The sequence below is a fragment of the Molossus molossus genome, unplaced genomic scaffold (assembly GCF_014108415.1).
Source record: "Molossus molossus isolate mMolMol1 unplaced genomic scaffold, mMolMol1.p scaffold_m16_p_2, whole genome shotgun sequence".
NCBI lineage: Eukaryota > Metazoa > Chordata > Mammalia > Chiroptera > Molossidae > Molossus > Molossus molossus.
Window position 1 is genome coordinate 41,057,966 of NW_023425355.1, and position 144,179 is coordinate 41,202,144.

The 144,179-nt window shown below is 38.3% G+C and overlaps 1 protein-coding gene and 3 pseudogenes across 2 annotated transcripts; 2 read left to right on the plus strand and 2 right to left on the minus strand.

Moving 5' to 3' along the window:
- Positions 1–46,968: 46,968 nt before the first annotated feature.
- Positions 46,969–104,789, minus strand: LHFPL1 (LHFPL tetraspan subfamily member 1). Of its 2 annotated transcripts, XM_036270941.1 has the most exons (4): positions 104,712–104,789; positions 92,463–92,858; positions 80,606–80,704; positions 46,969–47,528 (listed from the first exon to the last, which is right to left on the minus strand). In XM_036270941.1, the coding sequence occupies exons 2-4, from the start codon at positions 92,842–92,844 to the stop codon at positions 47,347–47,349; spliced, it is 663 nt and encodes a 220-aa protein (XP_036126834.1). In that variant the 5' UTR covers positions 92,845–92,858; positions 104,712–104,789; the 3' UTR covers positions 46,969–47,346. The 2 variants fall into 2 exon arrangements, with proteins under 2 accessions (XP_036126834.1, XP_036126835.1); XM_036270942.1 differs by lacking the exon at positions 80,606–80,704 and having other exon boundaries at positions 104,574–104,789.
- On the minus strand, positions 71,591–72,150 carry LOC118635908 (annotated as a pseudogene).
- LOC118635905 lies at positions 82,444–83,822 on the plus strand (annotated as a pseudogene).
- On the plus strand, positions 100,550–101,524 carry LOC118635906 (annotated as a pseudogene).
- Positions 104,790–144,179: the final 39,390 nt, after the last annotated feature.

Below are 144,179 nucleotides of genomic sequence, written 5' to 3' on the forward strand. Positions count from 1 at the left end.
TGCTGTGCAGAAGGTGCTGAGGTTGATGTAGCCCCATGTGTTCATTTTCTCCTTTGTTCCTGTTTTCTTAGGTGATGTGTCAGTGAAAATTCTGCTCCATATGATGTCTGAAATTTTGTTGCCTACAGTTTCTTCTAGGATTTTTATGGATTCATGAATGACATTTAAGTCTTTCATCCATTTTGAGTTTATTCTTGTGTAGGGTGTAAGTTGATGGTGTAGTTTCATCTTTTTTTTTTGCATGTAGCTGTCCAATTTTCCCAGCACCATTTATTAAAGAGGCTGTCTTTACTCCACTGTATGCTCTTGCCACCTTTGTCAAATATTAATTGAGCATGTTGCCTTGGGTCCATTTCTGGGTTCTCTATTATATTCCGCTGGTCTATCTGCCGGTTCTTGTGTCAGTACCAGGCTGTTTTGATTACAATGGCTTTGTAGTATAACCTAAAATCTGGTATTGTGATTCCACCTACTTTGTACTTCGTTTGCAAGATTGTTGTGGCTATTCGATGTCACATTTGGTTCCATATGAACTTTTGAAGTATTGGTTGTAGTTCTGTGAAATATGTCGTTGGTATTTTCATGGGGATTACATTGAATCTATAGATTGCTTTGGGTAGTATGGACATTTTGATGATGTTAATTCTTCCAATACATGAACAAGGTATATGCATCCACATTTTTATATCTTCCTCTATTTCTTTTTTCAATGGCCTGTAGTTTTCTGCAAATAGTTCCTTTGTTTCTTTGGTAAAGTTTATTCCTAGGTATTTTAATTTTTTGCCACCATGGTAAGTGGGATTGTTTTCTTAATTTCTCTTTCTGTGAGTTCATCATTGGTGTATAAGAAAGCCATCGATTTCTTGACATTAATTTTGGATCCAGCTACTTTCCCAAATTCATTTATTAAGTCTAGTAAAATTTTTATGAAGTTTTTGGGGTTTTCTATGCATAGTATTATGTCATCTGCGAATAATGACAGTTTCACTTCCTCTCTTTCATTTTTGATCCCTTTTATGTTTTCTTCCTGCCTGATTGCTGTGGCTAAGAATTCCAGTACTATGTTAAATAACAGTGGCAAAAGTGGGCATCCCTGTCTTGTTCCTGTTCTTAAGGAAAAAGCTTTTAGTTTTTGCCCATTGAGTATGATGTTGGCATTAGGTCTTTCATATACGGCCTCTATTATGACTAGATATGATCCCTCTATTCCCACACTGCTGAGCATTGCTATCAGAAATGGATGCTGGATTTTGTCGAAGGCTTTTTTGGCATCTATTGATATGATCATGTGGTTTTTATTCTTCATTTTGCTTATGCGGTGTATCACATTTATTGATTTGTGAATATTGTACCAGCCTTGCATCCCTGGGATGAATGCCACTTGGTCATGGTGAATAATTTTCTTGATGTGTTGCTGGGTCTGATTTGCTAATATTTTGTTTAGGATTTTAGCATCTATGTTCATCAGGGATATATGCCTGTAGTTTCTTTCTTTGTAATGTCTTTTTCTGGTTTTGGATTTAAAATTATGCTGGCCTCATAAAACGAGTTTGGAGATCTTCCTTTTTCTTGAATTTTTTGAAATAGTTTGAAGAGAATGGGTGTTAGTTCTTCTTTGAATGTTTGGTAAAACTCCCCCGTGAAGCCATCAGGGCCTGGGCTTTTGTTTGCTGGAACAGTCTTGATTACATCTTCAATTTCTTCTGTTGTTATTGGTCTGTTCATGTTTTCTATCTCTTCCTGGTCCAGTTTTGGGAGACTATGTGTTTCTAAAAATGTGTCCATTTTACTCATATTATCGAATTTGTTGCCATATAATTGTTGATAGTAGTTGTTAAAGATCTTTTGTATTTCTGTGGTGTCAGCTGTTACTTCTCTTTCATTTCTGACTTTCTGTATTTGGGTTCTCTCTCTTTGTTTCTTGGTGAGTTTAGCGAAAGGTCCAACAATCTTGTTTATCTTTTCGAAAAACCAGCTCTTTGTTTCATTGATCCTTTGCATTGTTTTTTTGGGCTCTATCATTTATTTCTGCTCTAATCTATTTCCTTCCTTCTACTTGCTCTAGGGTTTTCTTTTTGTTTGCTTTTTAGTTCTTTAAGTTGTGAAGTTAGGTAGTCTATTAGAGATTTTTCTTACTTCTTGAGGTAGGCCTGTAATGCGATAAACTTCCCTCTCAGAATTGCTTTCTCTGTATCCCATAGGTTTTGTGTTGTTGTGTGTTCATTTTCATTGGATTGCAGAAAGTTTTTAATTTCTTCCCTGATCTCCTCATTGACCCATTAGTTATTTAATATCATGCTATTTAGCTTCCATGTGTTCAAATGACTTTGCATGTTCTTATTGCAATTGATTTCTAGTTTCATGCCATTGTGATCTTAGAAGATGCTTGATATGATTTCAATTTTCTTAAACTTGTAGAGACTTAGTTTGTGTCCCTACTTGTGGTCTATCTTTGAGAATGTCGCATGTGCATTGGAGAAAAATGTGATTTCTGTTATTTTGGGGTGTAATTCTCTGTAGATATCTATTAAATCTATTTGGTCTAGTGCTTCATTTAGAGTCTCTGTTTCCTTGCTAATTTTTTGTCTAGAGGATATGTCCAGTGATGTCAGCAGGGTGTTGAAGTCCCCTGCTATGATTGTATTGCTATCGATTTCCCCTTTGAAGTCTTCTAGAAGATTTTTAATATATTTTGGTGCTCCTATATTGGGTGCATATATGTTTGTCAAGGTTATATCTTCCTGTTGGATAGCTCTTTTCAATATTATGTAGTGGCCTTCTTTGTCTCTAGTTATGGTCTTCATTTTGAAATCTATTTTATCAGATATGAGTATTGCTACCCAGCTTTTTCTTCCTTCCGTTTGATTGGGAGATTTTTTTTTTATCCCTTCACTTTCAACCTATGTGAGTCTTTTGTTGTGAGGTGGTCCCTTGTAAACAATATGTAGATGAGTCATGCTTTCTTATCCAATCAGTTAATAGGTGACTTTTTGTCAACCATTCAGTTCATTTACATTTAATGTGATTATTGATATGTACTTATTTATTGCCATTTTTGTTTAGTGTGGTTATATATTTTTTGCCCATTTTCCCTGTTAATTACAGCAGTCCTTTTAACATTTCTCGCAGTGCTGCTTTGATGGTAATGTATTCCCTTAGCCTTTTTTTTTTTTTTTTTTTTGGTCTGGGAAGCTCTTTATTTTACTATTTTGAATGACAACCTTCCTGCGTAGAGTAGTCTTGGATTCAGATCCTTGTTTTTCATGACCGTGATTACTTCATGCCATTCCCTCTTAGCCTGTATTGTTTCTAGTGAGAAGTCAGCTCATAGCCTTATGGGGGTTCCTTTGTAGGTAACCTGTTGCTTATCTTTTGCTGCTATTAGGATTCTCTCTTTGTGTTTAATTTTTGGCATTTTAATTACTATATATCTTGGTGTTGGCCTGTTTGGGTTCTTCCCGCTTGGGGCTCTCTGTGCTTCTTGAACTTGAATACCTCCTTCCTTCACCAAATTGTGGAAGTTTTTTGTCACTATTTCTTCAAATATATTCTCTGGCCCTTGGTCATTCTCTTCTTATTCGGGGACTTCTGTGATGCAAATATTATTACGTATCCAGTTGTCCCACAGTTTTCTGAAGCTGTCTTCCTGGTTTTTAAATCGTGTTTTATTTTTTTATTTTTTGGTTTTCTGATTAGTTGATTTTTTTCTACCCTGTCTTCTAATTCACTAATCCTGTCCTCATCTTCCTCTACTCTGCTGTTTAGACCTTCCTATGTGTTCTTTATTTCTGATGTGTCATTCTTGATTTCTTCTTGGTGGTTTTTAATTTCCACTTGGTTGATTTCAATATCTCTATGTCCTTACTCATGCTGTTGCACTTCCTCAAGATCATGGTTCTGAATTCTAGTTCTGTTAACTTGTCTAACTGTTCCACATTTATCTCATCTTTGGCAGAGATAGCTTGTTTTTTTATTTGGCTTCAGTTTTTATGTTTCACCATTTTGGCTATCACAGTGGGCTTGGAGCCTGCACAATTTTCCCTGCGGGTGTTGGTGTTCTGCTGTTTGTGGATCCCTCTCCTGGGTTTGGATGAGTGAGGTAGGACCCACATTAAACACAACTGTCAAGTCTTTCTTTCCTGGTTAGAGTTGCTAGCCCAGGAATTGTACTGTTATCCCCTAGTTTTGTTTTGTTTTTTTTCCTGCAGGCTATCAGTAGTGGTTACTTGAAGAGTTTTGGATTGTCAGTTTAATGAAAAACTTCCTCAGGTGCTCAGGGTAAGGGGATTTCCCAAGGGTGGGGCAGATGCTGATTGTTAGTGAGCCTCAATTTGCATTTCAATGGCCCACCTGGGTGGGGTTGAATCTCCGAGGGAGGGGCCACTGCCTCTCCCTAGAGCCCTGGGAAGGAGCATAATGGCTACTGTCCTGCATCGCTGCAACTCAGCAAAACTCTTAGCCCCCTCCAAATCCTGAGTGTTCCCACACAGTTCCAGTCTAGTCTGCCCTCCCTCTGCCGGAGCCCAAGTTGTGTGGTTGTGGCTATTTTAGCATCTGTCCCAGCTCTGCACTGTGGAGTCACTTGAGAGTTTAACCATAGGGCGCTGCTCACAGCTAAGGCTGCTGCTTTCTGTGGGCTCCCAGCCCCCTTCTTGCGCTTCTGCAATCCTACCAGGATCAAGTCAGTGTCCCTGGTTATATGATCCTCACAAGCTGCTTTTCTGTTGCTTTTTCCCATCGATTTTTCTGTGTTTTAGTTGTAATTCCAGTTTGGTCTTGGGAGACGGTCTGTGTAGCTTCCATTCACTCCGCCGCCATTTTGGAATCTATATGTCTGTTTTTATGTCATTTCTACCATGCTTTTTTCATCACTATAGCCTTGTAGTATAGTTTGATATTAGGTAGCATGATACCGCCAACTTTGTTCTTCTTTCTCAAGGTTGCTGTGCTATTCAGTGTCTTTTTTTGTTCCATACAATATTTCCGGAAAATTTTGCTAGTTCTGTGAAATACACTATTAGTAACTTGGTAAGAATTGCATTGAATCTATAGATTGTTTTGGGTAATTTGGATATTTAAATAATATTATTTTTTCCTATTCATGAACATGGTATTTGCTTCTACTTGTTTGTATCTTCTTCAATTTATTCACTGTCTTATAATTTTCCAAGTACAGATATTTTACATACTTGTTAAATTTATTCTAAGGTATTTTTCTGAAGAAATAGTGAATGGAAATGTTTTCTTAGTTTCCCTTTCTAATAGTTCATTATTGGTGCATAAAAATGCCACTATTTCTGTATATTTATTTTGTATTCTGCTTCTTTACTGAATTCTTTTATTAGTGCTTGTAGTTTTTTGGTGGACTGTTTAGGGTTCTATGTATAGAGTATTGTGTCATCTGAAAATAATGACAGTTTAGTTATTTCTTTCCAATTTGGATGTCTTTTATTTCTTCTTCTTCTCTGATTTCTGTGGCAAGGACTTCCAGTACTATGTTGGGTAAGAGTGGTAAAAGCAGACATCCTTCTTATGTCCCAAAATCTCAAGGGAAACACTTGTAGTTTTTGCCCATTGAGTATGATGTTGGCTATAGGTTTGTCCTATGTGGTCTTTATTATGTTGAGGTATAAAACTGTAATTCCCACTTTGCTGAGTTTTTATCATAAATATGTGCTAGATTTTATCAAATTCTTTTTCTGCATCTATTAATGTGATTATATGGTTTTTGCCTTTCTTTTTGTTTACATGCTGTATCACATGTATTGATTTGTGAATATTGTACCAACCTTGCATCCCAGGAAAAATTCCCACTTAATCATGGTATATGATTTTTATAAAGAATTGCTAGATCAGGTTTGCAAATATTTTTTGAGGATTTTAAGATCTATGTTCATCAGGAATATTGGCCTATAATAGTCTTCTTTTGTAATGTCTTTATCTGGTTTTGGAATGTGGATACTGCTGGCCTCATAAAATGATCTTGGGTGTCTTTCGTCCTGTTAAAATTTTTAGATTATTTTGAGAAAGATAGGTGTTAGGTCTTCTTTGAATATTTGGTAAAATTCATTTGTGAAGCCATACAGTCCAGGACTTTTGTCAGTTGGGAGCTTTTTTATTCCTGCTTTAGTATCACTAATTGTCATCTGTGTATTCAGATTCTCTGGTCTTTTCTGATTCAGTTTTTGAATATTGTATGTTTGTAGGAATTTGTCCATTTCTTCTTGATTGTCCAATATGTTGGTTTATAATTGTAATATTTTCTTACAATCCTATGTATTCTTTCATGTAGGTTTTTACTTCTCCTCTTTCATTTCTAATTTATTTATTTGGGTCCTCTTTCTTCTCCTTGTGATGACTATGATTAAAGGTTTGTCAATCTTGTTTTTCTTTTCAAAGAACCAGTTCATGATTTTATTAATCTTTTGTATTATTTATTTTTATTTTATGTTAAAATGATACTGCCTTTTTAAATCTTTATTGTTGAAAGTATTACAAATGACCCTCCTTTTGTTTTTCTATTGACACCCTCCTCCCTGCTCCTCACTCCACCTTCGCATCTCTGTTGTCTGTGTCCATTGGTTATACATATATGTATATAAATTCTTTGGTTTATCTCTTCCCGCCCCCCATTCCCCTTCCACCTGAAGTTTGTCAGTGTGTTCCCTACTTCCACATCTCTGGATCTATTTTAATCAATAGCTTATTTTGTTAGTAATATTTCATAAATAAGTGAGATCATGTGGTACTTGTCATTCTATAACTGGTTTATTTTGCTCAGTATAATACTCTCCATGTCAGCTCAAAAGGTCAGAGATCTCTCTTTATTACAGCTGCATAATATTCCATTGTGTAAATGTACCACATTTTTTATCCACTCATCTATTGACAGAAACTTGGGCTGTTTCCAGATCTTAGCTATTGTAAATAGTGCTGCTATGAATGTAGGGGTGCATATACTCTTTCTGATTGGTGTTTCAGGCTTCTTAGGATATATTCCTAGAAGTGGAATCACTGGATCAAATGACAATTCCAGTTTTAATTTTTGTAGGAAACACCATATTGTTTTACACAGTGGCTACACCAGTCTGCATTCCCACCAGCAGTGTCCTAGAGTAGCTTTTTCTCCACACCTTCACCAGCATGTGTTGTTTGAGGATTTTTTGATGGTAGTCATTCTGGTGGGTGTAAGGTGATACCTCAGAGTCATTTTAATTTGCATCTCTCTGATGATTAGTGATGAATATTTTTTTTCATACGTCTTTTGATTATTTATATGTCCTCTTTGGAGAAGTGTCTGTTCAGGTCCTCTGCCCATTTTTAATTGGATTGTTTGTCTTCCTTTTGTTGAGTTGAATGAGTACTTTAAGACTCTATTTTACTTATTTCTCCTCTGATCTTTATTATTTACTTTCTTCTACTTATGTTAGGCTTGTATGTTCAGTTTTTTTTGTTTTTTTTTCAAGTGGCTTTGAGTGTAAAATTAAATTGTTTGATATTTTTCTTGTATTTTAAGATTGGCCTATAATGGTATGCCTTTTTCTTTTAGGACTGCTTTCACTGTGTTTCATAGATTTTGTGTTGTTTTGTTCTCATTTTCATTTATTTCCAGGTAATATTTTATATCTTCCTTGATTTCATTGTTAACTCCTTCATTGCTTAATAACATGTTATTTAGCCTCCATGTCTTTGTGTGATGTGCAGTTTTTTTCTCTATGATTGATTTCTAGTTTTATACCACTATAATCAAAGAAGTTGCTTGATATGATTTCAATCTTCTTAAATTTACTGAGACTTGTTTTGTTCCCTAACATGAGGTCTATCCTAGATAATCTTCCATGTTCCCTCAAAAAGAAAGTATATTCTGCTGTATTGGGGAAAAATGCTCCAAAGATATCAATTAAATTTATGTGATCTAGTGTGTCATTTAAAGCCACCATTTCTTTGTTGATTTTCTACCTGGAAAATCTATCCAGTGAGGTCAGTGAAGTGTTAAAATCCCCTACTATGATTCTATTGCTGTTACTTGCTCCCTTTATGTCCATCAAAATTTTCTTTACATATTTAAGTGCTCCTATGTTTAATGCATAAATGTTTACAAGGGGTTATATGCTCTAGTTGTATACCTCTTTTTATCATTGTGTGTGTCCTTCTTTGTCTCTTTGTTTTTAAGTCTATTTCATCAGATGTAAGTATTGTTTCCCCAGCTTCTTTTTCCTTTCCATTTGCTTGAAATATATTTTTTTCTATCTCTTTCATTTTGATCTCTGTGTATTTTTTATTCTGGGATTGGTCTCTTGTAGACAGTATATACATGGATATTATTTTCTTATTATTTTGGCTACCCTACATCTTTTTTTAATTGTTGAAAGTATTACAGATGTCCCCCAGTTTTCCCCCATTGGCTCCCTCCTCCCCACTCTCTCACCCCCTTCTGCTTTCCCCAAACTAATGTCTGTGTCCATTGGTTATGCATATATGCATATAAGTTTTTTGGTTTATCTCTTTCCACTTCCCACCCCCATCCCTCTGAGGTTTGTCAATCTGTTCCCTACTTCCATGACACTGGATCTATTTTGATTAACAGTTTATTTTGTTCATGATAAGCCATAAATAAGTGAGATTATGAGGTACTTGTCTTTTTCTGACTGACTTATTTCACTCAGCATAATACACTCCAGGTCCCTCCATGTTGTCTCAAAGGGTAAGAGATCTTTCTTTTTTACAGCTGTGTAAGTGTACCTCAACTTTTTCATCATTCTTCTGCTGATAAGCCCATCCAGTGTGGCTAAGTGGATTGAGTGTTGACCCATGCACCAAGATGTTGCTGGTTTTATTTTCAGTCAGGCCATGTTTCTCTTCCATTGATGTTTCTAGAGCTCTGGTCAGTGTGGTTAAGTTGGATGAGCATTATCCCGTGTATCTTATGTCATTTATTGGAGCATTTAAGCCATTTACATTTTAAGTGATTATTGATAGTATGCATTTATTGCTATTTTATTCTTTTAACTATGTCCCTCTGTTTCTTCTTATTATCATTACTCTTGTTCTTATTCAAGTAGACCCTTTAACATGTCTTATAATACTGGTTTGGTGATAACAAGGTACTCTAGCTTTGTTTTGGTTTGGAAAACTATTTCTTTTTCAGTTTTAAATGATAGCCTGTTGGGTAAAGTAGTCTTGGTTTTAGGTCCTTTCTTTTTATCACTTTTAATATTTCATGACAATCCCTTCTGCCTGAAATGTTTCTGTTGAGAAATCATATGATAATCTTATGGGAGTTCCCTTGTACTTAATTGTCTTTCTCTTGCTCCTTTTAAGATTCTCTCTTTGTCTTTAATATTTGTCATTTTAATTATGATGTGTCTTGGTGTGGATCTACTTGGGTGCATCTTGTTTGAGACTCTGCACTTCCTGGACTTGTGTGTCTTTTTTCTTTACCAGGTTAGAGAAGTTTTCTATCATTATTCATTCATATAGGTTCTCAATCCCTTGTTCTTTCTTTTTCCCTTCTGGTACTCCTCTGATGTGCATGCTGTTACTTTACATGTTGTCACTAAGGTCCCTTAAATAATCCTCATTATTTTTTAATTCTTCTTTTTTTCTTTTTGATACTCTGATTGGGTTTTTCCTGCTACCTTGTCCACCAAATCACTGATTTGATCCTCTGCTTCATCTAACCTACAGTTTATTCCTTCTAGTGTATTTTTCAATTCAAATATTGTCTTCTTCATTTATGACTAATTCTTTTTTATGGTTTCTATGTCCTCTTTTTCTTGATATTTCTCCTGTTTTTGTTTTATTTACATTTTGGCATGTTTCTTTGTTTCCCCATTTTGGTTACCTCTTTGTTTGTTTCCATGCATTAGATAGATCAACTATGATTCCCAGTCTTGATACAGTGTTCATATGTAGTAAGTGTACTGTGGGGTTTAGTGGTGCAGTCCCTTTGATCATCTGACCTGGGTGCTCCAAGAATGTCCCTTGTATGGGTTATGTGTGCTGTCTTATTGTAACTGAGTCTTAATTGTTATTTGCCTGTTTGTGCATGGGATTGTCCCTCAGGATGGCTGACTATGAAGCTTAACCCTGGCCAGAGTGTGTGAGCTGCTATGCAGGTACTTACCACATGATGCATACTTTGCTTCAGCATAATCTGGTGCCTGCCAAAATCTCCCTTTGGATATGCCCCTGTGAAACTTACTGGATCCTGCTCTGATTTTGTCTGAAGACAGATACTGGGCGTGTTGTTTCTGTGTCTCTGTGAGGCCCTGTGGCCCTGAACAACCATTTGTAGCTACTAGCGATCAAGAGTTTGTTGACTACCTCTGCTAGACCTGAGTGTGCATGGAAAAAACCAAGCTGCACACTAAGGCCATCTAGTATTAGCCCTGGGCCCAGGTGAGGGGCAGCAAAAGTTCCAAGTCACCCCTATATCTTCATCTGTCAGTTTTTACCTACTGGCTGCCTAGTATACTCAGTCATTGAAAAAGACTCTGATAGTATTCGAGTTTCATGAGGTAGGTTCTCAGTGAGTCACCAGGTAGGGATGAGTGGTGCCCACCAGATTGATTCATGTTCAAACTGGTGCCAGTGTTGGGTCTGAGGCCACTCAGCAAAAGTCCTCAGGCATATCAAGTCTAGCTTCCACGTGATGGGTGCTTGTGCACTTTTGTGGTGGATGGTGTCTTGGGGAGTCATCAGGGCGAGGCCAGCAAAGTTTATCAGGCACAAACCAATCAATATTTAGTTATTTGAATGGAGGACTCTTCACTACTGAAGAGAAGGATTAAAAATGGCCCCAGTCCTAGAGCCACACAACTTTGTCTGTCTCAGATTCTTCTGGGAGAAGCCTGAGCTCAGCAGTGTGGTGCTTCTAGGCATCAGGAAGTTTGGGCTAGTGGATATCTCATGAGGAGAAAGTTCTGGTCAGGCATAAGGGAAGGTAGAGGGGTCCTTCCCCAGAGCCACAAAACTCAGTCTATCTTGGATTTTGCCTAACTCTCGGCAGGGTAGAGCCACCAAGAGTCAAGCATGTGCATCTGTATGGATCTTGGAAGGTGGGGCTAGTGGGTGTCCCATGAGGGATGAACCTGTCAGGTTCACAGGAAAATTAGGGGAATGGCCCCTAAACCAAAAGACACACAACTGAGTCACTGACACCCTGAGTCTACCCAGACCTGTACCTCAGCCAAAATAGCCAACCTCTCATCAGGGCATGTGCTCTGCAGGGTGGGGTGTAAGGGCATCCAGAGGATGGAGTTATAGCATTCTCCCAGGCTGATACTATATGAAGGGGAGTGTTCCACCCAGGAAAGATGGCATCTGTGGTATGGAAGAATTACTCATCACAGGTATTCTGGTGGGTGTCCCTTCAGTTCTCTCCTCAGAGCCACAATCTCCACATTCTCCACACACAACTCCACTGCAGTCCACATTCCCTCCACTGGAGCCCAAGGTAAGTGGCTGAATTTTGTGCATTGGCCTTTTAAGAGAGCACCTGTGTCTCTATTAGACTCCCGTCTCTTCTTGATGGACAGAATCCCCACTGTTTTTCATAGCCGTGTGTTATATGGGTGCCTCTTCCTGGCTCTAATGATCTGGGTTAGGAAATCTGGCTTAGGGTTGAGACCCCAGCTGCTTCTGTAAATCCTTGGTTATAAGACTTCTCTCCATCTGGTCTTCAGTTGGTTATTCAGAATGATTTTTCTGTAATGTAGTTATAATTCCAGTTTGGTCCTGGGAGGAGGGGCATGTAACTTCCACCTACTCTGCTGCCATTTTAAATCTCTCTCTAATGTATACATTTTATGGTCCCATCTGAAAGTTTGTCTTTCCTTGGATAAAGCTTTATACTCTTTTTAAAAAAACCCACATGCTCATGGGGCTGGACAAACCACAGATATTTAATGAACCTTTGCTGAGAAAGTCAGCATTCTTGACTCTTTTCCACAGGAAAAAGTGAAGGGAAGACTGGGAGGCATAGCTCTTCAGCTTTCACTCCCCATCCCCAGCACCAGAATAATCAGAGTGGTTCTCCTTTTTTTTTTTTTTCATTCTGTATAATGAGTTTCAGAATAAGATTATATGTGAAAGAAAGGGTTCTATTGATTCTTAAGTGTGAAAGTTTCTGATTAAGACCATTCATTCATTCATTCAATTATTGAATATTTACTCTAAAACTAGCATTGTGCTAACCATTCTTATGGGCAGTTAGGAAAGGGATTGAGTTATTTAGGAATTATGCATAGCATGGATTTGGAAGTGTAGAGATAATGGGGAAGGACTTTCTAGGATCAGAGTAGCTCATAACCTAGTTTTTGATGCACTCAAAAGGCACAGGTGTTGGCTCTCCATTCTTGTTCTCCCAGAGAGAGGAGCACAAAGAGTAAGGCATTCCTTCCCTAGTGTTCTCCCCAATTCCCAGTGCCTTGCCACTCTTGCTACACCAGAATGATGGGGACCATTTTGCGCCTCTCAATCAGATCAGAAATGTTGTGGTGCTGAGTTGGTTGTTTTCTGTTTTAAGATCCAGGACCCTCTGTTAGCACTGGCATTTCTGCATCCATTCACATAGCAGACTGCCTACATGAAATCTTCCTCCTCACCCTCCAGGTCTACTGAGAGACCAAGCTTGCATTAGGAAACTGCTTTTCTCATAATTCAATTCTGTGATACTAAATGCCAAGCACCTGAAACTAAGTGTCGTGCTGCTACCACCACCAGATAAAACTTAATCATGTGCAGACACAAAAGCTCCAAGTTGCTGGGTAAGAATAAGTAAAACTTGAAATAACCTGCAATATTCCCAGCAGACCTCCAGCCCCTTCTTTAGCAGTGCATATGGTTGGCTGAAGAGCCAGGTGGACAACTAGTTCCAGAGCCCTGAAATAACATTGACAACAAAAATAAATCTCTTGCCTGGGTTAGTGGTTCATCAAAGCCAAAGGAAGAGATTCTCAATGATTCTGCTACATACTCTGTTGCAGTCAGGATTTCTAGTATTGGCTTCAGTAGTTTTTGGACCTACCCAGTTCAGGTGGGTAGTATGTGCATTTGAATAGGGAAGGTTGGGAATAGGTTGGCAGAGGTAACTAGGCTTAATGGCAAGGTAGAACCAGGAGATCTGTGGTCATAAACTCAAAACTCCATTATTATACTCATGCTCCTGGGTGTCTATTAATATACCTGTATTCAGGCTGTCTGAATCGACAACTGTAGCCAATATGTGCCTGGTTATTGGGAAGCAATGGTTACTAAGAATGGGGGCTGCTCTCTGACCATAGGTTATACTATCTGATACCACACCTCCAGAGCTAGGGAGACCTTTTCAAAGAATGAACAAAAAGCAGAAGTGAAAGTATTAGTATTTCCTAATTTGAGTCTCAACTATTGAACAATCTGACAGGTAAGACATTGAGGAGCCACCACTCACCATTCTCAGGGTTACTCACAACCATCACTTTAGAAGAAGTATTTTCTTCTCACCTTGCACTTAATGGTGGTACCAAAGGATGGATTAAGTTTTTTACTCTGCTTAGCCCAAAGGCAGAAAGTACTGGTTCTTTTAGGATCAGAAAACTTATCAATAACAAGAAGTAGAGACATATGGATGTGTAATACTGCAGACCTTTCTGACCTTAAGTGACCTGTAATATCAAAACAAGAGATACAAGCCAAACAGAGAAAGACAAGTTTCATATGATCTCACTTATTTGTGGAATATAATGAACATAAGAGTCTGAGGAATGGGGTAGTCCCAGAGACGTGGAAATGGGGTACAGACTGACAATCCCCTGAAGAGGGGGGTGGTGGGGGAGAAATAAACCACAGAACTTATATGAATGTATGCATGAACAGTGGACATGGACAACAAACTGGGGAAAGGGCAGGGAGGGAGGGGGAGGGGGAATCAGTGGGGGGAAAAGGAGAAACATCTGTAACAAAAATTAATTAATAAAAAAAATAAAAAATAAATAAATTTAAAAAAAAAAGGGATTCTCAAGAGGTCTAGGAAATAAAGCAGTAGAGCATGAGTATTTTGAAAAACACATGAAGTTTATTATGATCCTTACCTTGAGCTGTATATTCATGCATTAACACATTACTCTTATTAATTTCCTAATTCACTGAAGAAACAAAACTGACCCAGATAAGTAACATGATCTACAAAAGGTCACCTAGCTGACAGCTGTGCCAGAATCTGCCTATATCCTCAATAACTAACACATCACTGTTAGCCTGCTTAAACCTTTGCCAATGAGAATAACTGATTTAGAGCAACTCTCATTCAGCACTGAGAACCAGGGTTTAAAAATAATCTTTCTTGACATGTGCATTAGTCAGCTAGTTCTACCATAAAAAAATACCAGACTGGGTGGCTTAAACAATAGATATTTATTTTCTCACAGTTTTGGAGGCTAGAAATCCAAGATCAAGGTATTGGCAGAATTGGTTTCTCCTGAGGCACCTCTCCTTAGCTTGCAGGTGGCTGGCCACCTTTTTACAGTATTCTTACATGGTCTTTTCCTTGGTGCACATGCCTTCTTAGTGTTTCTTCCTCTTATAAGGACACTAGTCCTGTTGGATTAGGTACCCATCATTATGACTTAATTTATCCTTAATTACCTGTCTAAAGTCCCTAACTCCATATATAGTCACATTAGGAATTAGGGCTTCAACATATTAATTTTGAGGAGACACCATTCAGTCTAGAAGAATATAAAAGCACTGTGACAACTGGGTACAAAGATTGTTTATCCCAACCTCACCCTGTATTCATAAACCTACATTTAAGTCCTCCTTTCCAACTCCATGTTACAAAGAGCCTTAGTCGACTTCTCCATAACCACCACTGCTGCTTCCACTAAGTTATATCTCTTAAACTTCTCTAGCCCCCAAATACCATGTCCCCTCAGTTCTTCTGCATGTGTCTTCGGCATGTCTTTTTCATAGATGGGTTCTATGCTCCCCAGCAAGTCTCTTAGATCATTAAGGACAGGGAACAAATCATCTGTTTCCTTTGGGGCCCAAGAGACAGAAAATGTCTGGGCACACATGGGCACTTGCACTGAAACCACATTATTTCCTGTTTAGTGACATGACATAAAATGACAGTAATGTCACAGCAATCCAGAAATGTTGACTGAGTGACTACCAAGAAAAAGAAACAAGGTCATCTCATCTTCCTTTTCACACCCTGTTTTAGTCTTTTACAAACATCATGGAAAAGGTTTTGCTCTCTGCTACTGTTAGATTTTTCTATTTTCTACCCTTATACTCTAGGTAGTGAGAAATTCAAATAAGAATAAAGGGCATTTATCTCACTCTGAGAGGCTGACATTTTTTCTGCTGCTCCTCCGGGGCTCTCACTCTCCCAAGCACACAGCTTATTAGCAAGAAATTATAAATGGGGAGAAGGGAAAGAGGGAGGAAGAAAAGGAAGGAATAGAGGTGAAAGAGAAAGCTAAGCCAAAATTACAGTGCCCACTGCTGCCCTCTCAGCAAACAGGAAAGGAGCTACATATTGTAAAGCACCTATAAATATGGCCTTTCTTTGTACAAACACCATAATGAGAACTGAGAGATGAAGAGATGAGCACATTCTTACAATCATGTTGAAAGTGTAACTTCATCATCTGACTCCTCACTAGCCCAAGAACGAGGCCAACAATTGCCTAGTGGTTTATTTTTATCCCTGATATAATCTCTCAGATCCCAGAGGGAGTCCAGCCTGGATTATTTACTATCACATGATACTGTGGTTAAACTCATGTCTAAAGGACAATTCATGTCTGTTACAGGACAAGAGAGAACCTAAAATGAACTCTTTGGCTCTCAGGCAACCTCCTCTTCCAGACTGCAGTTCAATAGTAGCAGTGAGTCAGAGAAGTAGTTCAATGACACTCCAACACCAATGAGCACATTGAGCAATTACACCTGAATCCATGTGCTTATCTGTCACAAGCTAACAGTTCTGGTGTATTTACTGAACACAAAAATGCATTAGGCACAGTGGGTCTTTTTCATAAAGATGACATTATCCATGACTTCAGGAGCTCCATGACCTGGGACAAAATTAATTTAGTAATGTATTAGTTTTCAGTGATTGATAAGAAATTACCAAAAACTTTGTGGCTTAAAATAACACCCATTTATTAGATCAGTGATTTTCAACCTTTTTCATTGGATGGCACACATAAATTAATTAAAAATTCAGCAACACACCTAAAATATATTTCGTGCTTACCAGACAAAAAGTAAGTACAGTTTTGATGTACAAAAATTTGTATTTACATGTCCTATTTGTTCCAAAGTGACTTTTTAAAAAAATTAGGTACATAGGAGGATGTGAAAATGGAGGCAGAGTGAATGGAAGTTAAACAGACTATCTCCCAGGACCAAAAGGGAATTACAACTAAAATAAACACAAATCCTAGGAAAAAAGCAACAGAAAAGCAGCAGGACAGGACGATGTAACCAGGGACACTGGTAGGATCTGTGGAGGCCTGAGAGGGTGGTGGGCTGAAAGCCCATGGACAAATGCAGTCTTAGCTGTGAGCAGCACCCTTGGGGAATAAAGACCAAGCCCACTCCACAGTGAAGAGAGCTGGGACAGAGTGCTAAAATAGCCACAGCCACTCACCTGGTGGCTAAGGCAGAGGGGGAGCAGACTGGGTTGGAACTTTGTGGGGACACCCAGCATTTAGAGGGCACTCAGTGTTTTTCCTGAGTTGTAGCCGCAAAGGACGATGGCCAGTATGCTCCTTTCCAGAGCTGAGGGGAAAAGCAGTAGCAAACCCTCGGAAATTCAGCCTTTTCCAGGTACGGCAAAGAAATGCAAATTAAGGCTCATTAACAACCAGCATCTATACCACCCTCTGGAATTCCTCTTAGACAGAAAGAACACCAGAGTACATGTCAAGGCTCTAAGTAACTGAGACAACTAACCTCCAGGAAAAGCTAGAGGATAACTAAACGTTTCCTGGGCTTGAAAATCTACCCAAGAAAGTAACACATGACAGTAGTATTTAATGTGGGCCCACACAGGCTCATCCAAACCCAGTAGAGGGAACCACAAACAGCAGAACACCAAAACCCACAGGGAAAATTTGGCAAGTTTCAAAATCCACTGAGATAGCCAAAATGGTGAAAAAAAGAAACAAATCCCAAATAAAAGAACAAGAGAATTCTATCAAAGATGAGATAAATGAAATGCAGCTAAGCAAATTATCAAAGGTCGAGTTTAGAGCTGTGATCTTGTGGAAGCTCAACAGCATGAGTAAGGACATCAGCACCATGAGTAAAGATATAGAAACATTGAAAATCAACCAAGTGGAAATGAAGAATGACATAGCAAAAAGAAAGAACACATTGGAAGGACTAACCAGCACAGTACAGGAAGCTGAGAACAGAATCAGGGAATTAGAAGACAGGGTAGAATCAACCAATCATAAAACTAAAAGAAAACAATTAAAAAACAGGAAGAGAGTTTAAGAGAACTGTGGGACAACTGTAAATGTAATAATGTTTGCAACATAGGATTCCCCGAAGAGAAAGAAAATGGGCAAGGTTTAGAGAATATATTTGAAGAAATAGTGACAAAAAAGTTTCCTAACTTGGTGAAGGAAGAAGGCATTCAAGTTCAAGAAGCACAGAGAGCCACAAGTAAGAAGAACCCAGAGAGGCCCACACCAAGACACATAGTAATTAAAATGACAAATATTAAAGACAAAGAGAGAATTCTAAAGGCAGCAAGAGATAAGCAACAGATTACCTACAAAAAAAAAAAAAAAAAAAAACCCTATAAGGCTCTCAGCTGACTTCTCAACAGAAACACTAAAGACCAGAAGGGAATGGCATAAAGTAATCAAGTTCATGAAAAACAAGGATCTAAATCCAAGAATACTCTATCCAGCAAGGCTATAATTCAAAATAGAAGGTGAAATAAAGAGCTTTCCACAAGCAAAAAAAAAAGCTAAGGGAGTATATTAATACCAAACCAGAACTGCAAAATATGCTAAAAATACTGCTGTAATTAGTAGAAGAAATAGGAAGAAAAATATAACCACACTAAAAAAAAAAAAAAAAATGGCAATAAATAAGAATATATCAATTACCACCTTAAATGTGAATAATTGAATGCTCTGATAAAAAGACACAGAGTAGCTGACTGGATAAGAAAGCATGACTCACTTATATGTTGCTTACAAGAGACCCACCTAACAACAAAATACGCACATAGATCAAAAGTGAAGAGATGGAAAAAAAAACCTTTGAAGCAAACAGAAAGGAAAAAAAAATTGGGGGGTAGCAATACTCATATCTGATGAATTAGATTTCCAAATAAAGACCATAACTAGAGACAAAAAAGTTCAGTACATAATATTGAAAGAATCTATCCAACAGGAAGATATAACCTTGGTAAACATATATGCACCCAATATAGGAGCACCAACATATATTAAAAATCTTATGGAGGACTTCAAAGGAGAAATGAACAGCAATACAATCATAGCAGGGGACTTCAACAACCCACTGACATCACTGGATAGATAATCTAGACAAAAAATTAACAAGAAAACACAGACTCTAAACGAAGTGATAGATCAAATGGACTTGATAGATATCTACAGAGAATTACACCCCAAAACTGCAGAATTCACATTCTTCTCAAGTGCACATGAGACATTCTCAAAGATAGACAACATGTTAGAAAACAAACTAAGTCTCTACAAGTTCAAGAAGATTAAAATCATATCAAGCATCTACTCAGATCACAATGGCATAAAACTAGAAATCAAGTGTAACAAAAATATGGAAAGACATTTGAAAATATGGAGGCTAAATAGCATTTATTAAACAATGAATGGGTTACCATGGAGATCAAGGAAGAAATTAAAAACGTCCTGGAAATCAATGAAAATGAACACAAAACAAAACAAATCTATGGGATGCTGCAGAAGCAGTTCATGGCATTACAGGCCTACCTCAAGAAACAAGAAAATTTTCTAATTGACTATCTAACCTCACAACTTAAAGAACTAGAAAGCAAACAGAAAGAAAACCTGAGAGCAAGTAGAAGGAAGGAAATAGTAAAGATCAGAGCAGAAATAAATGACATGGAGACCAAAAAAACAATTCACAGGATCAATGAAACAAAAAGCTAGTTCTTTGAAAAGAGAAACAAGATTGATGGACCCTTAGGTAGACTCACCAAGAAACAAGGAGAGAAAACCCAAATACACAAAATCAGAAATGAAAGGAGAGAAATAATAACTGACACCACAGAAATACGAAGGATTGTGAACAAATGTTATGAACAATTATACGGCAACAAATTTGAAAATCTAAGCAAAATGGACAAATTTCTAGAAACACATAGCCTCCCAAACGTGAACCAGGAAGAGATAGAAACCTTGAACAGACCAATAATAACAAAAGAAATTTAAAATGTAATTAAGACTCTCCCAGCAAACTAAAGCCAGTCCTAGACGGCTTCACGGGGAAATTTTACTTAACATTCAAAGAAAAACTAATACCTATTTTCCTCAAACTATTTCAAAAAATTCAAGAAGAAGGAAGATCTCCAAACTTGTTTTATGAGGCCAGCAAAATTCTAATTCCAAAACCAGAAAAAGATACTACAAAGAAAGAAAATCATAGACCAATATCCCTGATGAACATAGATGCCAAAATCCTAAACAAAATATTAGCAAATCGGATCCAGCAATACATCAAAAAAGTTATTCACCATGACCAAGTGGGATTGATTCCAGGGACGCAAGGCTGATACAATATTTGCAAATCAATAAATGTGATACACCACATAAACAAAATGAAAGATAAAAATCATATAATCATATGAATAGATGCTGAAAAAGCATTTGACAAAATCCAGCACCCATTTGTGATAAATATGCTCAGCAATCTGGGAATAGAGGGATCATATATCAACACAATAAAGGCCATAAATGAAAGACCTATAGCCAACATTATAATTAATGGGAAAAAATTAAAAGCATTTCCCTTAAGAACAGGAACAAGACAAGGATGCCTACTTTTGCCACTCTTAATTAACATAGTACTGAAAGTCTTAGCCACAGCAATCAGACAGGAAGAAAAAATAAAAGCATTCAAATTGGAAAGGAGAAATTGAAATTGTCATTATTCGTGGGTGACATGATACTATATGTAGAAAACCTCAAAGACTCTATCAAAAATTTACTAGACTTAATAAATGAATTTGGCAGAGTAGCAGAACACAAAATTAACATCAAGGAATGAACAGCATTTTTTTTTTTTTTTTTTTTGGTGTGTGTTCATAGTGGAAACCTAATCTGGGACACTATGGTCTGCAGGCTAACTCTCCAACCACTGAGCCAAATCAGCCAGGGCAAGAAATTGATGGCTTTCTTATACACCAATGATGAACTCACAGAAAAAGAAACTAAAAAAAAATCCCGTTTACCATCGCAATAAAATAATTAAGATACCTAGGAATAAACTTAACCAAAAAAGAAAAAAAAAAGAGACCTATTCGCAGAAAACTGCAGGTCATTAAAAAAATAAATAGAGGAAGATATAAAAAATTGGAAACACATACCTTGTTCATGGATTGTAAGAATTAACATCATTAAAATGTCCGTACTACCCAAAGCAATCTATAGATTCAATGCAATCCCCATCAAAATACCAATGATGTACTCCACAGAACTAGAACAAATACTTCAAAAGTTCATATGGAGGGGAAGAAAATGGCAGCAGAGTGAATGAAAGCTACACAGACCATCTCCCATGACCAAACTGAACTTACAACAAAAATAAAATCATCAGGAAAAAGCAACAAAAAAGCAGCTTGAAGGACCACATAACCAGGGACACTGACTCAATCCTGGTAGGCTTGCGGAGACAAAAGAGGGGGGCTGGAGCCCATGGTTGGCAGCGGCCTTATCTGTGAGCAGTGGCCTTAGCTGTGAGAAGCGCCCTATGGTTAAACTCCTAAGCATCTCCACAGTGCAGAGCTGGGACAGAGGTTAACATAGCCACAGCCACATACCTTGGGCTCTGGCTGAGAGAGGGCAGACTGGAGTGAAACGGTGTGGGGACACTCGGGATTTGGAGAACACTCAGAGCTTTTGCTGAGTTGCAGCCACACAGGACACTGGTCATCTTACTCCTTCCCAGGGCTCTGGGGAGAGGTGGTGGCCCCTCCCTCAGAGATGCAACCCCACTAGGTGGCCATTGAAATGCAAATTGAGGCCCATTAACAAGCTGCATCTGCCCCAGGCTTGGGAAATCTCCTTACCCTGCTCATCTAAGGGAGTGTTTTATTCAACTGAGAAGCCAAGGCCATTCAGGTAACCACTTGACAGTGGTGTTTAACATGGGTCCTCCCTGGACCACCCAAACCCAGGAGAAGGATCCACAAACAGCAGAACACCAACACCCATAGAAAAAATTGGCACAAAAGCCCACTGTGATAGCCAAAATGGTGAAACACAGAAACAAAAGCCAAATAAAAGAAAAAGAGACATCTACCAAAGATGACATAAATGAGGTGGAGTTAAGCAAGTTAACAGAACTAAACTTCAGAGCCATGATCTTGAGGAAGCTCAACAGCACATGTAAGGACATGAGCACTATTAGTTAAGACATAAAAATGTTGAAAATCAACCAGTTGGAAATTAAAAACCACCAAGAAGAAATGAAAAATGACATATCAGAAATAAAGAACACATTGGAATGTCTAAATAGCAGAGTAGAGGAAGCTGAGGACTGGATCAGTGAATTAGAAGATAGGGTAGAAAAAAATCAACCAATCAAAAACCAAAAGGAAAAAATAATTTTAAAAAAGGAACAGTTTAAGAGAACTATGGGACAACTGAAAACGTAAAAACATTCGCATCATAGGAGTCCCCGAAGAGAAAGAAAATGAGCAAGGGTTAGAGAATATATTTGAAGAAATAATGACAGGAAACTTCCCTAATTTGGTGAAGAAAGAAGGCATTCCAGTTCAAGAAGCACAGAGAGTCCAAAGAATGAACAACCCAAACAGGCCCACACCAAGACACATAGTAATTAAAATGTCAAAATTTAGAAACAAAGAGAGAATCCTAAAAGCACCAAGAGATAAGCAACAGTTTACCTACAAAGGAAACCCTATAAGGCTCTCAGCTGACTTCTAAACGTAAACACTACAGGCCAAAAGGTAATGGCATGAGGTAATCAAGTTCATGAAAAAAAAAAAAGGGGGATCTGAATCCAAGACTAATCTACCCAGCACGGCTATCATTCAAAATAGAAAGTCAAATAAAGAAATTCCAGACAAAAAAAAAGCTAAGGGAATACATTAGCACCAAACCAGCACTGCAAGAAATGTTAAAAGGACTGCTGTAATTAGCAGGAGAAATGGGAAGAAAAATAGAATCACACTAAACAAAAATGGCAATAAATAAATACATATCAATAATCACGTTAAATGTAAATGGTTTGAATGCTCTGGTAAAAAGACACAGAGTAGCTGATAGGATAAGAAAGCATGGCTCATCATTGTGTTGTTTACAACAGATGAACCTCACAACAAAAGACTCACATGGATTGAAAGTGAAGGGTTGGGAAAAAATCTTTGAAGCAAACAGAAAGGAAAAATAAAGCTGGGGTAGTAATACTCATATCTGATAAACTAGATTTCCAAATGAAGGCCATACTAGAGACAAAGAAGGCCACTACATAATATTGAAAAGATAAGGGGTAGAGCTTTTGACTGCATAATACTGAAAGGATATATCCAACAGGAAGATATAACCTTGATAAACATTTATGCATCCAATATGGGAGCAGCAAAATGTATTAAATATCTTCTGGAAGACTTCAAATGAGAAATCGATAACAATACAACCATAGCAGGGGACTTCACCACCCCACTAACATCACTGGATAGATCCTCTCGACAAAAAATTAGCAAGGAAACAGAGACTCTAAATGAAGCACTAGACCAAATATATTTAATAGATGCCTATTGCAAATTACACCCCAAAATAACAGAATTCACATTCTTCTGAAGTGCACATGGGACATTCTCAAAAATAGACACATGTTAGGACACAAACTAAGTCTCTACAAGTTCAAGAAGATTGAAATCATATCAAGCATCTTCTCAGATCACAATGGCATGAAAATTAGAAGTAAATTGAAACAAGAACATGGAAAGACATTTGAAAATATGGAGGCTAAATAGCATGTTATTAAACAATGAATGGGTTACCATGCAGATCAAGGAAGAAATTAAAAACTTCCTAGAAACCAATAAAAATGAAGACACAACAACACAAAATCCATGGGATGCAGCGAAAGCAGTTCTGAGGGGGAAGTTCATAGCACTACAGGCCAACCTCAAGAATCAAGAATAATCTCTAATGGACTTTCTAACCTCACAACTTAAAGAACTAGAGAGCAAACAAAAGAAAACCCCAGAGCAAGTAGAATTAAGAAACTAGTAAAGATCAGAGCAGAAACAAATGACATAGAGACCAAACAACAATTCAAAAGATCAATGAAATAAAGAGCTGGTTTTTCGAAAAGATAAACAAGATTGATGGACCCTTAGCTGGACTCACCAGGAAACAGAGAGAGAGAACCCAAATACACAAAATCAGAAATGAAAGAGGAGAAGTAACAACTGACACCTCAGAAATACAAAAGATCACTAAAAAATACTCTGAACAATTATACAACAAATTCAACAATCTAAGAGAAATGGACAAATTTTTAGAAAAACATAGTCTCCCAAAACTGGATCAGAAAAAGATAGAAACTTGAACAGACCAATAACAACTAAGAAAATTGAAGATGTAATCAAAACTTTCCCAGCAAACAAAAGCCGAGGGCCAGATGGCTTCACAGAGGAGTATTACCGAACATTCAAAAAAGAACTAACACCCATTCTCCTCAAACTATTTCAAAAAATTCAAGGAGGAAAACTTCCAACTGTGTTTTATGAAGCCAGCATAATTCTAATTCCAAAACCAGAAAAAGACATTACACTACAGGCCAATATCCCTGATGAACATAGATGCCAAAATCCTGAACAAAATACTAGCAAATCAGATCCAGCAACACATCAAGAAAATTATTCATCATGACCAAGTGGGATTCATCCCAGGGATGCAAAGCTGGTACAATATTCGCAAATCAATAAATGTGATACACCACATAAACAAAATGAAGAATAAAAAACACATGATCATATCAATAGATGCCAAAAAAACCCTTAGACAAAATCCAGCATCCATTTCTGGTAACAACACTCAGCAGTGTGGGAACAGAGGGATCATATCTAGTCATAATAAGGCCATATATGAAATACCTACAGCCAACATCATACTCAATGGGCGACAATTAAAAGGATTGCCCTTAAGAACAGTAACAAGAAAAGAATGCCCACTTTGCCACTGTTATTTATCATAGTACTGGAAGTCATAGCCACAGCAATCAGATAGGAAGAAAAAATAAAAGCGATCCAAATTGGAAAGGAGGGAGTGAAACTGTCATTATTCACAGATTACATGATACTATATGTCAAAAACCCAAAAGACTACATCAAAAATTTAGTAGACTTAATAAATGAATTTGGCAAAGTAGCAGGATACAAAATTAACATCATGAAATTGATGGCATTCTGATACAACAATGACGAACTCACAGAAAGAAAAACTAAGAAAACAATCCCGTTTACCAATGCAGCAAAAAATTAAGATACCTAGGAATAAACTTAACCAAAGAAAAAGAGGATCTATGCACAGAAAACTACAGGTCATTGAAAAAAAAATAGAGGAAGATATAAAGAAAAGTAGAAACACATACCCTGTTTATGGATTGGGAGAATTATCATCATTAAAATGTCCATACTACCCAAAGCAATCTATAGATTCAATGCAATCTCCATCAAAATACCAACGGCGTACTTCACAGAATTAGAACAAATACTTCAAAAGTTCATATGGAACCAAAAAAGACCTTGAATAACCACAGCAATTTTGAAAAAGAAGAACAAAGTTGGAGGAATCACATTACCAGATTTCAGGTTATACTACAAAGCCACTCTAATCAAAACAGCCTTGTACTGACACAAGAACAGGCAGATAGATCAATGGAACAAAACAGAGAACCCAGAAATGGACCCAAGGCAATATGCTTAATTAATATTTGACAAAGGTGGCAACAGTATACAGTAGAGTGAAGACAGTCTCTTTAATAAATGGTGTTGGGAAAATTGGACAGCTACATGCAAAAAAAAAAAAAAAGAAAGGAAGAAAGAAAAAGAACACTAGACCATCAACTTATCCCATACACAAGAATAAACTCAAAATGGATAAAAGACTTAAACGTGACTCATAAATCCATAAAAATTCTAGAAGATAATGCAGGCAACAAAATTTCAGACATCATATCGAGCAGAATTTTCACTGATACATCACCTAAGGCATCAGAAACAAAGGAGAAAATGAACACATGGGACTACATCAAACCCAAATGCTTCTGCACAGCAAAAGAAACTACCACCAAAATGGAAAGGCAACCTACTCTATGGGAGGCCATAATTGCCAACAATACATCAGATACGGGGTTATTTTCCAAAATATAAAGAGTGCTCATACAGCTCAACAAAAGGAAGACAAAGAACCCAATTAAAAATGGGCAGGGGATCTAAATAGACACTTCTCCAAACAGGACATACAAATGGCTAAAAGACATATGAAGAAATACTCAACATCACTAATCATCAGAGAGATGCAAGTTAAAACAACAATGAGGTATCCCCTCACACCTGTCAGAATGTCTGCCATGTACAAATCATCAAACAACAATTGTTGTCGAAGATGTGGAGAAAAGGGGATTCTAGTACACTGCTGGTGGCAATGCAGACTGGTGATGCCACTATGTAAAACAATATGGTGTTACCTCCAAAAATTAAAAGTTGAACTGCCATTTGACCCAGTGATTCCACTTCTAGGAATATACCCTAAGAAGTCTGAAACACCATTCAGAAAGAATATATGTACCCCCATGTTCATAGCAGCACTATTTACAATAGCTAAGATCTGGAAACAGCCCCAATGTCCTTCAGTGGACAAATGGATAAAAAAGTGTGTTACATATACACAATGAAGTACTATGCAGCTGTAAGAAAGAAAGATCTCTTATTCTTTGAGGCTACATACAGGGACCTAGAAAGCATTATCCTCAGCGAAACAAGCCAAACAGAGAAAGGTAAGTATCATATGGTTTCACTTATTTGTGGAATATAATGAGTATAACAGTCTGAGGAATGGGGTAGTGTCAGAGATGTGGAAGTCAGGTACAGACTGATAATTACCAGAAGAGGGGGTTGGGGGTGGAGAGATAAACCACAGAACTTATATGCATGTATGCATGACCAATGGACATGGACAACAAAGCTGGGGACAGGGCGGGGAGGGGGGTGAGAGGCGAATCAGTGGGGGCAAAAAAGGAGAAACATCTGTAACAAAAATAAATTAATTAATTTAAAAATTTGGTGCCTATACTTGTATATAAGGATTTCTGGTACCAACGCCATATGACCTGTAAGCTGCAATGCTATTATATGACTATATATTTATGGCTCACGAAAGGGCATTCACACCGAATAGCTATTGTTTTGTTGGCTATTGTCATTTTTTAAATTTGACAGTCAAAGATAGAAGGGGCCAGTGTCCCTATCTAGTCAGGTATGACATGTTTTAAAAACTCTTATTGCACAAGAGTTGAATATCAGTGTCGGTAGGTATGAATTGAAACATGTTGTGACTAGAATCTCTACTTAGGTTCTTCCAAGCCTGAAATCAAGTTGTCAGCTGAGCTTCATTGTCACCTGGAAGTCAAGGGCTCTTTTCCAAACTTTTGTGGTTGTGGCTGAATTAAATCCTTTACACCTATGGAACTGAGGTCCCCATCTGCTTGCTGACCATAGCCATAGGGCCACTCTGTGCTCCCAGAGGCCACTTGCATTCTTTCTCACATGGCACCCTCCATATTTAAATCTGCATTGGCACTTCAAATCTTTATTATGTTTTGAATCTCTCAGACTTTCTCTTCTGCCTTTCCTTTCTGCCACCAACCACAAAATGTCTTTTTCTTCTAATGGTTTGTGTGATTACTTTAGGCCCTCTGGAATAATCTTCCTATCTAAAGTTCAACTGTGCCATATAACATAACATAATCATAGATATATAATCACACTAAAGAGTAGACCTGGGCAGGGAGTGAAAATCATTTTTAGATTTCTTCCTACCACAAGTAATAAATGGATATTTGTACATATGTGTGCACGATTATAAACTCTTACCCCCTCCCTCTTCATGATGCACAGGTTTGCAGACCTATGAGTAAATAAATCAGTACAAATCCAGGAGCTAGCAATAGTCTAAATTATCCCAAACCTCTCCTTTTCTTGTCACAATTCTGGAAATATAACAGATCCTACCATCCTCATAGTTTCAGATACTAGTGCAGTCCTTGAGTTTAGACTTCAAAACAATGACTGAGAACACCACTTTGAGAATAAATTCTCCCTCATGGTTGGCCAGAAAAATAGAACCTATTTTTATTTGTTTGTTGTGTTTTGATTTCATTTGATTTGGTTTAACAAAATTCTCAACCCTGTGTATCAGTGGGTGGTGGCCATTTACATTTCTCAAGTTCCTGGGATCTTCAGCTATTTTTTAGTTGCTGATTTTGAAAATATTACAATTTATCTAAATAATTGTTATATTCTACTATTTAGAAATGAAATGGGTGTCTGACTGCTGTCATGTCCAATAGACAAAAACCATAAATTCAAATTAGTGTTTTTGTTTTCTTTAGATAATATCCAAGAGTGGAATTGCTGAGTCATATGGTAGCTTTATTTTTAATTTTTTGAGGCACCTCCATACTGTTTTTTATAATGGCTACACCAATTTAAAATTCCAACAACAGTGCGAGAGTGTTCCCTTTTCTCTACCTCCTTGTCAACACTTGTTTCGCATTGTCTTTTTGATAATAGCCATTTTGACAGGTGTGCTGTGATATTTTATTGTGGTTTTGTTTTGCATTTTCCTGATGATTAGTGATGTTGAGCATCTTTTCATATGTCTGTTGACCATTTGTATGCCCTCGTCAGAGAAATATATTTTCAGGTCCTCTGCCTATTTTTCAATCGAATTGTTTGTGGGAGTTTTTGCTGTTGAGTTTTATGAGTTCTTTATATATTTTAGATATTAATCCCTTTTTTATTTTCAAATATCTCTCCCATTCAGTTTCAAATATCTCTCTCCATGCTGTTTTTTGTTGTATTGATGGTTTCCTTCACTGTGCAAAAGCTTTTTAGGTTGCTGTAGTCCCATTTGTTTATTTTTGCTTTGTTGCCCTTGCCCAAGGAAATTTTCCAACACTATTTATTGAATAGACTATCTTTTCCCCATTGTATATTCCTGCTTCCTTCGTCCTATATTAACTGACCATGTAGGCATGTGTTTCTTTCTCGTATCTCTATTCTGTTCCATTGATTACTGTGTGTGCTTTTGTGTCAGTATCATACTGTTTTGATTACTATAGCTTTGTAGTATAGTTTGAAATCAGTGTGCCTGATACCTCCAGCTTTGTTCTTCTTTGTCAAGATTACTTTAACTATTAAGTGTCTTTTGTGGTTCCATATGAATTTTAGGTTTATTTGTTTTAGTTCTGTGAAAAACATCATTGGGGTGTGTGTGTGTGTGTGTGTGTGTGTGTGTGTGTGTGTGAGAGTGTGTGAGAGAGAGATGGAATAGTACTCAGCCATAAAAAGTATCAAACTGTGACATTTTTACAACATGAATTGGCCTAGCAAATATTATGCTAATTTAAATAAGTTAGAGAAGAACAAATATCATATGATTTCACTTATAAGGGAAGATTAATAAAATGGTTAAGAAGAATAAGAGATACACACTTCCAGTTATAAAATAAATAGGTCATAAGGATGTAATGTATAATATAGGTAAAATAATCAACAATATTATAATAACTATGGGACTAGATGGTTACTAGACTTATTGTGGTGATTACATCTTAAGTATATAAATGTTGAATCATTATGTTATACACCTGAAACTTATATAATATTGTATATCAACTATACTTCAATTAAAAAATAAAATATAAATTCAAAGAGGAGATAGTGCATGAGTGAAGACATGAAAGCAGGATATGTTAGAGTTAGTGGTGCAGCTGGGGATCACATTAGATAGAAGGTTAATGTCCATGCATTGCTATGATTTACAGAAGAAAAAAGATGAACAGTATTCTTCAGAATCCAATGGGGATGGAAAATAAATGCAATTATTTTTCAGTGGTAATATGCTAGGCATACAAATGATAAAAGTCTGACTGCATTGGTGGTACAGTGGTGAGCATAGGTGCCTTCCAAATGATAAGTCATTGAAGCTTAGGTCTATTAAGATCCTTGCCTTTTTCTTTCTAAAAGCAGCCAAGGAAAGATAAATTATAGTGGCTAGCTCTCTATATGTCTCTATCCTATATCTGAATTATGCTTCATTTCTATCATAAGTATAGATAGCATGTATATTGACATGGATTCATTCAAGCTTCCCAACTACCCTGTAAAAGAATGGCTATGGGGAAAAAAAAGGGCAGAGGAGACCTCGCTCTTCAAGTTTGTTCATTGAAAATAACCCTTGTCAGGCAAGAGTAAGGAAAGACAATTTTGTTTGTAGTTGGTTAATGTTCTAAGCTACTACTGACTCAAACCTAAAAGCATTGTGTGGGGATATGCTGGTCCTGGCTGAGAGCAAAACTGTTAAAGAACTTAGAGAACTATGAAGAAATTCAATGTCAGAGAGAGGAAGAATGCTTGCATAACAATGAGAATGGTTCTTTTTCCTAGGTTGTATGCCAAAGATTTTGGAGTTTGGTTCAGGATCCTGAAATGCTAATGTGTCTGAATTTTGTATAAATAACGAGAACATGTCTGACTTAGAAAGGAGAGATGAACTATATAAAGTTCAACCAAAAAGGGTTTTTCATTTTAAGGGGGCAAGAGAGCTGAGACAGAGATGTGGCATTAGATAGGCCATATAGAAGTATAAGGGAATTTAATAAACTAATGAAAACTAATGTAACAGCACTATTTATATTTCAATGTACAATAATTGTAGAGAAGTAGTCCAGAAATTGAAGTACTGGGTCTCCAAATCAAGGCTCTCAGAGAAGAAAACTCTGGAAATCAGGAGGGAGAATTAGCTAGCAACGGACAACAAGGTTGTTCTATGGAAATTATCCCAATCACTCATCTATTATTGGTTATGATTATGATTTTTCTGTTTAGATAAGAAAGCAGAGACTCAGAGAAATTAAAAGATTAACTCAAAGTCACATAGTTAATTAGCAGAAGATCCAAGGCTGGAACTCATGTCTCCTAGACTTTTTAGCAGCTTTCATCTAGGCTCTTCATTTTGAATGCAGTATTGTAAGATGGTATTGAGTATGGCAGGGTTTGAGGAAAAGGAAATTAGAGGACAAGGCAAAAGACTCCTTCATTACATTTATCATGAACACTAAATAAGGATAATCAAACAGTGACCAAAATCATTATTGTTTTGTTGAGCTGGTTATATAATACATGATAATCTTCATAGTATTTGTTAACAATCCTTTGTATTTCTGTGGTGTCAGTTGTTACTTCTCCTCTGTCATTTCTGATTTTGTGTATTTGGGTGCTCTCTCTTTGTTTTTTGGTGAGTCTAGCTAAGGGTCCATCAATCATGTTTGTCTTTTCAAAGAACCAGCTCTTTGTTTCATTTATCTTTTGAATTGTTTTTGTTTGTTTGTTTTTAGTCTCTATGTCGCTTATTTGTGCTCTGATCTTTACTATTTCTTTCCTTCTACTTGCTCTGAGTTTTCCTTTTGGTTTGCTTTCTCGTTCCTTAAGTTGTGAGATTAGATAGTCAATTAGAAATTTTTCTTGTTTCTTGAGATAGGCCTGTAGTGCTATGAACTTCCCTCTCAGAACTGCTTTTGCTGAATCCCATAGATTTTGTGTTGTTGTGTGATCATTTCATTGGTTTCCAGGAAGGTTTTAATTTCTTCCTTGATATCCTTTGTAACCCATTTGTTGTTTAATAACATGCTATTTAGCCTCCATGAGTTTAAATGTTTCTTGCGTGTTTTTGTTGTCATTGATTTATTTCTAGTTTCATGCCATTGTGATCTGAGAAGATGCTTGATATGATTTCAATCTTCTTGAACCTGTGGAGATTTAGTTTGTGTCCTAACATGTGGTCTATCTTTGTGTCTGGGGGGAAAAGAAGAAACATCTGTAACAAAAGTAAATTAATTAACAAAAACTGCAATAAAAAAGATAATCTAAAGTTTCTTAACTTACACACACACATACACCCCCCACACACACACAATGGTAAGATTCTGAATGTGTTAATTAACTTGATTATGTTTATCATTTCACAATGTATACATATATTAAATCATGTTGTATATCTTAAAAATTAACATTCTAAAATCTCAACATATAAAATTTTTATTTGTCAATTATATTTCTATAAAGCTGGAACAAATAAAGATTCATAAAAGCATTGGTATCTATTGGTTCTGATGTATGAATTTTACAAATAATTTCTCACTGAACTGATAAAGTAAAACAGTTTGTTGTACAGAACTGATACCTTAGAGGAGGATTTTCCAGGCTGAAGAACAAATATGTTCACTTTGGCCACCTCTTGGTGAACAATGGTATTTCAGTGTTGCTGGAATTACGCATTTTATTTTATTTATTTATTTATTTATTTATTTATTTATTTATTTATTTATTTATTTTAAATCCTTGGCTGAGGATATCTTTTCATTTATTTTCAGACAGAGTGTGGGAGAGAAAGAGAGAGAGAAATATCCATGTGACAGAGACACATTGACTAGTTGTCTCCCATATGACCCCGACCAGGGCCAGGGACTGAATCACAACCAAGGTATGTGCCCTTGACTGGAATAGAACCTGTAGCTCTTTGGTCCCTAGGCTGACGCTCTTACCACTGAGCAAAACCAGTCAGGGCTGGAATTACACATTTTAAATGACCAAGAGTGAATCTAACTTCTAGAAGCCAAAAAGGTGAAATAAGAGGATTGTGATATATTAGAGACATTCTGGGCTTGAGGAAAGGGCAGGAGGAGGAGAACAAAGCACTAAAGGCTTGGATGCTATAGCTGGTCACATAATGATCTATGTATTAACCTACTTACCCAAACTCTCTTGCAATTAGGTTGGAGTCATGTAGCTGGTTCTGACTTATGGACTCTAAGTGGAAGTCATGTGTACCAATTACAGGTTCAGATGATTAGGAGCTGGTATGCCTCCTCCATATTTTTCTTTTCTACCTGTGATCTTGGAAACTACATGTTGAGATACTGGTGTCACACAGTGGGCAAAATCTGAATCCCTGAACCACTGCTTGGAGGAAAATTTTCACTAAATTAAAAAAGACTTGGATAAAAAAAAATTTGTTGTATCATGACACTGAAATTTATATTTGATCTTCTGTGGCAGTTAGCAGTAACTAGCTAAAATGCAATACTCTCATGAATATCCAACGCAGTTGCTTCTTTGCATAATAATCATAGTCCTCCCCTTCATGTCATTAAATACATTTCTAATTGTATGAAAATTATAAAAGCTGTTGGTAATTTAAATTTGCATTAATTCTACAGAAATTCATTTTGTACCACTTTTTTGGAAGACACTTATTTCATAAAACTATGGAGCTAGCCCAGCCAGTGTGGCTCAGTGGATTGAGAGGTCCCAGTTTGATTCCCAGTCAGGGCACATGCCTGGGTTACAGACTTGATCCCCAGCAGGGGGTGTGCAGGAGGCAGCCTGTTGACGTTTTCCTCTCACATGGGTGATTCTATCTCTCTCTTTCTCTCTATAAAATAAATAAAAACATTTTTTTAAAACTATGTAGATAAAGTTTACATATTTTCTAGGATTTCCATCAAGTATGGTTCAGACCAACAAACCTCAGAGTAGGGGGTGGGGGAGATGGATGAGATGAACCAAAGAACTTATATACATGTATGCATAACCAATGGACATAGATAACAATGCTAGGGGAGAGGTGGGTGGGATGGGGAGGAGGGTGTCTAGGGGGAAAAAAGGAGAAACATCTGTAACAAAAATAAATTAATAAAAATTAGGGGGGAAAAAAGCCAAAGCAAAAAAAAAAAAAAAAAGAATACTGAATAATGGAACAAAGAAAGCATTCAGAAGCTAACCACAAATGCGCCAAAATTAGACTGTGGTGATGGTTTCACAAATTTACTAAGAGTATATGAAGTGCACACTTAAACAGGTGAATTTTATGATGTTTAAACTTTTTGGTACATTTCTTTTTTAAATTTATCTTCATTGTTGAAAGTATTGCAAATGTCCCTCCTTTCTCCCCCCATTGACCTCCTCCCCCTGCCCCCCACCCCCACCTTCACCACACTGTTGTCTGTGTCCATTGGTTATGCACTTATGCATATCAGTTGTTTGGTTTATTATGTTCTGCACCCTTCCCTCTGAGGTTTGCCAGTCTGTTCCCTACTTCCATGTCTTTGTATTTTGTTCATTAGTTTATTTTGTCCATTAGATTCCACAAATAAGTGAGATTGTGTGATACTTGTCTTTCTCTGACTGGTTTATTTTTGTTTTTAAAAAGAAATCAGCTAGGAACAGGTATTTTCACAAACCTCTGCACATGATTGCACACTAATTACAATCACTCTCAAATTCACTTCAAACAGTCCTAAGCACATGTCCATAGAGTGAGATACAAGCTAAATAATGAAGCCCTTTATTTTTATGTATTTTTTTATCCTCACCTGAGGACATTTTTTCATTTTTTGTTCAGATAGAGTGGGAGGGTGAGAGAAAGAAACATCGACGTGAAAGGGACACATCGAGTGGTTGCCACCAGCACAACCCAACCAGGGTCAGGGACAAACTGCAACCGAGATACACACCCTTAGCGGAAACCAAATCCGGGTCGCTCTGGACCGCAGGCCAATGCTCTAACCTCTGAGCCAAACCGGCCAGGTCAATGCAGCCTTTTAAATAGGAGAGCAAAAGATATGACCTCTAGGCTCAAAAAGGAGTCTGGCTAATAACACCTGTATAGTGAGCTTGAGGTTGGTTTCTCTTGACCCGTCCGCAACACCGGGGAGAGATAATGAGACATAAAACAGCTAGAAATAGTCCTCAGAACCTGGAACACTTGGAAACCCTAACATAAGAACTTCTCACAGTTTTCCATCCTCTCACCCACATAAAAAGTGACACACAGTAGAGAGTAGACTCCTTCTGAGACAGAGTAACTAGAAATAATTCTGAAAAGGGCCATCCTTAAGGAAAAGGTGTAAGTAACCCAAAGTTGTCTTTACAATTTATCCCTTTACTTCTTTTCCCAAACCTGTACCCAAGTTCCTCATGTTGTCCATCTGCCCAAGACATCACATAAAATTAATGAGGCTAAACTGTTTGGAGCATATTCCCAATAAAGTTTATAAGAAGCAGCTGGAATAGATAAGACATAAACCAAAACAATACATTCATAATGATGAAATTTAAGACATAAATGACAGGCTGGTGTGGAAGATATTATTTTAGTAAAGAGGCCTTCCAAATACTCTTGAACTTATACCACAAAGCATCTGCCTATTTTGTAGTAGTAGTAATCATTATAATAGTAATAATAATAATAATAATAATAAAAAAACAGCTAACATTCACTTCGCATTTACTGTGTGTCATGTCCTCTGCTTAGTGCTTAATATAATTATGTCTTTCAATAATTTCAACCAAACTTTGAGGTAGTTATTATTGTCAGACCAGGAAACTAAGACATAGGCTAAATACTTGTTCAAGATTGCACAACTAAGAAGCATTGGAACCTACACCTTGGGTGTTGGATACATTAATGAGATAGTTCAAAGGGGAAACTGCAGATCCAAACTAGAAAAAGAAAAGGAGACTGACATAATTGTGTACCTAAATAACAAGTTAAACACTATGCATGCTCACAGACATACTCTCATTTAACCATTATAACCCTGTGAGGCCAGTAGTATTCTCCCTAATTACAGATGTGTAAACAATTGTATTCTTTCTTTTTTTTTAGCAGTTTATAATTTTTTATTTTTGTAATTAATTTCTTTATTTTTGTTACAGATGTTTCTCCTTTTTTCCCCCACTGATTCCCCCCTTTTCCCCCTCCCAGCACTATTCCCAGCTTTGTTGCCCATGTCCACTTTTCATGCATACATGCATGTAAGTTCTGTGGTTTATCTCTTCCCCACTACCCTGCTTTTGAGGATTGTCAGCCTGTACCCTACTTCCACACCTCTGGGATTACCCCGTACCTCAGACTATTATGTTTATTATATTCCACAAATAAGTGAGATCATATGATACTTGTTTTTCTCTGTTTGGCTGGTTTCGCTTAGGATAATACTTTCCAGGTCCCTCCATATCATCTCAAAGGATAAGACATCTTTCTTTCTTACAGCTGCATAGTACTAAATTGTGTATATGTACCACAGCTTTTCTATACATTCATCTACTGATGGACATTTGGGGTGTTTCCAGATCTTAGCTATTATAAATAGTGCTGCTACAAACATGAAGGTACATATATTATTTCTGATTGGTGTTTCAGGCTTCTTAGGGTGTATTCCTAGAAGTGGGATCACTAGGTCAAATGGCAGTTCAATTTTTAATTTTTTGAGGTAACACTGCAGTGTTTTCCACAGTGGCTGCACCAGTCTGCATTCCCACCAGGAGTGTACTAGAGTCCCCTTTTCTCCACACCCTAGCCAACACTTGTTTGATGATTTCTTGAAAATTTTGACAATTCTGACAGGTATGAGGTTAGATAGTCTATTAGAAATTATTCTTGTTTCTTAAGGTAGGCCTGTAGTGCTACGAACTTCCCTCTCAGAACTGCTTTTGCTGCATCCCATAGATTTTGTGTTCTTTTGTGTTTATTTTCATTGGTTTCCAGGAAGTTTTTAATTTCTTCCTTGATCTCCTCAGTAACACATTCATTGTTCAGTAACATGATATTTAGCCTCCATTTTTTCAAATGTCTTTGCATGTTCTTGTTGCAATTGATTTCTAGTTTCATGCCATTGTGATCTGAGAAGATGCTTGATATGATTTTAATTTTCTTTAACTTGTAGAGACTTAATTTGTGCCCTTGCATGTGGTCTATCTTTGAGAATGTCCCATGTGCACTTAAGAAGAATGTGAATTCTGCTGTTTTGGGTTTTAATTCTTTGTAGATATCTATCACGTCCATTTGATCAAGTGCTTCATTTAAAGTCTGTGATTCCTTGCTAATTTTTTGTGTAGATCTATCCAGTGATGTCAGTGGGGTGTTGAAGTCCCCTGCTATGATTGTATTGCTGTTCATTTCTCCTTTGAAGTCCTCCATAAGATTTTTAATATATGTTGGTGCTCCTATATTGGGTGCATATATGTTTACCAAGGTTATATCTTCCTGTTGTATAGAAGCTTTCAGTATTATGTAGTGGCCTTCTTTGTCTCTAGTTATGGCCTTCATTTTGAAATCTACTTTATCAGATATGAGTATTACTACCCCAGCTTTATTTTTCCTTTCTGTTTGCTTCAAAGATTTTTTTCCATCCCTTCACTTTCAACCTATGTGAGTCTTTTGTTGTGAGGTGGGTCTCTTGTAAACAACATATATGTGAGGCATGCTTTCTTATCCAGTCAGGCACTCTGTGTCTTTTTATGGGAGCATGCAAACCATTCACACTTAAGGTGATAATTGATATATACTCATGTATTGCCATTTTTGTTTAGTGGCATTCTATTTTTCTTTCTATTCATTCTACTAATTACAGCAGTCCTTTTAGCATATATTGCAGTGCTTGTTTGGTGTTAATATATTCCCTTACCCCTTTTTTTGTCTGAAAAGCTCTTTATTTGACATGATATTTTGAATGATAGCCTTGCTGTATAGAGTAGTCTTGGATTCAAATACGTGTTTTTCATAAACTTGATTACTTCATGCCACTCCCTCCTGGCCTGTAGTGTTTCTGTTGAGAAATCTGAGAGCCTTATGGACTTTCTTTTGTAGGTAACCTGTTGCTTGTCTGTTGCTGCTTTTAGGCTTCTCTCTTTGTCTTTAATTTTTGGCATTTTAATTACTATGTGTCTTGGTGTGGGCCTGTCTGGGTTCTTCTTACTTGTGGCTCTCTGTGCTTCTTGAAATTGAATGCCTTCTTCCTTCACCCAGTTAGAAATGTTTTCTGTCACTATTTTTTCAAACATATTCTCTAACCCTTGCCCATTTTCTTCCTCTTTGGGGACACCTATGATGCAAATGTTATTATGTTTCCAGTTGTCCCACAATTCACCTGTTTTATACTTGTTTTTTTTTTTTTTTTTCATTTGGTTTTTTGATTGGTTGATTTTTTCTACCTTGTCCTCTAATTCACTGATCCGGTCCTCAGCTTCCTCTACTCTGCTGGTTAGTCCTTCCAATGTTTTCTTTATTTCTGCTGTGTCATTCTTTATTTCCACTTGGTTGGTTTTCAGTGTTCCTATATCTTTACTCATGGTGCTCATGTCCTTACTCATGCTGTTGAGCTTCCTCAAGATCATGGCTTTGAACTCTACCTCTGATAATTTGCTTAACTGCATTTCATTTATCTCATCTTCGAAAGAGTTTTCTTGTTCTTTCATTTGGGATTTGTTTCTTTGTTTCACCATTTTGGCTATCTCAGTGGGTTTTGGAGCCTGCCAATATTTCCCTATGGGTGTTGGTGTTCTTCTGTTTGTGGCTCCCTCTACTGGGTTTGGATGAGCATGGTGGGCCCATGTTAAACACCACTGTCAAGTTTTACTTTTCTGGGTAGATTTGAAACCCCAGGAAAGGTTCCGTTATCCTCTAGCTTTTTCCTCGAGGCTGGTAGTCTCAGTTACTCAGTGCTTTGGAATGTAGCCCTGATGTTCTGCATAGAGTATTTACAGAGGGTGAAATAGATGCTGGTTGTTAATGAGCCTCAATTTGCATTTCTTTGCCTCACCTGGGAAAAAGTGAATCTCCGAAGGGGGGGCTGCAGCTTTTCCCCACAGCTCGGGGAAGGAGCACACTGGCCACAGTCCTTTGTGGCCGCAATGCAGCAAAAACTCTGAGTGCCCTCCAAATTTCGGGTGTCCCCACAGTATTCCAGCCCAGTCTGCCTTCCCTCTTCCATACCCCCAGGTGAGTGGCTGTGGCTGTTTTAGCGCTCTTTCCTTGCACTCTGCACTGTGGAATAGGCTTGGTCTTTATTTCCCAAGGTTGCTGCTCACAGCTAAGACTGCTTTTGTCCATGGGTTCCCAGCCTTCCACCATCTCATGCCTCCACAGATCCTACCAGTGTCCCTGGTTCTATGGTCCTGTCCTGCTGCTTTTCTGTTGCTGTTTTCTGAGGATTTGTGTTTATTTTAGTTGTAATTCCCGTTTGGTTCTGGGAGATCCTCTGCATAGCTTCTATTCATTCCTCCTCCATTTTCATATCCTTTATTCCTATCTTGTGCACAGCTGGGTCCCACCGTCCTCTCTGGTGCCCCCACAACCTGTAGGTACTGCGGGTAACTGGATAGCACAGTCCCCTTGACGACCAAGCTCTATGCCTATGTTATGGGCTTCTGGGTCACACAGGCCTCTCTGGTGCCTCAGTAACCCACAGGCCCCATGGATAACTAGATTGCACAGTCCCTGCTGGGTCACACAGTGATCTCTGGTGCTTCAGCACCCCACAGGTCCTGGGGGTAGCTAGATTTCACAGTCCTTGCTGGATAGCACAGGCCTCTCTGGTGCCCCTGCACCCTGCAGTTCGCATGGGTGGGCAGCTGGATCGCACCAGTCTTTCTGTGGCTCTGTCTTCCCACTGTTCTTGTGGCTACTGGACTGCACAGGCCTCTGTGGGGCCCCAGTCCTGTCGTTGTCAGCTGGGGAGTGCTGCTGCCCCATGGGGCTGAAGGCCTGCTGAGGTTTTACTGTAATTTTGGGGGCTTGGTCTCAGCTGCTGGTCTGTGCTTCTGTTGCCAGAGGATGGATGTCTGCTCCCCAGCTTCTGTTGCTGGGGGTATATCTAGACTCTGATTGGGCTGCTACTATGGATGATGGTGATGGGCTCAGGTCTGTCTGCCTCTTTTGTGACCCACACCTTGGGAGCTCCACTACTGTTCACAGGTCTATGTTGACACAGTGTCCACTGGTCTGATGGTGCCAGGTGCGCTGGTGGCCTCAGGTTGCTGGGCCCTCACTGCTCCCACTGCCTCCTGCCACGGAAGACCTGGGATCTTCCAAAATGGTGGGACCTACCCGTGGCACAGGGAGAAGTGCCCTGAAGGGCAGCTTACAGTGGTAGCTGGTTGCTCCTGTACACAGCACAGGAACCTTCTGCTCTGCGGCTCTGCTCTGCTCAGGTTTGTTCGTCCACCTTCAAGTCCACTCACACTCTCTCAGACACGCACTCACTCTCTCACACACGCACTCACTCTCTCACACACTCACCCTTCCTCTTGTCCTGCCTGCCTCCAACTTCCATCTCACAATTTTATTCTTTCAACAAGTGTTTTTGATTTCCTACTGTGTGCCAGACATTGTACTGGATGTTTGGTCCACAGCAGTCAACAAATAAGAAAAATTTTCTGCTTTTGTGGAATTTCGTTGGAGGGAGAGGAAAACAAACATATGCAATGAGGTAAAATGAATCAGAATAAAGAGAGATAATGATTCCTTGTTCCCTCTCCCAAAAATAATCACTGTCCTAAATTTACTGCTTATCAGTATTCTTGTTTTTATTATGTGCACATGTTGCCATTGTTGTCTAGTTATTGAATGGAAAGTAAACAAAAGAAGAGTCAGACACTGTTACTCATGATCATCTGGGAAACAGAGGCCTATTTGCTTCTCCAGGAAGCTACAGCTTCACACTATCCACAGGGAACCACCAGTCCATTCCTGCAAGAGGAGGTGTCCCATCATAGAGTCCTGGGGAAAAAAATAATCATTGTCCAGAAAGGTGGAGCCAATGCAAACCTGTGAAATCTTGGGAAGTTAACTAGTTGTTTTGGAAAAGCTCCTGGTTATATTCTCAGGAGACAAAGTGCTTTCTCTCTCTCTCTCTCTCTCTCTCTCTCCCCCCCTTGCTACTGATATGCACTTGCCCTATGTGCATGCCTGTTCTCTCTACATACCCAAGTGGCCTTAGCAGCCATGTGGCCACTAGCAGCATGGACTCCAAATGCAGGCTCCAGACAGGAGCCTGGGTACAGCAGCAAAGCAACAGATTGCAGCCTGGAACACAAACTAAGCTAGCCAGATGCTGGATTAGGACTAAGGTTTAATATGGCAAAGGATCTCCGGACATTGACTATTTCTAGCCCTAATTTTCCATGGTGGGATAGAGGTAGACCATTGGAGGGGCATCTTTTTTTATTTTGCATTACAAATAAATATTACCTCCAGACCCCATCCTCTCTTTTGGGTCTCAGTAAATGTATTTTCTTGCAATACTGCAAGAACCCTATTTCCACTGGCAACATACATAATTACAAATATATAATATATATGCAATGTATGTATACATAGATATGTATGTGAGTGTGTGTGAGTGTGTGTATTTATAAACAACATTGTACTTTTCAGTTTTGGTTGTATGTAAAACCTAATATCATATAACAGCAAGCATTTATTCTTCTGCTCCCAGGTCTATGTGTCAGCTGGGGCAGCTTTTCTCCACATATTTTCTTTCCTTTTGAGGCTGATACTGAAAGAAGTCTCAAGGTACATGCTGTGTCTTCACATGGGAAAGGGAGGGAAGAAGAAAAAGAAGAGATAGAGAAAGAGAGAGCAAACTCTCTGTTATTTCTTTTTATAAGTGTACTAATTCCATCATGGGGTCCCCATAATTATGACCTCATCAATACCTAATAGCTTCTCAAAGGACCTCATCTTCAAATACTATCAAATGGTAGGTTAGGAATTTCAACATATGGATTTTGAGAAATTCAGTCCATAGCAGTTCTCTATTCTGTTCCATTGGTCTATTTGTTGATCCCTATGTCAACATTATACTTGTTACTCACTATATCTTTCCATTAAATTTTGATCTCTGAATACATATGTGAAAATCAGCAAGTAAATTTACACTAAAAAAATGATGTGATGTTTATTGGAACTCCATGGCATTTACAGATTTGTTTAGAGAACTGATACACTAAGATATCAGGTCTTCATCCATGTAATCTATTTATTTTTTCTTTTAGCCTTTTCCCATGCTCTTTTTAAAAGTTTATCTTTATTGTTGAAAGTATTACAGATTTCCTTCCTTTTCTCCCCCATTAATGTTTTGTAACATTCTCTGCATCTTTTCTTAGATTTAGTCTTAGGTATCTGATGTTATTGGTTGCTATTATGGACCTAAATATTTTTCATTGTCTTTTTCTGACTTAAATTAGAAAGTTACTAAAATTGATTTAGTATGTTTGCTAAAGACTTGATAGGTATCTGTTATCAGATTAAATATCCTCTTTTAGTTCCAGTTTTCTAATACTTTTTAAAATTATTACTGTTTTAGGATGATGACAGCAGAGCCAAGAGAAGTAGAGAGGTAAAGAATATAATTTCTAGATAGAATTTAAAGGATTTGCATGTAGGTTGGGGGTAGGGGCCAAGAGATAGAAAGAAGTCAGAGATTACTTACATGTTTTAAGCAGGAACAACTGATTGGAGAAAGGGGAAGAAAATTAGTTATTATTTTTTTTTGGTACAGATTAAATTTGAGCAATCTGAGGATGTTTAAATTAGAGCATCATTAGCATATAGATATGATCACCTAGGGAGAATCTGCATCTTGAAAGAAACAATGTGTCCTGGAGCATTTAAAAATTAAGAGGTAGAACAAAATAAAAAAAAATAAGAAAAGGATGAGAAGGGCCACCCAAGGAGGTAAGGTGAAAACCAGGTAAATATGGTGCCATTTATTTACTAAGATGGGGATAATGACAAGGAGCAGTTTTAGGGAGAAAGATTTGGTCTTGATTGTGGATATGAACAATTTGTCAAAACTACTAGATATCCAAGTAGAAATATAGAATATGTAGTTGGACTTATTAACTTGGAGTTAATAGGAGAAGCTTGACCTAGAAATATTAATTTGGTAGTCATCAGTGTTTACTCAGTGGTTCTCAAACATGGCTGCACATTAAAAATCACATAGTGACTTATACAATTTATGTATGTCCAGACCTTACCATAGACCAATTAAATTAGAACCTTTGAAAATGGTGCTAGGCATTAGCAGAGTCTTAACTCTAGCTGATTCCAATTTGCAGTCAGAGCTGAGAACCACTGGTATAGATAAATGCCTTTTAAACTTTGATAAATGTCAGTCTCATGGGAATTTTACTGAAATGCAGATTTTGATTCAGTAGGTGTGGGGTGGGGCCTAAGACTCTAAATTTCTAATGCACTCCCATGCTTTTGGACAATAATTCACACTTTGAGTAGAAAGGTTATAAATACTATTTAAAGCCATGAACTTGAGTGAACTCATCAAAAGAGGGGGTATAGATAGAGAAAAGGTGCAAGAACAGTTACTGTGTTTTTTTCTGCCCATGGTTATAAATTTGGTGCAAGCACAGATCAGGTAGATTATTACATCTAACCAGAATTAGGGCACAGCTTTATTAGACAAACATATGGCAGGCTGAATGAGGGGCAAAAGAGTGGGATATGCATTCAAGAGGTGGTTATATTGATGAACTATGGACTCTATACTGGGTAAGGATGGAATCAAAGAGTTGACAGAGTGAAGATATTAAAGAACATGAAATGAAAGGATAAGAATTGTTGGTTAGGAATAGGAGGCTTGAAATCTGTATTTTGGTCATATTGCATTTGTTGGTGAGATCAAGAGTGGTAGCAGCAGAGGTTGAGTGAAAGAAAAAATATAATTGGAGGTAAGGAAGTCAAAGAACTTAGAGGCCAAGAAGTTGGTAGAGTGGTTTACATGAATGTTGAAGTTTACAAAAGGCTGACAGAAATAGGAAAGAAAAAGAGAATGAACTAGGTGCTGAAGTTTTCAATAAATGAGATGACTAGGATGTCAGTAAATGATATCGACCATGACTATATGGTAGCATGGTTCAGCAGCCCCCATAAATGTGAGCTCATTTGAACTGGGGTGAGACATATCTATCAAACTTATTAGAAGCTTCTCAGAGGATTCTATTGTGAACCAGGATTTAAAACCACTGTGCATCCCTGACCGGTTTGGCTCAACGGATAGAGCGTCGGCCTGCGGTTTGGAGAGACCCAGGTTCGGTTCCCGCTAAGGGCATGTACCTTGGTTGCAGTTTGTCCCTGGCCCTGGTTGGTCGTGCGGGTGGCAGCCACTCGATGTGTCCCTTTCACGTCAATGTTTCTCTCTCTCTCCCTCTTCCTCTCTCTCCCTCCCACTCTATCTGTACAAAGAATAGAAAAAATGTCCTCGGGTGAGGATAAAAAAATAAAAATAAAAATAAAACCACTGTGCAAACTGGAAGATATGGGGCCAGTGGATAGTAAATGTCTTCTATAGCTCCTGGGGATAGTGGAGACCAACAGCAGATAGGAGATGCTGTCTTCGAAAACTTAGTAAACACAGAGAAGTTATATAACTTGCTCAAGGACACATAGCTCAAAAAGTTTGGACTGGGATTTAAACCTTGATCTGTCTGACTACAAAACCTGCACTGTCTTCACTTTACCATGTTGTATAGCAGCATTATTTTAGCTTAGAAGATACAGAGAGATATCTTGAAAAGAAATTCAAAGTTCCCCAACTGAGACTGTAATATAAGCCACAGTGTGAGGAAACATGTCCCAGGAATGATTCCAATATTTACCTTTCTATATACCTCTTTTTATTCCCCTTGATCTTTCTACCTTTCTTTGTTTCCTTTCTGTAGTTGCCACCACCTCTCCAGGAAGAAAAGGCACTACATGAAAGAGAGCTAACATTAGGGGATGCTCTCATGGATGCCAGCTGTCCTCAATATCCTTCTCCCCCTAGTATTATTTGTTGGGCCTCCTTTCTGTAGAGGGAGGAAGGAGCAGGATACAGTGCTACAGTCAAAACCAAGCATTTTTTCTCCCCTTAGTTCTGCCTCCTGACATATCAGCAGTTCTGTATAATGAAAATCTAAATCATTTTTATGCACACATAGCAACTGTTTATTTGCTGTTACCTTTGAGTACTCAGTGGGTGTTCATTGTGTTTAGAAAAGAGATCAACTCTAGGAGAGCCTAATCTCATAAGCAGACAAAATAAAAATTAAATCTGAAAATGCATCTCTCTACACTGAGAGAGAGAGGACAGTAATAAATATCCTGCAACCTCAGCCCTCCTCCAGCTAAAAAAAAAAAAAAAAAAAAAAAAAAAATGCTTTTAAACCAAGGACACTGGGCAGAGATGACTTGGAAGTGTCCTAACTCCGATCTGCTAAGAAAGCTTTACAGGCCTGGTTGGAGACTGATTGTGAGTTCTAGAAATAGCACATCTATCCCCTCAGGGCCCTAAGTGGGATGCTTTCCATCTTTTATAAAATGCATTCACTATTAGTTTTTTTGGAACTTTCATTTTTTTCCCACTGACAGTCTGCCTTGGGACCCAATACAGCCGCAAAGCTTCTCCACATTAATATTTCTACCAAGAGTGAATGCCAGAATGAAGAAAGTGTCCTTATCACATTCTGAAGGGGCAGGTCTTCCCTCTTAGTGCAATTTGTTGGACAGTGTATAAAGCCTCTGCTTGCTAGCAGTTTCCTCATCCCCTAACCCTCCCAGGGTTTCCCGTCCTCCAGAAACCTCCTACTGCTACCTATTCATGCAGAAGCCAGAACTCCCTATCCCAGAGGCCAGAGCCTGTCTGTGTTGGTTCATGGCACATGCTCTTGCAAGGTGGGCACCCACTGTATGGAAGTCATCAGAAGCTATAAATGAATGGAGGTGTTTATTCCTGATGGGAGTAGGGATGATGAGGAGTGACATTAAGGAGAGGGCATCACTTGAGACAGACCTGAATGACTTAACACTTGCAGTATATCAAGGGCCACCCATGTGTAGAAATTGTAACTCTGCAAACACAAAGACATTCCAATAGGGCAGTGGCTTCCCATTTGCCATCTCTGCTAAGTGTACTCTTAATGAATACTCGGTTGATTGTGAACTAGCACAGGTGAATAGCCTCCAACCTCTCTCCCCCCACCACCACACACACACACATAGGATCTAAGTGGTTCCAAGAATCAGAAAGGACTCATGGTTAGGCGTTCCATTTGTATATATGCAGGGAGCGTGACAGCCAGCCAGGCATAAGATAAACCAGCCTCTGAGGTGCTCACTTCATTTGTTCAGCCCTCTACCTGACCCATGGGCTCTCCTTTCTCTGCTCAACAGCAGCCAGAGGAGGTAAGCTTAGCTTTCAAGAACCTGCTCCAGGTCACAGGGGAAAAACAAAACAAAACAAGCTAATCAGACATCTATGCCAAACAGGCCTAGCAAGAAAGAAACCAGACACTGGCAGGAAGGAATTTAAATTCAAATTGAACAAGGGACTGGATCTCTCTTGAATGTAAGCCCCTGCAGGCCTGGTTTCTTTACAGAAAAAAAATCCTTTTAAATTCTATTCCCTTTCCAGTGAAAAGGAGATGAAACTTTCCAAGAGACCAGGACCTTATACAAGATGACAGTCATTTAAAATGGTTATTTTAAATTAACCCTTTCTTGATCAGTCTCTTCTCTAGAGTGCAACTACTTTACAAGGTGTTTAGGTATCTGGGCCATAGAGAGCAGCAAAGCATTGATTGCTTGTGAAGCAATGCATAAGGGAGTGGTAGCATCTGGAGCTAAGAACACTCACTGAGCTGTTATTTTCCATTTTGCCCCTCACACGCCCAAGGTCCATTCTCTGCCCTTCTCTGCCATGCTCTGCAACAAAGGAACCTGACCTCAAAAGACTGTAACAGCAGGGTTTCTTGTACTCCAACACTCTGAAGTAATTAAAAATAAAAACAGATGAGTTGACCTTTTGAGTCATAGGCTTTGCCTAATCCTTAAAGCTGTAGTTATGGATCAGTAGAACTAGCCTGAATTAATTGGGTGTAGGGGAGAGACAAATTATGTCCTTGGGTAATACCAAGTTCTTCTATACCATCCATCAGCCTCGAGCACATTTGGGATGGAAGCCAGGGCTAAAAATATATCAGCCCTTGGTAACATCAGGATTGTGTTTTTTATGTCTAACTCACTCCAGATGGAGGAGAAAACATTTAATGAGCTGTCTTTGAAATAGAGAAACATATATCATGATAGGAATTACTATAGGGGCAAAAGGCCACTGTGGATCTCCTAGTTAATAAAAATGAACTCTGATAGAAATTTCAATAAGGAGCCAGCAGAAACATCCTTGTCATCATCATTGTAAAAGTATGTTTATTGAGTGCACAACAAATGCTATTATATGCTCAAAACATTTAATGAACACCATTTCTGAATCTATAAAGGACTAAAGAATACTTGCCACTATATTTTATGCCAGTCAGCCAGCCAAAATACAAAATGAACTCTTATAACTATTATAAAGCATAATGAGAAAGGGGTCTTAGACTATAAGCAAGTACCCTTGGTTAATGTTTTCCTTACTGGGAATCACCCTCCCTACAAGTTTCTCCACAAATGAAAAGGAAGAGAGACAGGTTAAAAGAGAAAGAGTCAAGATATAGTCCTGAGAAAGTCTCAAAAATTTGAGCAGTGACATTCTATAGATAGCAATCAATACCAGGGGGAGGTCTAGACAAATGGAATCGCAGGAACCAGCTGTGTATCTCATTGACCCTTCTTGCAAAAGTGTTCTTACCTAGCTTTGTTCAGTTACCTTTCAAGTGAGGATTTTCTCCTTATTTTGCCTACAGGAGTACTTTGGGACTTGGGGGCTAATGGGTACTCACCAGCTAGATAAACATTTGAGAAAATCATATTTCTTGATGAATTTTGTAAGTAGCCACTGACCCACTAGCTTAAGGGAAAGTGAAAATGAATGTCTGTTGTGTTAAAAAAAGCATGCAAATCTAGGCTATACTGCTGACAGGTGGGTGGCAACTGGCCTTGTCTTAGTAACTCTTTCCGAGGCTCCCTTTTCTCCTCTTTCCCACCCTCTCCAATCTTTGGCCAAAGCTCAAGGCTTGAGGTAGTAGTCAAGCTCCATGGCATAAGACTTGGTGTTCCTCATGATGCTCTCCACCAACATAACAGGCTTGGGGTTTCTTCCAGCAAAGCAAGAGAGCCAGGTACAGATCAACATAGCTGCAGCTGCTCCACCTCCAGCACAGTAATAGGCCCAACCAAGCCTACAGGTACCTGTAGAAACAGGGACAGAGACATGAGTGTTAAAGTAAAAACAGAAAGCAATAAACACAACTAGGATTCCTGTGTCTTCCTTTCTCCATTGCTGATGGCTGGTATTTGCTTTAGCAAGAGATTATAAAATGTTATTCTGTTACACTAGGAACCTGCAGGTGATATGAGTGGTAGTAGTGGTGGTGACACTAATGACAATGATAATAAGACAATGATAAAATATCAAGAACTAGGCTAAGATCCTTAGACATACATCTTATTGATCTTTATAATAACTGATGTCACAGATACTCTTATTATCCCTGTTTTTATATACAACACAAAGCAATCAAGGCACAGGTTAATAGTGAAGAAAAAAAAAAGACACAGCTAGAAAGTTGTAGAGTCAGGATATAAACCCTGGCTTATCTTGACTCTAATGCTCTACACTGTTTACCACACTGATATACTACAGTGCATGAACTGTTTTCCAAGAACTATATACTGCATCATCAGGAGATTTGACAGGTAAAATTATATCTCTCACCACTTACTCTACATCTTTATCCTAACCTAGCTATTCAACATCCAGGGAGGAAATATACATTGGAATCAAGGCCAAGCTACTAAGGGGATAGTTTCAGTTTAAAGGGAAATGAGAAAGGTCATCTGCTCAAAAAAATCCCTACCACCTGACACTCTGTCAGAGGTATATTCTTTCATTTGAGGTATTTGTGTGTGTTTTTCCTCAGAGAATTCTCTCTCATAAATTGTCAATGCCCAAAGATAGGAGAGCTATTATTTTACCAGGGATAAGAGTAACAGCTAAATGTAAAAAATTAGGTGCTTAAACAAACAGAACTCCAGAAATTGGGATAGATACCCAGTGAAACTAAATTGTAGAGTCCCAGGAAAAGAGGTAGGCAGCAACTTTCATCTACCTCACAGCCTTGGAAAAACATAGTCCTGTCTACAGTCAGTTGGGGATGTCAAGACTGATCTTTGTAACAATTAACTTTTTAATAACCAATTATTTCTTCTCACATGGTGCCCAGTGAATCTTAATTTTTCTTTTATTAATTGATTGGTTGGCATGTCATATACAGAGTCTAAGATGGCCCCAAGTTAGGCTGTTTTCATTTTCCAGTCAGGCCAAGCTAATTTATCTCAAATTTCCTTCCTCAGAAATAATCTTTCTACACCAAGTCATCATGCATGCCGTCTCTCCTGCCAGAAAAATCTTCCTTTTATTTGCCAGTTCACATCATTGTTAGACCACTATTCAGGACTCAGGACCTCCAGGAAGCCTTCTCTGATTAATTCCAGTGGGCTCAAGTCACCTTAACCAAGTAGTCCTCCAGGAATTTGTCCATACATCCTTTATGTGAGTGTACATATTGGGTAAAACATTGAGAAGAAGATTTGTATATCATATACTTTTAATCTGCCCTTTACTCTACCACATTGTTGGTCAACAGTGTAGATACATTTCTTTCTTTTTGTATTTTTAAAATATTTTTTCTTTATTTATTTGAGAGAGAGAGAGAAAGAGCAATATCAATGAGAGAGACCATTGACTGGCCTCCTCCTGCATGCCCCCTACCAGGGATTGGTCCCACCCCCTGGGCCCTGGACGTGTGCCCTGACCAGGAATTGAACCAGCAACCTCTTGGTGCACACTGTGCCACACTGGCCAGTGAGCTACACTGGCCAGGCATGTTTCTTTCTTGATAATGCCTCCCATGCTCTCTCAACAGTGGGTGCTCAGTATGCATGATTTAGCCTAACAATACTTCAAAGATGGATATACTTGCATTTTCAATCCTCAACACCCCAAACTATGGTTTAAACTTTGAATTAAAGTTACAAAATCAGCCACAGTCATATAATATTTGTTTCTGGAATGTACTATGGCTGTTCCCACCATAAGCCTATGCACGTTCTGTTTCCCCTGCTTTCTTCATGTGCATGTGTACACATACATTTCCCACCATCATATTCACCTAGTGAATGTTCAATCCCATTTCAGAGCTCAGCTTAATAATTAATTTCTTAGTGAAGCCTTCCCTGACCTTCCTAATTCAAATTTCCTTATCAGAGGCCCTCATTAGCTTCTGTACCTTTTCTTCTGTAGTTAAAATGAATAAGTGAATCCCTTATCCCCTCCAATGGCAAGTGTCAAATCTTAGTTCTTCAGAGAAAATAGTATTTTACTTATAGACTGAGATAATCATATAATTTTTTGATCTTCCTTGGCCCCACCTAAAATTGTGATAAAATACAATAGCTATGGAAACAATAAAATTTTAAGAAAGAAGGGTTGAATTACAAAGAGAAGCCTACTTAAAGAAAGAAATCCAACTATCTACAAAGTGGCTTCAACATGAATAGTAATTGTGGAACTTTGGGAAGAGTAAACTAAAGCATACAACCCAAGTGCCCATCAGCAGATCAGTGGATTAAAAAAGCTATGGTACATTTACACAATGGAATAGTATGCAGCTATTAAAAAAAAAACCAAAAAACAAAAAACAAAAAACAGAAACTTTTGCCCCTTGTAACAGCATGAATGGACCTGGAGAGTATTATGCTAGGTGAAATAAGCCAGTCAGAGAAAGCAAATAGCATAAGATCTCATTAATATGTGGAATCTAATGAACAAAATAAACTGACAAACAAAATGGAACTTGAAGGATGGATGCATGGGGATGACTGGATAAAGAACATATGTGCATAGCCCATGGACATGGAAAATAGTTTGGTGAAGGCCAAAGAAGGGGAAGACCTGGTGGGTGGAGATGGGCAAAGGACAGGGAAAAGAGGGACGCATGCTATTATGTCAACATTAAAATTTTAATTAAAAAAAAAAAGAGTACCATATTGAGGCAAGCAGCCAGTAGATCCATATCCCCCTCTGCATTTTGTTGCATCTCCCCTTAGACACATACTTACTCACTCACTAAAAGTATGAGGTTTTATATAATACTTTGGATTCCACAGAGTTGAAAACTCTAAAAACAGATAAACCTTCAACTTCTGCCATCCTTCGGAGGAAGACTGTAGGCTTTATTGCATCCATTACACAGACAGGAATGTGAGCCTCAGTTGACAACCCTAGAAGTGCTCTCAGAAACAGAGAGGTAGAGTCAGGAATCCAGACCAACTCTCGGCTAAAACTGGTACCCTGCCCTCTACTGATTTTCTATTTCTGCCCAAAGCCATTTTCCTCTTACAGGACCTTTGACCTGTAAGCTCTAAAGAGGAGGCTTCTATATCAATTTGTAATATACTCTCCTGAGCTTCTCCCTTACCCCCTACAACCCAAATCTCCTGTAGTCATATGGCATAGTAGACAGGATCCCGGGCTGGGGTAGGCCCTCTATCGGGCAACTTCCTCCTCTCTGCCATGCTCACAATCTAGTTTATACAAGGCAGCAGAGGTCTCATTATGTTTCTTCACTTGCCTGTCAAGTCATCACCCACATTAGAGTACCAGTGATATGTATATTAGGTACATGAACCCTGGAACCAGGGAAAGACTTGTTTCTGTAAATGAAAGAAATAAATGTATAGCACGCCATTATTCCAAAGCCCTAAACTGGAATAAAGTCTACAAAGTGGGAAGCTCCAGAGTAGAAAACTGACAGAAAGGTGTCAATAAACCTTATTGAAATGAAGTCATAACCAGGTATCACCAGGCTAGGAGTCAATACCAAAGGGCTGTCATTGCCACCCTAAGTGCATTCTTGAGTTTTCTTCACAGAAACTTTTATTGAGCCATTGGACAGCATCTAAGCCCCAAACTGCTGCTACACAGAAATCCAAAAAGAAAGAGAGGGAATATGTATTTTCTAACAAACCCTCTCCCCACAACCCTACCTATTATCTCCTTGAGGGAACAGAGAGGTTATATCACTAGCATTACAAATAGAAAAAAAAGCATACATTCTAAAAACTACATTTCCAGGTTTAGAGCTTCTGTCAGTACTCATCTACTCCACAGAAAGCTTGGACTGTGGTGTGGTGGCCTACAGAAGGACTTGTGTTTTTCATGGAAGGCTGTAAAATTAGGGAACAGGGGCAAAGAACTACCATACTTTACCTCAAGTCCCATAACCATCACTAATCACTAAATCCTATTCCTTGAAGTGCTGCTAATATTCCTATTCATCCAACAAATATTCATTAAATACCTACTATGTGCCAGACACTTTGAATACACCATCTCATTTGAATCTCACAACAGCCATGATTTTTACAGTTGAAGAAATGGAATCTCAGAACGGCAAATTACTTTGCCAACTTACAAGTGTCAGAGTTGAGATATGAATAGCAGGACCAGAAGTCCATAGTTATTTGTTTCAACCATGCCAGGAGAGTAAAGGTATTAAGACTGATCCAATAAGAAAGCATGACTCATGTACATGTTGTTTGCAAGAGATGCACCTCACAACAAAAGATTCACATAGGTTGAAAGTGAAGGGTTGGAAAAAAATTTTCCAAGCAAATGGAAAGCATAAAAAAGCTGGGGTAGCAATTCTCATATCTGATAAAATAGATTTCAAAACGAAGACCATAACTAGAGACAAAGAAGGCCACTACATAATATTGAAAGGATCTATCCAACAGGAAGATATAACCTTGATAAACATATATGCACCCAATATAGGAGCACCAAAATATATTAAAAATCTTCTGGAGGACTTCAAAGGAGAAATCGACAACAATACAATCATAGCAGGGGACTTCAACACAACGTTGACAGCACTGGATAGATCCTCTAGGCAAAAAATTAGCAAGGAAACAGAGACTCTAAATGAAGCACTAGACCAAATGGTCTTAATAGATATCTACAGAGAATTACACCCCAAACTACAGAATACACATTCTTCTCAAGTGCACATGGGACATTCTCAAAGATAGACCACATGATAGGACACACACTAAATCTCTACAAGTTCAAGAAGATAGAAATTATATCAAGCATCTTCTCAGACCACAATGGCATGAAACTAGAAATCAATTGCAACAAGAACATGCAAATACATTTCAAAACATGGAGGCTGAATAGCATGTTATTAAACAATGAATGGGTCACTGAGGAGATCAAGGAAGAAATTAAAAACTTCTTGGAAACCAATGAAAATGAACACACAACAACACAAAATCTATGGGATGCAGCGAAAGCTGTTCTGAGAGGGAAGTTTATAGCACTACACGCCTACCTCAAAAAACAAGAAAAATTTCTAATTGACTGTCTAACCTCACAACTTAAAAAATTAGAAAGCAAACAAAAAGAAAACCCCAGAGCAAGTAGAAGGAAGGAAATAGTAAAGATCAGAGCAGAAATAAATGACATAGAGACCAAAAAAACAATTCAAAGGATCAATGAAACAAAGAGCTGTTTTTTTGAAATGATAAAAAAGATTGATGGACCCTTAGCTAGATTCACCAAGAAACAAAGAGAGAGAACCCAAATACACAAAATCAGAAATGAAAGAGGAGAAGTAACAACCAACACCACGGAAATACAAAAGGTCGTCAACAACTACTATGAACAACTATATGGCAACAAATTCGACAATCTAAGGGAAATGGACAAATTTCTAGAAACACACAGTCTCCCAAAACTGGACCCAGAAGAGATAGAAAACTTGAACAAACCAATAACAACTAAGGAAATTGAAGAGGTAATCAAGACTCTCCCAGCAAACAAAAGCCCAGGCCCAGATGGCTTCACGGGGGAGTTTTACCAAACATTCAAAAAAGAACTAACACCCATTCTCCTCAAACTATTTCAAAAAATTCAAGAAGAAGGAAGACTTTCAAACACGTTCTATGAGGCCAGCATAATTCTAATTTCAAAACCAGAAAAAGACACTAGGAAGAAAGAAAACTGCAGGCCAATATCCCTGATGAACATAGACGCCAAAATCCTGAACAAAATATTACCAAATCGGATCCAGAAATACATCAAAAAAATTATTCACCATGACCAAGTGGGATTCATCCCAGGGATGCAAGGCTGGTACAATATTCACAAATCAATAAATGTGATACACAACATAAACAAAATAAAGAATAAAAACCACATGATCATATCAATAGATGCCGAAAAAGCATTTGACAAAATCCAGCATCCATTTCTGATAAAAACGCTCAACAATGTGGGAATAGAGGGATCATATCTTGACATAGCAAAGGCCATATATGAAAGACCTACAGCCAACATCATACTCAATGGACAGAAACTAAAAACATTTCCATTAAGAACAGGAACAAGACAGGGATGTCCACTTTCGCCACTCTTATTTAACATAGTACTGGAAGTCTTAGCCACAGCAATCAGACATGAAGAAAAAATAAAAGGGATCCAAATTGGAAAGGAGGAAGTGAAACTGTCATTATTTGCAGATGACATGATATTATACATAGAAAACCCTAAAGACTCCATCAAAAATCTACTAGACATAATAAATGAATTTGGCAAAGTAGCAGGATACAAAATTAACGTCAAGAAATCGACGGCATTCTTGTAAAGCAATGATGGACTCACAGAAAGAGAAACTGAAAAAACAATCCCATTTACCATCACACCAAAAAAAATTAAGATACCTAGGAATAAACTTAACCAAAGAAATAAAGGACCTATTTGCAGAAAACTACAGGTCATTGAAAAAAAAAAATAGAGAAAGATATAAAAAAGTGGAAGCACATACCCTGTTCATGGATTGGAAGAATTAACATCATTAAAATGTCCATACTACCCAAAGCAATCTATAGATTCAATGCAATTCCCGTCAAAATACCAACGTCATATTTCATAGAACTAGAACAAATACTTCAAAAGTTCTTATGGAACCAAAAAAGACCCCGAATAGCCACAGCAATCTTGAAAAAGAAGAACAAAGTAGGTGGGATCACAATACCAGATATCAGGTTATACTACAAAGCGACTGTAACCAAAACAGCCTGGTACTGGCACAAGAACAGGCATATAGACCCGTGGAACAGAACTGAAAACCCAGAAATGGACCCAAAACAATACGCTAAATTAATATTTGACAAAGGTTGCAAGAGCATACAGTGGAGTAAAGACAGCCTCTTTAATAAATGGTGTTGGGAAAATTGGACAGCTACAGGCAAGAAAATGAAACTAGACCATCAACTTACACCATACACAAAAATAAACTCAAAATGGGTAAAAGACTTAAATGTGACCCGTGAATCCATAAAAATTCTAGAAGAAAATGTAGGCAACAAAATTTCGGACATCATACGGAGCAGAATTTTCACTGATACATCACCTAAGGCAACAGAAATAAAGGAGAAAATGAACACATGGGACTACATCAAACTAAAAAGCTTCTGCACAGCAAAAGAAATAATCATCAAAATGGAAAGGCAACCCACTGTATGGGAGAACATCATTGCCAATGATACATCAGATAAGGGGTTAATTTCCAATATATAAAGAGTGCTCATACAACTCCACAAAAGGAAGACAAAGAACACAATTAAAAAATGGGCAGAGAAACTAAATAGACACCTCTCCAAACAGGACATACAAATGGCCAAGATACATAGAAGAAATGCTCAACATCACTAATCATCAGAAAGATGCAAATTAAAACAACAACAATGAGGTATCACCTAACACCTGTCAGAATGTCCGCCATCAACAAATCATCAAACAACAAATGTTGACGAGGATGTGGAGAAAAGGGGACTCTAATACACTGCTGGTGGGAATGCAGACTGGTGCAGCCGCTGTGGAAAACAATATGGTGTTACCTCAAAAAATTAAAAATTGAACTTCCATTTGACCCAGTGATCCCACTTCTAGGAATATACCCTAAGAAACCTGAAACACCAATCAGGAAGAATATATGTACCCCCATGTTCATAGCAGCACTATTTACAATAGCTAAGATATGGAAACAGCCCAAGTGTCCATCAGTAGACGAATGGATAAAAAAGCTGTGGTACATATACACAATAGAGTACTATGCAGCGGTAAGAAAGAAAGTTCTCTTATCCTTTGAGACGACATGGAGGGACCTGGAAAGTATTATCCTAAGAGAAATAAGCCAAGCAAAAATAGGCAAATACCACATGATCTCACTTATATACGGAATATAATGAACATAACAGTCTGAGGAATACAGTAGACCCAGAAACATGGAAGTAGGGCACAGACTGACATCCCTTAGAAGAGGGTGTGTGTGGGGGGAAGAGATAAACCACAGAACTTATATGCATGTATGCATGACCAATGGATATGGATAACTAAGCCGGGGACGGGGCGGAGGTGGGGTGGGGAGGGCGGTGCCAATGGGGTAAAAAAGGTAAAGTATCTGTAACAAAAAAAATAAATAAAAAAAAAAATAAAAAAAAATAAAAAAGACTGATCCAAATTTTATGGAAAAAATATGATGCCTTTAACTAATAATGTCACCTCTTTGTATCATTTATCTTTTTATTTTTTTAGGTGAAGGTAATTTTACTGGAGAGATTTCTAAAAGCCCCCCCTAATTCAATATTTTTTTTCTACTATGAATGTGTCAAATGCTTTAAAAGGCATATGAGTACAACACCACAGGGATAATCTGGGTTGGGGGGGGGATTATTTGCAGAGGGGGGGGAATTATTTGTAGCTGGGAGAATTCAGGCTCAGGCAAGGTTTCATAGATGAGATAGCATTTCAACTTGATTTTAGTAGTGGTAAGTGGACATTCTACACAGTGTGAGTGTTTGGCATGTGAACAAAGTTATATGAGTGAAAAAGTAGAAGATGTTTCAGTAAAAGCACTTTATTCAGTTTTGTTTCAGAAAAGGTGCTGTAGTTGGCAAATAATGAGCTAAATCTAGACCAGGAGTGGGCATGAAATCTGTCATCTTTTTGACATGAAGTGGGGAACAATGAAATGTTTCTGATCAGAGGATAATATGATAGAGCAAGGTTTCTCAATCTTGGCACTATTGACATTTTGGACCAAAACACTCTTTGTTCTACGGGAGCAGGGTGTAGCCTCTGGACTCCACCTACTAGATTTTCACAACTTGTCCCTCCTCCTGAGTTGTGGAAACCAAAAATATCAATAAACATTGCCCAATGTTCCCAGGGGTGGAGAGGGTGAATTGCTTTCCATTAAAAACCACTGAGAGGTATGGTTTGAGAAGATAACCTAAAAAGGATTGGAGGAAGTTATACTACGTAGGCAAAGTCCGGGTAACCAGAGGCTAGGGATGCTGTTACACATTCAACAATACATAAAGCAGCCACTCACAATAACAAAAAAATTATCTGGCCACGCCTGGCTGCTGTAGCTCAGTGGATTGAACATCATTCCATGGACTGAGAGGTCCCAGTTTGATTTCTATTCAGGGCACACACCTGGGTTGCAGGCTTGTTCCCCAGTAGGGGGCAACCGATTGATGTTTCACTCTCACAGTGATGTTTCTATCTCTCTCTACCTTCCTCTCTCTGTAAAAAAAATCAATAAAAAACATATTTTAAAAAATGATCTGGACAAAAACAATATTTTTGAAGTTGAGTAACCTTCACCTGGGCAAACACAAGATATTTACACTTTGAATTACCTCTAAAATGAATCTTGATGACTAAAAGATTACCCCAATAGAATGCAATCTTCTCCCTTAAGAACAGCTGTGTGTAATTCTTTATTGACCTGGGAAGCTCAGACACTTTAAACATATTCTTATATAGGTAAGAGCAACAAACCAACTGGAGCATGGCTAGCCTTGAGCATTCTAGTATGCTAGTCCAGGGAAGCTGGGGAAGGTCAAGAAGAGAGATCTCACAAGATATTGAGGAGGAAGCACTGATTCTCTGGAAGTCAGGGGACTGAAGTCTTTGAAAAAAATCTCTTCAGCTCGGCTGGTGTGGCTCAGTGGTTGAGAGTCTACCCATGCACCAAAAGGTCGCTGGTTCAATTCCCAGTCAGGGCACATGCCCAGGTTGTGGGCCCATTTCCCTGTTAGGGGCATGTAGGAGGTGGCCAAGTGATGTTTTCTCTCATCAACATTTCTATCTCTCTCTCCCTCTCCCTTCATCTCTCTCTAAAATTAATGAAGAAAAAAAATAAAAAGAAAAACAATCTTTTCACCCACTTGAACACAATTCTATCACCCTTAAAATGAAAAAAAAAAAAAATAGTTAAGTGCCTGACTAAAGACAAAGCAATAGGACCAGATGAGTTATTGAGGTCCCTTTCAGAAACAGGCTCACTGCTGCCTTACCTTTCAGATTGAATATGAGCTAACAATGCACCTGGAGATTATTTCTATATACGTGCACAGGTATCTGTGAAGAGAAAGATTGGGGAGAAAAGAGGTCCTAACGGCAAATTAGCTTTCTGAAGAGATTCTGGATGAGCCCTGAGATAAACCTGTTCCTTTTTGTACTCTGTATCATTTCTAACACCTTTTTGTGAGTCATTCTAGTCCAGTGTTGAATTTGCTGTGACAAGATTCCTCATAAAAGTTATTAAATCATCACTCAGCAGTGGATCTGACATTTAAATCAAGACACATTGCTGTTATTCCAAGTTGCAAATCAAATTGGAGTTTGGCTATTTACTTTGCATCATCATTAACTTGAGTTATTACATCTCTGTCATTTAGAAAACAAATTGTCACTGGCTGCTACTTAAACTGACCCACTTCCCTAGAAACCCAGTCCTATGCCCTTCAGGAACTTGGTGTCTGGCCAGCTGTTGTTCATGGATCATGCTGAGATATGGGAGAAATTAGTCACAAGCCAATGCCTTTGGTGGGGCCTAGCAATGGTGTGGGTTCAGGGTTACGAATCAGAGTAGGAAAGACACTGAAGAAAAGAAAACTACAGGCCAATATCCCTGATGAACACAGACGCCAAAATCCTGAACAAAATACTAGCAAATTGGAAAGAGAGAGAAAATGGCGGCGAAGTGAATGGAGCGACACAGACCATCTCCCAAGACCAAACTGGATTTACAACGAAAATAAAGGCAAACCGTCAGGAAAGGGCAGCCAAAAGACATCTTATAGGACCACTTAACCAGAAACACCCACTCAATCCTGGTAGGCTTGCGAGGACGCGAGAGGGGACCCAGAGCCCAGGGTCCGCAGCGGTGTGGGCACGGGCCAGGGAACTCAGCTGGAAGTTACTGCAACCGCCTCCCTTCCCACCCTGCATGGGCCCTGGGAACTCTGTAGCCGGTTAAACTCTCCGCTGGAGCCGCACAGACTCGCGGGCCCCAGGGAACTCGGTGGGACCAGGGAACTCAGCGGGAAGTTAATCCTACCGTCTCCCTTGCGACCCTGCATGGGCCCTGGGAACTCTGTAGCCTGCTAAGCTCTCGGCGGGAGCCGCACAGTCTCCCAAAGACCAGGAGACCCGGCGGGGCCAGGGAACTTGACTGGAAGTTACTCCTACCGTCTCCCTTGCCACCCTGCATGGGCCCTGAGAACTCTGTAGCCGGCTAAACTCTCCGCTGAAACCGCACAGACTCGCGGAGACCAGGGAACTCGGTGGGACCAGGGAACTCGGTGGGAAGTTAATCCTACCGCCCCCCTTGCCACCCCGCATGGGCCCTGGGAACTCTGTATCCTGCTAAACTCTCGGCTGGAGCCGCACAGATTCTAGGGCCCCAGGGAACTTGGCGGGACCAGGGAACTCGGAGGGAAGTTAATCCTACCGTCTCCCTTGCCACCCTGCATGGGCCCTGAGAACTCTGTAGCCGGCTAAACTCTCTACTGGAGCCACACAGACTCGCAGAGACCAGGGGACTAGGCGGGACCAGGGAACTTAGCTGGAAGTTACTCCTACCGTCTCCCTTGCGACCCTGCATGGGCCCTGGGAACTCTGTAGCTTGCTAAGCTCTTGGCTGGAGCCACACAGTCTCCCAAAGACCAGGGGACCTGGCGGGGCCAGGGAACTTAGCTGGAAGTTACTCCTACCTTCTCCCTTGCCACCCTGCATGGGCCCTGGGAACTCTGTAGCATGCTAAGCTCTCGGCTGGAGCCGCACAGTCTCCCGAAGACCAGGGGACTCGGCGGGGCAAGGGAAATCATTGGGAAGTTAATCCTACCACCTCCCTTGCCACCCTGCATGGGCGCTGGGAACTCTGTAGCCTGCTAAACTCTCGGCTGAGGCCCACAGACTCGCGGGCACCAGGGGAATCGGCGGGACCAGGGAACTCAGCGGGAAATTACTCCCACGGCCTCCCTTGCCACCTTGCATGGGCCCTGGGAACGCTGTAGCCTGCTAAGCTCTCGGCTGGAGCCACACAGACTCCCGGAGAACAGGGGACTTGGCGGGATTAAAGTGGGTCCTCCCTGGTGCATCCAAACCCAGGAGAGGGAGCCACAAACAGCAGAACATCAACACCCACTGGGAAAACTTGGCAGACTCCCAAGCCCACTGTGATAACCAAAATGGTGAGAAACAGAAACAAAAGCCAAATGAAAGATCAAGAGACCTCTACAGAAGATGAAATAAATGAGGTGCAGTTAAGCAAGTTAACAGAACTAGAATTTAGAGCCATGATGTTGCGGAAGCTCAACAGCATGTGTAAGGACATGAGCAACATGACTAAAGACATAGAAATGTTGAAAATAAACCAGATGGAAATAAAAAACCAACAGGAAGAAATGAAGAATGACATATCAGAAATGAAAAACACACTGGAAGGTCTAAAAAGCAGAGTAGGGGAAGGTGAGGACCGGATCAGTGAATTAGAAGACAGGCTAGAAGAAATCAACCAATCAGAAAACCAAAAGGAAAAAAATGATTAAAAAACAGGAAGACAGCTTAAGAGAACTGTGGGACAACTGGAAACGGAATAACAGTTGCATCACAGGAGTCCCTGAAGAAGAAGAAAGTAAGCGAGGGCTAGAGAATATATTCAAAGAAATAGTGACAGAAAACTTCCCTAATTTGGTAAAGGAAGAAGGCATACAAGTTCAAGAAGCTCAGAGAGCCCCAAGTAAGAAGAACCCAAACAGGCCCACACCAAGACACATAGTAATCAAACTGCCAAAAATTAAAGACAAAGAGAGAATCCTAAAAGCAGCAAGAGATAAGCAACAGGTTACCTACAAAGGGAACCCCATAAGGCTCTCAGCTGACTTTTCACAAGAAACACTACAGGCTAGAAGGGAATGGCATGAAGTAATCAAGGTCATGAAAAACAAGGATCTGAATCCAAGACTACTCTACCCAGCAAGGCTATCATTCAAAACAGGTCAAATAAAGAGCTTTTCAGACAAAAAAAAGGCTAAGGGAATACATTAGCACCAAACCAGCACTGCAAGAAATGTTAAAAGGACTGCTGTAATTACCAGGAGAAATGGGAAGGAAAATAGAACCACACTAAACAAAAATGGCAATAAATAAGTACATGTCAATAACCACCTTAAATGTCAATGGACTGAATGCTCCCATAAAAAGACACAGAGTAGCTGACTGGATAAGAAAGCATGACTCATCTATATGCTGTTTACAAGAGACCCACCTCACAACAAAAGACTCACATAGATTGAAAGTGAAGGGAAGGAAAAAAATATTTCAAGCAAATGGAAAAGAAAAAAAAGCTGGGGTAGCAATACTTATATCTGATAAAATAGACTTCAGGTTGAAGGCCATAACTAGAGACAAAGAAGGCCACTACATAATATTGAAAGGATCTATCCAACAGGAAGATATAACCTTGATAAACATATATGCACCCAATATAGGAGCACCAAAATATATTAAAAATCTATTGGAGGACTTCAAAGGAGAAATCGATAGCAATACAATCATAGCAGGGGACGTCAACACCCCGCTCACATCACTGGATAGATCATTTAGACAAAAAATTAGCAAGGAAAGAGAGACACTAAATGAAGCACTAGACCAAATGGATTTAGTAGATATCTACAGAGAACTACACCCCAAAACTACAGAATTCACATTCTTCTCAGGTGCACATGGACCATTCTCAAAGATAGACCACAGGTTAGGGCACAAACTCAGTCTCTACAAGTTCAAGAAGATTGAAATTATAACAAGTATCTTCTCAGACCACAATGGTATGAAACTAGAAATCAATTGCAAGAAGAACATACAAAGACATTTTAACATATGGAAGCTAAATAGAATGTCATTAAACAATGAATGGGTCACCGAGGAGATCAAGGAAGAAATAAAAAACTTCCTGGAAACCAATATAAATGAGGACACAACAATACAAAATCTATGAGATGCAGCGAAAGCAGTTCTGAGAGGGAAGTTCACAGCACTACAGGCCTACCTCAAAAATGTAGAAAAATCTCTAATAGACTACCTAACCTCACAACTTAAAGAACTAGAGAGTAAACAAAAAGAAAACCCCAGAGCAAGTAGAAGAAAGGAAATAGTAAGGATCAGAGCAGAAATAAACGACATAGAGACCAAAAAAACAATTCAGAGGATCAATAAAACAAAGAGCTGGTTTTTCGAAAAGATAAACAAGATTGATGGACCCTTAGCTAGACTCACCAAGAAACAGAGAGAGAACCCAAATACATAAAATCAGAAATGAAAGAGGAGAGATAACAACTGACACCACAGAAATACAAAAGATCGTTAACAACTACTATGAACAATTATATGGCAACAAATTAGAAAATCTAAGCGAAATGGACAAATTTCTAGGAACACATAGTCTCCCAAAACTGGACCAGGAAGAGATTAAAAACTTGAACAGAACAATAACAACAGAAGAAATTGAAGATGTAATCAAGACTCTTCCAGCAAACAAAAGCCCAGGCCCAGATGGCTTCATGGGGGATTTTTACCGAACATTCAGAGAAGAACTAACACCCATTCTCCTCAAACTATTTCAAAAAATTCAAGAAGAAGGAAGACTTCCAAACTCGTTTTATGAAGCCAGCATAATTCTAATTCCAAAACCAGAAAAAGACACAACAAAGAAAGAAAACTACAGGCCAATAACCCTGATGAACATAGATGCCAAAATCCTGAACAAAATACTAGCAAATCGAATCCAGCAATACACCAGAAAAATTATCCACCATGACCAAGTGGGATTCATCCCAGGGATGCAAGGCTGGTACAATATTCGCAAATCCATAAATGTGATACACCACATAAATAAAATGAAGAATAAAACCCACATGATAATATCAATAGATGCTGAAAAAGCCTTCGACAAAATCCAGCATCCATTTCTGATAAAAACTCTCAGCAGTGTGGGAATAGAGGGATCATATCTAGATATAATAAAAGCCATATATGAAAGACCTACAGCCAACATCATACTCAATGGGCAAAAACTAAAAGCATTTCCATTAAGAACAGGAACAAGGCAAGGATGCCCACTTTCGCCACTCCTATTTAACATAGTACTGGAAGTCTTAGCCACAGCAATCACACAGGAAGAAAAAATAAAAGGAAACCAAATTGGAATGGAGGAAGTGAAATTGTCATTATTTGCAGATGACATGATACTGTACATAGAAAACCCCAAAGACTCCACCAAAAGTTTACTAGACTTAATAAATGAATTTGGCAAAGTAGCAGGATACTAAATTAACGTCAAGAAATCGATGGCATTCTTATACACCAATGATGAACTCACAGAAAGAGAAACTAAGCAAACAATCCCATTTACCATTGCAGCAAAAAAATTAAGATACCTAGGAATAAACTTAACCAAAGAAATAAAGGACCTACTCACAGAAAACTACAGGTCTTTGAAAAAAGAAATAGAGCAAGATATAAAAAAGTGGAAGCACATACCCTGTTCATGGATTGGGAGAATTAACATCATTAAAATGTCCATATTACCCAAAGCAATATATAGATTCAACGCAATCCCCATCAAAATACCAACGGCATACTTCACAGAATTAGAACAATTACTTCAAAAGTTCATATGGAACCAAAAAAGGCCTCGAATAGCCACAGCAATCTTGAAAAGGAAGAACAAAGTTGGAGGGATCACAATACCAGATTTCAGGTTATACTACAAAGCCACTGTAATCAAAACAGCCTGGTACTGGCACAAGAACAGGCATATAGACCAGTGGAACAGAATAGAGAACCCAGAAATGGACCCAAGGCAATATGCTCAATTAATATTTGACAAAGGTGGAAGAGCATACAGTGGAGTAAGGACAGCCTCTTTAATACATGGTGCTGGGAAAATTGGACAGCTACTTGCCGAAAAATGAAACTAGACCATCAACTTACACCCTAGACCAAAATAAACTCAAAATGGATAAAAGACTTAAATGTAACTCATGAATCCATAAAAATCCTAGAGGAGACTGTGGGCAACAAAATCTCAGACATCATACGCAACAGAATTTTTACTGACACATCACCTAAGGCAATAGAAACAAAGGAGAAAATGAACACATGGGACTGCATCAAACTCAAAAGCTTCTGCACAGCGAAAGATACAATCATCAAAACAGAAAGGCTACCCACTGTATGGGAGAGCATAATTGCCAATGATATATCAGATAAGGGGTTAATTTCCAATACATATAGAGTGCTCATACAACTCCACAAAAGGAAGACAAAGAATCCAATTAAAAAATGGGCAGAGGAACTAAATAGACACCTTTCCAAACAGGACAAATGGCTAACAAACATATGAAGAAATGCTCATCATCACTAATCATCAGAGAGAAGCAAATCAAAACAACAATGAGGTATCACCTCACACCTGTCAGAATGGCCGCCATCAACAAATCATCAAACAACAAGTGTTGGCGAGGGTGTGGAGAAAAGGGGACTCTAGTACACTGCTGGTGGGCATGCCGACTGATGCAGCCACTATGGAAAACAATATGGTGTCACCTCAAAAAATTAAAAATAGATCTTCCATTTGACCCAGTGATCCCACTTCTAGGAATATACACTAAGAAGCCTGAAACACCAATAAGAAAGAATATATGTACCCCCATGTTCATAGGAGCACTATTTACAATAGCTAAGATCTGGAAACAGCCCAAGTGCCCATCAGTAGGCGAATGGATCAAAAAGCTGTGGTACATATACACAATGGAGTACTACGCAGTGGTGAGAAAGAAAGATCTCTTATCCTTTGAGACTACATGGAGGGACCTGGAACGTATCATCCTAAGTGAAACAAGCCAAACAGAGAAAGACAAATTTCATATGATCTCACTGATTTGTGGAATATAATGAACATAACAGTTTGAGGAATGGGGTAGTCCCAGAGACGCAGAAGCTGGGTACAGACTGACAATTCCCTAAGGAGTGGGGAGGTGGTGGAGGGATGAAGCAGAGAACTTATACGCATGTATGCATGAACAGTGGACATGGACAGCAATCTGGGGAAGGGGCACGGAGGGGAGGGGGAGGGGGGAATCAGTGGGGAAAAAAGTAGAATCATTTGTAACAAAAATTAATCAATAAAAATAAAAATAAAAAAAGACACTGAAGAGTCTAAAAGAGAAGCTCTTTGTGCATGTTCAGAAAATCAGTTTAAAAGCCAAGAATAGTAAAGAACTAATCCAAAGAAAGGTGTGGACAGGTCGCTTGACGCACTATAATTTCTCTAGAATACTTGGTCTTTAAAAAATTTACCTGTCTTCTCTAGCATCTGCTTAATAGACTTCTGCTTGTATCCACTTGAACTTCCTCAGCTAATTAAGTCTGGAACTGAAATAGTAATAGTTATTTTTTGTCAAATGCGCCCATGTGTCAGACACTGTGGTAAACACTTCAAACATATTCTTCTTTAGGTAAGAGCAACAAGCCAGATGAAGGAAAGGGAGCCAGAGAGAGAAGTGGTACACGTAAATAGACTCTTGGCTTGACAAGTATTATGCCATAGAGCAATACAAAATATAGATGAGGGGTGTCAAATCAGATTAAAGGGGGCAGGGAGTTTTCAAAGAAAAATAGGAAGTTAGGTAAGGAAGGGGAGAAGAGTATTTCTAACAAAGGAAAGAAAACATGTAAGGTTGCAAAGGTTTGAAGATACATGGTATATGCAGGGTAATTGGGCAAGAGTAGAAGCTTGAGTGATGAAGAAGTGATGTCCAGATTTTCTACAGGCTGTGCTAAGCAATCTGGACTTTGTCCTGAAGTCAATGGGGGAATTGTTACTAAAGAATGGGAATGATATCAGATTTGCATTTTTGAAAAATCACTTTGGACACAGAATAGGAGACAGATTAAGGGAGTGCTATGCAGTATCTTCAGGAATTGGGAGAGAGTCAGGGGCTGTTTTATGTAATCTGGATGAAAAGTGACTCTAAGAAAAAGAAGATCGATTCTAGAGTTCTCATCGTTAACTACAGTATTTATTCCTTCTAATGATTGATATTATTAGAGTTTGAGATTGACATTATTATGATTGTATTTTATACGTTCATTATATATATATATATATATATATATATATATATATATATATATATACCATGTCTCCTCAAAAAAACTACAAGCTCAGAAGTCTATATTCTTGAATTCAATGAATTATGTACAGTGCTTCATTCAGCATCATATATATATATATATATATATATATATATATATAGTAAGTGTCCAGAATGTGCTTATTGAATGACTGTTATCTGTTTTTGACATAATTTTCAAATATTTATGAATACAAGGAAGCCAGACTTGGCAAGCTGACCTACTTTAGGACTCAGGAGCGAGTGTACCTTCATTCCAACCATTGACTTAGCCCTATACCAGCAACGCCAGCTTTAATCATCAGCTGTTTCTATCCATGCTCCAGTGGCCAAGACATATAGGCCACAGGGACTTTCCTGGGGCCCAAGGTCCCTAGATAATAACCAATGCCACAAATACCACCTAATATGTCTGTAGTGCTTTACAATTAACAAGTCACATTTTCTATGCATTATCTCATTTAATCCTTTTTCATTTGTTTTATTCACTTATTGAGTCCCAGCCAGAGGCAGGAATATTGTTATAGAGAAAGCACTCAAGCAGCCATATAAAATGTTGGATCAAGGTTCCCACTTCATCAGAAGGTAGAGAGTGGGACAGGCCCTTGTGTGCTTGGGAAGTCAGGTGGTACAGGGAAAAGAGCCTGGAATGAGAGTTATAGGGAACTGTTTTTGAAACCATGCCCTGGGTTTCATCTGGGCAAGTCATTTAAACTTTCTAAGTTTCAGCTTCCCCATATGTAAAATGGAAGTGACACCACCTACTTCACAGGGCAGCCGTGAAGATCAAATTACATGACAAATATAAAGCACTTAGCATAGCACCAAGAATGATCAATACTTCTCGGCTCCGGCTCCTTTTTTCCCTCAGCTAAACACTTTTTAACTAGTCCACTAATTTGAGAAAATGTTTGGGGAGAGCATTATAATACAGATTCCTAGTCCCTGCTCCAGGTCTACAGAATTATTACCTCTGGGAAGAAGGCTCAGATGATTCCAATAAACAGTTTAGTGGGCAACCTTCTGAAGCAGACCATATCCTTAGCCCAAACTGGTCTGGCTTTTTGATGAAAAGTGGAAGAAAATCAATATTTATTGTGGTTGATGCAATGCTAGGGTATTTTATGAAAGATATTTGTATGTAAATTCTCCCAATTCACCTGTGTGGGACTTGATGAAAGTGGTTTGAAAAAGTTATATGACACAGCACACAGACATGTATTTTCACACCTGTAAGTCTAACTTTGTCAGAGAATTGCTACTAGGATGTGCAGAAGTTGTCCCTGGTTTTCTTTCTGGCTCCTGCCTTTGAAACCCACTTTATGTTGTTAAAAATCCTTCTGGTTCAGTCTAACCTATAATAACAACAACAATAATAATAGCAGTTAGTGTTGACATTTATTGGATGCAAGCCCTGTACTAAATATTTTGGGTACATCATTTCATCCACATGAGAGCCCTGTGAAATGGATACTACAGTATTAACAACCCCATTTTAAAATGACCTCTGTTTTTAAACAAAGGCTTAGGATGTAGTATCACTCCAGAGTAGATAGGGCTAGATAAATATTCACTAAAGGTGAGAGGGACAAAGAAAGACGATGCTGAGGTATATAGAAGGACATTGAGTGGGGAAAATGGAAACAAGGAAATAGAACATGAATCACATTCTTTCATCTGAAGACCAGAGGCAGGACTAAGAAGCTTAGAACAGAATGAATTCACCTCACTTTACTGCCATCGTGTGGTGGTCCGATGTATATAGACAACTGTTTCACAATTCTGCATTCATTGTCAGTGAGCCTCACATAAAACAGGACCTGCCCTTGAAGTCCTTTTTAGAGCCTTGTCTCCCTCTGGAGTCACCAAGCTAAAAGTCACCTTAGGGATCAACTACAACTTCTACAGGGGTAAACACCGTTTTCTCATGCAGGCTATTTCAGGAAAGACAAGAATGTCTATAAGGATTATATAATTTTTATTCAAAATGAAAAAAGCTTAGCACCCTAGTGATATATAGAGTCTCATTATTTTAAGTTCTTCACTATTTTGGATAGAAGATGGTCAGTGAAAAAACCGGCTCTAAATTTTAGGCAATAAAATGATAAGGAGGAGAAAATTTAATGGTATATTAGTTTTCTTACCTTTTACCCCTTACACATGTAAGAAATTGTTTACATAAAGCACATTTATGTGTATTTAGTCATTTCTTGGCTAACACAATCCCTGAAGATAGAAAAAATTATCCTTACATTAGTCATGGGGAAATAGGCTTAAAGAACTAATCTACATGTGGAATCTAAAAGGTCAAATTTGTAAAAATTAGAGAGCAAAATGGTGGTTACCAGGTGTTTGGGGGGGATGTGGGTAGGACAGATGTCATTTAAAGGTACAACATTACAATGAATAGTAAATAAGCTCTAGAGATCTAAAGCACAGTATAGTGGATATAGACAACAATATTGTATTATAATTATCAAACTTGCTAAGAGACTAGAACTTAATTATTCCAACCACTATAAAAATGATGATTATGCAATTTGATGTGCTATTGTTACAATGCCATCATATTACATATATATAAATGTATCAAATTAACATGTTGTATACCTCAAATTTACATAATGCTATGTGTCAAGTATATTTCAATTAAAAAAAAAAAAACCAGAACAGACTTTGCTATGATCACACAGTAAGATGGCAGCAGAGCTGCCCTAGAATTTTTTCATTCCACTCAATGAAACATTTAGAGTGCCAGCAGTAAGCCAGGCACCAGGAATATGCAATTGAATTAAGATGCTCTCTAACCCACGCACTCCATCCTGCCTCCTCTGACTTAGCCCAACTTCTCCTCTGGAGGAAGAATCCTCTTTGTATGGGCTAGGAAGGCAACTATAAAAACTTAAGCAACACCTGAGTCATGAGTATTCCAGAAAGATTGACTATGCAGGGCATTCAAGCAGATGCTGCCCAAAGAATGAGTTGCTTTTGAAATCCCCTTAGCTGATCCCTGAAACTCACCCACATGGGTACGTAATACTAAACGTCTCCTATCCTCTACAAGGGCTGCCTTAAATAGATAGATTGGTTTATTTTTTCATTGTCCTTCAGGTCTTTAAGAATAAAATTAATGCCCTGGCCGGTTTGGCTCAGCGGTTAGAGCGTCGGCCTGTGGTCCCGAGAGACCCGGGTTTGGTTCCCGCTAAGGGCATGTACCTTGGTTGCAGTTTGTCCCCGGCCCTGGTCGGTCGTGCGGGTGGCAGCCACTCGATGTGTCCCTTTCACATCGATGTTTCTCTCTCTCTCTCTTCCTCTCTCTCCCTCCCTCTCTACCTGAACAATAAATGTCCTCGGGTGAGGATAAAAAAAAAAAAAGAATAAAATTAATGAATATAAAATTAGATCAAAGGCCTCACCCTAAAAGTAAACAGGTCACAACTGTGAGCTAGGTAGGTAGCTAGAACCTCAGGTTGCTCATCAGTGTAGTCCAACGCACTCTATGTAAAAACAGAGAAACGATGGCTCAGTGTGGGGAAGTGACAAACCCAAGCAAGCTTAGGAAAATTAAAACCCAACTGTCCTTATACTCAGTCAGGCCAGGGCTGTTTCTACCACACTCTGCTGCCCTTCTGTGGACATGAGGATGTATTAAGCTGCCTCACTGGACTCTGATGAGCACAAGAAAACAAACTGTCCTTAAAGAAGGAAACTTACAAAGACTAAAGGTAACAGGAAATGCCTGGAAACTGAACCCACAAATGCCAAACCAGGAGTCATCATAAAAGGCTTTGAACTGTTAAGAATGAGAGGAAATAATGGGAACACAAAGGAAATGGGCCTCTGAAAGAGGAAAAACAGGGAGCACACACAAGGGTTTTGAGTAGCTTCTGTTGTAGGCCTTTGTCAAGTTGATTGGGTCTCTCCCTCCCACTCAGCAGCCAAAACTGGAGCTTCCTCTCCAAAGAGACTTTTGAGAAAGGAGTTGACTACCTTCTCACAGCAAGATACATTTAGTGCAGCCCATTGTACTAAATGCTTTATATGTATGTATTACTTAATTTCCTGTATACCTTATGAAGAAAAATATTTTTATTAATTCCCATTAATGGAGATACAAGGAGGTTAAGTAGAGTGCCCAAAGATGGACAACTAGTAAGTGACAGGGTTCAAATTTGAGAAAAACAGGTATAGTTTTGATTCATCCACAATGGATGGCTATTGTTACTTTTGTTGTTGTCATTTTTTAATTTGACAATCTAAAGGAAAAGATGTCAGTGCCCCTGACTAAATAGTCAGGTAGTGTATGTTCTAAAAATTCTTGTGGCATACCCATTGAAAATCACTGGGTTACTATATAACAAACATTAGTAAATGTTTTTGAATGTGTGGTCTCATTTAATCCCCACAACAACCCCAATAAGCTTCCAAAACCCCAAGGTCACAGTGCCAAAGATGTAGCTATGCTAAAGCTCACTCTTTTTTTTTTTTTAAAGGAAGTTTGTTTTTCATTTTTATTTTTTATTTAATTAATTAATTTTTGTTACAGATGTTTTTCCTTTTTCCCCCATTGACACCCTCCTTCCCACTCCTGCTCTCCTTTCACCATATTGTTGTCTACGTCCATTGGTTATGCATTTATACATATAAGTTCTTTGGTTTATCTCTTCCCTCCCTTCCCCTGAGGTTTGTCAGTCTGATCCCTACTTCTGTGTATCTGGGTCTATTTTGTTCATCAGCTGATTTTGTTCATTATATTCCACAAGTAAGTGAGATCATGTGGTATTTGTCTTTATATGAGTGGCTTATTTCACTTAGCATGATATACTCCATGTCCCTCCATGTCATCTCAAAGAATAAGAGATCTCTCTTTCTTACAGCTGCATAGTATTTCATTGTGTAAATGTACCACAGCTTTTTTATCCACTCATCTACTGATGGACACTTGGGCTGTTTCCACTCTTACCACTAGTCAATCCTCCCATGGGTTCTTCTGTGGCTCCCTATGTTCTTAATGCCAATTAGAGGCTTGGAAAATAATTAAATAGGAGGTGGAGTTAAAACACAAATTTAGTGTTGGACTGAGAAAAATTCATTTCTTTGGGATCAAGTCTATGAAATCGTCATTTGATGAGTCCAATTAACAACCATAGAAACAGCTTTCTCAGCTTAAATCTTTCATTTACTTAATCAAATTAAAGTATGGGGAAGTGTGCACTTGACAGAGCTATTCCTGGGAGCCTTTTCCCTTCTCACTGAATGGGTGATTCAGGACGCAGAAATTAGATTGCCATTGAGCAACATCTATAGTGTGTGTGAGATTCAGGAATCTAGTTTCAAGTTCCTAGTGTGGGGCCTTCAGAAAGTCCCCGGCCCTTATTGGGTCTCAGTAGGTATAAATGAACTCACATATTAATCTGCAAGGTCCCTTCAATTATAGGTTCTAGTGTAGGCTGATGATTCATGTTTTTTTCTGTTTTAGATATTTGATTGTAAACTTTTTTGGTTCCAAATCTTTACTTTTTGTTTGTAGCATCTGCTGAATTTATTCAGCATAACCATAGAAGTATTATCTTCATGCTGTCACACACAGACACAGCACAATGTCCATATTTAGCCCAAGTGTTTCCTCCTGAGGCTCATTTATATATCTTCATATGCCACAGCCCATCATTTAAATAATGGATATTTTCAATACCAATCCCTTTGTTGACCTTCTCAATATCTTCCGCAGACATCTTCATAACTCCAACACACAGAGCATGCTGTTTTCTTTCTGCCATGATTGCAACAACCATATCCACTGCAGCAGGGTAAATCTTGGTTCCGGGAGAGGTTAAGTCTGGACACATGATATTTGCTCCACTGAGCACAAATTCGATAGCTCCTTTATCACCTTGCTGTCGTGGCAGGATAAAAGGGTATTTGTGTAGTAGCCTTAGAGTTGGATAAAAAGGCCCTTCCCTTTGTCGACAAAATAGTAACTCTCCGTTTACTGTAAAGATTTCTATATGTTTATGGCACCCCAATATTTTGACCAGATCTTTCTTAGGCATGATTTGATTAAGCCATGGTTCAATGCCTGGAAACTGCTCTATCAACTGGTTCTTAATAGCCTTAATAACTGATGTTTTCAACTGGATGCAGTTGGACACATTTTCTTTTCATCGAATTTCTTGAACATGATCCGAGGTGATGGGGGTGACAGTAGGGAAAGGCCCAAACCAGAAAAGAATTGAATTCGTGAGGGTCGGTAGAGGTTCTTACTCGAGGAATGCTGACAGAGACGATCGAAGTGGCTGTCGTCGTAAACTTATTTTTATGAGATATAATTGGCATATAACATTACATTTGTTTCAGGTGTACCACATAATGATTTGATATATATGTGTGTATGTATGTGTATATATATAATGTATACTATATATAAAATTTATATATATACAAAATGATCACCACAATAAGTCTAGTTAACATCCATCACTAATCACTACACATAGTTATAATTTTTATAATGATACTTTTAAAAATATCTACTCTTGTAGAAACTTTCAAATATACAATATAATATTATAAACTAAAGTCACTATGCTATTCATTATATCCCTATGACTTATTTATGTTATAAATGCAATTTTGTGCCTTGTGACCTCCTTCACCCATTTTGCTACCCTCCCCCACTCCAGCCTCTGGCAATCATCAATCTGTTCTCTGTATCCATTTTTATAATCCATGATTTTGCTTGGGGTTTTTTGGTTTGTTTTTGTTTTGTTGTTTTTTGGTTTAGATTATATGGTATTTGTCTTTCTCTGTCTGACTTATTTCACTTAGTATAATGTCCTCAAGTTCCATCCATGTTGCTGAAAATGGCAAGATTTCTTTATGGTAGAATAGCATTTCTTTGTTTGTGTGTATGCATGTATGCCTTTTTCTTTATATATATATTATTTATCCATTCACTCATTGATGGACATGTAGGTTGTGTCCATGTCTTGACTATTATAAATAATACTGCAGTGAACATGGGGTGCATATTTTTTTTGAGTTGGTATTTTTGTAGTCCCACTTGTTTATTTTTGCTTTTGTTGTCTTTGCATTTGATTTCAAATTAAACAAAATCATTACCAAGATTTTTTCTTTCTTTAACTTCCTTCCTTCCTTCCTTCCTTCCTTCCTTCCTTCCTTCCTTCCTTCCTTCCTTCCTTCCTTCCTCCCTCCCTCCTTTCCTTCCCTTCCTCCCTTCCTCCCTTCCTCCCTTCCTCCCTTCCTCCCTTCCTTCCTTCCTTCCTTCCTTCCTTCCTTCCTTCCTTCCTTCCTTCCTTCCTTCCTTCCCTTTCTCTCTCTCTCTCTCTCTCTCTCTCTCTCTCTCTCTCTCTCTCTCTCTCTCTTGCGTGTGGCTGTCATTTCCCCAACACCATTTATTGAAGAGACTCTCCTTTCTCCATTGTATATTCTTGATTCCTTTGTTATAAATTAATTGGCCATATTTGCATGGGTTTATTTCTGAGTTCTCTATTCTGTTCCATTGATTTAAGTGTCTGTCTGTCTGTCTTTATACCAATACCACAGTGTTTTGGCTACTATAGCTTTGTAATAGTTTAAAATTAGAGAGTGTGATGCCTTCAACCTTGTTCTTTCTCAAGATTGTTTTGGCTATTTGGGGTTTCATACAAGTTATTGTCTTCTTAAAATGGATAAAAAGAAGAAAGAGAGCAAATTCTCTATACTGCTGAACTGATAACTGGTGGGTGAAAGCCAGATAAGTGATATTCCAGGGGAAGGACAACAGGTACTAGGGGACTGGAACAGCAGGTGACCTGGAAAATAGACTGGGAGACATAAGTGGAGGTCCTAGAAATAGGAGAGGTGATAAAAGGAAGATGGTCAACCATTTTAGGAACAAGGGGCTTGGGATTCATTTGCAACTGTAAATTTTTGTCTTGAGAGCAGTGTCTTTTCCAACCCCCTTCTGATCTTTTATCCTACCTCACCCCACCCCCCCACACATACACATATATCTCTTTCTCTTAAGAAGAGAGACTGAGATAAGGAGTAGATATCCCAGAAGACCAGAGAGAAGCCCTACATAGATTTTATATCATCTTAGAACTTGTGGAACACAAAAGCTTTTGTATATATTTCTTCTGTAATCAAGTTTAGCAAAACAATTTAGGTGTTTTTATTAGTGTAAGTGAAATCTAAAACTATTCCACTGAGGATCTCTTTCAGAATCCCATCAGGCCCAGCCACTGCCTTATTTATTTGTACTCTGATTATACTAAGACTGACAGGGTCTCAGGCTAAGGGTGAGGTGGGGGAGACAGGGTGCAGTACTGGCTACTTTCCCACATATGCAATGGAGTATTATTCAGCCATAAAAAGAATGAAATGTTACCATTTGCAACAGCATGGGAGGATGTAGACAGTATTATGCTAAGTGAAATAAGTCAGTCAGAGAAAGACAAATACCCTATGATTTCACTTTTATGTAGAATCTAAAGAAGAGAACAAACAAAATAGGAAGTGACTCATAGTTACAGGTTGCTTAGGTGGAGGGGGTTGAGAGACTGGGTGAAAAAGGTGAAGTGATTAAGAAGTACAAATTGATAGTTGCAAAATAGTCATGGGGATGTAAAGTATAGCATAGGGAATATAGTCAATAATATTGCAATAACTATGTTTGGTGCCAGGTGGACACTGGGAATATCAAGGGGAACACCTTGTAAAGTATGTGATGATCTAAGCACTATGATGTACACCTGAAACTAATACAGAATAATATTGAATATAAACTGTAATTGAAAAATAAAATAAAAATACATATGAATACACCTCTTGAAATATCAGCCATACAGAGAAGACAAATTTTAACATTATAATGTAAATAAAGTGTGTGGCAAAAGTAGGTTTACAGTTGTGAGTATGTGAAACAGATTTTATTCTTATATTATTTATTAATTATTGTATTATTTCCCGTCAGTTCTTTTCTTAATGCAAATTACATACATATACATATATACAAATACACATACATATATATTTACATATAAACATACCTACACACATATACATATTACATACGAATTCTCTCTGAGTCTTAATTTTCTTATCAGTTAAATAAGAATAAAAATAGCCACATCACAGTTTACATACACACATATCCCCCATCTCCCTCTCCACTATAAACAAAATTTTTAAGCTGCTCTTCAATAAAAATTATAAAATTTAATCCTCAAATACTACAAGAGGGAATAATATAGAACATGTTTTATTATTAAAGTAAATGTCCCCATTGTGAAAAAAATGCTTTTCACTTAATGTAGTCACATTTATCTTAAAAGTCCCAAATGTGTAAATAAAAAAGCTCAACATTAATTAGAGAATTGACACTCTTGAAAATTCAGAATAGCGTGTTGTTATTTATGCAAGATACATTTTTTTTTTAATTTACCTAATGCTGAGAAATCGTCTCTTGATGGGGAACAGTAGGATGCTGGACTCCTGGGGAGAAAAATACCTACCAAAAAAACAAACAAATATACTGGGCATTTTCCATGATGTTTTTTTTTTTTTTTTTGAAACAGTAGAGCTAAGGTGTGTCCTAAGGAAAAAATTCTCAAATGACTCAAGACATATCCTCACCAACAGAAAGGAAAAATGTCATTGTAGTACACACAAGACAGTGAATTAGGAGATAGGCTCTATTCAGACTTCTACCTTTAACTTGCTGTGTGACCTTACACAAATCATTGTACCTCTCCATATCTATGGTTTCCTTGTTATAAAATGAGCATATTGCAAGCTGCTATGCATGCACTTTTAAGGATTAGATTATATTCTTGCAAATTTGATCTATTGGTAGACTGTACATTTCAAACCTTAGAATTAAGTGCTATTGTTAACACAATGATTTTGGAAGCTTGTTTGAAAATAGCTATGTCCCATTAGAAGTATTTAGCTTTACTAAATTCTCAATGGGACTAATTTGGGTGTCCATTGTCTATAGGCCATTGGGTCTGAAGAAATTTTCTAGCAGTTTGTGGATCTAAGAGGATTTTGAAAATCAGAGCAAGGCTGAAATATGTTTATTAGGAAATCAGTGAAAAACATATGAAATCTCAGTTCAAGGGTCTTCATTGCACCTTCACTTTCTCAAGGATCTTGTGGGGGTTTTTCGTGTGTGTTTTTTGTTTGTTTGTTTGTTTACATCAATCTCTCTCCACTATAGAGTCATTACCATCATCATTCAAGTTTTAGGCCATCTTAGAAAAAGCTTCTCTTTCTCCCGCATTCTCCTCCAGCTATTGGTCAGTTTTTCAGCTCTCCTTCATAGAAAAACTTTTTGAAAGAATTGTCTACACATGCTGCTTTCATTTTATCTTACAATACCTCCAATATCTATAACTGCAAAAGTGCTCCTCTAGGTCATCTTTGTCTGGCTGACTCCAGTGGTTACTTCTCTATCCTCATATAGCAACTTGCAACAGCATTAAACACAATTGACTACATCCTCTTCCTTGACATACTCTCTTTCTCTTGGCTTTATGACCTCATATTTTTTATTTTCCTTACATGGCTCTCTGGCTACTCCTTCTAAGTCTCCCTAATAGGCTGTTTCTTCTCTACAGAAGAAAATAGCAGCTAAGAGCACAGACTGTCAAGCCCTGCTATCCAATATGGGAGCCACTAGTCACATTGTGGCTATTACATTTAAATAAATTAAATTAAATTCACAAATTTAAATAAATTAATAAAACTAATATTTATTAAATAAAATTTAAATTAAGAATATTAAATTACTAATTCAGTCACAGTAACCTAACATTTCAATTGTTAAACAACAACACATGGCCAGTGGCTAGCACACAAAACATTCCCATAATTGTAGAAATTTCTGTTGGATTATGTTATCTAGACCAGCCTTCTAGAATTGAATCCCAGTTCTGCCACTCTCCCAGCTGAGTTATTCAATATCACAGAAAAAAATTCTGCCTTCATGGACTTTATGCTAACCCTACAATTTATATATATATATATATATATATATATATATATATATATATATGGCATACCTAAACTGTAGGTGGGAGACTTATAACATTTATAATTCTCCAAGAGATATTAGTAAGTGAAAAAAATGTAAGGTAATGAATAGGATAGCTAGCTAGATGGCTAGACAGATACATAATATGATCTTGGTTAAAAAAAATGAAGATATGGTTAGAAACACATATTTTCATATTTATTAACAATTCTGTAGAGATAAAAAGAAATTTAATGGTCCCTTTGAGCAATGGTATTGAGGTCCAGGAAAAGATTGACTTTGCATTTTAAACCTTTATATACTGTTTTATTTTGCTACATATATTAATTACATTTTATTACAAATAATAATTTTTAGTTTATAAGTATATGATTTGGCATTTTCTGGTTATCCATCGTTGTATAAAAAACTACCCCCAGAACATAGCTGCTTAAAACAACAATCATTTCATTATATCTCATGAATCTGTTAGTCACGATTTGGTCAAGGCTCAGCTGAATGAGACTTCCACTGCAAACTGTGAATTGTTTAGGGTAACTTGAATGAAAACCTAAGAAAAGAGGAGTTGAAGATATGGCTGTGGCCTCTTTGTTCTGGAGGAGGTAGGAGATCTATCAATGTTTCAAAGTGAGAAATCTTTTTTACTCACTCCCAAAATCATTTCAGCAGACTGACAGTACTGGCTTCTATTGTCTTCCTACACTGTTCATCTCTCTCAAGGAAGTCAGAGTAAGAAGTTTTGTTCCTTAAAAAAAGGTCAGTGTCTTCTTTGACTCTCCCTTCCAAAAATACAGAACACATAGTAAAGAGCCTAGAGCAGAATTAAGGTAAATGCCATCCATTGATAGTCTATCACAGAATATTCTACTCTTTTTTTTAAAGGATGCCATATCCAATATCCCTGATGAACATAGATGCCAAAATCCTTAACAAAATATTAACAAATTGGATCCAGCAATACATTAAAAAATTATTTAGCAAGACCAAGTGGGATTCATCCCAGGGACACAAGGCTGGTACAACATCAAAAAATCAATTAATATGATACACCACATAAACAAAATGAAAGATAAAAACCATATGATCATATCAAGAGATGCTAAAAAAGCATTCAACAAAATCCAGCACCCATTTCTGATAAAAACGCTCAGCCAGGTGGGAACAGAGGGATCATATCTCAACATAATTAAGGTCACACATGAAAGACCTACAGCGAACATCATACTCAATGGGCAAAAACTAAAAGCATTTGCCTTAAGAACAGGAACAAGACAAGGATGCCCACTTTCACCACTCTTATTTAACATAGTACTGGAAGTCTTAGCCACAGCAATCAGACAGAAAGAAAAAATAAAAGGGATCCAAATTGGAGAGGAGGGAGTGAAACTGTCATTATTTGCAGATGACATGATACTGTACATAGAAAACCCCAAAGACTACATCAAAAATTTACTAGACTTAATAAATGAATTTTGCAAAGTAGCAGGATACAAATTTAATGTCAAAAAATCAATGGCATTCTTATATACCAAACATGAACTCACAGAAAGAGAAACTAATAAAAAAATCCCATTTACCATTGCGGCAAATTAATTAAGATACATAGGAATAAACTTAACCAAAGAAGTAAAGGATCTATTTGCAGAAAACTACAGGTCATTGAAGAAAGAAATAGAGGAAGATATAAAAAAGTAGATGCATATACCTTGTTCATGGATTGGAAGAATTAAAATCATTTATATGTCCATACTACCCAAAGCAATCTATAGATTCAGTGCAATCCCCATCAAAATAACAACAACATATTTCACAGAACTAGAATAAATACTTCAAAAGTTTATATAGAACGAAAAAAGACCCTGAATAGCCACAGCCATCTAGAAAACGAAAGACAAAGTAGGTGGGATCACAATACTGGATGTCAAGTTCTACTACAAAGCCTTAGTAATCAAAACAGCCTGGTACTGGCATAAGAACAGGCATATAGATCAGTGGAACAAAACAGAGAACCCGGAAATTGACCAAATACATTATGCTCCATTAATATGTGACAAAGGAGGCAAGAGCATACAATAGAGTAAAGACAGCCTCTTTAATAAATGGTGTTGGGAAAATTGGACAGCTACATGCAAAAAAATAAAATAAAATAAAACTAGACCATCAACTTACACCCTATACAAGAATAAACTCAAAATGGATAAAAGACTTAAATGTGCCCCATGAATCCATAAAAGTCCTTGAAGAAAATGTAGGCAGCAAAATTTCAGACATCTTGCGCAGCAAAATTTTCACTGATACATCACCTAAGGCAAGAGAAACAGAGGAAAAAAATGAACACATGGGACTACATCAAACTAAAAAGCTTCTGCACAGCAAAAGAAACAATCATCAAAATGGAAAGGAAACACACTGTATGGGAGACCATAATTGCCAATGATACAAAAGATTAGGGGTTAATTTCCAATATATATAGAGTGCTCATACAACTCCACAAAAGGAAGACAAAGAACACAATTAAAAAATGGGCAGAGGACCTAAATAGACACCTCTCCAAACAGGACATACAAATAGCCAAAAGACATATGAAAAAAGGCTCAACACCACTAATCATCAGAGAGATGCAAATTAAAACAACAACGAGGTATCACCTCACACCTGTCAGAATGGCTGCCATCAACAAATCATCAAACAAGTGCTGGAGAGGGTGTGGAGAAAAGCAGACTCTAGTACACTGCTGGAGGGAATGCAGACTGGTGCAGCCACTATAGAAAACAATATGGTGTTACCTCCAAAAATTAAAAATCGAACTGTCATTTGATCCAGTGATCCCATTTCTAGGAATATACCCCAAGAAGCCTTAAACAGCAATCATAAAGAATATATGTACCCTTATGTTTATAGGAGCAGCATTTACAATAGTTAAGATCTGGAAACAGCCCAAGTGTTCATCAGTAGATGAGTGGATATAAAAGCTGTGGTACATATACACAATAGAATACTATGCAGCTGTAAGAAAGAAACATCTCTTATCTTTTGACACAACTTGGAGGGACCTGGAGAGTATTATCCTAAGCAAAAGAAGCCAAGCAAAGAAAGGCAAATATCATGATCTTATTTATTTGTGGAATATAATCAACAAAACAATCTGATGAACAAAATATATCCAGAAACATAAAAGTAGGGTACAGATTGACAAACCTCAGAAGAGGGGGTGGGAGGGGAGGGAAGAGGTAAACCACAGAATTTATATGCATGTATGCATAACTAATGGATATAGACAACAAGCCTGGGGATGGGGCAGTGGGGGATGGGGAGGAGGGTGTCAATGGAGGAAAAAAAGAAACATCTGTAACAAAAATAAATTAATAAAATAATTAAAAAATAAATTAAAAAAAAGTAAAGAGTATGGAGAGACATAGTCATGGAAGTGGAATTTATGTCCACCCCTGTGAGTTAGTAAGGCCAGGTGAGTCTGGTCAAGCCACCACATCTCACAAGCTAACACAGTGATAGTCAGGCAAGCACCACTAGCAAGCAGAGGCCCATTTAATAGGTAAAGCACTTTAAAAACATATAAAGCATCACTGCCATCCTGCCCAGGCCACCTTACCTAACTGAAATTGATTGGAGACATTCCCACATGTTTGCATTATCTCCGGGCTATTCCATCCTAAGGGGTATAATGCACAGCCTGAGCTTATCAGCAGCCCTGGAAAGAAAAAAAAAATACACACAGATAGAAAAATATAATAGGTCTTATGTCACCCCAACATTTCCTCTGGATTAGCTCAACTCAAATTCTGCCTCTTCCACTCAACATTTACCTCTCCCCTTTTACCCTAAATGTTGATAACACATCCAACTCAACAGACTGTCTTTGTCATTCCCTAAGTGGTGAGTTGTAGTAGGCAGTTGAGGGGACAACTCATTAAGGGCAGTATTGGGAACTGAGACAGGCTAATGTAATTTTTACAGCTGAATTATTTTTGACAATGACTTATAAAGCTAAGTTGGCCTCTCCAAGCAAACTCCTCTTCTATCTTGGTCTGATTTACAGAGTCACAATATAGAAAATACTACTGTTTCCTAAAAATTCAGCCTTTTCTAAGAGTTAAGTAGGTCTCCAGTAATTGAAAGTAGGCCATGACTCAATTGCAGATTGTCCCTGGTCCTGGTTGGGGTCGTGTAAGTGGCAACTAGTTGATGTGTCTCTCTCACATTGATGTCTTTCTCTCTCTTTTCCCCCCTTTCTCCCTCACATTGTACCTGAAGATAAATGCAAAAATTATTCTCGAGTGAGGATTAAAAAAAAAAAAAAAGTAAGTAGGTCATGATGTCTATAAATTGGAATCAGCTGACAGATTGAGCTCTACAGAAAGCATACATGTTACATAGGCTTCTCCTTGTGAGAAGGGACCAGACTCCCTCTTCCAGAAACACTTCCTTCTTCTGAGAAATCATTCCAAACTTATGCTAAATATGCCTCCTTTCTTTAGCTTCCTGTACTTTCCACTGTGCCCCTTGCCTTTATCTCCACTTTGTTTAGATCATTTAGTTACTACAGGGAAACTTAGTGATAACCTTATTCTTCCAACCAGAAATACAAATCTGGTGCTTGTCAGCAATGCCTTCTAAGGGCAACTGAAAACTCCACAGTTCTTGCTGCTGCCTAGGTTTACATTTTATAACCTCTGACCTCCCTTACACTATGCTTTTGGTGACAGTGAATTGGACCTAGTATTGACATCTGATACAAAACAAAAAATTTATTAGCTGGCCAGTTATGGGTGACATCATAACCTGGCATGAAGATATGATCTGGACCAGACTTTTGTTTCTGACAGTTTTAATCAAGAAACATAGAAATGCTGAGTTAGTTAGCAGATACAGAAGAAATTGAGAAAAAAAATCCAAGAGGTAGAATCAAGTCTGTGTCAAACTGAAACCAAGTTCAATATAAAGTTATAAGTAGATATAACTTCTGGGAAAGCTGAGAAAACTGATTGATCAAGGGAGAGAATACAGTAGCACAAAGCAGACACATCATTAAGAAAAAATCCATACTTCCCTCGAAAGAGCTAGAGAGAACCCAGTGCTTCCCAATGGGTTTTAAGTTCAAATTTTCTTATGTTACAATAAACTCCCTTCTCACCGAGAGATCTCAAGTGAGTCTCCTACTTGCAACCAAGAGAGGGTAATTAAAAGAACACAATACTTGGTCAGTCCCCTCAGCTTCCTTCTCTGCCACTACCACCCCTCTGCCAGCACTCTGGGGCTACCTCAGGCCAGTGGTCCTCTGTGGGAGGGTGTGAAGCGGTGGGCCACCAGGCAGGCAGCTGATAGGGGTGGCCAGCATTCCTGAGCGCTAGGTGGCAGGGGCATCTCCATGGGGTTCTTGTGAGGTCCCCTGCGCTCTGAGTTTGTTGCGTTTCAGAACATCCAGAAACCATGAATAGCATTTGTAATGAAGAGTTTGACTGCCATTTCCTTGATGAGGGCTTTACTGCCAAGGACATTCTAGACCAAAAAAATTAATGAAGTCTCTTCTTTCAATGATAAGAATGCCTTTTATGTTGTGGACTTGGGAGATATTCTAAAGAAATATCTGAAATAGTTAAAAGCTCTTCCTTGTGTCACCCCTTTTTATGCAGTCAAATGCAATGACAGCAGAACCATAGTAAAGATCTTGGCTGCCATCAGGACAGGGTTTGACTATTCCAGCAAGACTAAAATACAATTGGTGCAGAGTCTTGGGGTGCCTTTAAAGAGGATTATCTATGCACATCCTTGTAAACAAGTGTCTTAGATTAAATATTCTGCCAATAATGGAGTCTAGATGATGACTTACAATAGTGAAGTTGAGTTGTTGAAATTTGCCAGTGCACATCCAAAGGCAAAGTTGGTTTTGCGGATTGCCACTGATGATTCTAAAGTAGTCTGTAATCTCTGTGTTAAACTTAGTGCCACACTCAAAACCAGCAGGCTTATTTGGTAATGGGCAAAAAAGCTGAATATTGATGTCATTGGTGTCAGCTTCCACATGGGAAGTGACTGTGCCAATCCTGAGACCTCTGTGCAGGCCATCTCCAATGCCTGCTGTGTCTTTGAAAGCGGTTGGTTTCAGCATGTATCTGCTTGATATTGGTGTTCACTTTCCTGGATCTGAGAACGTAAAGCTTAAATTTAAACAGATTGCTGGTGTAATCAACCCAGCCCTGGACAAGTATTTTCCATCAGATTCAAGAGTGACAGTCATAGCTGAGCCAGAAAGATGCTATGTTGCATCAGCTTTCATGTTTCCATTTAATATCACTGTCAAAAACTGGTATTGAAAAAACAAACAGGCTCTGATGATGAAGATGAGTCGAGCAAAAAAACCTTTATGTATTACATGAATGATGGAGTATATGGATCATTTAATTGCATCCTCTATGATCATGCACACATAAAACCCTTTCTGCAGAAGAGGCCCAAACTAAATGAGAAGTATTATTCATCCAGCATATGGGGACCAATATGTGATGGCCTCGATTGCATTGTAGAGCACTGTGGCTTGCCAAAGATGCATGTGGGGGACTGAATGCTCTTTGAAAACACAGGTGCTTACACTGTTGCTGCTGCTTCAACTTTCAGTGAATTGCAGAGGCCACCTATCTACTACATGATGTCAGGGCCTACATGACAATTGATGCAGCAAGTCCAGTACCATGACTTCCCAGCTCAGATGGAGAAGCAGGATGTCAGCACTCAGCCCCTGCCCTATGCCTGGGAGAGTGGGATGAAGCACCACCCAAGCAGCCTGTGCTGCCACTTGTATTAATGTGTAGATGCCATTCTTATAGCTGTTTTTTGAGTGTAGCTTTACCTCGAAAAACAGATTTGGGGGGACCGTTTAACTTAATTATTGCTAGTTTTAAAATGTCTTTGTAAGTAGGGTTGGCACAGATGAAGCAATGTGGAAGGCTAGGCAATGGGGTCACACTTATATGTGATCCTATGGAAACTATTTGAATATTTGTTTTATATGGATTTTTATTCACTTTTCAAACATGCTCCTACAGAGCGCTACTCAGCTGCCGAGCAAGCTTCTATAGCTTGTATGTTGACAGAACAGGCCAGAAGCTTATTGTTGTTCCCTGTTTTAAAAATATAGTACCTTGAAAATTTAAAAGAGAGAGAGGGAGGGAGAGAGAGAGAGAGAGAGAGAGAGAGAGAGAGAGAGAGAGAGAGAGAGAGAGAGAAAGAACACAATACTTGAGTGCTACACCAAGCTCATGGAGTAGTCACCTGCCATGAATGTGGATGCAGAAATTCACATTTAGCAGAACCTCTAGAGAGCAGGTGTTTGATCAAAGATGAATGAGTGGCATATTTACAGGTTCCAGAGCTTTTGGGCTCAGCTGGACAGTGAAAGGCAGACTGCTTCAGGGATTACTGGACTCATCTTTACTAATCTTTCCTCAATGAGGAAAATTCCATATACATGCTGAGAAGCTAATAAGCCCATTTTGCCTTCAGATGAAGCCTTTTTGAAGAAAATCTCAAGGTACTCTCTAAGCTTGTCTGCAACATGGCCTCCAGCTTTTTGTATTCAGTGAGGACAGAGAAAAAGACAAGGACTTTAAGAAATCACAAGAAGCATTTAAATAGGAAAACAGAGAGAACATTTTGATAGTGAGAGGGTTTAGAAATATATATATATATATATATATATATATATATATATATATAATTAGAAATTGCCTTCAGTGGAATGCTTAAGTTAGAAGGCATTCTTATCTGTCTCATAGTCTTAAAGGAAATGGAATTGGTCACTTGAAGAGTTTTTTACGCTCTGGAATTTATCTAGTGGCAATGGAGAAACACTTCTGTTTTTGTTGTTATTATTATTATTATTATTATTATTATCATTATTATTTACCACAGGTAAGGTGAAATCCTATTATGTGAAGATTGTATGAGTTCAGGGTTTGCACAATGGATTAAGGACTAAATTGAAAATGAAACCTAAGCCTTTTCCTGCTTCCACTGTATGCTCTCTGAGGGTAGAGTTAATAAAAAGTGAGCTTTCTTGCACAGACTAGGGAGAAAACACCCAAGTTTATAAAAGAACAGAAGTTCAGCTTTCCATCCTTCACATTCAGATCCCTGGGAGTGGCATGAACTCTGATTTCTCAAGTAGGAAGTAGTGCTGGCCAAATTTCTTTCTTGACATTGCAGAAGAAAACTTCTACTTTCAGACCTTACCATGCTGAAGAGTGCAGGTCAGGGAATACCTCTTCAAGGAAGCATTTCTCCCATAGCTACCTGTGCTTGCTCCTGTGATTAAAATATCCTGTAATATATATCTTTCACAACTATTTGCTGTCTGTATCCCTCACTAGAGTGTGTATACCTTGAAGGGAAGAGTGATATTCATCCCCTACTATATATCTTTGGTACCTGGTACATAATAAGTGCTCATTAAATGCATCTTTTTTAAAAAAATTAAAAGTATTACAGATATCCCCTATTTCTCCCCCTTTGCCACTCTCTATTTGGCCCCTGCCTCACCCCAAGCCTTCACCACACTATTGTCTGTGTTCATGGGCTATATATAGAAGTTGTTTGGTTAATCTCTGCCCTCAGAAATCTGTTTCCTGCTTTCATGCCTCTGGACCTATTTTGTTCATCAGTTTATTTTGTTCATTAGATTCCACATATACGTGAGATCATATGATATTTGTCTTTCTCTGACTGGCTTATTTTGCTTAGCATAATAACCTCCAGCTCTATCCATGCTGTCTCAAAGAATAAGAGATCCTTCCTTCTTTTTGAAAGCTGCATAGGATTCCACTGTGTAAATATAACCAAAGAGACAGCACAACATGATGGCTTAAGAGAACAATACTGTATTTTATACTTGAAAGTTGCTAGGAGAGTAGATCTGAAATGTTCTCACCACACAAAAGGTAAGTATGTGAGTTGATGGATGTGTTATCGAATCTCACTGTGATATTCATTTAACAATACATACAAGTATCAAATCATCACATTGTACACCTCAAACTTACACAATGTTAAATGTCAATTATATAAAGTTGGAAGAAAAAAGAGAGAAAGAATGGGTTCTGTAGTTAGTCTAGACCTAAATTAAAATTCCAGTTCTGCCACTTGAAAACTCTGTGACTTTAGGCAAGTTACCTAATCTCTCTGTACTTCAGTTACCTCATCTTTAAAATGAGAATATTGGTACTCTATCTTATAGGGATGTTTCAAAAAGTAATATTCATAAAGTTTCTGGCACATAAAAAGTGTTCAACAAAGATTGATTATTATTAAACAGTAGCATTTCCCTATGGTTCCTTGCTCACTTTCCACCTATATTCTGCATGCTAATATTTTCCCTCACTTCTTTGTTCTCATAACGAATGGCTGGAAAGTGAAAAGCTGAATAAGGCTCCATTCTAAAGCTGCCTGGTTAGCGTTATCTTGCAATGTTTCATAGGCACCAGGCCAGCGATCAGAAATCTTTGCCAGGCATGTCTTCTGTCCCAGTGCATATACTCCATGTTCTTCTCAACCTGCATTTCCACTCCTCCCATTCCTTACCCTTCATCCTGCCTTTTAGACAGGTGAGCACAATAGGTTGTACACATACTTCTTGGAGACATTGGAATTGTAACTGACTGCTGATTCTACTATATTTTATCGTAGCTGGAGAAAGATATCCGGAGAGACATATTTTAAAACATGATGTTACAGGGGAAATTATTCTCCATTATATTTGTTCCCAGCAGTTCTCATCAATTTCAAATTGTGAAGATGTGTTTCAAATAGCAACACAAAAGTCATTTGCCGATACCAAGCCCTGTCACCTTCTGGAAGAGTGAGAGCTTATTACAAATATAGATTTGGGGGCCTCACCCACAAGTATTTGATTCAGTAACTTCAGCCTGGAATATGCATTTCAAAAGCACCCTAGTAATCCTAGCAATCTGATGCATCTGGCCCTGGTACCAGTACATAAGAAAAACACCACTAAAAAGATTAGGAGCATGGGGATCTGGTGACAGAGAAAACTAGTTGAAATCCTGGCTCTGCCATGTATGAGCTGTATCCCTAGCTCCCACTTCTCTACATGTCATTGCTAATTCCCAGTTTTACTGCCCTTCCACCATATACACCCTTTGGAGAAATCTGCCTCAACTGCATATGCTCAGTCGGGTACTTTTCTATAGGAAGGCAAAGAAAGACCTTTAGAGTGTGTTACTATCTTCACTCCCCTACTGTAGGTGTGCAGGTGACCATTTTGTTTCCCTGCCTCAATTTCTCCTTCCACAAGAATCTCCTTTCACAAATGTACCAAATGTTCTCCCCAAACATGATTGTTATAGTTTGAATTCACTTCTCCGACAAAGCAGAAGCCCAGAGTTGGACACTTGACTCAGCTTCAGCCCTTGTGGCAACTTCATCGCCCATACAAACAGATCATGGAATGCTACCTGCAGCTACATCCCAGCTGCCCTCAACGTTCCTTGGGCAGTCAGAATTCCAGAAGTACTACATCTCCATATTGCAACAGCTGTATAACCCCTTTCCAACTGCACATTATCAATTAGGCAAATGCCTAAATTTGGTCTCCAGACAGGAAAAGCCTCTTCCTCACTGGGTGTAACCATCCCCCTTCACCCCCCCTCCCATTCACAAGTGTAACTTTTGAGTGAGTGGTAATTTTGTTATACACCTACCCTATCCATAAATATCTGTCCAAATACGGTTATTAGTACTTTGAATTTATTAACCTGAGCAGAAACCTAGTATGAGTTACTTTTTTATTAATCTGCTCAATTTATTGCTCTTGTATTCAACTCAAACACAATGAAAATTTATATATGCCCTCTAGCTTTCCTTTTCCAGGGAACTCTCCCACTCAACTCTCCCATTCTTTGGACCTAATATTTTCGGTCAGAGTTATAAGACAGTTCACTTCCACTAGAGATGTCTAAAAAGTAGATCAGTGGAGTCTTTACCTTTACAGAGAACTTGCATTTGACTTGGCCTCTTAGAGGTAGAGAGATTTATGTACAAGCAGACATGGAAGATAAGGAAACTCAATTTAAAAAGTAATGTTATGCCCTGGCCAGATAGGCTCAGCAGTTAGAGCATCATCCCAGGAACTGAAGGGTCTGGGATTTGATTCTCAGTCAAGAGCATTTGCTTGGGTTGCAGGTTCAATCCTCAGCCCCTGTCAGGGTTTTACAGGAGGCAACCAATTGATGTGTCTCTCACATAAATAACTCCCCCCCCTCCACTCTATCCAAAAAAATCAATGTAAAAATATCCTCTGGTGAAGATTAACAAAAAATAAATGAATAAATAAATAAAGTTAAAAAGCAACATTATAACAGAATTGAGCAGAGGTTCTCAAATTTTAATATGTATTGGAATATGCTGGGGAATCATAAATAACAAATCCAAGACAGTGGTTACCATTGCTGTGGGAACAAGGGAATATGATCAGGGTAGAAAGACTTCAACTATATTTGTAAAACTCTATTTCTTCAGTTCAGTGGTACATACATGAGTGGTCCATACATCAGAAATATTTCATACTATAGTTTCAAAAATAAGTCAGTGTGAGAGGCTATGTAAAACACAGAGTGCCAGGCATCAGTTCTGATTCAGAAGTCTTAGAATGACTCTAAGGAATCTACATTAACAAGCACCCTAGGTAATACTTATACAAGTGCTTCATGGACCACTCTGTAAAACACCGCAATCTATTTTTTTCTCCAACGGGAAAAAGAAAAATCAATAGCACCAGTACATAAAGCCCAGAGCTGGGAATCAGAAGCCCTGAACCATATTCTCTGCTCTGCTTCAATTAGCTACATGAGTCTTTGCTAGTAGGTTAACTTCTTTGAAAACCATTTTCCAAAAAAGAAAGCCACTTTTATAATCCTGTTCAGCATGGTAATGATAAGTTAAATGGTTCCTGGTGAAACTTTGGAGGAGTTTCCAGGAAATGAATGGTTTCCAGAGAAGATAATGTTTTTTTTAAAAATAGCACCCTTTCCTTGAATCAAGTTCTCGGTGATCTGTTTCCAGTGGCAAATTTTCATCTAGCTTGAACCATGTAGCATTTAGACCTTACACAGAGAAAAACACTGGTGCCTGTCTGAGTGTATTTTACACACACACACACACACACACACACACACACACACAAACTCTTTCCAGGATGGTGATTCTCACTTGGGTTGGAAAAAGTGAACACAGGATACACATCAGAGTCACTAGGGAGAGTTTTCAAAACATACAGACTTCTTCCTTTTGTTGTGTATATCAGAGTGAGAAAGAGAACTGAAGAGTTGTGGAGTCCACTCCAGGTGATTCTGATACATTCCCTACTCTAGAAAGATTCTTGGCCTCCCTCAAGTAACCTGATCCAAGATCTTACACTTTTTCCTGCCAAGAAGTTCCTTATATTTATTTCTCACCTATTTCTTCTTTATTTAGCTCTCACTGAATAAAGATAGAGGATTCAAAATTATCATACACACACACACACACACACACACACACACACACACACAGGGGAATGTGAATAATGACCCTGTTCTCAGGGGCTGGGGGCCAGATGGTTAGAAACCTCAGCATCCTTAGGGTTGAAATAATCTCCTGGCCAGATGTTTCCTTCACTGGTTGGGGTAGGGCATGAAGGTCCCAGTGGAAGGCTCTATGAACCCTAGGCTTGTCCAGCTGGATCAGCTGCAGGTGGAGCAAATGGGACCCAAGGGCCCCATCAGGTCACCTTGCTGAGTATGACTCAGTCAAGCAGATCATTATTTCTTCCTGTCTCTTCCACTTCCCACCGCTCATCTCTGTGGGAAGCCACGAGACTGGGGAACAAGAGTCAAGCAAGGGAGGAGATAGTTCTTAATGGATACTCCATCTCTTCAGTGGTTTGAGGTCTGGCAGAGATAAACCAGACCTGAAACAAATTGGCTCCTCCCCCTAATGTATTTCAGTTAATGCACTAGCTGCTGAGAATTAGCCAGGCCTGCAGCAACAAATCAATTCCCCTCAGCTGAACAATAAGTTTAAACTAAACCTCCACAGCTTTTTCTCTCTTGTCTTTTATCCATGGAATTCAAAATTCTAGTCAAGCTTAGCTGTCTGTCACTGTTAGAGCCCATTTCTGAGGGGTCAGACCTGAGTAAAGAGCCTTGGGTAATGGTCGTGTGCCAAGGGACTCCTGGAAAATATGATATATCCAAGCAGTTTCACCATTTCTTCACATCTAATGCAACATTAACAGGCACAAGTCTCTAAAATGGAGGTTGTAATGACTATTATTTGGTTGGTGTTATAGATGTGGAAGCTGTGGAAACTTAGTTATCTGTTCAATATCATTCCCTTGCCCAGGGAAAAGCCTTATAGCAAATCTTGGGTCTTGACTCTTTCCATGACTGCTGTCAAATGACATTTTATTGTTGGACTTTAAAGACCCTAATCTAAGTGTAACTATTGTGACCATATTTATATGAGCAAGAGTCAAAGAGGAATCTAGAATAGCAGAGCATATGAGATGAAAATGGTACTATTTTGACTTCCTCTATATGACACCTGCACTCAGCCAAAGTTCTCCACTCACGTGAGTGCCTAAATCTCCATTATCTACCCACATCTCCCCTCAAAAATTTCCTTTGAGTGGCTACACCTAGGAGGTGGGATCAACTAAAATATGTCATATGGAGAACCATAAGGGTTTGTAAAAGTCTCAGCCAAGCCTAAGATAGTATGGAAGCTGGAAGTAGGAGCCATTGTTAATTCTTGGAGTCTAATGAAGGCTACTGCTACTAAACTTCTGATTCCTACCAGTTAGCACTTCCTCACTGTCTGCCAGAAATTCTTAGAAATGCAAGTAAGGCTAACTTGTCACTCTCAGGTCAGAAAAGAAGATAACTCAGGATGTTAACACCCTTGAGTGGAAGTCTGGAAGAAAAAGAAAGGATATGAATGAACCCAGCTCTCACATGTCCATCTTATCTTAACATTCACTAGACGCTGACTTAGCATATGTACATTCGTTCTACAGTTATTAAATCCTGCTTTGGCACTGGGCTGGGCCCTGGACCTATAAATCTGAGTTTCAAGGACCACCCCTTACCCTTGACAGGTAAGTGAAAGGTTACCTTGCTTAAGGTTCATTTGTGATATCCAGGGAGCCCCTAAAGGGAATTAAGTCGTTGGCTTAGACCAGCCTTAGTAATCGGTTCTATACCATGGGTTTCAAGGGGAAGAATAAAACGATCTAATGATTTTCCATTGTGCCTGGAAAACCATTAGTAGCTAAAGAGTGGACAAATTCAGACATAAAGTAGACTAGAATCTTAATTCAAATTTTAAACTTTTATAGTGAGTCTGAGGAAAGAGACAACCTGAAACCATTACCTTAACTGTGATTCAATAAAAATAATCTGGTGCTTTTCATAAGCAGTCCAGGAAACTATGATAGCTTAGCTCAAGGTGTCTCAACCTTGGCAATATTGACATTGTGGGCCAGATACCTAGCATTTCACTATTAGAAATATATTGCTTTGTTGGAATTTACATTAAACTCTTGTTAGTAATTAGCACTTGTGTGTATGTGTTTATTAGATCACTGTCTTCTGAGGTCAGAGCTTTTAAAGATCAAGTTTATTTTGAAGCAGTAATACTAGAATATATGTGGCTACCCCTGGGAAGTAGACCTAAATAATATTCTTTTTTTTAAACTTTTTTTCTTTATTGATTTTAGAGAGAGAGGAAGTGAGAGGGAGAGACAGATAAAACCATCAATGAGAGAGGAGATTGATTGGCTGACTCTTGCATGCCTCCCACTAGGGATTTGGCCCACAACCTGGGCATATGCCCTGACCAGGAATCAAAACTGTGACCTCTTGGTGCATGGTTTGATGCCCAACCACTGAGCCCCACTGGCCAGGCCTGAATAACACTCTTAAATGGACACCCTAAAAGCAGAAGAAGGTGATGAAAATGGAGGCTAAAAAAAAGAGATATCACCCAGCCAGTATGATTCAATGGACTGAGAGGTCACTGGTTCAATTCCCACTCAGGGCACATGCCCGGGTTGTGGGCTCAATCCACAGTAGGGGGTGGGCAGGAGGCAGCTGAATGATGTTTCTCTCTCACTGATGTTTCTGTCTCTCTCCCTTCCTCTCTCTCTAAAACACATATAAAAACTTAAAAAAAAAAAGATATCAACTGCCTACTAACTAATTCTGCAGTGAATAAAACCCTGATGTAGATTACATTTTGGAGATTCCTAGACTGTTTGAAATGATTTCCTTTTTGTAGCCTTAGAGATGGACATAGGGAAGGGGGGTGAAAGTGGATTTCCCATAAGGTAATGTTTTCCATTCCCTTCCTATCCTCTCCAAAGCTCCCCAATCTACCCAATCCCAGCAACACTGTCTTACCTCCCACGAACTGCGCTGCTCCCATGCAACGTCCCGTCATTCTGGAGATAAGCTCCTCCATGCAGCAGCCCAGGACTGCAGCCAGTGCCACCAGGAGCAGGAGAGCACATCCGGCACCTGTCACCACCGTGCACATCTGCCAGGCAAGGCTTGGGATGGAACTGAAGCTGGCATAGCGCCCACACTCTTCCACCATGATCAGACTGTGCCCCTCTCCCCGTACAGGGTAGTTGCACCTCCGGAATGTGCTGAATGACACTTGCTTCCCCAGCTGGGATCCAAAGAGCCAGTATGGCAGGAAGTAACTGGTAGAACTGGCCACAGCAGTAACAAGGGACAGGAAGGCCCAGAGGGTCCCCACCAGTGTCAGGCTGCTCCTCATGGTCCCAGGTTTCTCTGCAGGTATGAGGAGATGAGTTGGTCAAAGAACCAAATACAGAAACTTATCATGCAGGCTCCATCAGCCTATTTTTTATCTGGCTGGCCAGTTCTGGGGCTTATTTATGTGTCACTTGGACCTTGCTTGTGAATAAAATTATTCTCTTGGGGGCAATTTGGGTCCTTATGGGATTCTGCTTTCCAGAACTTTTTCTATCATTCCTTCCTTCCACCTGATTTAGATTTCTGTGGTCTCTAGGCTGCAATGAAAAAAACAGAACTAAGTTAGTGACTTCTCTTCAAACTCAAATGCAACCTGATTTGACAGCTTTTAACTCTTGACATCCAGCATGAAACAAGTGGCTAAAGGGAAGCCTAAATTAAACCAAGACTGCCCAGAGAGACTGCAGCTTCCAGTGGCATGGCCTTTCTGCCTTGGAGGCCTGGAAGGAGGTGATATCTCTAGAGGGTCAGGAACCAAGTTGTTTTCAGTGAGAAAAGGAAGAAGGAAGACAACTCACAGGGCCTGCTCTTAATACGAGGGAGAAAAGGAAATAAAAGCTCACCATGGAGTTGCAGGATGTGCCCATTTGAACCAGGTAGGATGACCAATAGTGTGTTCATGTTGGCTTTTCACAGGGATACACTAGCTAAGTTGAAATGGGTAGAATAAAATAAGAGGTGCCTAGTCTCACACCCTATGCTTATCTCTGAGTAAGCACCATTCAGTCCCTTTCTCCCAAAATAAAAATGTGAGGCATCTTTCTAACCATTGAGGGTTGTTTAACTCTAGACTGATTACTAAGAAAAGCTGCTACTTCCTTTCCTTAATATAAGCAAGAAAGCTTTTCATCTTTCTGAAATAGATCAGGTACCCTTTGCTAACAACAGGAACATATAGGTAGTTGCAGGGACCTTTCAAGGTGCCTTTAGAACAAGTTTTCTCAGATTCAAGATGCTGAGAGTCTTTTTAGATCTAATCTCCTCAGCCCAGCTCACAAATGGCTTTCACAGATCACTCTGTCAAAAATAAACCACTTTCTTCCCAACTCCATTAATCTGTCATTGCTTACTGGCCTGTTTCTCAATTAGGGAAGCCAGAGACCACACTGCAGCTTGCTGATAGTGCTGCGAATGTCTCCAACAGGCAAATGGTGGAGTATGTTTCAGAAGATTCTCCATGTTTCATCATTACTATTTAAAGTACAGGTGGTAGGAGAGGGGTTCAAGAGTGGGTGACTCAAGGCAAGAAAAATACAGGATCTGGCTCTACAGAGCCAATCGGTGATAGTCAGGAGCAAGCAGCAATTGTACTCAGGGTCTCAGGAATTTTGCCCACCCATAACCTCTTTCACAACTACCATCATACTGTGCCTGGGACAGAGTAGGCACTCCAAGTCATGTTTATTTAATGAAACTCATTTCATAAAAGCATCCAGTTTCCAGACTGGCAGGGACATTAATGGATCGCTTAATTCAACCTTCTTGTTTTAAATATGAGGGAGTATGACCAGGTGAAATAAATTAGCAAGTATCACCACCAAAATAAACCTGATCTGCAAAGTCATAGGCCAGTACTTTTCTATCCCACCTCCATCACTTACAGATGCGATTACAGAAAGGAAGTGATTTACTCAAGGGTAAAGGGCTAGTGATATACACAGGCCAGACCACAGCCCAGTTATTTGAGTCTTAGTATAATGCTCTGTTTTCATTCCACTGCAATTCCTCTTCTGATAAATATGTATTGTGTTATGTGTTTTGTGTTGGAAGGGAGCAAAGATCATAAATTGCAGGTGCTTACTTTGGAATGTTAAGGATTGGGAAGAAAGTGCCCTGAGCTGGGCCCCTGGGAATGAGGCTTTGTGCCTGGGAGCAGGGTAAGAGAAAGATGTGAGGGATTGAAAGTCAACAGGAGGAGAAGTGAAACTCATTATGAGTAATTGCTGTTAGAAAGCAAGTATGCTTGGTCACAATGAGGTAATGCCTCTTGTTATAATAGAGTTAGTAAGATTATGAAAAGTGCAAGAAGCCCTCTATTATGGACTCACTTCCTCCTGGTGAAGAAGCCCAAGCCAAGAGAATGAGAGGGAACAAGATGATAAACATCTGTGGCTGCATCATTATAGTCCCTTCCAAGTCCATTATTTCATGTTCTCTGCCTAACAATCTCCTTAGGTTGGTAAGAAAGGTATTAACCCCAATTTACAAATGAGCAAATTCAGAAAGCTAAGTGACTTGCCCAAGATTACCCAGTGATTCAAAGGCAGAGACATCATTTTCCACTTCTCCTTCACCTGCAACCTCCCCCCATATTCTCCCTCATGACCCCAAAAGTGTTGCAATGAAAAGCTTTTATGGTCTCCCACGCAATATGTTTTTTAAATGTTTAAGGATGGGAAAAGAATTACAGGGGAAGACAAGGATGGTAGGAAGAAGGCCACCTTCTCTAAGCAGTGTGTAAACCAACAGAACAAGAACAAAAGTTGTTAAAAGCTCAGAAATTGTAGTCAGAACTAACCCCACATGTCCCTCATGAATGTAATCACCTTGAGATAAAAAGTCCCAGTATGACAACCAATAGAAGGGCAGGAATGTAATGAAGAGAAAGGAATTGTATCAGTGAATAGTACTTAGACTATACTAGAAATAAGAGGAGGGGATTTGACATAAGTTAATCATCATTTGTGACAAATGAAGCTGTTTAAAAATGACAATACTCTATTGATACTTTACCTATTGGATAAAAAAGATGTAATCCACACACACACTCACACACACACACACACACACACATACCCACACATATGCAATGAAATATTATTCAGCAGTAAAAAAAATGAAATCATGCTCAGTCAGTGTGGCTCAGTGGTTGAGCATCAACCCATGCACCAAGAGGTCACCAGTTCAATTCCCAGTTAGGGCACATGCCCAGGTTGTGGGCTAAATCTCCAGTGGGGGGCATGCAGAAGGCAGCTAATCCATGTTCTCTCTCATCGATGTTTCCATCTCTCTCTCCTTCTCCCTTCCTCTCTTTCTAAAATCAAAGAAAAAAATTTTTTAAAGAATGAAATCTTGCCATTTGTAACAACATGGATGGACTTTGAGGGAATTATGCTAAGTGAAATAAATTGGACAGAGAAAGACAAATACCATATGATTTTACTTATATGTACTTAAAAAAAAAAAAACAGAGTCACAGATATAGAGAAGAAAGCAATGGTTGCCACAGGGGTGGGGGTGGGGAGATGGGTGAAAAAGGTGAAGGGAAATAAAAAGTACAAACTTGTAGTTATAGGGATGCAATGTACAGCATAGGTAATATAGTCAATAATATCATAATAACTTTGTACATTGACAGATGGTTACTACACATATTGTGATGATTACATTATAAGGTATATAAATGTAGAATCAATATGTTGTACACCTGAAACTAATACAATATTGTATGTCAAAAATATTTTAATAAAAATATTACAACACTATCAACTGCTGTCACTGTAATTTTATTTTTAAATGGTATTTTAAAGCCAGGATTTGGGAAGGCAAAAATCACAAGATTTCATTTAAATTAAATACATTTAACTTCAGAAAGACTCATTGGCTTTCAAATTTTAAATTAAATACTTTCAACATCAGGAAAATCTCATTGTCTTTATTTCATTTAGGACTAGGGTGACCAACCATGCCAGTTTGCCTGGGACTAAGGAGTTTCCTGGGATGTGGAACGTTCAGTAATAAAACTAGGAATTTCCCAAACTTGGATGAATTAGTCACCCTATTTAGAACTAGAGGGGTGGTTAACTAGCACCATCCATGGACAGCAGGTTGAAAATCACTGCCACACTGAGTGGATAAAAAAGTTGTGGTACATATACACAGTGGAATGCCAGGTAGCTGCAAGAAAGAAAGATCTCTTACCCTTTCAGATGACATAGAGGGACCTGGAGAGTATTATGCTAGGCAAAATAAGCCAGTCAGAGAAAGACAAGTACTATATGATCTCACTTATTTATGGAATATAATGAACAAAATAAGCTGATGATCAAAATAGATTCAGAGACATGGAAGCAAGAAACAGACTGACAAACCTCTGATAGAAAGGGGGAGGGATGGTGAGAAGAGTTAAACCAAAGAATTTATATGCATATATGCATAACCATTGGACACAGACAATAGTGTGGGGAAGGCAGGAGGGGGGTGGGAGCAGGGAGGAGGGTGTCAATGGGGGAAAATGGGGAGACATTTGTAATACTTTTAACAATAAAGATTAAAAATAAGAAAATCACTGCCACAGATAATTTGCTAATGTTCTCTCTGCAGGACTCAAACAATATAAAGTTAAAAGTGACCATAGAATTAAACAATGGAAGTATAAAGCATATATATATATATATATATATATATATATATATATATCCTTACCCGAGGACATTTTTTCATTTTTTGTTCAGATAGAGTGGGAGGGAGAGAGATAGAGAGAAACATTGACACATTGACATGAAAGGGACACATCGAGTGGCTGCCTCCCACACAACCCATCCAGGGCCTGGGAGAAACTGCAACCAAGGTACATGCCCTTAGCGGTAACTGAACCCGGATCTCTCTGGACCGCAGGCCAATGCTCTAACCATTGAGCCAAACCGGCCAGGGCTTATATATTTTTAATGTAAATCTTTGTGAATCAATGACTTGATCTCATGCAGCCAAGAAAAAGATCTCAGAGATCCAATGGCACAAACTAACTTGCAGCCCAGCTTTTTCTATGGCTGGAAAGAGAGCCAAGGGGCTATGAGGAGTCTGTGCATACACATTGTTACATGTCCACAGGTGTCGGACAGAAAAGTGCATTCAAGTAAATCCTTCTAGTTCCTGCATCATCTGCAATGGAGTAATTTCCCTTTGTCCCTCCAAAGAAATCCAAAGTCATTCCCAGGAACTAGCCAAATCTTGCACTCACATAAATAAAAATCGCACATAATGCTATATTTCATTCTATCTTTATTTTTCTTGTATATTTCATGTATGCAATAGGTTTGTTTCCCTGTCCTGGAATGTCTAGCTACACTGAATTTCAGAAACCAAGAACTCACCCTGGTGGTTCTGCTAATTGACCCAGTAACCGGCATTGATAGAATTGTTATTGACTCTCTCTCTTTAATGTTGCTTGGTCCTCATGCCTTCATTTTTACATCTCCTAAATGGGCTGCATGCCTATTTCTGAGAGTTATATGAGATGCAGTGACTGTCGCCAGAAAGTTATAACAACCCAGGTGGAATCTAGCATGAAGTTTGTTCTCAATTTACTGTCTTTACTAAAGACTACTGTTCACTACTTCTGGAGATATGGTAGTCATTCTAACATAGGTCATGGGTAGACATCACTTCAAACTATGAGTTGGGAAATCCATTTAAACTGGATATGTTAAATGGTTGTCTATAATGCTTTTAAAGAAATCTAAAGAACAAGACTGTATATTTTTTCTCAGTAGCTTAACAACTCTGACTGTCAAGAAATCATTTGTTATGTCTTATATTAAACGTTTTCTGCTGAAATTTATGACCAATTCCTTTGGTCAGGTCCTCAGAAGAAATGAGAATAGGTTGTTCATTGTCCTCCAGATGAGAGCCTTTCATCAACTCAGATTGCTGGTAACTTACTGTTGGCACTTTCCCCCCAAAGTGAGCACTCTACCTCTCCCTGTGGTTTCTCATTGCCCAGTTTTTAATAATTTGTTCTCACTTTTTCATTTGTGTGTCTACTCACTCATTGTGGGCACTTACTCAGTATCAGTGAAACTGTAAACATTGCTCTTACATTTCTCTTGGTGGAGAAAAACAAACCTTGCCTTCTCCCCAGTCTCCACAGAAGAAGACTCAAAATCCTATTGTTCCCACTTGAGCTCATCATACAACATCACTAATCATCAGAGAGATGCAAATTAAAACATCAATGAGATTTCACCTCACACCTGTCAGAATGGTCGCCATCAACAAATCATCAAACAAGTGTTGGCAAGGGTGTGGAGAAAAGGGGACTCTAGTGCACTGCTGGTGGGACTGCAGACTGGTGCAGCCACTATGGAAAACAATATGGTGTTACCTCAAAAAATTAAAAATTGCACTGCCATTTGACCCAGTGATCCCACTTCTAGGAATATACCCTAAAAAGCCTGAAACACCAATCAGAAAGAATATAGGTACCCCCATGTTGGTAGCAGCACTATTTACAACAGCTAAGATCTGAAAAGAGCCCAAATGTCCATCAGTTAACAAATGGATCAAAAAGCTGTGGTACATATACACAATGGAGTACTATGCAGCTGTAAGAAAGAAAGCTCTCTTATCCTTTGAGATGACATGGAGGGACCTGGAAAGTATTATCCTAAGCAAAACAAGCCAACCAGACAAAGACAAGTATCATATGATCTCACTTATTTGTGGAATATAATGAACATAACAGTCTGAGGAATGGCGTAGTCTCAGAGACGTGGAAGTGGGGTACAGACTGACAAACCCCAGAACAGGGTGTGATGGGGAGAGATAAACCACAGAACTTATATGCATATACACATGAACAAAGGTCATGGGCAACAAAGCTGGGGACAGGGTGGAGAGGGAGGGGGAATCATTGGGGGGAAAAGGAGAAACATCTGTAACAAAAATAAATTAATTAATTTAAAAAAAGATAAATAAAGAAAACCAATACCTTACCAAGGATACTAGGGCCCACACAAAGCAGCCAGCGAGTTAATGACCACAACATGAAATGGTCAGAAAGGGAGTCTCTGATATGCAGTTGCTGAGGGAAACAAGGCTAGAAGTGTACTGGGTTCAGACTGGTCTGAAAGAAGTCACTTTATTGTAACAGGTTTTGGCAAAGAAATATGAACAGGCCTTTCTACTCATGCCCCCAGATAAGTGTTCATTGCCCATGTGCCAACTCTATTACAAATACATCATACCCAGTGTTGAAATTTCCCTAGGAAATGAGCAAGATAAACAGGCATATGTTTCCAGTGTGTAAATAAAGTCCTGTTCCAGAAAAATGTCTTCGCCCAATGTGACTCCTTATATTAAGTTGGGTATATAAGCAGCCTGACCATTCTAAATCATTCTATTCCTGACACAACCTCCAAAAGTATCTGTTACCACTTCCTAAATATTTCTTTCCTCATTTTCTGCCATCGGAGTCCCTCAGAAATTTCTCCTCCTCTGTGTATATCCACAAAGAGAATTGCTTCAAGTTCTCCTATGTCTGAAATCACATCATGATGTAGGTACACGAAGAGCTTTATTTCTCATTTGCATCTCAGTAACTTGAAGAATACCTCACTTTTTTCAAGCTTTATTGAGATATAATTGCTATATAAAAAATTGTACACATTTAGTGCATACGTCTTGATAAGTTTAGACATATGCCTACGTCTGTAAAACCATGATTACAATTAAGGTACTGAACATATTTATTTATAACCTTTCAAAAGTTCTTTGTATTGTTTTTTTTTGGGGGGGGGTGATTGGGCAGAGGGCTTGCTGCTAAGAACACTTAACATAAGATATATCCTCTTGGCGCCTGCACATCGTGCTCAGGATATAGAGCTGGTGCTGCCCACAGCGTCTGACGCAGAGCTGAGTGGGGTGGTGAGTGGGGGGCGGTAGTCCAGGTGGTGGGAGAAGGAGTAGGCGGTGGCAAATCCCTGTAAATGGCGCTGAAGCAGGACCCGAAGCCTAAATCCCAGGAGGGTGAGCAAGTGCTGTGCTTTCATGGGCCTCTTCTTTATGAAGCCAAGTGTGTAAAAGTTGCCATTAAGGACAAACAAGTGAAATACTTTATACATTACAGTGGTTGGAATAAAAATTGGGTTGAATGGGTTCCAGAAAGCAGAGTACTCAAGTACGTGGACACCAATCTGCAAAAACAGCAAGAACTTCAAAAAGCCAATCAGGAGCAGTATGTGGAGGAGAATATGAGAGGGGCTGCCCCAGGGAAGAAGGCAGGCTTCTGGTCTGCAGCAGAAGATCATTGATGTGAAAACAAAAAAGAACAAACAGAAAACACTGGAAATGGAGATGGTGGCAGTACCAGTGAGACACCTCAGCCTCCTGGGAAGAAAAGAGCTCTAGTAGATCCTACTGTTGAAAACGAGGAAACATTCATGAACAGAGTTGAAGTCAAAGTAAAGATTCCTGAAGAACTAAAACCATGGCTTGTTGATGACTGGGACTTAATTACCAGTCAGAAACAGCTCTTTTATCTTCCTGCCAAGAAGAATGTGGATTCCATTCTGGAGGATTATGCAAATTACAAGAAATCTCCAGGAAACACAGATAATAAGGAGTATGCTGTTATTGAAGTAGTGGCAGCGATAAAGAAATACTTCAATGTGATGTTGGGCACTCCACTGCTCTACAAATTTGAGAGACCGCAGTATGCTGAAATCCTCGGCGATCACCCTGATGCACCCATGTCCCAGGTGTATGGAGTGCCTCACCTACTTAGATTACTTGTACTAATTGGAGCAATGCTGGCCTCCACCCCTCTGGATGAGAAGAGCCTTGCTTTGTTACTGAATTACCTTCATGATTTCCTGAAATACCTGGCAAAGAATTCTGCGACTTTCTTTAGTGCCAACAACTATGAAGTGGCTCCTCCTGAGTACCACTGGAAAGCTGTGTGAGGCACTCACTTACACTTACGTTTGAATCTCTGTAACACATTTCTGTTCTTAGTCCTTATCTTGTGCAAATGATGTACTTTGAAAATGTTAGTGTATAACAGAAGTGATGTTTGTATTCTGTTTGATTTTAAACAGAGAAAATAAAAAGTACAGCTCCTTTTTTTTTTTTTTTTTTTCATTTCAAAGTTGCTACCAGTATATTGATGGACAACGGAGAGACTTACTGTGGAGTGTCCTGTTGCCTAGCTGACAAAGCTGCTTTTGAGCACTGGTGGTTCAACTTCTTTGACACTGTGTACTTTTGCAATATGTGTTAAAAATCCTCTGGTTCTTAGTGCCAAAGGTTCAGTTCAGTGTAGATGACTGATCACACTCATCCATTTGTACTCCTTTTTTTTTTTTTTTATTGGTGCTTAAAGAGCTTATCCTTTGCAAGTCATCCACAATGTTCCTTAGGCATTTTATTTTTGCTCAGATTGTTGAAGAATGGTGGCTTGTTTATGGGTTTTGTATTTGTGTCTAATGCACATTTTAACATGATCGACGCAATGCATTGTGTATCTACAGTTTTCTGGAAAAGCCAATCTTTTAGGAATTGTTTTTCAGATCTTCAATAAATTTTTTCTTTTAATTAAAAAATGAAAAAGATATATCCTCTTAATGCATTTTAAAGTGCACAGCACCATATTGTTCACTACAGGCACAAAGTTGAATGGGAACAGCTTAACTGAAACTTCACACCCATTGAGCAACAATTCCTCATTTCCCCTTCCACCAAGCTCCTAGCAACCACCATTCTACTCTCTGCTTAAAAAGGCCTCACTTTAAACCTAAGCTTTGTCTTTCAAATTCCTCAGTTTTCATTCAAGCTATCCTCTTTCTAAGTTTTCTCCCTCCTTGCCTCTTCTTTTATCCTGGAATAGAAAGACTAGCAAAGTTAACTGTGTTGAGTTGGTTAATTTATTTAATTTTTTCACCCTGAGGTGGAGATGATCACAAGCTGGTAAGGTATTAGAAGACAAGAAGTGAGAGTGCAAGTAGAGAGAAAGGACCACTGGGTCATTGACAACCTAGAAGGTCAGTTCTAAATAATCAAATTGGCCATGAAGAGACATGGAGAGCCCATGTAAAGAACCTCCATGTCAGATCCTGAGCTATTCCCTTATTCTAGATTCTTGGGTTAGAAAAGTAGAGATTAGAATGACTTCTCTAAATTTCATGAGAGTTTCTCCCTTCCCAGAAAAAAAAAAAAAAGTGCTGATCATTGAGCTTCCCCATTTGTCTTCTGCTTTGGAAAGTAGAGTGCCAATTAGTAATCTTCATCCCTGTGTTACTCTGGATTGACAGGTACCACCATCTTCAGTGATCAACTGATTGGCTAGGAGTGTCATACCCTATACCAGTTAGAAATTACTCCTACAAGCCATCTCTGGCAATACATTGTTAAGTGCTATCAACAATGGGCTAACTAGTAAACTATGTGCTCACACCTTTAGGCTCTAGCCCTAGCCATTATTGTTACCCTAGTATTCCCTCTAAGCATGGCCTCAACAGAGAATAACATACCATCACAGCTGCCCACCTCCATTCAGTGATTCTGGGCAGTGCAGGAAGGTGTGCTGAATGTTTCTCCAATCACTTCAGCAGACATGAGAGGCAGCATGGCATATTGTGTTTCTCAAAATGTGGGCTCTAAAACCTCTGCACCAGAATCACCTTTAGTGCTTATTCAAAATGCAGACTATTACACTCCTCAGATTCACTAATTAGAATTTATGGAATTTGCATTTTTTATTTTATTTTATTTTTTATGCTTTTATTTATTTTTAGAAAGAGAGGAAGGGAGAGAGAGATAGAAACATTGATATGAGAAAGAAACATAGATGGGCTGCCTCCTGCATGCCCCCTACTGGCGATCAAGCCCACAACCCCTGCATGTGCCCTGACTGGGAATAAACCAGGACCTCTCAGTCCATGGGATGATACTCAATCCACAGAGCCACACTGGCCAGGCAGGATTTGCATTTTTAAAAAATCCTTAATTGATTCTGATGGGAACTAATGATTACGAAATACTGTTCTAGTGGAAACGAGCCCACATTTTGGAATCAGATCTAGGATAGAGTCCTGAGGTCTGTCCCTTACAGGTTCTATGAACCTTATAATCTTTGAGGTTCATTTTCATCTATAAAATAGAGATGATAGGATGGAAAGTTCAAGTGAAATAACATCTGTGGTCTACCTAACACTAGGATAGTTGTTAAGTCTCTCCTCTACCAGAGAAGATTCCATTCCCATATATAACAGAGAAGACTTGAAGGCACCCAAGAAGTAAAATATCACTTTCTCCCCTCTCTTTCCCCAAACTCTATCTAAGTGATTTCTCCTCAGAACTATTTTTTTTTTCTGCTTTCAGTTTTCCACCACAAAATGGAAACACTTGGCCCAGTGTTCTTTAGAAGAATGGATTTATAGTTAAACTATCTCAGGTTTTCTGGAAGTCATCATGCTTGGCACATAGTTAAGAACTCACAAATATTTACTGAGTGAATGCACTCTTATTTCCAGCCCTACTGATTTTAACATCTGCATTTCAGTTTAACGCCATTACTCCATTTCAGTCTCATAGCCCCAGTTTAGACAAGTCTAAGAGATCAACCCAGCACATCTTCAAACCAGATCCACTTTTACTTTTACAAACAAATCAGAAAAAATTCATCTGTCCACTCCCAGAAACATGCATTTCCTCTCCTCAAGTTACAAATTCTTCTGGGGAAATCAACTAGCATTTAACCCCTAGGTCCTCAAACCATGTCAATATGAAATAGGAATCCAGCCTGGATTCCCCTTAGCCTCTGTGCAAGCAACAATCTATGAGGAAGGAAAAGTGTACCAGGCTGCCTTTGGGAAGAAACAGCTTCTCTGAGCTGTGAGATGAAAGGACAGGAAACCTGGGAAAGGAAGGGGAGGAGGGGGCTGAGCAAGGGGAGAGCAAAGCAGATTTTTATCCAGCTGTTTCAATTGCATTTGGTCCAAGTTACAAATTTACCTTCTGTCCACAAAGGCTGATTGACTTGTTCCCTCTCTTCGAACTCAGATCTGAGAAACAACTTCTCCTTACAGCTTCTCAGAAGTGGATGGGAAACCCAGCTGCTCTTTGCAGTGACGCCTGAAAACCTTGCTTTACCTTTGGGAGAGGGGCGGAGTCCAACCTAATGAGAATTAACTCCAAACACGCTGGAGGCTTCAAATCCAGCCTCAGACACGCAGGCACTTGAACTAGCTTAACAGGCACTAAATCCCCCACCTCTATCCTCAAAGCAGTCAAGTCAGCTGTGTGTGTGTGTGTGTGTGTATGTGTGTGTGTGTGTGTGTGTTAGGTAGCAAGCAGATATATTCACCTGGAAACAACTCAGAAAACACTCTCCTGAACCGAGTAAAACAGAATAACCTTTTTCTCAAACTGATTTTCACTGTCTGATGGGTAAGGTGCTCCAACAGAGAAATTTATGGCTCCAAAATATAACAACTTTACATTTAAGAAACTTAAAATAACACAATGAGAAGGCTTAATAATGCATTTTTAAAATTAACAGTTCTGCCAAAAGGCAGTGTCTAACTTATACCAGAACATCAATAAAACTGCTTCAGTGCTTGAGAAAAGAACTGAGAGGTCTAGAGATAAATGGAGTTCTGACTGACACTGTGCTCCAACCTAATGTCATCTCTCACTTATCATTGTCCCTGGCACTCCATAATTTTGGGACACTTATTAGTTTCTACCTTGTATTAGGTTTTTTGTTCATTTGTTTTTGCATATGTGTCTTATTTTCTGGATATCTCGTGAAAAAGGAACTTTGCTGAACAAAATGAGTTGGAAGGAGGAATGGCAACTAACTTAACACAACATACTAGACTGATTCAAAGTAACTATGCTTCTGTAATGGTCCACTTCCCTTCCCTGAATGCTGTAAAGGTTATTAGGCCTATTTTATAGCATTTTGTGGCAATAATTTGAAATTTGAGAATGCCATGGACAAAGACGACAGTGTGGTTAGGCCTGGTGGGGGGAGCGGGTTGAGGGGAACAATGGGGGGAAAGGGGGGGACATCTGTAATACATTCAACAATAAAGATACATTTTAAAAATTAATACATAAAAATAAAATGCGAGGATAAATGAACTAGCAGTTTAACACATTCATTGTACCCCGATTATTTAATGAAGTTGATAAAGTGTTTCCTCTCTGCTACAGATACAAGCAGGCATCCTGTCTTTTATCTGTGATATAGCCTTATATTTATGCATGCATACATTTGTCTGTCTTGCTATTTTCTATCAGCAGTTTTTAAGCATTTTTTTTTCTGTCCCTACATTCTGATAAATCACATTACGATCTGTAATATGGCTTACTAAGGCAGTTTTTTTGGGGTAGGGAGAGTGGACTCCCTAGGTGGTATGTCAGACATTTGACAGTGTAATCTCCTGCAATAAGTTTTATAATCTCTCAGTTGGTGTACCCTTAAGAACCACTGCTTCAGATATAGGGCTATATAAAGAGAAATGCTAAACCCTCTCTGTAAATAAAAATAAATCAGTATTAACAGACACAATAACTATGTGTGAAATATGGCTAAATTTTTTGATATAACAAAAGTAGTCAATTCCACTCTATGCAACAATAAATACTGCACTTTTCTTAGTGGCTGCTCCTGTCATTTGGGGAACCGATTACTATTTGCAAATATAAGAAAAGCTCTTTTTGTTTTGTTTTGATTTTCATTTTATTGAGAGGTGACATACAACTATGACATCATAGTAACACCTCACTGATTCAGATTAAAGGAAGAGAAGACTTGTCAAGATTATTTGAAAATCCCCAGAAGAGAGGTTGGTGGGGGAGAGATAAACCACAGAACTTATATGCATGTATGCATGAACAATGGACATGGACAACAAAGCTGGGGACAGGGCAGGAAGGGAGTGGGAGGGGGGAATCAGTGGGGGGGGGGGGAAACATCTGTAACAAAAATAAATTAATTAATTAAAAAAAAGAATACTTGAAAGACGGAAATCGTGTGTTTTATTTGAATAAATTACATCAACATTTATAGGTGAAGTAAAGAAGCAAGCTTGCCAAGTTTGCTTCATGACACTGATTATTTTATTAATTAATTGATTTTGTTACAAATGTTTCTCTTTTTTCTCCCATAGACATCATGCATATAAATTCTTTGGTTTCTCTCACCCCTCCCCAGCTGCCTTCCTCTGAGGTTTGTCAGTCTGAACCCTACTTCTTTCTATATCTCTGGGTCTATTTTGTCTATAAATAAGTGAGATCAGGTGGTATTTGTCTTTCTCTTATTGGCTTGTTTCACTCAGCATAATACTCTCCAGGTCCCTCCATGATATCTCACAGGATAAGAGATCTTTCTTTCTTCTAGCTGCATAGTATTCCACTGTGTGTATGTACATACCACTTCTTGTTTATTCACTCATCTACTGATGGACACTTGGGCTGCTTCCAGATCTTAGCTATTGTAAATAGTGCTGCTATGAACATGGGGGTACATATATTCTTTCTGATTGGTGTTTCAGTCTTCTTAGGGTATATTCCTAAAAATGGGATCACTGGCAGTTCAATTTCTAATTTTTTGAGGTAACACCATATTGTTTTCCATAGTGACTGCACCAGTCTGCATTCCCACCAGCAGTGCACTAGAGTTCCCTTTTCTCCACACCCACGCCAACACTTGTTGTTTGATGATTTGTTGATGGAAGCCATTCTGGCAGGTGTGAGGTGATACCTCATAGTTCTATTAATTTGCATCTCTCTCATTAGTGATGTTGGGAATTTTTTCATATGTCTCTTAGCCATTTGTATGTCCTGTTTGAAGGGGTGTCTGTTTAGGTCCTCTGCAGGTTTTTTAATGGAATTCTTAACCTTTCTTTTGTTGAGTTGTATAAATACTCTATATATGTTGGAAATTAACCACTTATCGTATGTGTCATTGGCAATTAGTCTCTCCTATATAGGTTCCCTTTCCATTTTGATGATTGTTTCTTTTGCAGTGCAGAAGCTTTTTTAGTTTGATGTAGTCCCACGTATTATTCTTTTCCTTTTTCCCTCTTGCCTTAGATGTTGTATTAGTGAAAAGTCTTCTGTGTGAAATGTATAAAATATTGTGGCCTACATTTTCTTCTAGAATTTTTGTGGATTCATGAGTCACATTGAAGTCTTTTATCCATTTTTTTTTTTTTTTTATCCTCACCCGAGGACATTTTTGCATAGAATGAGAGGGAGAAAGAGAGGAAGAAAGAGAGAAAGAAACGACGACCTGAGAGAGACACATCGACCAGTTGCCACCCACAGGACCCCAACCAGGGCGGGGACAAACTGCAACTGAGGTACATGCCCTTAGCGGGAACCGAACCCAGGTCTCTCTGGACCACGGGTGGATGCTCTAACCGCTGAGCCAAACCAGCCACGGCGTCTTTTATTCATTTTGAGTTTATTCTTGTGAATGGTGTAAGTTGGTGATCTAGTTTCTTTTTTGTTTTTTCTGCAATTTGTAGCTGTCCAATTTTCCCAACACCATTTATTAAAGAGGCTGTCTTTACTCCATTGAATGCTCTTGCCACATTTGTCAAATACTAATTAATGAGCCCTGGCGGGTTTGGCTCAGCTGTTAGAGAATCAGCCTGCAGTCCAGAGAGACCCGGGTTCAGTTCCCGCTAAGGGTACATACCTCGGTTGCAGCTTGTCCCCGCCCTGGTTGGGTAGTGTGGGTGGCAACCACTCGATGTGTCCCTTTCACATTGATGTTTCTCTCTCTCTCTCTCTCTCTCTTCTTCTCCCTCCCTCCCACTCTATCTGAACAAAAAATGAAAAAAAATGTCCTTGAGTGAGAATAAAAAAAGTTTATTTTTAATATTAATTAAACGTAATGTCTTGGGTCTAATTCTGCGTTCTCTGTTCTGTACCATTGATCCATATGCTTTTTCTTGTGCCAGTACCAGGCTGTTTTGATAACAATGGCTTTGTAGTATAACCCAATATCTCGTATTGTGATCCCTCCTACTTTGTTCTTTTTCTTCAAGATTTCTGTGACAATTCAGGGTCTTTTTTGGTTCCATATAAACTTTTGGAGTATTTGTTCTAGTTCTGTGAAATATGTCCCTGGTATTTTGATGGGGATTGCATTGAATGTATAGATTGCTTTGGGTAGTATGGACATTTTAATGATGTTAATTCTTCCAATCCATGAACAACGTATGTGCTTCCACTTTTTTATATCTTCGTCTATTTCTTTATTCAATGTCCTATAGTTTTATGCAAATAGGTCCTTTACTTCTTTTGTTAAGTTTTTTTCTAGGTATCTTAATTTTATTGCTGTAATGATAAATGGGATTGTTTTTTAGTTTTTCTTCCCATGAGTTCATTATTAGTGTATAAGAATGCCATTAATTTATTGATGACAATTTTGTATGCTTATACTTTGCCAAATTCATTTATTAAATCTAGAAGATTTTTGATGGAGTCCTTAGGGTTTTCTATGTACAATATCATGTCAGCTCCAAATAATGACAGATTCACTTCCTCCTTTTTAATTTGGATACCTTTTATTTTTTCCTCATTTGTAATTGCTGTGGCTAAGACTTCCAGTACTTGGTTAAATAAGAGTGGTGAAAGTGGGCATCCCTGTCTTCTTCCGGTTCTTACGGAAAATGCTTTTAGTTTTTGCCCATTGAGTATGATGAGGTTTTTCATAAATGGCCTTTATTATGTCGAGATATGATCCCTTTATTCCCACATTACTGAGTGTATTTTATCAAAAATGTGAGCTGGATTTTGTCTAATGCTTTTTCAGCATTTATTAATAAGATCATATGTTTTTTATCTTTTATTTTGTTTATGTGGTATATCACATTTGTTGAATTATGAATATTGTACTAGCCTTGCTTTCCTGGTATGAACTCCACATGGTCATGGTGAATATGATATTAATGTATTGCTGGATCTGATTTGCTAATATTTGGTCAAGGATTTTGGCATCTATGTTCATCAGAGATATTGGCCTGTAGTTTTCTTTCTTTGTAGTGTATTTTCCTAGTTTTAGACGTAGAATAATGTTGGCCTCATAAAATGAGTTAGGAAGTCTTCCTTCTTTTTGAATATTTTGGAATAGTTTGTGTTGAAAGGGTATTAGTTCTTCTTTAAATGTTCAGTAAAACACCCCTGTGAAGCTGTCTGGGCCTGGGCTTTTGTTTGTTCATTCTTTTTTTTTTTTTTCTCAATATAAAATTTTAGTTCCATTTTCTCTTAAAGGGCACGTAATTTGGCAATATGCACTTATGATAGACAAAGGGCCTGTGAATTAGAATATAGTGGTATTTTACACAAACTTACAAAGTTTTATTCTGCTTAATCTTTCAGAACTGAGTTTATGCAATTTTCTGACCGAAGAAAGTTGAATTCACTGAAAATATATCCATTGCTATATACATTGTCTGTCTGCATACCTTTCAAAAATTAATTTATTTATTTTTGTTACAAATGTTTCTCCGTTTTCCGCCACTGATTCCCCCCTCCCCCTTGCTCCCTGCCCTGTCCCCAGCTTTGTTGTCCATGTGCATTGTTTATGCATACATGCATATAAGTTCTGTAGTTTCTCTCTCCACCATCACCCCCTCTTCTGGGGATTGCCAGGCTGGACCCAACCTCCACGTCTCTGGGACTACCCCATTCCTCAGACTGTTATGTTCACCATATTCCACAAATAAGTGAGATCATATGATACTTGTCTTTCCTTGTTTGGCTTCTTTCGCTTAGGATAATACTTTCCAGGACCCTCCATGTAGTCTCAATGGGTAAGAGATGTTTGTTTCTTACAGTGGAATAGTACTCCATTGTGTATATGTACAACAGCATTCTTCTCCATTCGTCTACTGATGGACACTTGGGTTGTTTCTAGATCTTAGCTATTGTAAATAGTGCTGCTACAAAGATCGGGGTACATATATTCTTTCTTATTGGTATTTCACGCTTCTTGGGGTATATTCCTAAAAGTGGGATCACTGGGTCAAATAGCAGTGCAATTTTTAATTTTTTGAGGTAACACCATATTGTTTTCCATAGTGGCTGTACCAGTCTGCATTCCCACCAGCAGTGCACTAGAGTCCCCTTTTCTCCACACCCTCACCAACACTTGTTTGATGATTTGTTGATGGCGGCCATTCTGACAGGTGTGAGGTGATACCTCATTGTTGTTTTAATTTGCATCTCTCTGATGATTAGTCATGTTGAGCATTTCTTCATATGTCTCTTAGCCATTTGTATGTCCTGTTTGGAGAGGTGTCTATATAATTCCTCTGACCATTTTTTAATTGGATTCTTTATCTTCCTTTTGTTGAGTTGTATGAGCACTCTACATATATTGCAAATTAACCCCACATCTGATATATCATTGGCAGTTATGCTCTCCCATACAGTGGGTAGCCTTTCCATTTTGATGATTGTATCTTTCGCTGTGCAGAAGCTTTTGAGTTTGATGCAGTCCCATGTGTCCATTTTCTCCTTTGTTTGTATTGCCTTAGGTGATGTATCAGTGATAATTCTGCTGCGTATGATGTTGAAATTTTGTTGCCTACATTTTCTTCCAGGATTTTTATGGATTCATGAGTCACATTTCACTCTTTTATCCATTTTGAGTTTATACTTGTTTATGATGTAAGTTGATGGTCTAGTTTCATTTTTTTTTTTTTTTTTTGCATGTAGCTGTCCAATTTTCCCAACACCATTTATTAAAGGGGCTATCTTTACTCCACTGTATGCTCTTGCCACCTTTGTCAAATATTAATTGAGCATAATGCCTTGGGTGCATTTCTGGGATCTCTTTTCTGTTCCACTGGTCTATATGCCTGTTCTTGTGCCAGTACTAGGCTGTTTTGATTACAGTGGCTTTGTAATATAAGCTGAAATCTGGTAATGTGATTCCTCCAACTTTGTTCTTCTTTTTCAAGAGTGCTGTTGCTATTTAAAGTCTTTTTTGGTCCATATAAACTTTTGGAGTATTTGCTATAATTCTGTGAAGTATGCCATTGGTATTTTGATGGGGATTGCATTGAACGTATAGATTGCTTTGGGTAGTATGGACATTTTAATGATGTTAATTCTTCCAATCCATGAACAGGGTATGTGCTTCCACTTTTTTATGTCTTCCTCTATTTCTTTTTTCAATGACCTGTAGTTTTCTGTGAATAGGATGTTTATTTATTTGGTTAAGTTTATTCCTAGGTATCTTAATTTTTTTTTTTTTTTGCTGCAATGGTAAATGGGATTGTTTCCTTAGTTTCCCTTTCTGTGAGTTCATCATCGGTGTATAAGAATGCCATCGATTTCTTGACAATAATTTTGTATCCTGCTACATTGCCAAATTCATTTATTAAGTCTAGTTAATTTTTGATGGAGTCTTTGGGGATTTTTACATATAGTATCATGTCATCTGCGAATAATGACAGTTTCATTTTCGCCTTTTTAATTAGGATCTCATTTATTTTTTCTTTCTCTCTGATTGCTGTGGCTAAGACTTCCAGTACTATGTTAAATAAGAGTGGCAAAAGTGTGCATCCTTGCCTTGTTCCTGTTCTTAAGGGAAATGCTTTTAGTTTTTGCCCACTGAGTATGTTGGTTACTGTAAGTCTTTCATATATGGCCTTTATTATGACTCGATACGATCCCTCTATTCCTACATTGCTGAGTGTTTTTATCAGAAATGGATGCTGAAATTTGTCTAAGGCTTTTTCAGCAACTATTGATATGATCATGTGTTTTTTTCTTCAGTTCATTTATGTGGTGTATCACGTTTATTCATTTGCCTATACGGTACCAGCCTTGCATCCCTAGGATGAATCCCACTTGGTCATGGTGAATAATTTTTTTGATGTACTGCTGGATCCGATTTGCTAGTATTTTGTTCAGGATTTTGGCATCTATGTTCATCAGGGATATTGGCCTGTAGTTCCTTTCTTTGTAGTGTTTTTTTCTGGTTTTGAAATTAGAATTATTCTGGCTTTATAAAACGAGTTGGGAAGGCTTCCTTCTTCTTGAATTTTTTGAAATAGTTTGAGGAGAATGGGTGTTAGTTCTTCTTTGAATGTTCGGTAAAACTCCCCCATAAAGCCATCCAGGCCTGGGCTTTTGTTTGCTGGGAGAGTCTTGATTATATCTTCAATTTCTTCTCTTGTTATTGGTCTGTTGAAGTTTTCTATCTCTTCCTGGTCCAGTTTTGGGAGACTGTGTGTTTCTAGAAATTTGTCCATTTTGCTTAGATTGTCAAATTTGTTGCCATAGAGTTGTTCATAGTAGCAGTTAACGGTCTTTTGTATTTGTGTGGTGTGGGTTGTTACTTCTCCTCTTTCATTTCCGATTTTGTTTATTTGGGTTCTCTCTCTTTGTTCCTTGGTGAGTCTAGCTAAGGGTCCATCAATCTTGTTTATATTTTCGATAAACCAGCTCTTTCTTTCATTGATCCTTTGAATTGTTTTTTTGGACTCTATGTCATTTATTTGTGTTCTGATCTTTACTATTTACTTACTTCTGCTTGCTCTGGGGATTTCTTTTTGTTTGCTTTCTAGTTATTTAAGTTGTGAGGTTAGATAGTATTAGAGATTTTTTCTTGTTTTTTGAGGTAGGCCTGTAGTGCTATGAACTTCCCTCTCAGAACTGCTTTTGCTGCATCACATAGATTTCGTTTTGTTGTGTCTTTATTTTCATTGGTTTCCAGGAAGTTTTTAATTTCTTCCTTGATCTTCTCAGTAACCCATTCATTGTTTAATAGCATGCTATTTAGCTTCCATGTGTTCAAATGTCTGCATTTTCTTTGCAATTGATTTCTAGTTTCATGCCATTGTGAACTGAGAAGATGCTTCATATGAGTTCAATGTTCTTGAACTTGTAGAGACTTAGTTTGTGTCCTAACATGTGGTCTATCTTTGAGAATGTCCCATGTGCACTTGAGAAGAATGTGAATTTTGTAGTTTTGGGTTGTAATTCTCTGTAGATATCTACTAAATACATTTGTTCTAGCACTTCATTTAAAGTCTCTGTTTCCTTGCTAATTTTGTGTTTAAAGGATCTATCCAGGGATGTCACCGGGGTGTTGAAGTCCCCTGCTATGATTGTACTGGTGTTGATTTCTCCTTTGAAGTCCTCCAGAAGATTTTGAATATATGTTGGTGCTTCTACATTGGGTGCATATATGTTTATCAAGGTTATATCTTCCTGTTGGATAGATCCTTTCAATATTATGTTGTGGCCTTCTTTATCTCTAGTTATGGCCTTCATTTTGAAATATATCTTATCAGATATGAGTATTGCTACCCCTGCTTTTTTTTTCCTTTCTGTTTGCTTTGAAGATTTTTTTCCATCCCTTCACTTTCAAACTATGTGATTGTTTTGTTCTGAGGTGGTTCTCTTGTAAACAACATATAGATGAATCATGGTTTCTTATCCAATCAGCTAGTCTGTGTCTTTTTATGGGAGCATTCAATCTATTTACATTTAAGGTGATTATTGATATGTACTTATTTATTTCCATTTTTGTTTAGTGTTGTTTCTATTTTTCTTCTTATTTCTTCTGGTAATTACAGCAGTTCTTTTAACATTTCTTCCAGTGCTGGTTTGGTGCTAATGTATTCCCTTAGCCTTTTTTTGTCTGGGAAACTCTTTATTTGACCTTCTATTTTGAATGATAGCTTTGCTGGATAGAATAGTCTTGAATTCAGATCCTCGTTTTTCATGACCTCGATTACCTCACGCTATTCCCTTCTGGCCTGTAGTTATTCTGTTGAGAAATCAGCTGAGAGCCTTATGGGGTTTCCTTTGTAGGTAACCTGTTGTTTATCTCTTGCTGCTTTTAGGAGTCTCTCTTTGTCTTTAATTTTTGGCACTTTGATTACTATGTGTCTTGGTGTGGGTCTGTTTGTTTTTTTCTTCCTTGGGGCTCTCTGTTCTTCTTGAACTTGAATGCCTTCTTCCTTCACCAAGTTAGGGAAGTTTTCTGCCACTATTTCTTCAAATATATTCTCTGACCCTTGCTCATTTTCTTTCTCTTTGGGGACTCCTATGATGCATATATTATTACGTTTCCAGTTGTCCCACAGTTCTCTTCAACTGTTTTCCTGGTTTTTAATTATTATTTTTTATTTTGGTTATCTGATTGTTTGATTTTTTTCTACCCTATCTTCTAATTTACTGATCCGGTCCTCAGCTTCCTCTACTCTGCTATTTAGACTTTCCGATGTGTTTTTTTGTTTGTTTGTTTTTTTATTTCTGATATGTCATTCTTCATTTCTTCTTGGTGGTTTTTTATTTCCAACTCTTTGATTTTCTACATTTCTATGTCTTTTCTCATGGTACTCATGTCCTTACACATACTGTTGCGCTTCCTCAAGATCATGGCTCTGAATTCTAGTTCTGTTAACTGGCTTAACTGCATGTTATTTATTTCATCTTCGGTAGAGGTCCCTTGTTCTTTCATTTGGCTTTTGTTTCTGTGTTTTACCATTTTGGCTATCACAGTGGGCTTTGGAGCCTGCCAAATTTTCCCTGTGGGTGTGGGTGTTTTGCTGTTTGTGGCTCCCTCTCCTGGGTTTAGATGAGGCAGGGAGTACCCACGTTAAACACCATGGTCAAGTCTTACTTTCCTGGTTAGAGTTGCTAACTGAGGGAATGGTAGTTATCCTCTAGCTTTTTTGCCTGGAGGCTATTAGTAGTGGTCACCTGATGAACCTTGGTTTCTGAGTTGAATAAAAAATTCCCTCAGGTGCTTAGTGTAAGAGGATTTCCTGAGGGTGGGGCAGATTCTAGTTGTTAATGGGCCTCAATTAGCATTTCAATGGCCACCAGGTGGGATTGAATCTTCAAGGGTGGGGCCGCCACCTCTCCCTAGGGTCCTGGGAAGGAGTAAGATTACCACAGTCCTATGTGGCTGCAACTCAGCAAAAGCTCTGAATGCCCTTCAAACCCCAAGTGTCCCGACACAGTTCTGGTCAAGTCTTCGCTCCCTCTGCTGGAGCCCAAGGTGAGTTTCTGCTGCTAATTTAGCTTCTCTCCCGGCTCTGTGCTGTGGAGCCACTTGGAACTTTAACCTGAGGGTGCCGCTCCTGACTAAGGGCACAGCTCCCAGCTAAGGCCGTCACTCCCGGCCGAGGCTGTGGCTTCTCCCAGCCCAGGCTGCAGGTCCCAGCTGAAGCCACTGCAGCTCCCAGCTGAGTCCTCAAGTCCCAGCTGAGTCCGTTGGTCCGGTCCCAGCCCAGGCCACTGTGGACCGTGGGCTCCTGGCCCCCTCTTGCGTCCTCGCACACCTACCAGGACTGAGTCAGTGTCCCTGGTTATGTGGTCCTTCCAGCTGATTTTCCGTTGCGTTTTCCTGACAATTTATCTTTATTTTCTTTGTAATTCCAGTTTGTTCCTGGGAGATAGTCTGTGTAGCTTCCATTCACTCTGCCGCCATTTTTCTGATGCTCAGAGATTCTTGATTAAATCTTCAATTTCCTTAGTTGTTGTTCGTCTGTTTAAGTTTTCTATCTCTTCCTGATTCAGTTTTGGGAGATTATGTGTTTCTAAAAATTTGGTCATTTCACCTAGATTGTCCAATTTGTTAGGGTATAATTGCTCATAGTATTTGTTAATGATCCTTTGTATTGCTGTTGATTTCTCCTTTGAAGTTTTCCCGAAATTTTTAATATATTTTGTGCTGTTGTGTTAGGTGTATATATGTTTACCAAGGTTATATTTTCCTGTTCAATAGATCCTTTCAATATTATGTAGTGGCCTTCTTTGTCTCTAGTCATGATCTTCATTTTATCAGATATGAGTATTGCTACCCCAGTTCTTTTTTCTTTTTCGTTTGCTTGGAATATTTTTTCCATCCCTCTATTTTCAAGCTATGTGAGTGTTTTTGTGTGAGGTGGGTCTCTTGTAAACAAGATATGTATGAGTTATTCTTTCTTATCAATTTAGCTACTCTGTGTCTTTTGATCAGAGCATTTAATCCATTTACGTCAATGGTTATTGTTGATATGTGCTTATGCATTGCCAGTTTTGTTTATTATGGTTTTATTTCCTTCCTATTTCTTCTACTAATTACAGCAGTCCTTTTAACATTTCTTCCAGTGCTGGTTTGGTGCTAATAGCATCCCTTACCCTTTCTCCCTTCCTTCCTTCCTTCCTTCCTTCCTTCCTTCCTTCCTTCCTTCCTTCCTTCCTTCCTTCCTTCCTTCCTTCCTTCCTTCTTTCCTTCTTAGGAAGCTCTTTATATATCACCTTCTATTTTAAATGATAGCCTTGCTGGATAGAGTAGTCTTGGATGCATATCTTTGTTTTTTATTACCTTTATTACTCCATGCCATTCCCTTCTGGCATATAGTGTTTCTGTTAAGAAGTCAGCTGAGAGCCTTATGGGGTTTCCTTTGTAGGTAACCTGTTGCTTCTCTCTTGCTGCTTTTAGGATTCTCTCTTTGTCTTTAATTTTTGGCAGTTTGATTACTATTTGTCTTGGTGTGGGCCTCTTTTGGTTCTTCTTACTTGGGACTCTCTGTGCTTCTTGAAATTGAATGTCTTCTTCCTTCACCAAATTAGGGAAGTTTTCTGTCACTATTTCTTCAAATATATTCTCTAACCCTTGCTCATTTTCTTTCTCTTCGGGGACTCCTATGATGCGAATGTTATTACGTTTCCAGTTGTCCCACAGTTCTCTTAAGCTGTCTTCTTGCTTTTTAATTTTTTTTTTTTAATTCTCTGATTGGGTTAGTTATTTTATACCCTGTCTTCTAAGTCACTGATTTACTCCTCAGCTTCCTCTACTCTGCTGGTTAGTCCTTCCAATATGTTCTTTAATTTTGGTATGCCATTCTTCATTTCTGCTTGGCAGTTTTTCATTTCCAGTTGGTTGATTTTCAGTGTTTCTATATCTTTATTTATGCTGTTTAGCTCTTTACTTATGCTGTTGAGCTTCCTCATTATCATTATTCTGAACTCTTCCTCTGATAACTTGCTTAATTGTATATCATTTATCTCTTCTTTTGTATAATGCTCTTGGTTCTTTCATTTGAGATTCGTTTCTTTGTTTAACTATTTTCACTGTCTCAGTGGATTTTGGAGCCTGCCAAATTTTCCGTGTTGGTGTTGGTGTTGGTGTTGGTGTTCTTCTGTTTGTGGTTCCCTCTACTGGATTTGGATAAATGTGGGAGGATACACATTGAACACTACTGGAAACCCTTACTTTCCTGGGTAGATATGCAGGCCAATCAAAGTTTCAGTTATCCTCTTGCTTTTGCCTGCAGGCTATTAGTCTCAGTTACTTGGGTTACAGCCCTCAGATGAATGATAAAATCCCTCAGGCGTTCAGGGTAAGAGGATTTCCAGTTGGTGTGGCAGTAGCCTGTTAGCAGTCTTTAGCTCTTAATGAGCCTCAATTTGCATTTCTGTGGTCAGGCCAGGTGGTGTCATATTCCTGACAAAGGGTCTGATAACTCTCTCTGGGGCTCTGGGAAGGGGCTCTTGGAGTGATATGGCTACTCTCCCATAAGTGTGCGATTCAGCATAAAACTCCCAGTGTCCTCCCTCCCAGCTTTCCATATCCCCAAGTCTCTCCAAACAGTTCATTCCAGTCAGTCCTACCTCTGCCAGAGCCCAAGTTGAGTGGCTGTGGCAAATTTAGTGCTTTGCCATTTTTTTTCCTTATACCTCTCCTTGAAGGTCAAAGCCTCAGCTCTGGTGATCTTAACCAGGTTTTATGTTAGTGCCTTTGCCTGTCCTGGCACTCTGTGCTGTGGAGCTGGCAAGGGGTTTTAACTCCATCAGAACTGCTCACAGCTAAAACAGCTCTCAGCTGCTGTTCATGGACTCCCAGTCTGCCCTCTCATGCCTCTGAAGTTCCTACTAAGCTCAATTTGGTGTATTCTTTCCATCCTTGGTTAATCAGTTCTCTCCAGCATCTTTTCTGTTGGTTTTTCACAAAGATTTGTCTTTATTTTAGTTGTAATTCCAGTTTGGTCTTGGGAGATGGTCTGTGTAGCTTTCAGTCAGTCTGCTGCTATTTTTTGAGTCCTAGAAACTGGTTTTAAAGAGTGTATTTTTCAGAAATGAAAATTAGCTTGTGTTAGCACCAGTCCAGGTGAGTTTCGCTTCTGCCTTTGATCAATTTCTATGTGTACTTTAGACAGTTGCAAATTGTTCCAGAGCTCATTTTTACTTACCGCTTTTTATTCTCTATTCTCTATGATACCAGTTACTTTAAGTTGAATAATATGGAAACTTAAATGTATACTGAATAATGATCAAATGTATTGGGTGAAATTTTGTTTTCTGTTCTTACTATAATGATTGATCATTCTCTCAGAACGAAAAATTGCTTGCATCTTGTGGCTCTTGATATTTTATCACCTAAAAATACTCTGCAGACTTGCTTCCGTAAGAGCATGTGGGAAATATTGAGAAAGGAACACTTCTTGTATTTTATGTAGGGAATAGGATAATATATAATATTTATAAATATATTTAAGTGGGTATTGGTCAGGGACCCAGGGAATATCTAAATTCTGCCTTTGATCAGTTTTGAATAAGAGATCTTGCAAAGACAAGATATAGTGCAGGTGGTTCTGATGCATATGCTCATCCCCATTCTTAGTTTACAAAACACTGGTCTATACCATAGAATTTCCCAAGCAAATGACTCAGTGATCTCACTTCTAGGAATATATCCTAAGAATCCAGAAACACCAATCAGAAAGAATATATGCACCCCAATATTCATTGCAGAATTATTTACAATAGCCAAGATCTGGAAATAGCCCAAGTGCCCATCAGTTGATGAGTGGATCAAAAATTTGGTACATTTGCACAGTGGAATACTATGTGATTGTAAAAAACAAGACTCTCTTACTTTTTTGTTTGTTTGTTTGTTTGTTTTTGTTGTTGTAGTTGTTGTGGTCCCCTAGCGGGAACCGAACCCAGGACACTCTGGTCCGCAGGCTGACGCTCCAACCTCTGAGACAAATCAGCCAGGGCGACTTTCTTACTCTTTAAAACAGCATAGATGGACTTGCAGATTATTATTCTAAGTGAAATAAACCAGTCAGAGAAAAACAAATACATATGATCTCATTTATATGTGGAATCTAATGAACAACATAAATTGATGAACAAAATAAAATCAGAGGAATGGACAAAGGAAACAAACTGACAGATGTTAGAGGGGACGGGTTGAGGGACTGAATGAAAGAAGGTGAAGCGATTAGCCAAAGAATATATATGCATGGTCCATGGATGCGAATAATAGTGTGGTGAAGGCTAGGGGAAGGGGGCAGGGACTGGGTGGCAGTGGGCAAAGTGGGGAGGATGGGGGACAACTATAATATTGTCAAAAAATTAAAAAAAAACTTCAGGTGTTTAGGAGAGAAACGTGGGATCTAGTCAACTTGCTCATGTCGTTTTTAAATCAGTATTGGTGGTTGTGTAACAAATTATCCCTAACTTAAGAGCTTAAAGCAGTAAACATATATTCTCTCCCATAGTTAAAACATAAAACTAAATTACATTTAAAAATAAAAAGATAGTAGCAAAACACAGACAACAGTGTGGTGATGGCTGGGGCAGGAAGTATTGGATGGAGATAGCAAAGAGGGGAGGGCATGCGGGACTGTAAGTGTCAACAATACAAATAAAAAAACAATAACAAAATCAACACTCCCACAACATTTCACAGTCTAGACAAGGGATCAGCAAGCCAGTCTGCTATGCATCAACTCCAGTAGCCAGCCTCTTTTTGTAGTTTCATTGGCAAACAGCAACAACTTATTCATTTGTGTATTATCTATGGCTGTTTTCATGCTACAACTGCAGAGTTGAATAGTTGTGGCAAAGGTCTTATGGTCCACAAAGTCTAAAATATTTACTATATCTTTACAGGAAAACAAAATAATGCTGACCTCTGGTCTACACCCACATCCATAGAGTATAATAGAGACATGTTGTTAATTGTTAGGAGGAAGGAGTTGAAAAATAAGGGGAGAGTGAAATAAGAAGAAATACTGCTTGCTTTCAGCTTTGTTTAAGAGCCAGTCAACCCTCAATATTCTTTAGAATCTGTGAAAGTAACAACAAACTATAAATCAGTATAAGCAAAATAGTTGGCAAGCTTATGAAAATGTATTTCTCTCTTTCCTCTCATTTAAACCTGTGTTTATGTTGCTCTCTTATATACCCTAAGTTTTTGACTGAAAACTTTATTGAGATATAAGTCACATACCATATGATTCATCCTTTCAAAATGTAGAATTCCAGTTTTTTAGTATATTCACAAATTTGTGCAACTCATTACCACTATTTAATTCAAGAACATATTTATCACCTCCAGAACAAAACCAATACGTGTTAGCATAGATTTTAAGTTATTGTTTTCTCTTTTATCAGAGTTGCTTCTTCATTGGGGGCTACTTTGTTTATGTTGTTGTTGTCTTGTTTAATAAAACTTCTTATTACTGTGAGTATATGTTCTGCTCTAGTATTACAAGAAGAAATCATTTATTTCTGAAATAATTTCTAGAGTCCTATTGCCCTTGAAATTTGGAGAGTTTGCACATAATTGTTTAACAATTTAAAACCACATAGACTCCATGATCTATCCCTCATGCAAGTTGCATAGAGAAGGTACACTTTGCCTATACTATAGTTTCAGTTTGAGAGTGAACACATAGAAATAAAACATATTTTTATATAAAAATCATAATTGACCACTCTCCTCTGGAGTTTTCTTACTGATCAAAGAGGATAAACTGATAGTGTGAACCAGGGATGTGGTGTGCTGCTAAATATTTAATGACTGGCTTCAGGTGGCAAGGGAGCAAAAAAGCACTGCTTTCGTCATTTGCTGATTCCTGTGGTATAAATATTCCCACCATGGCCAATTTCAAGCTACCAACTTGAAGTCAATAAAAGTGTAATTGGGAAGACACATACACAATCTACACTTATGAGCTGGTACAAGCCATTTGCAGCACATCACTGGAACTCAGATTCAAGAAATTACTTCAGTCTTAGGTGGTGTAGATTTATAAGCTATATACAGTATTAACAAAAAATAGGATAGCTATCACAGTGGTTTCATATGTGGCACATAGATATCTATCCACTATATAATATGTTAGGTAGAACTGAAACATTTCAAAAATATTTTGTTACACCAACATTTAAGCTTTTAGAGTGAAATTTGTGTGTTGTGCAGAAGTAAACAAAACACAAATTGTTCATGGGTCTTGTTGCCAGCTTTAATAATGTATGAGAGAGGACCTTTATTGTATTTATAATAGATGAAAAATAAACCATTCTTCTCAAGTGCACACAGGACAGTCTCAAAGATAGACCACATTTTAATGCACAAACTAAGTCTCTACAAGTTCAAGAAAATTTAAATCATATCAAGCATCTTTTCAGATCACAATGCATGCAACTAGAAACCAATTGCAACAAGAACATGCAAAGACATTTGAACACATGGAAGCTAAATAGAATGTTATTAATAAATGAATGGGTTACTGAGGAGATCAAGGAAGAAATTAAAAACTTGCTGGAAACCAATAAAAATGAACACAAAACAACACAAAATCTATAGGATGCAGCAAAAGCAGTTCTGACAGGGAAGTTCATAGCATTACAGGCCTACCTCAAGAAGCAAGAAAAATTTCTAATAAACTATCGAACCTCACAACTTCAAGAACTAGAAAGCAAACAAAAAGGAAACCCCAGAGCAAGTAGAAATAATGCAATAGTAAAAATCAGAACAGAAAAAATGACATGGAAAAAAAAATGGCGGCGGAGTGAACTTAGCTACACAGACCGTCTCCCAGAACCAAACTGGAATTACAACCATAACACAGACAAATTGATGGGAAAAAGCAATAGAAAAGCAGCTTGTGAGGACCATATAACAAGGGACACTGACTCCATCCTGGTAGGCTTGCGAAGGCGCGAGAGGGGGCTGGGAGCACATGGTTGGCAGCTTGGCAGCGGTCTTAGCTGGGAGCAGCGACCTCGGGTTACACTCCTGGCGGCTCCAGAGCACAGAGCTGGGACAGAGGCTAAAACAGCCACAGCCACTTACCTTGGGCTCCGACAGAGGGAGGGCAGACTGGACTGGAACTGTGTGGGGACACTCGGGATTTGTAAGGCAAACAGAGAGTTTGCGGAGTGCCAGCTACCCAGGACGGTGGCCACATTGCTCATTCCCAGGGCTCTGAGGAGAGGCAGCAGCCCCTCTCTCGGAGATCCAACTCCTGTGGGCCATTGAAGTGCTAATTGAGGCTCATTAACAACCAGCATCTGCCCCACCCTCCTGAAAGCCCGTTGTACTGAGCACCTGAGGGGGGTTTTCAATCAACTGACAACCCAAAACTCTGCAAGTAACCTGGAATGCTAGCCTCAGGCAAAAGCTAGAGGATAACAGTACCTTTCGTGGGCTGGCAACCTTAACCAGGAAATTAAGACTTGACAGTGGTGTTTAACGTGGGTCCTCCCTCGCTCATCTAAACATAGGAGAGGGAGCCACAAACAGCAGAACACCAACACCCACAGGGAAAACCTGACAGGCTCCAATGCCCACAGTGATAGCCAAAATGGTGAAACACAGAAACAGAAGCCAAATGAAAGATCAAGAGACCTCCACTGAAGATGAGATCAATGTGGAGCAATTAGGCATATTAACAGAGCTAGAATTCAGAGCCATGATCTTGAGGAAGCTTAACAGCATGAGTAAGGACATAGAAACACTGAAAATAAGCCAATTGAAAATTAAAAACCATCAAGAAGAGATAAAAAATGACATATCAGAAATGAAAAACGCATTGCAAGGTTTTAAAAGCAGAGTAGAGGAAGCTGAGGATCGGATTAGTGAATTAGAAGACAGGGTACAAAAAATCAACCAATCAGAAAAACAAAAGGAAACAACTATTAAAAAACAGGAAGAGAGCTTAATAGAACTGTGGGACAACTGTAAACGTAATAATATTCGCATCATAGTAGTACCCAAAGAAGAAGAAAATGATCAAGGGATAGAGAATATATTCAAAAAAATAGTGAGAGAAAACTTCCCTAATTTGGTGAAGGAAGAAGGCATTCAAGTTCAAGAAGCACTAAGAGCCCCAAGTAAGAAGAACCCAAACAGGCCCACACCAAGACACACAGTAATTAAAATGCCACAAATTAAAGACAAAGAGAGAATCCTAAAAGCAGCAAGAGATAAGCAACAGGTTACCTACAAAGGAAATCCTATAAGGCTCTCAGCTGACTTCTCACAAGAAACACTATAGGCCAGAATGGAATGGCATGAAGTAATCAAAGTCATGAAAAACAAAAATCTGAATCCAAGACTACTCTACCCAGCTAGGCTAACATTCAAAATAGAAGGTCAAATAAACAGCTTCCCAGACAAAAAAGAGCTAAGGGGATACATTAGCACAAAACCAGCACTGTAAAAAAATATTAAAAGGACTACTGTAATTAGCAGTAGAAATGGGAAGAAAAATGGAACCACACTAAACAAAAATGGCAATAAATAAGTACATATCAATAATCACCTTAAATGTAAATAGATGGAAAGCTCCCATAAAAAGACACAGAGTAGCTGATTGGATAAGAAAGCATGACTCATCTATATGTTGTTTACAAGAGACCCACCTCACAACAAAAGACTCACATAGGTTGAAAGTGAAGGGTTGGAAAAAATATTTCCAAGCAAATGGAAAGCAAAAAAAAAGCTGGGGTAGCAATTCTCATATCTGATAAAATAGATTTCAAAACGAAGACCATAACTAGAGACAAAGAAGGCCACTACATAATATTGAAAGGATCTATCCAACAGGAAGATATAACCTTGATAAACATATATGCACCCAATATAGGAGCACCAAAATATATTTAAAATCTTCTGGAGGACATCCAAGGAAAAATCGACAACAATACAATCATAGCAGGGGACCTCAACACCCCGTTGACAGCACTGGATAGATCCTCTAGGCAAAAAATTAGCAAGGAAACAGAGACTCTAAATGAAGGACTAGACCAAATGGATTTAATATATATGTGCAGAGAATTACAACCCAAAACTACAGAATGCACATTCTTCTCAAGTGCACATGGGACATTCTCAAAGACAGACCACATGATAGGACACAAACTAAAGATCTACAAGTTCAAGAAGATTGAAATCATATCAAGCATCTTCGCAGATCACAATGGCATGAAACTAGAAATCAATTGCAACAAGCACATGCAAAGATATTTCAACACATGGAGGCTAAATAGCATGTTATTAAACAATGAATGAGTGACCGAGGAGATCAAGGAAGAAATTAAAAAATTCCTGGAAACCAATGAAAATGAACACACAACAACACAAAATCTATGGGATGCAGCGAAAGCAATTCTGAGAGGGAAGTTCATAGCACTACAGGCCTACCTAAAAGAAAAAAAAAAACAAGAAAAATTTCTAATTGACTATCTAACCTCACAACTTAAAGAATTAGAAAGCAAACAAAAAGGAAACCCCAGAGCAAGTAGAAGGAAGGAAATAGTAAAGATCAGAGCAGAAATAAATGACATAGAGACCAAAAAAAAAAAAAAAAAAAACAACAATTCAAAGGATCAATGAAACAAAGAGCTGGTTTTTTGAAAAAATAAACAAGATTGATGGGCCCTTAGCTACACTCACCAAGAAACAAAGAGAGAGAACCCAAATACACAAAATCTGAAATGAAAGAGGAGAAATAACAACCAACACCACGGAAATACAAAAGATCGTTAACAACTACTTTGAACAATTATATGCAACAAATTCGACAATCTAAGTGAAATGGACAAATTTCTAGAAAAACACAGACTCCCAAAACTGGACCGGGAAGAGATAGAAAACTTGAACAGACCAATAACAACTAAGGAAATTGAAGAGGTAATCAAGACTCTCCCAGCAAACAAAAGCCCAGGCCCAGATGGTTTCACGGGGGAGTTTTACTGAACATTCAAAAAAGAACTAACACCCATTCTCCTCAAACTATTTCAAAAAATTCAAGAAGAAGGAAGACTTCCAAACACGTTCTATGAGGCCAGCATAATTCTATTTCCCAAACCAGAAAAAGACACTACGAAGAAATAAAACTACAGGCCAATATCCCTGATGAACATAGATGCCAAAATTCTGAACAAAATATTAGCAAATCGAATCCAGAAATACATCAAAAAAATTATTCACCATGACCAAGTGGGTATCATTCCAGGGATGCAAGGCTGGTACAATATTCACAAATCAATAAATTTGATACACCACATAAACAAAATGAAGACTAAAAACCACATGATCATATCAATAGATGCTTAAAAAGCATTTGACAAAATCCAGCATAATTTCTGATAAAAACGCTCAGCAGTGTGGGAATAGAGGGATCATATCTTGACATAATAAAGGCCATATATGAAAGACCTATAGCCAACATCATACTCAATGGACAGAAACTAAAAACATTTCCATTAAGAACAGGAACAAGACAGGGATGTCCACTTTCACCACTCTTATTTAACATTGTCCTGAAAGTCTTAGCAACAGCAATCAGACATGAAGAAAAAATAAAAGGGATCCAAATTGGAAAGGAGGAAGTGAAACTGTCATTATTTCAGATGACATGATATTATACTTAGAAAACCCTAAAGACTCCATCAAAAATCTACTAGACTTAATAAACGAATTTGGCAAAGTAGCAGGATACAAAATTAACGTCAAGAAATCGATGGCATTCTTGTACACCAATGACGAACTCACAGAAAGAGAAACTGAAAAAACAATCCCATTTACCATCGCGCCAAAAAAATTAAGATACCTAGGAATAAACTTAACCAAAGAAGTAAAGGACCTATTTGCAGAAAACTACAGGTCATTGAAAAAAGAAATAGAGGAAGATATAAGAAAGTGGAAGCACATACGCTGTTCATGGATTGGAAGAATTAACATCATTAAAATGTCCATACTACCCAAACCAATCTATAGATTCAATGCAATCCCTATCAAAATACCAATGACATATTTCATAGAACTAAAACAAATACTTCAAAAGTTCATATGGAACCAAAAAAGACCCTGAATAGCCACAGCAATCTTGAAAAAGAAGAACAAAGTAGGTGGGATCACAATACCAGATATCAGGTTATACTACAAAGCGACTGTAACCAAAACAGCCTGGTATTGGCACAAAACAGGCATATAGACCAGTGGAACAGAACTGACAACCCAGAAATGGACCCAAAGCAATACACTCAATTAATATTTGACAAAGGTGGCAAGAGCATACAGTGGAGTAAAGACAGCCTCTTTAATAAATGGTGCTGGGAAAATTGGACAGCTACATGCAAAAAAATGAAACTAGACCATCAACTTACACCATACACAAAAATAAACTCAAAATGGGTAAAAAACTTAAATGTGACCCGTGAATCCATAAAAATTCCAGAAGAAAATGTAGGCAACAAAATTTCGGACATCATACACAGCAGAATTTTCACTGATACATCAGCTAAGGCAACAGAAACAATGGAAAAAGTGAACACATGGGACTATATCAAACTAAAAAGCTTCTGCACAGCAAAAGAAACAATCATCAAAATGGAAAGGCAACCCACTGTATGGGAGAACATCATTGCCAATGATGTATCAGATAAGGGGTTAATTTCCAATATATATAGAGTGCTCATACAACTCCACAAAAGGAAGACAAAGAACCCAATTAAAAAATGGGCAGAGGACCTGAATAGACACCTCTCCAAACAGGACATACAAATGGCCAAGAAACATATGAAGAAATGCTCAACATCACTAATCATCAGAGAGATGCAAATTAAAACAACAATGAGGTATCACCTCACACCTGTCAGAATGGCCGTCATCAACAAATCATCAAACAAGTGTTGATGAGGGTGTGGATAAAAGGGGACTCTAATACACTGCTGGTGGGAATGCAGACTGGTGCAGCCGTTGTGGAATACAATATGGTGTTACCTCAAAAAATTAAAAATTGAACTTCCATTTGACCCAGTGATCCCACTGCTGGGAATATACCCTAAGAAGCCTGAAACACCAATCAGGAATAATATATGTACCCCCATGTTCATAGCAGCACTATTTACAATAGCTAAGATCTGGAAACAGCCCAAGTGTCCATCAGTAGATGAATGGATAAAAAAGTTGTGGTACATATACACAATGGAGTACTATGCAGCGGTAAGAAAGAAAGATCTCTTATCCTTTGAGACGACATGGAGGGACCTGGAAAGTATTATCCTAAGTGAAAGAAGCCAAGCAGAAAAAGATAAATACCACATGATCTCACTTATATATGGAATATAATGAACATAACAGTCTGAGGAATACAGTAGACCCAGAGACATGGAAGTAGGACACAGACTGACATCCCTCGGAAGAGGGGGTGGGGGGGGGGGAGAGATAAACCACAGAACTTATATGCATGTATGCATGATCAATGAACTTGGACAACTAAGCCAGGGATAGGGTGGGGCGGGGTGGGGAGGGGTTGCCAATGGGGTAAAAAACGTAAAATATCTGTATAAAAAAAATAAGTAAAAAATAAAAAATAAAAATAAAAAATAACATGGAGACAAAAAAAAAAAAAATTCAAAGGATCAATGAAACAAAGAGCTGGTACTTTGAAAAGAGAAATGAGATGGATTGACCCTTAGCCAGACTCAACAAGAAACAAAGAGAGAGAACCCAAATACACAAAATCAGAAATGAAAGAGGAGAAATAATAACTGACACCACAGAAATAAAAAGGATTGTTAACAAATATTATGAACAATTATATGGAAACATTTTCGACAATCTAAGCAAAATAACCAAATTTCTAGAAACACACAGGTTTCCAAAACTAAACAGGGATGAAATAGAAAACTTGAACCGACCAATAACAACGGAAGAAATTGAAGATGTAATCAAGACTATCCCAGCAAACAAAAGTCTAGACCCGGACGGCTTCACGGGGGAATTTTACCGAAGGTTCAAAGAAGAACTAATACCCATTCTCCTCAAACTATTTCAAAAAATTCAAGAAGAAGGAAGACTTCAAACTTGTTTCATGAGGCCAGCATAATTCTAATTCCAAAACCAGAAAAAGACACTACAAAGAAAGAAAACTACAGTCCAATATCCCTGATGAACATAGATACGAAAATCATGAACAAAATACTAGCAAATTGGATCCAGCTATACATCAAAAAAATTATTCACCATGACCAAGTGGGATTCATCCCAGGGATGCAAGGCTGGTACAATATATGGAAATCAATAAGTATGATACACAACATCAACAAAATAAAATATAAAAATCATATGACCATATCAATAGACACTGAAAAAGCATTTGACAAAATACAGTACCCATTTCCAATAAAAACGCTCAGCAATCTGAAAATAGAGGGATCATATCTCGATATAATAAAGGCCATATATGAAATACCTACAGCCAACATAATACTCAATGAGCAAAAACTAAAATCATTTCCCTTAAGAACAGGAAAAAGACAAGAATGCCCACTTTTGCCACTCTTATTTAACATAGTACTGGAAGTCTTAGCCACAGCAATCAGACATGAAGAAAAAATAAAATGGATCCAAATTGGAAAGGAGGAAGTGAAACTGTCATTATTCGCAGATGACATGATACTATACATAGAAAACCCCAAAGACTCCATCAAAATTTTACTGGACTTAATAAATAAATTTGGCAAAGTAGCAGGATACAAAATTAACATCAAGGAATTGATGGCATTCTTATACACCAATGATGAACTCACAGAAAGAAAACTAAAAAAAAATTCCATTTACCATCTTGGCAATAAAATTAAGATATCTAGAAATAAACCTAACCAAAGAAATAAAGGGCCTATTCGCAGAAAACTAAAGATCATTGAAAAAAGAAATCGAGGAAGATATAAAAAAGTGGAAGCAAATACCCTGTGCCTGGGTTGAAAGAATTAACATCATTAAAATGTCCATACAACCCAAAGCAATCTATACATTCAATGCAATCTCCATCAAAATACCAACGGCATACTTCACAGAATTAGAACAAATACTTCAAAAGTTCATATGGACAAAAAAAAAAAAAACCTCGAATATCCACAGAAATCTTGAAAAAGAAGAACAAAGTTGGAGGAATCACATTATCAGATTTCAGGTTATACTACAAAGCCACAGTAATCAAAACAGCCTTGTACTGACACAAGAACAGGCAGATAGTTCAATGGAAAAGAATAGAGAACTCAGAAATGGACCCAAGAAAATATGCACAATTAATATTTGACAAAGGTGGCAAGAGCATAAAGTGGAGTAAGGACAGCCTCTTTAAAAAATGGTGTTGGGAAAATTCGACAGCTAAATGCAAAAAATGAAACTAGACCATCAACTTACACCATACACAAGTATAAACTCAAAATGGATAAAAGACTTAAATGTAACTCATGAATCCATAAAAATCCTAGAAGAAAATGTAGGCAACAAAATTTCAGACATCATATGCAGAAGAATTTTCACTGATACATCACCTAAGGCAACAGAAACAAATGTGAAAATGAACACATGGGACTACAACAAACTAAAAAGCTTGTGCACAATACAAGATACAATCACCAAAATGGAAAGGCAACCCACTGTATGGGAGAGCATAATTGCCAATAACATATCAGATAAGGGGTTAATTTCCAATATATATAGAGTGCTCATACAACTCCACAAAAGGAAGACAAAGAACCCAATTTAAAAATCAGCAGAGAGACTAAATAGACACCTTTCCAAATAGGACATACAAATGGCTAAGAGGCATATATAGAAATGCTCTACATCACTAATCATCAGAGAGATGCAAATTAAAACAAGAATGAGGTATCTCACCTTAAAACTGTTAGAATGTCCACCATCAACACTTCATCAAACAACAAGTGTTGGCGAGGGTGTGGAGAAAAGGGGACTCTAATACACTGCTGGTGGGAATGCAGACTGGTGCAGCCACTATGGAAAACAATATGGTGTTACCTCAAAAAATTAAAAATTGAACTGCCATTTGACCCAGTGATCCCACTTCTAGGAATATACCCTAACAAGCCTGAAACACCAATCAGAAAGAATATATGTACCCCCATGTTGGTAGTAGCACTATTTACAATAGCAACGATCTGGAAACAGCCTAAATGTCCATCAGTAGACTAATGGATAAAAAAGTTGTGGTACATAAACACAATAGAGTACTATGCAGCTGTAAGAAAGAAAGATCTTTTATCCTTTGTGACGACATGGAAGGATCTGGAAAGTATTATCCTAAGTGAAACAAGCCAAACAGAGAAAGACACGTTATCATATGATCTCACTTAGTTGTGGAATATAATGAACATAACAGTCTGAGGAATAGCATAGTCCCAGAGACGTGGAAATGAGGTACAAGCTGACAATTCCCAGAACAGGGGGTAGTGGGGGAGGGTTAAACCACAGAACTTATATGCATTTATGCATGAACAAAGGTCATGGAGAACAAAGCTGGGTACAGGGCGGGGAGGGTAGGAAGGGGTTAATCAGTGGGGGGAAAAGGAGAATCATCTTTAAAAAAATTAATTAATTAATTAATAAAAAAATAAACCAGATTGAAGATCACTTTTTTTGAAACTAAGATCATGTACCATATTTTTGCTTCAAATTTTTTGGTTTAAGTTAAACTAAATCTCACTCTATTTACCACAGAGAGTATTTTTTGTAAGCCCAGTTATATTTAATTAAGCTTTTAAAAATATGGAGAAATTTTCCATATGGATGTTAAATAAAAGTCTTTAAATATCCTGTATACTATGTGGGGACAATTCATCACCCATGCTTCTCCTTTTGGTGAAGACAACCCACTAAAATTACTTAACAACTACTAATATGTGCAGATAATGTTTGGTGCTAGAAATACAAGGTTTAAGAATTTAGACAGGGTCCCTGCCCTTATTCAAGGGACTCTAGCACACTGTTGGTAGGAATGCAGTCTGGTGCCACCACTGTGGAAAACAATATGATGTTTCCCCAAAAAATTTAATAGTTGAACTTCCATTTGATCCAGTGATCTCACTTCTAGGAATATACCCTAAGAAGCCTGAAACACCGATCAGAAAGAATATATGTATCCCCCATGTTCATACCAGCACTATTTACAATAGCTAAGATCTGGAAACAGCAAAAGTGTCCATCAATAGATGAGTGAATAAAAAAACTGTGGTGCATATACACAATGGAATACTATGCAGCTATAGGAAAGAAAGATCTCTTATCCTTTGAGAGGACATGAAGGGACCTGGAGAGTATTATGCTAAGCAAAATATGCCAGTAAGAGAAAGACAAGTATCACATGATCTCACTTATTTGTGGAATATAATGAACAAATTTAGCTGATGAACAAAATAGACCCAGAGACATAGAAGTAGGATTCAGACTGACAAACCTTAAAGGAGAGGGTGGAGGGTGGGAAGAGATAAACCAAAGAATTTATGCATATAAGCATAATCAATGGACATAGATAACAATGCTGGGGTCAGGGTGCTGGAGAAGGGTGTCAGTGAGGTAAAAAGGAGAAACATCTGTAACAAAAATAAACTAATTAAAAAATGCAAACAAACATCATAAGAATGCATCCATTCCCTCAGAGAGCCAGATAATGGGCTCCATATCTAGGACCCCAGCAACCTGGCCCACCCTGTTTTTCCCACCCTGGTGACTCCCTGAGGCCAAATCCCACCCAAAATTTAGGCCCAGGGAAGCTGCTTCAATTGGCTTTATCATAAGAATGGCTTGTCTGGGCTCATACTTCAGATTTTTCTGAATCTCTCAAACAAGCGTCATCTGGCCTCAGTGAGCCCTACACCTCTCGCTATGTGGACCCAGGCCCGGCACTAGCCATAACCAGCCTTGGTTCACAGCTTGGCCTTGCCCAGGCACCTTCAAGCTCAGCACAAGAAACAGCCATCTGCAGAGAGCTTTGTGGCTCTACACAGAACACAAACAGTGGTGACCTTGGCCAGCACACCCCAGGAAGACCCCAAAACCAACAAACCCAGTGGACAGCTTCAGACCACATCAAAACCCTTCCACTCAATTATCTTCACAAGCAACACACTCAAAGTGTGGGCTCAGTGGGTACCAGAACCCTGTGAAGTAAGTCATGCCCTGTGTGGTAGGTCCCTGCACAGCTGATCCTCCAAGGTGATCAGAGGTTGGTGTCAGTGGTCACAGCCAGTCCTCGAAGCTGATCAACCAAAGTAAATCCATCCTGTTGATGTGCAAACAGTAATCAAGACTCACAACAGAAAGGTGTACAGTTCATATTGGTGTATACCTCGAGTGCCTACCTGAAGTTCTTAGGGAGGCTGTGCCACTAGACACTACAGGACACCTACTATAATAGATCACTCTACCAAGCCTAGGAAACATAGCAACTCTATGTAATACATAGGAACAAACACAGGGAGGCCGCCAAAGTGAGGAGACAAAGAAACATGCCCCAAATGAAAAGACAGAACCAAGCTCCAGGAAAAGAACTAAATGAAATAGAGATAAGCAAGCTAATAGATGCAGAGATCAAAAACTGGTTATAAGGATGCTCAATGAACTTAGTGAGGATTTCAAGGAATTTAGTTAGGATGTCAAGGAACTTAGTGAGAACCTCAAGAGCATAAAAAAGGACCAGTCAGAAATGCAGGATGTACTAATCGAAATATAGAATAATTTACAGGGAATCAATAGTAGAGTAGGTGAAATTAAGGAGCAAACCATCTATTCGGAATATAAGGAAGCAAAAAACACCCAATCAGAACAAAGGATCCAAAAAAAAATGAGGATAGTGAAAGAAGCCTCCGGGACAACTTCAAGCATAAAAACATTAGCATCATGGGGGTACCAGAAGGAGAAGAGACAACAACAAATTGAAACCTGTTTGAAAAAATGACAGAAAACTTCTCTAACTTGGTGAAGGAAACAGACATACAAGTCCAGGAAGTACAGAGAATCCCAAACAACATGAACCCAAAGAGGTCCACACTGAGACACATTATCATTAAAACACAAAAGGTTAAAGACAAAGAGAGACTCTTAAAAGCAACAAGAGAAAAGTTGTTCATTACCTACAAGGGAGCTCCCATAAGGCTGTCTGTCATCTGATTTCTCAAATGAAATGTTGAAGTCCAGAAAGGAGTGGCAAGAGATATTTCAAGTGATGAAAAGCAACAACCTACAACCAAGATTATCCTAGCCTGCAAAGCTCTCATTTAGAATAGATGTACATATAAAGAGTTTCCCAGACCAAAAAAAAAAAAAAAAAGCTAAAGGAGTTCATCACCACCAACCCAGTATTATATGAAATGTTAAAGGGTCTTCATGAAGAAGAAGATTGAAAATATGAACAGTAAAATAACAAATAAATACCTATTAACAATTGAATCTACAAACTGAACAAATAGAAGAGAAACAGACTCATAGAAGCAGGTTACTTTTTGTTGGTTGCCAGATCAAAGGAATGTTGGGGGGATGAGCAAAAACATGAAGGGGTTAAAAAGTACAAATTGGTTGTTAAATGGCTGAAACTCAGAGTAAAGTGGGGAGGAGGGGTGGGAGGAGATCAACCAAAGAACTTATGTGCATGTATGCATAACCAATGGACACAGACAATAGTGTGGGAAAGGCAAGAGGGGATGGGAGTTGGAAGTAGGGGTTCAGGGGGAAAAGAAAGAGAGGATATCTGTAAAACTTTAAACAATAGAGATAAATTTTTAAAAATACTAAATAAAAAATGAAATTATACATCTATCAAAAAAAAAAAAAAAGAATGCAGCCCTGAAGAATGCACAGTGATGAATACTGACTGGTTTTAAAAATAATAATATTGCCCAGCCAGTGTGGCTTAGTGGTTGAGCATTAACTCTTGCACCAATAGGTCACTGGTTCAATTCCTGGTCAGGTCACATGCCCAGGTTGTAAGTCAATCTCCAATTGGGGGCATGCAAGAAGTGGCCAGCTAGTGTTCTCTCTCATCAATGTTCCTATCTCTCTTTCCCTCTCCCTTCCTCTCTTTCTAAAAATCAATAAAGAAAAAATAGTGATATTGATAGAGTAATGGGGGTGAAGGATACCTACTTTAATTAGAGGAATCAGTGATGGCTTCTCTGAGGTGGGATAGAGCTGAAAATCTGGATGAGAAAGAAAAGAGGATCTGAAAGAAGGTGAGAGAAGATTGTCAATTCAAAGACTTTGAGGAGGAGAGGATCCTAGCATGTTAAGGAACTGAAAAGCCAGTAGAGGTAGAGTGTGGTGCACCAGGTAAGGCTGGAGAGGTAAGCAGAGTGCAGATCATGCCAGGATTTGTATGATGTACTTTTAATTACAATGCCAAACTATATGGCCTTTCATGAGCTCAGTGTGGCACAATAAATAGACTGGAAATCATAAGTAACTGAGACAAATAGGATAAGTCCTAGGCTGCTGATGTGGCTGGCCTCCAGCATCCTGACTTTTAAGACCACACAACTTCAGACATACTTCTATAAAAACAGGAACAACTACAGGAAACAACAACCATCAACTCCTATTTTTATTTCAGAGTTTTTGAGGTAATATTGTTCACAAATTTGTTAGTTGTAAGCTGAGGTTTACTACTTAGGCCTGAAGTTAGTAAACTTTATTACTTAGGCTACCTTGCCCGAGTATGAGCATTATCTTCACCAGTCTTTGACCTTTGACCATGCTTTCTGGTCTGGCCTAGCAGACTAATGAGAATCCATTACCTGGTTTAAAGCATTATCTGATTCACACTTGAAAGCAGTATTCTTGTAAAATAAAGAAATTTGTAATATTGGCATTTTCAAGTGTCAGATCTTTCTCAAAGCTTTCTTCTCTCAGTGATCATCTTGCATTTATAACCTTCAAAATAAATTTTTCATTTCCATTTTGACCCCTGCATTCAAGGAACCCTGATGTTGAACTAATTATGATGAGATTTACTTGCCTAGGAAAAGAAGGTCTATCCTATGATGCTCCAGTTGATCAAAGTTTGACTATAATTCTGCTCCCATAGCAGTTTCTTCATGATGGTCCAGATAACTGAAAGAACAAATGGTCTCCTTCTAAGTCTATCAACAATATTTGTGCTATACTTCCCCATCCCACCTGTCTCACCACAAAGCCATTTATGAAGACTTTTTAGTCCTAACACCCCCATCTATATAGTTGGCCAAATAATGTGGGGGCGTGATCACTGGTAGCATAACTGATTTTCTAAACCACCCTGATTCATTTTCTAGAGGGTAATTTAATTGGCTTATGTGACTTACAATGAAACAAGAAAAACAGCATTCCAGAGCAAAGAGATTCTTATTATTCTTGCCTCTGCTTCCTAAAGCAATCACGGAGCTTTGTCAATGTGGGGAGCTCACTCAGACTAGTTTCTAGGCATCCAGTTGGCTATTACAGCATTACTACAGTTTGGTGCTTTGCTGAATGGTGTAGCCAGCCAGGCTTCTCCAAAAGAACCAAGCAACCACACCACAAAAGGACACTAAAAGAGATAAAACAATGATTGTGTACCCTGCCATTTTAGTATTGGCTTAAAGGTTGAAGAAAAAATGAGGGTGATAGGATAAGTAAAAAAATGCTCAGAAAATGAATTGTTGAGCTCAGGAAATATATAACAGAATTTTTCAAAGGGGTAATCTGATAGGGCTGGTGGCTGGCCAGTGGGGACATTGCTATGAACCAGACTACTTGCCCACAAAATCCCATGAAGCAACAGCTGCAGGAAGCAAGGACCACACAATAAGAAAGGCCCTTCTCTATGAAACTCAACTTTGTTCTTTGAGTAAGCATATGGGTACTGGGGCAATACCTCCCCAGAGCATATTTGGACATTTGCCAAGTGATCTGTAGTATATACCATGTTTTCTTAGCAAACGTGGGTAAAATATAACTGATCAACAAAAACTTTGTTCTATCTCTTTTTGGGATGTAGTGCTGATTCCTGAGGACATCATAGGCATATCAGCGATTCTAAATAGAAGACCTGTCCAGGAAATTATTCTCATGGATATTTGCTGGGAATTGTGGACAAGCATTCCTAATCTTTACAAGCAGGACTTGCCTGTTTCTGAGTAATTGTCCCTTAAATGTGTATAATAAAGTTGACCCTCTCAATATCCTTATGAGGTAAGCATTATCCCCATTGTCAGGGCAGAAAAATGAGACTCAGAAAAGTTAAATGAAGAACCTCCATAATGTTTTTCCATAGTGGCTGCACCAGTCTGCATTCCCACCAACAGTGCATGAGGGTTTGCTTTTCTCTTCATCTTTGCCAACACTTGTTTATTGATTTATTAAAGACAGCTATCCTGACAGGTGTGAGGTGATATCTCATTGTAGTTGTAATGTTTATTTCTCTGCTGATTAGTGACACTGAGCATCTTTTCATATGTCTATTGTCCATCCGTATATCCTCTTTGGAGAAGTGTCTATTTAGGTCATCTGCCCAATTTTTAATTGGATTGTTTGTTCTTTTTGGTGTTGAGATGCATGAGTTCCTTATAAATTTTGGATATTAACCCTTTATTGGATGTATCATTGGGGAATATCTTCTCCCATTCAGTAGATTATCTTTACATTTTGTTGATGGTTTTCTTTGCTGTGCAAAAACTTTTTGTTTTATGTAGTCCTCTGTGGGTTTTTTTTTTTTTTTTCTTTTGTTTCCCTTGCCCACAGATATGTCAGAAAAAAATATTGCTAAGAGAAATGTTAGAGATTTTACCACCTATATTTTCTTGTAGGATATTTATGGTTTTGAGTCTAACATTTAAGTCTTTAATTCATTTTTAATTTATGCTTGTATATAGGGTAAGAAGGTGACCTAGTTTCATTTTTTTTTTGCATTTATATGTCCAATTTTCCAACATCATTTATTGAATACACTGTGTTTATAGCAATTCTATTTATGAGTATATATCCAAAGAAACCCAAAACACTAATTTGAAAATAAATACATGCACCTCAATATTTATTGCAGCATTATTTATAATAGCCAAGATACGGAAGCATTGCAAGTGCCTATCAATGAACAATTGGATAAAAAAGATATAGTACATATATACAATGGAATATTAACAGCCATTGAAAAGAATTAAATCTTACCATTTGCAACAGCTTAGATGGACATAAAGGTGATTGTGCTAAGAGAATTAAGTCAGTCTGAGAAAGAAAAATACCATATGATTTCACTTACATGTGGAATCTAAGAAACAATATAAAAGAAAAAACAAAACAACTAATAGATACAGAGAAAAAACTGCTGATTGCCAGAGGGAAGGGAGATTGGGGAGCTGAGTAAAAAAGGTGAAGGGATTGAGAAGTTTGAATTAGTAGTGACAAAATAGTCATGGGTATGTAAAATTCAACATAGGGAATATGGTCAATAATATTGTAGTACCTATGCATGGTGTCAAGTGGATACTTGAAATATTGGGGGATCACTTTGTAAAGTATACGGATTGTCTAACCAATATGTTGTACATCTGAAACAAGTACAAAATAATAATAAATGTAAACTGCAATTGAAAAAACAATTAAAATCAAATAAAAGTTAAATGACTTTCCCAAAGCCACAGAGCTCTAATTCTACTATGTGCTAGATTCAGAAAAAAACTTGGAGACATAAGACAGGCCAAATGGGAACAGATTTGAGGGGCCAAAAGAACTATGAGGGAAAAAGAGAAATATGGTATAAATCTTACATTTCTGCTTTGAGAAACAGGGTGCATGAAGATATCCTTCATTAGGATAAAGCTAAAGTTAGATTGCAGTGTGACCTGCCTACACCTCTTCTCTTTGGCGATGGGCAGTGAAGAGCCATAAATAATTGGATTCAGCTTGGCTATCAGGTTGGAAGCATCTCTGGAACATTCTAGTGTATAGTAAACAGTTATACAGGTTTGGAGGAAAGTTTGGAGCTGAAACTGTGGAAGACAAGCCCTAAGAGTAGGTGACCAAGATGCTTATCATATATGAAAGCCATGGAGAGGAACAACCTTGATAAACAGTCACATTTAAAGGATGAGTAAAGAGACAAGGACCTGTGAAGGAGAAATAATTGCTCAATCTTCTGCTTATCTGTTTCCCACATACCACAGCCTCTCAAGAACTGGCTCAGGAAGAACTGGTTCAGGAAGGATGTGAGGATATAGAGATTGAGGGGGATGGAATGGTTAAAAATCCTTCAGTGTTAAGAGCTTTATCGATCAACTATTGTCCGGAGGTAACCAAGGATGCATTGTAAGAAAATAATCTCACTCAGAAATGTAGCTGTATTTCCAGGTTGTTTTAACAAGTTTCTCTCTTTTTTTTTTTTAATGAGTTATAAGCAGCCAGTGTTGCTGTGGTTGGCAAAGAGCCATCAACTGTGGTACTACCTGGTTTTCTGTCTTGAATTTAGAAAAATTTTGAAGGACAACAGGGAGGCTGAAAGCAAGTTCAAGCACCTTGGATTTGGCCTTAGTCTCCTGTGTCTTTTTCTTTTACTCTTGTGGGATACCGCCAGCTAAATTAATGCTATGGGAATCATTCCACAAATGAAAGACTCTCTATTGACCTTGAGGGATCACTTTTACCCTTTTCAGAACTTATTTTTGCATATAAAAAAAAATAAAAAATTCAAAACCATTATCATGCACAAATTTTTAAGTTGCACAATCATATGGAGGATTTTGTTGTCAGTATTATACTAATAATAGGGCCATATCATGTTCATTCTACAATTATTTTTTGAGTGCCTATTATGAGTCAGGAACTGAAAGTACAATGATAAAACAGAATAGACAAGGTCCTTGCGCTCACAGAGCTCACATTCTAGTGGGGGGAAAAGCTAATAAAACAAGTAAACAGCCCTGGCCAGTTTTGCTCAGCGGTTAGAGCGTCAGCCTGCGGTCCGGAGAGACCCGGGTTCGGTTCCTGCTAAGGGCATGTACTTCGGTTGCAGTTTGTCCCCGGCCCTGGTTGGTCGTGCGGGTGGCAGCCACTCGATGTGTCCCTTCATGTCGATGTTTCTCTCTCTCTTTCCTTCCTCTCTCTCCCTCCCACTCTATCTGTACAAAAAATGGAAAAATATCCTCGGGTGAGGATAAAAACAAAAAACAAACAAACAAACAAACAAAAAAAAACATGTGAACAATTAATAAAATACAATGGTAAGTTCTAAAACAAAAATAAAATTTGGTTATAAGATAGGGTGTTGGGTAGGAATAAGGGCAAATTTAGGTTAGATTGGGTAGTTAGAAGAGGCTCTGAGGTGATATTTGACATGAGACCTAAAAGATCAGAAAAAGCCAGGTAAGAGCCAAGGTAAGAAAATTTCAGGCAGAAGAAACAGAAAATAAAGAAGTCTCAAGTCATAAAAATGCTTAGAGTGTTTTTGAAACTAAAAGTAGTTTAAGGACAACAAGATGTCCACATGCAAAAGAGAAAAGCTGAACCCCTACTTCATCTCAAACCATATACAAAAATGAGCCCCAAATGGATCAAAGACCTACATATAGATGCTTACAACCATAAAACTCATTAAAGAATACCTGAACATATATCTTCATGACCATGGACTAGGCAATGTGTTTTACATATGACACCAAAAGCACAAGAAATAAAAGAAAAAGAAAAAGAAAAATTAGACTTCATCAAAATTAAAAATTTTTGTGCATCAAAGGATACTATCAAGAAAATGAAAAGAAAGCCCATAGAAATTATTGAAAATCATATATCTGATAAGTGCTTAGTATTCAGAATGCAGAAAGAACACTCACAACTCAACAGCAAAAAGAAAACTCAAATTTCAAAAGAGGCAAAGGACTTGAGTAGATATTTCTCCAAAGAAGATATGTAAATTGCCAATAAGCACATGAAAAGATGCTCAACATCATTAGTCTTTGGGGAAAAAAATCAAAACCATGATGAGATACCACTTTACATCCACTAAAATGTCAACAATAACAACAACAACAACAACAATAATAATAATAATGCTGATGGGAAATAAGCATTTGGGAAAAAGGGGAAAATTTAGACCCCTTGTACATTGTTGGTGGGAATGTAAAATTACGGCAACTGATATTGAAAATAGTTTCGCAATTTCTCAAAAAACTTAAACATAGGGTGACCATAGAATCCAACGATTCTTCTCATAGGTATATACAAAAAACAAACAAACAAAAAAACTGAAAACAGTTATTCAAACCAAAACTTGTGCATTAATATGTACAACACTTTTTACAATTGTAAAAAGGTTGAAACAACCCCAAAGTCCATGAACTGATGGATAAACAAATTGTGGTATATTCATACAAAAGAATATTAATCATCCTTAAAAAAAGGAAATTCTGCCCTGGGTGGTTGGGCCCAGGGATTAGAGTGTCGGCCTGGGGAACAGAGAGTCCCGGGTTCGGTTTCCACTGAGGGCACGTACCTCGGTTGCAGTTTGTCCCCGGCCCTGGTTGGGGTTGTGTGGGTGGCAACTACTCGATGTGTCTGTCTCACATCAATGTTTATCTCTCTCTTCCTCCCTTTCTCTCTCACACTCTATCTGAAGATAAATGCAAAAATGTCCTCAGGTGAGGATAAAAAAAAAAAAAAAAAAAAAAGGAAATTCTGACACATGCTACGACCAGATGAACCTTGAAAACATTATGTTAAGTTGAATAAGCCAGACACAAAATATCATATTTCATATGATTTTCTTCGTAAGAAATGTCCAGAATAGGCAAATCTATAGAGTGATAAAGTAGATCAATGGTTGCTAAGGACTTACAGTGAGCAGCTTCCTTGGCCTCTTTGTGCTAGGCCCAAGGCCTTTTAGAAATTAGTACTCTAAAATCAAGAACAGAGAACCCTAAAACAATTCAGGGTGAAAGAAACTGTTGTCCCTGCATCTAGAGCAGAGGTAGTCCAATTACTCTTCCTAGTCCTATTCAGGGTGGAAGCTTCCTTCCAACCTCCTCTAAATACTCCAGAGACATCAAAGGAATCAAATGAGTAATGGAGAGAGGATGCAATTATCTTGCTCCAAGGACATGGAATTTTGATAGCTCCCTGCATGACATCAGAAGCTATAGTCTCCAGAACTGTGACCCAAGGATCACCTTGGTTAACATTAACAACTACATTTATTAAGTGCTTATTCTATGCCAGGCATTATGCTAAGTGAATTTACATAGGTTGTTTCATTTGATCTACACAACAATCCAGTGAGGATTTTAAAATCCCCAATGGAACAACTGAGAAAACTGAGGCAAAAATGGGTCAAAGTCTTGCCTAAGATTTTTTAGACAATAAAAAATACTCAAGTAAGTTCTGTCTATCTTAATTTGCTCTGAAGCTCAATATCATACTACTATGTCTCCTGAGTCCCAGGATTGCTCCTTTATTGAGTGAGGAGAGGGAGCACTTAAATCCTTCTATAAGTTAGTGGTATGCTCCTCACACCTTTATTTCTGGTGAATTTAGTGGACTAAATAAACAACTTTGGTCAACCACTTATGCAGCTGGCCACTGTAGAGGTGTTATCGGAAATGTCTTCTCTGTACACTTTCAGGACACTGCTTCCCTGACCTACCTGAGGTCTGTGAGAAAATAGAGGAAGAGTGTGTCATCATCAAAGATCAAGCTTTTTTTCACTCATCATATGAAAATCTTTACTCTAAAACTGTAGCCTGAAGGTGTCCTTAGTTAGCAATCATTGCTAACAAATACTTACTATCTAGTAAGCACTGTGGTAAGTGCTTTTACCGAGATTATCTAATTTGATCCTGACAACTAACCTGTGTAGTAGCTACTGTGCTATCATCCACTTTTTATAATTGGAAGAACAGAAAAATATCTATAGCAAGCTTGTCCTAGATTGCTCAGCTCATAAAAAATATTGAAGCCGAGTATTTCAAAAAACTAGAACAAATAATCCAAAAATCTATATAGAACCACGAAAGACCCCAAACAGCCACAACAATCTTGAGAAAGAACAAAGTTGAAGGAATCATTCTATCTAATATCAAACTATACTACAAGGTCATATTAATAAAACAGCATGGTACTGGCATAAACACAGACATATAGATCAATGGCACAGAAGAGAGAGCCCAGGAATATACCCACAACTTTATGGTTAACTAATATTTTACAAAGGAGATAACAACATATAATGGGGTAAAGACAGACTATTCAATAAATGGTGCTGGGAAAATTGGACAGATGCATGCAAAAAGAAAGAAAGAAAGAAAAAAAGAAAGAAAGAAACTAAACCACCTTTTTACACCATACACAGAGTAATCTCAAAATGGATTAAAGACTTAAATATTAGGCTTGAAACCATAAAACTACTAGAAGAAAACATAGGCAGGAGAATCTCAGACATTTCTCTTAGTAATGTTTTTTTCTGATATATCTCCTCAAACAAGGGAAACAAAAGAAAAAATAAATGGGACTACATCAAACTAAGAAGCTTTTGCAAGCAAAGAAAACCATCAACAAAATGGAAAGACAACCCACTAAATAGAAGAATACATTTGCCAGTGATACATCTGATAAGGAATTAATATCCAAAATTTATAAAGAACTCTCAATTCAATACCAAATAAAAAATGATCTAATTTCAAAAATTGGCAAAAGACCTTAATAGACACTTATCCAAAGAGGATATACAGATGTCCATTAGACATATGAAAAGATGCTCAGTATCACTAGTCATTAGAGAAATGCAATAAGATATCACCTCACAGATGTCAGAATAGCTATCACCAATATATCAACAAAAAACAAGTGCTGGCGAGGATGTGGAGAAAAGGGAACCCTAATGCACTGTTGGTGGGAATGCACATTGGTGCAGCCACTGTGAACACAGTATGGAGCTTCCTCAAAATATTTAAAATAGAATTGCCTTATGATCCATCAATTTAACTTCTGGGTATATATCTGAAGAAACTCAAGACACTAATTTGAAAAAAATATATATGCATCCCTATATTCATTGCAGCATTATTTACAATAGCCAAGATATGGAAGCCATCCAAGTGCCCATCAATGGACAATTGGATAAAGAAGATGTGGTACATAAATACAATGGAATAGTACTCAGCTATCAAAAGGAACAAAATCTTCCCATTTGTGATAGAATGGATGGAACTAGAAGGTATTATGCTAACTGAAATAAGTCAGTCCAAGAAAGACAAATACCATATGATTATACTTACATGTAGAATCTAAAGAACAACAAATGGCCCTGGCCAGTTTGACTCAGCGGTTTGAGCATCGCCCTGTGGACCAGAGATTCCTGGGTTCGGTTTCCACTAAGGGCATGTAACCTCAGTTGCAGTTTGTCCCCGGCCCCAGTTGGGGCCGTGTGGGTGGCAACCAGTCAATGTGTCTCTCTCACATCGATGTTTCTCCCTCCCCACTCAGCTCTATGAAGATAAATGAAAAATGCCCTCAAGTGAGGATTAAAAAAACAAACA

Excerpts from the sequence above, each read along its gene's own strand:
- LHFPL1 (XM_036270941.1), bottom strand. The coding sequence starts at position 92,844 with ATGAGGAGCAGCCTGACACTGGTGGGGACCCTCTGGGCCTTCCTGTCC. Across the intron at positions 80,705-92,462 it reads AGCAGCGCAGTTCGTGGGAG|GGCTGCTGATAAGCTCAGGC; the intron begins GTAAGACAGTGT and ends TTTTCTTTCCAG. Across the intron at positions 47,529-80,605 it reads CTCCAATCAATTTCAGTTAG|GTACCTGTAGGCTTGGTTGG; the intron begins GTAAGGTGGCCT and ends CTGTTTCTACAG.